Here is a 144,179-nt window from a genome sequence, read left to right as displayed (position 1 = left end):
ACGTATGTGTGTGCACCATGTGTATGTATATCTGGTGCCTGGGGACACCAGAAGAGGAAGCTAGATCCCCTTTGGAGTCACAGACTGTTATCGGTGTTGTGAACCATCATGTTTAGGCTAGGAACCAAACCTGGGTCCTCTAGAAGAGCAGCCCATGCTCCTTACCACTGATCTGCCTCTCCAGCCCTCCCTGTGTTTCTCTGAGACAGAGTCTCTCACTGGGGCCTGCGGGGGGTGGGGGGGCTCACTAGTTGTGCTGTGCTGACTGGTTCATCAGGCCTAGGGAGCCACTTGTGTCTGCCTTCCCAGGAGTCAGTTTGCATGTGCATGCTGCCCTGCCTCCCTCTTTTACATGGGTATCGGGATCAAACTTTGGGCATCGTGCCTGCATGGCAAACCTTTGCAAATTCCCAGCTTGAACTTGAACGGTTTAAGCTGTTTTCAGGGACGGCTGGAGAGAGTCATCTGTACCAAGCAGGATCTTGTCAGTTTTATGGGCTGAAAGATGATTTTCTAGGTTAGCGCACCAACGAGATCAACTTGGTTTTTCCGGCTCATGTTGTGTGGCTGGCTTTTTGCTAAATGAGCTGTGGGCTAAACTGGGAGCCATGATTAAGGGCTCAACACATAGGTTTCATCAGGCAAAGTTCTTGTCTTTCGTGGGGAGGGAAAGCATGTCAGAATTTGCAGAGACACCTCCAAGTCATTTGTTTTTTATTCTCTGTGCTCACCAAGAGTACCTACATGCCATCGCAGGGCTGTCCTAGGCAGCTGGGACTGTGCTCAAAGAGACCCTTTATCTGTGTCTTCATCCCTCAGGCCTGCCGTTCAAGCCCTCCTCTGAGAAGAGCTTGTCTTCTCCAGGAGTGTCACTGCGGGTGACACACTCACTTTTCTGTCTGTCTGTCCTCAGGGGAGGCAGCTACAACCTCCTGTCTTCCCAATAATCAAAGGATACTTTCAGTGGGATGCTATGGTGAAACTTGCTGTCAGAGCCAGACTGGCCAAATCAAAGGCCTCTCTTGCTCGTTGGTCTCTAAGCAGAGCCACAGTTCAGCAGAGTTCACTGGACAAACATTGCTGTTGTTCTGTGCTATCTGTTTCTCCCTTTCTAATCTCTGACCCCAGAAAAAAGTTCCTGTGTTCCTTACTAACCCGAGACAGATAAAGGATGCTGTAATCCTTCAGTGAGCCCCAAGTTCACTGTCATTGCAAAGGTTAAAGTTCAAGCAGTGATCTCAAATACTGTGTGGGGTTTGAAGAGTCAGATTCTGATCACCTCTCAGTATTTACCGCTGGTGAGGAAAGTCAAGTTTCTAGAACCGTCATAGAGTTTGATATTTAGAGGAAGAGAGGTTGTTCTCAAAGTAACTCTCTGTCCCCCTTAAAAAGAGGTTGAAAGCTGGCCACCACCTTGACTGGCACTGCCTAACCAGCTTGTGATTCTCGTGTGGGCATGAGAAAACAAAGTTCTGTAAAACTCCATGTTAGCCAGAGCCAAACCAAAGGATTTCATCACTCGCAAGTTATAATTTTGGCACTAAAATATGACTTCCCATGACATAAGCTTTTCACTTGTTGCAAGCAAAAGAGAATGGATTGACCTCATTTATTTAGAGTGGTAATTCTCAACCTGTGGGTCGTGAACCCCCTGGGGATTGAACGACCCTTTCACAGCAGTCACGTATCAGACATTGTGTATAGTCGATATTTACATTACAATTTATAACAGCAGCAAAATTACAGTTATGAAGTAGCCATGGAAATAATTTTATGGTAGGGTCACAGCATGAGGAACGTTGAGAACCACTGGTGAACAGGGTACTGTGGTTGGAAACACCAGTGTGTGTCGTTTCTCACCATCTTGGAAGTGATAATGGTGACCCGGACCTACTTCTTTGACAGCCCTGAGTCACCAGAGGGATAATGCACATGGTAATCAAATAGTTGATAAATAACAAAACCCGTTCCACAAGCCAAATGAGTTCAGTTAGATACGTGAGGGACCGATTAGAAGTCTGAGTCACGTTACTCTCTACTTCCCTGGGGTTAAACAAGTACACTCAAGGACCAGAGAGCAGCTGATGTCTCTCCATTGATTTGGGTACTCTAGCTAGTTTACACAGTGCTGGAAGGTTCTATGCAGGGTACTGGGGGAGAGAAGACACCAGTCGTCCAGCCCAGTGCAGGACACTGCGTGTTATACAATCCTGACTAATTAGACAAACTGTGCCAGTTGGTGTCATAGTGGCATTGTGGTCATGACGGTAACTGACAAGTTTCTGCACCCCGATAAACCTCTCGACTGACACAATAATCCAAATCAGACCAAATCAAATCGAATTAGAAAAAGTCCAGGTTTAATGGATACCAATGCTCCCAGGTGGCCTTCCAGCTCCCCAGAGAGGAGATGGGGAAGGAAGACTGGAAAACCATGAGTTTGTTCTCTGTGTTTGTGCACTTTAAATAACCTGCGGGAGTGGTCTTGAGCATCTCTGGGGAGGGGTCACTGTTTGGCAGGCTTTCTCATGGGTGGAGTCTGGACTGAGGCAACTCCCAGGGGAGGGGTTTTGGGGTGGAACTTCCACCCAGACATTCCAGACTCTTTGGATATATGGATGCCAGGGGCTGGGGTGATGCTTCCACCCAAACACTAACCACTTTCTGATTGGATCTGCGTCCTGCTCCATGGGAGGAATTTGATATTTGGTGTTGTAGACCTGGCCAAAAGCCCATAACCATGGAGGTGATAAATAAGTCTGAGGTGGGAGCCTTCTGTTTTGTTTCATGTTTAACTAAAATACTCATGCTCTCAAACTGCCTTCTAAATATTTGTGTTTAAAGCCATAGATCTATGCTGCATTTAAACAAAAGGTGGTATTTAGTTTATTTTTCTTTTCTTTTCTTTTTTTTTCTTTTTGGTTTTTCAAGACAGGGTTTCTCTGCTGCCCTGGAACTAGCTCTAGTAGACCAGGTTGACCTCAAACAGAGATCTGCCTGCCTCTGCCTCCCAGAACTGGGATTAAAGGCACACACCACCACCGCCTGGCTGGTATTTAGTTTTTGATAGACAGGAGTTTTCTATTCTTTTAAACACAAACTATAAGTACTGTAATAAGACATTACCCTCTTTCTGCATTATATATTAAACACTGATAACTTGTTATGGTTTATTAGATAGACAATGTTAAAATAAATGCATTAATTGGCTAGGAGTGACATCACAAAGTATTACGGAATATACTGAAGTGTATTTCCTCACGATTCTAGAGGTTAAAATCCAAGCTTGGGGTTTCTAAATGGTACCTTCCTTCTGAGCACTGGGAGGGAGAATCTGCTCCGGGCTTCTGTGCGGCTTCAGTGGCGGCTGGTGCCTCCCTCTTTCGGGCTCTGTCTTCATCTTTACGTGGTGTTTCACTGGAGGGGCATCTGCATCCATGTTTCTCTCTCTAAAACAGCTGTTATTATTTTATGTGTGGAGTGTTTGGCCTGCACATGTGCATGTGCTCTAGATGCTTGCTTAAGACAGCTTCAGATCTCTCTTGGAACTGGGATTACAGATGGTTGTGACTCACCATGTCGGTACTGGGAACTGAACCCAGGTCCTCTGGAAGAGCAACCATAGTCTTAATCATTAATGATTGGGTTTAAACTCAATCTCCAGCCCCCAAATTTCTCTTTTTAATAACACACTAGTCATACAGAATTAGCACACCTTCATCTTTGCTGAGTATATCTGCCACGAATGACCTTCTTTCCAAACCAGGCCACACAGAGATGTGGAGCCTGGGGGAGCAGGTAGGAGATCCACATCTGGATTTCAGGGAGGGACAAAGCCCAGCCAACAATAGCTAAGCTGATGTGGGCCAGGTGTTCACAGGGATGTGTTTCTGTTGTTTTGTTTTTGTTGAATTAGCTTTTGAAAGCAGAAAGGCAGGGCTGAGGTAGAGCGCTTGCCTAGCATGCACAAAGCCATGGGTTTGATCCATAGTACCATATAAATGGGATCTGGTAGTAGCACAGGCTTGTAATCCCAGAGCTGCAAAGGTAATAATAGGAGGATCAGAAATTCAAAGTGATCTTGAGGTCATCTTGGAAGATATGACATCCTGTCTCTGAGAGGGAGGGGGAGAAGAAAGAGAAGGAGGAAGGGGAGAAGGAGGAGAGCCGAAAGATACCAGAAACTTGTCCTGCTAGAGGAAGAAAGACATTGAGACTGTAACACATCCTGGGACCAGGCTTCTGCTTCCACTTTGGTAGGCCTTTGTGGCCATGGTACAGAGGGGCATTGCCCTGTGCTGCTGTCTAAATGCAGGACCTAGACCCAGCCTGGGAGGATACAGTGGAACTGGTTTCTGGGGCTGGGGCTTCCCAGCTCTGTCATGTCTCTATGGCTTGCACTGTGCTCACAGCAAGCACAGGAGTGGAAGACAGACAGGTCCAAAGGGCGCATGCCGCATGTTGTTGATTGGGAAGCCTAGACCTTAGCACAAAACCTCACACGCTCTACCGCGGACCCTCCTCACCACCGTTCACCGTTCAGCTGGAGATGGATCACTCAGTGTGCTTGTTCTTCTGGGTTGAGACACTTACACCTAACTTGGCAGTTCCTAAGTAGGTGACTCAGGTCTCTCTCTGGGAGCAGGGTGTTCCTCTAATGCCCTGTAGCCAAGGGGCAAAATCAAGTTGCCACTTGGTGACTCTCTGTGACAGGTATGTAAACAGGTAGGCGTGAGGCAGCCCTGACTCCTCAAGGTGGCTTGCTCAGCAGCCCTCAGGACTTCAGTCTTTGATAGGGAAGGGGTCACTCGCAATGGATGCAGTGCTTCAAGACTTACCTAAATCCCTGTACTGAGTTTGTGACGAAGATTTAAACATAGCATCCCTCCCATGCCGACACTCACTTCCTGTTCTCACCGCTGCTCAGGAAAGCCAGGACTGAGCCAATCCTAGAGGGAAGAAACCTCATCAGAAGTTCCTTCCCACTCTGCAGTGTTGGCCACAGAACCAGAGGCAGCAAACGTTTGTGCGTATAGTGTGTGTGTGCTTGCAGGCATATAGACACATGCATTATATAATAGAAGTCGGAGGGTGCTGTCAGGTGTCTTCCACAGTTACTCTCCACCTGATCTTGGCCTGATTTTATTTGAGACAGGCGCTTACTGATTTGGCTAGATGGGCTGACCAACAAGTCCCACGGACCTGTTTTCTCCCCAGTGCTGGGGATACAGGTGTCTGTGTCTGTCCTCTTTATTTGCAAAATTTACTTTTAGTGTTTTTAATGATGTGTATGTGTGTGGATTTGCACATGTGAGTTCAGGTGGCTTAAGAAGGCCAGAGGAGTCAGGTGCCTGTGGAACTGGAGTTGCCGGCAGTTGTGAGTCACCTGATGTAGGTGTGGGGAATGGGACCCAGGTCCTTTGCAAGGGCAACATTGAGCCATCTCTCCAGCCCTTCACCTGGCTTTTCTTAAAAGCCTGGATCCTGGGAATGTAGCTCAGGTTCCTGTGCATGACAAGCATATTACCAACTACTTTATGGTCCCGACTTTGAGACTGTGCACATTTAAGGTTGGGAAGGAGCCTTGGAAGCCCGAAGACCCCAGCTTGCCCCGTGGCTTTGCTGATCTCCTCACAACCCTGCTTCCTGAATTGGGATTTCAACTTCTCAACCATGGTGGTTCAGGCCTTTGGCTTTTTCTAGCAATTGGCTTCGTAAACTTTGTCTGCTTGTGACTCATGAGTTGAGAAAGTTTTATGTCGGCATATAGTTATAAAAGTAGTGCTATAAATCAAACATTGACTGATCATATTCAACAAAGAAATTTATTTTAAAACAATTCTTTGGTATACATATAATTCATCATTTATTAAAGGTGAAAAGAAACTTGCATGTTGGTGAGATGGATATCTGTTTATTTTTACATAAAGAATTAAATCTTGGCTGACCGTGGACACTGTAGGACATGGAGCACTATGAACATTTTCAGAGCTGACCAGTGGTTTGATTCTATGATGGTACATCTGCATAAGTGTGATGCCATGCTGTCTTCTGAGTGTATCAGCTAGCAATGTCTTAATCACTACACGTAAGAGACTCTCAGGATCTGCCCTCTTGATAGTCCCTCCTAGGAGACTCGATTCCCGCCTATACATCCTCCCAGCTGTATGTAATTCTGACCCACCTGTAGCCAATCTCAGGAAAGGCCAAAGTATGTAGCATGTAGAAGGTTAACTAAGGGAGTGGACCCCATCCATGCAGGTGCACAGAAGTTGTCCATGTCTGGGTGAGACTTTTCAGTGATGAGACTGTTTGGGGATCGTCCATCTGCCATAAGTAACTGTGGCATTACTTCTGGAGAGGCACTATTAGAAGATGTGATCTTATTGGAGTAGGTGTGGTCTTGTTGGGGGAAAAGTCTCACTGTGGAGGTGAGCTTTGAAGCTTCATACATGCTCAAAATACTGCCCAGTGTCTCTGTCTACTGCCTGCTGTCTGCAAGATGTAGGGTTCTTAGCTCCTTCTCTAGCACCATGCCTGCCTGCATGCTGCCATGCTCCCTGAGCCCTGATGATAATAAGCCACCGCCTCAACTGAATGTGTCCTTATGCGAGCTGTTGTGGTCATGGTGTCTCCTCAGCACAATAGAAACCCTAAGATGGTAATCCTTCAGGGATGCTCCTGTCAGTCTGTCCAGTAAACACATGGGTTCCCTAAGCTAGGCTGGAATTGAATCAGGACTTTGTTCTGTCCCTGTACTGTATCTGTGGTAAGTGGATGTGTGTTAATGCCTTCCCGGGAGGCATTCACCCGACAGTGTAACACAAAATGGCGTTTAGAGCCATTTCAGATATTGTTAGGAATCTCACCCCGCTTCCAAGCCAACATCAGTTCAACGAATTTTTTGAAGCTCAATTCAGCAACTCATCTGCTTTAAAAGTAAAACATTCTAACGCAACCCAGTTCAAAGGCATGGTTTGTTCTTTCGCTCTGACGAATGATGGTATGAATGAGTACATATCCACTCACCGTAGATAGGGTACCAGTGGCAGGCCAAAGTCACGATTGCTCCCAAGTCTAGCTCAGGGAACCCATGCATTTACTGGACTGACTGGCAGGAGCATTCATGAAGCATTACTGCCTTAGAGTTTCTATTGCTGTTTCTTATCAATGCGGTGGTTATTTATTGGATCCTGTTTCCTGCACTACCCTGCAGACCTTTGATAGAAGGGTTAATCCTGTATCAGTGAAAGGGTTCAATTTATTGGTCAGGTTCCTGTGTGCTGCCTCATTTCAGAATGGCCAAGTGACCTGCCGACATCTGACAGGCAACAGGTGTTGCCGCCTGGCTCCAGGGCTCCGGATCTTACATTGTCACTTGCTACTCTGCATCTTAGGTTGCTGTGTTTGTTTCATTTGAAAGACTATAAAACGAGCTAAGTATTTGTCCGTGGCAGGACTAATGAAACTGTGGGTAACCTCTGGCCGTATGAGCGTCCCCCAAAGCACAGTTGATCGAAGGGAATGCCCCAGAGCAGACACTCTGTAATCAGCTTCCACAAGTTTGGAAAACAGGTCATTGGTTTTCCTGTGACAAACAGAGCGATCTCATTGGTCAGTGCTCAGCCTACCTACTCCCTGGTGAGATGACTTCATGTTCCAGTCCCAACAGTGCTTCCCTTGATTAGAAATGCAGTCTGCCTTTCTCTCTTTCCTTCTCACTTTCCTTCCGACCTCTGCACCCCACCCACTAAAATGGCACCTGGGAGTCTGTCCTTCCTCCTTTAGTTATTGCTGAGTCACCTCTGCCACTCTCTGAGTTGGTAGATACTTTCTCTTGTGTTAAATGGTCCTCACAAGAGCGGAGTGCCAGTAGAAAGTCCCATAATACTGCCCAGGTTCTCCAAAAAGGACAGAACATCAAAAAAAAAAAAAAAAAAAAAAAAAAAAAAAGAACAAATATTGCACTTGGATGGCAGAGGCAGTTGGATCTCTGAGTTCAAGACCAGTCTTGTCTATAGAGCAAGTTTCAGAACAGCTAGGCTTATCCTTTCAGTACCAGAACTACAACAGAGTTGTCCTTAGGGAGGTGCCCAGGCTGTGGGGTATTCTGAAGTGTCACTGATTTTACTTTATCCACACAAAGACAAGGTTCCACAGGTGTCCCAGACAGGACATAACAATCTAGTGTCTTACTGCCCAGACTGAGGTGAGAGATGAGAACCAAGTCAGCTGGGCTGGGCTTCAACTTTGAAACCCTTGTCCTGATGGCCCCTGGGTCCCAGCAGCTCTGTGTATGGAGAGACATCCTTCACACGGTGACTCATCAACCCTTTCACTGCATCTGTATTGATTTCCTCCCGTTGGCTTGAACTCTGGTACTCTTTGTTCCAGGGCAGAAACAGAATCCTGTTTTATAACTGTGGTTTAGATAAAACTGACCTTCTGAAAGTTCATCTCTGATGGAAATGCTCCAATTAGTTCATTCCTGCCTGAAATTGTTGGGCATTGGCTGTTGGAAGGGCCCAAAGGCAAAGCCATAAACACAGTTCTGTTCTTCAGCACCCTCCTCAGGGATCCAGGAGTCCTCAGAGAAGAGGCTGGTTTCAGCATTAGTGGTACTGGTACAGCATACGTGTGCCACACTGCCAATGTTGTTATAAAAGTGGAGCACATTAGGGCACAGTGGGGAGAAACCAAGGGCTCCATGATCGAGTCTGGGACAAACTGAATATCTAAACAATAAAGTCCAGTAACGAATTGTGAACCATCAAGGAAAAGATGAATATTAAATTCACAAGGATGAGCTTCCCCTGAGGACAGCTCTACTGAAAATTGGAGCGGCAGGGCTACCCTTCAAAAATGCACTGTCATGAAAGATAAGCCAAGGGTGTGAGAGTCCTCCAGACTCCAGGGAGTCAAGAGCGGTGGCAGATCCTGGAAATACCCTGCTCTGGGGAAAGAGGGGCTGTCAAGAGGATCAGGGGGGCCAAGATTCCAAGAGAGAAGGGGCAGGGAGAGGAAGGAGGGAGAGAAGGGGAGGAGAGGAAAAAAAAAGAGAGAGGGGAGAGAGAGAAGATGGGGTAGCTGGAAAAATGAAACAGAAGAATGTAGATAGTAGATGGGGTAAATGTATTGATAATAAATTTAGTGAAGAGCAGACTGTCTAAGTTACCTAAGGGGCTCTCAGTCCTTAAGAAACACACTTAAGTTTTCCTTAAACATAAATGTACGTTTCAGAGGAGGCCCTGTGTGTGCAGTGTGCTCTCAAACAGCTTACCAAGGTTCCGTGCTTGGTGGCAGCCAAACAATTAAGCAAACAGGATACACGGGAGTGACTGACAAACCGAGTGATGGGTCGAGGGGCATGTTTTGAGTTTTCCATAAGTTTAAAATTATCTCTAAATATAAAGTAAAAGTATCCAACAGTTCAATTATTCTTGGCATTTGAACCATTGGCCTACAGTTTGATATGCCTTAATGGTACAGAAATGGATTAATGCCTGCTTCCATGTTTTCTGCCATCTCTGTTTACGGTCAGTGAAATGACCAAACATTTTCAATAAAAAACACAGAGCTTAAAAATCAGCTCTGGATCTTTAGGAACACAGAAAGCATCACGCAGCTATGAAGAGCAGTGGATTCTGAGCTCTGCAGGGGTAGAACTGGCCTGACTTCTGTACAAACAATCTTCCAGACCCAGCGAGCTGGCTGACAGCAAGGGTTCAAATATTTGTTGGACAAATACATGAGTTATTCGAAACTAAGATTTGGAACTTAAAGGTAATATCTCATCATGATTTGATGCAATTCATAAAATTAGGTAGAAATGATTCCACTATGTATGTTCAGGTGTGAAAAATGGTGTCCATCACAAAGAGACTTTTGCTGGATTTACTTCTCAGCTTATTCAAACCTTCCTGTTGACAATCAATAAAAGCATATGCTAAAAAGAAGAGAGAAATACTTGGAAGAAAGCCCTCAATCTGTGCATATTTCTTATTCAAAGTATTTCTATAAATCATTTAACTTCTCTGAGTCTTTATTATTCTTTTGCTATAAAGGTAACATGCAGAATCAAATAGTGTACATTTTCCGAAGGAAATGATTTAACGCTGTCTTGGTTCTCTAGACAATGGGAAGCCACATCTTCAAACTGCTTCTTAGAAGTGAGCTGGTGTGATAAGCCAGAGCTGGCAGTCCTGGAGAGGTGGCAGGGGTGGGTGTGAATGAGAACTCAGTTCCAGGAAGGGTGGATTGCTGAACCCAACCTGGCCACTGGAGATGAAAAGCTGCCAGCACCTGGGTGTGTGGGGTCAAGGAAGGGCGGTGCACGGCTGCAGCAAGGAAGAGCAATGAGCTTGGCAGAGGTGTGCTCCGAACCCAGGAGAGCCCATGATGAGAGGCCAAGCGAAGATGGAGAATTCAAGCTTGAAATGTAGCGTCTGAAAAACAGCACGCCTTAATTCCAAATGAGAGCTAGAGTTGGCCAGAGTTAGAGGTCTTCTCACGCACACATTGGTGTCATCAAAGTGCAGCCTGTTACAGATTGACCTGTGATCTGAAGCCAGCTTGCAACACAGGTTAGTTTGGTGAAACCCAAGAGATGCGTTGGAAGGCAGCGTGGTATTGCCTCATACTCAAGTGCTGGCAGCAGGTGGTGCTCTTGTTCTTGTCTCCTCTTGGCGATATTTGATTATTAAAACAGAAGGAGCACTGGCTTAGAGTTCGGAATCAGCCTTTAAACTTGGTTTTTCCCTTTAAATGACTGTGTGATCTTGGACAAGGAGTCATACACTTCTTTTGGGTCCAGGTTTCTCCATTTGTAAAATAATAAACCCCATGTGCTAAGTAACACTTCATTGAATCAAGAGGCAGTTTAAGAAAAACAAGGCGGCAAAAGGGATGTCTCCATGGTTAAGAGTATCTGCTGTTCTTGCAGAGAACCCAGGTTCAGTTCCCAGAACCCACATCTGGCAGTTCAGAGCCATCTGTAACTAATTCCAGGAGATCTTGTACCTTCTGGACTCTGTGGGCACCAGGCATGCATATGGTATGTGTTGTTCTTTCTGCGGAAGACGAAATAGACCACGAGGTACAAACAAACCCACGTGTAGCTTTATTATAGGAAAGGGGCGTGAGGGCGGTGCAGGCTGGAAGCGGGAAGGGGGAAAAAGAGGAGGGGGTACCGCGGTTCTGCCTTTTTAGAGACCAATCCAGCGTAAGCGTGCATCTGACGCTGCGTTCTGTGTCCCTGTTGGATTGTGGGTACCAGTAATTTTGGGAAATGAAGTCTTTTGAGTCAGGCGGACCAAGCTTCACTCTGCTCCTGCGCATAGGGGTCTCCTGGGGAATGCAGTTCTTCAGGAGAATAACAGTATGCATACTTTTGCCTTTTATGTGTATGCAAAAAGTATAATAATCTTTTTTAAAAGCAAGAAATGGTAACTCCCACCCCCTCCTTTTATTTTGAGACAACGTCTCATGTATTTCAGGATGACTTCAAACTTAACATGCAGCAAAGGATGAAAATCCTACCCTTCTGCCTCTGCTTCCCCAGTGCTGGGTGTGTATTTCCTCATTCTGGGTTTCGGCAATGCTGGGAGACGGAGCTGTGGCCGTGTGTAAGCTAGGCCAACACTCTTCTGTTGTAGGCACAGTCCCAGCTCCGAAAGGAGAACTTAAAAATTATTCATTTTTATTTTATGTGTATGAGTGTTTTGCCTACATGTATGTATATGTACCACGTGTATGCTTGGTGCCTCTGGAGGCCAGAAAGGGGCATCTGGTCCTCCTCACTGGATTTACAGACAGTTGTAAGCTGCCCATGTGGAATTGAACTCAGATCCTCTGTAAGAACAGATATTCACAGGTATTCTTAGGCACTGAGCCATTTCCCTAGCACCCCAAGAAATGATAATTTTTGAATTGAAAGTTGCAATATTGTGTCTGCTCTTGAACTAACTATTTGGTGTCTCTTTCTTGGGAGTTAATATGTTACATTAGGATAGCACATTCACAGACAATTGATCTTCAGAGCCCCTTCTTTATACATTTGCATACCTTGGGTGGTATGTGGTATCTAAGGTTTAATTTGACACCTTTTTAGGGCATTCAATGGCTTGAAAATTTCAGTCTAGTTTCAGGAAGGAAGGGTTTAAACCTGAGGTTTGGTTTATCTTCCTAATGTTCTCAGTATACCTGTTGGTATTCAGAGGCAGTGGAGTGAGGATGAGCGGGCCAGACTCCCACCTTCTGTTTCAACTTTAAACAAAATATCATGCTATCATCTGTTTTATGTCAAAGGCATCCACCCATCTAGAATACCACATCAGAAATGCTTAACTTATCAGACTTGAATTTGGCTTATTAAATTTCTTTGGCCTCTTTTTCTTTCCTCTTGCTTATTTATGTTCTAAGAGGCCATTTGAACTGTTAGAGGTTATTTAGTGTCACTAGGCTCCACCATCAGAGACAATGTTGCTTGTTTGTTTATAAACACAACAGGCTTTATGAACATGGCTCCCGGCCTTTCTAGCCTTGCCCGCCCCAGCTCTGTTCTTTCCTGCCCACTGGGGAGGCTCTGATCATCAGAGGGTGACTCCGGATCATGGTCCAGATTTTCAGGCAGTGTATTTTGGCCTTTGGGGAGGGAAGGCAAGATGAAGAGAGGGTTTTCCTCCCCTGTGTTTGCTTTGGTGTCTGAGGCAATGGCAGCAACTTTGCTGTGGTCTAAGTTAGTGAGGCCCCTTGTGGTCCCTACTTCCACCAGGGAGCGCTGGACTGTGACTCTAGGACCCGGTCCTTTGTGCCAACAGCCCAGGACAGTCCTTCTTCCTGCGCTGCTCTTCTCTAAGTGTGTCCTTCCTTTGGTCTCTCTGCTCCTTTGCCACGTTTATTACTAGTTCTCTCTGTGTGGTTCTCTGTTGATGTGCATGTGGGTATATGTGTAGGTGGTGTGTGTGTGTGTGTGTTCTGTGTGCACGTGTTCATGCATGTGCACTTGTGCACATAGCAGAACAGGGCACAACCTCTGGAACAGTCACAAAGTACTGTCAACGTTCTCTGAGACAGGGTCCCTCACTGGCCTGTTGATTGCCGGTAGACTTCATTGGCTGACCAGTGACCCCTGGGAATCTGCCTGTCTCGCATTCCACAGTGCTAGGATCACAAGTACCCTCCACTGTGTCCAGAATTTTTGTGGGGTCTTGGGGATTGAACTCAGTTCCTCATACTTGCAAAGCAAACCTGCTGCAGACCCCCACTCCCAGTTCTGTCTGTTTTAAGTGCTAGAATGCCCTCTCTGGGTTTTTTAAGCTGGGTCCTGAATAATAAAGTTGCTATTATTACTAGAAGTATTGCCAGAGATCAGGCCTTTAAGATACAGTTTTCGACCAGCTGCTCACCTGTTTGCGTGGGTGGTGATGCGTTTTTACAGATGGAAGGGGGGGCTTTTACATGGCTTGTCCTGATCTTGGTTGCATCATGGTTGCCCAAATCCTTGCTGTCTCCTGAGTTTAAATACTGGCTGAGGAGGTGGATTTGACTCCAGTCCTCTGGTGTTCTGACTTGACGCTGAGGTGAGCCTGTGAGAAACTAGAATGTCCACAGCCTTGGGCATGTCCCAAGCCCAGCTCTCTCGACCTCTCATTCCATAAAATGTATTTCAAAGCTTGTTTACGTAGCGTTTGACATGTGAGAAACTCTGGAGGTAGGGCAGTTCCATGTTTGGTCACCTGGGGAAGGTTGATATTGGGCAACTGTTAACCAAAGTCCACACGAAGGTATCTGAGTACAGGAGGAAGCAGTAAACAAGGCTGTGGGCCCAGGAGGACAGAGGTGGGTCTCTGTTGATTTTGAAGGAGGTGCCTTGCTAGCTAGGGATTGTTGTGTTCCCGAGGAATGTACTGTGCTCTTTGAATTTCCCATAGTATTAGGTTACATAGAGCTCCCAAAGTATGCCTGTCATAGCCTTCAGCGTCAGAGGGGAAAGAGAGAATTGCAGCCAGAAGGGAAAGTCACTAAGGGAAGTGGGGAGGAGGTTCTGGAATTCACTCTCCAGACTCTGGGCAGAGGAAGGATCAGGCCCTACTTTCTCCTCTGACCCCAAGGGTTGCAGCCTCAGAGAAATCATTAGAAAGGCCAAGAAGCTGGCGCTGTGGCTGAGACAGCTAGCTTATTCCCCATGAGGGGACGGCGACCTTGTATCATCCCAATCTGGGGGTGGTAGGTAGTCAGTGCTGGGAGGTGTCTCAGTCATCCCATGACCAGCGACTTGTGCAGGGGTCGTTGTTCTAATGCTGAAATATTGTCTTTTCTGCTGCCCGACTGTTTCACTTCGAAAGGTGTACAGCACAGTAAGAAGTCCAAGGCCTTGGGGACTTAGAGCAGGTCTCTGATCCAGGTGACAGAGTACAGACATGGATTCCGTTCTAAGGACACATGTGTCCAAAGACTTCAGTGGATTGGATTTCAGGGTCAGTACTCGAGGTCATATGACTTGGTTTGACCTTCCCCAGTTGTGACTTTGGGCAACACAGGAAAGTCACTGTCTTCGTTTTTTTTTTTTTTTTTTTTTTTTTTTTTTTTTTTCTGTTTCAGACTCAGGAGTGTAATGTTGCCCACTTTTTAGGATGTTGTGAGAAGAAAATGAGTTACTTCATGTCAGATGTTTGGACCATTTCCTTGTGATTAGCGCTATTGTTGAATTTGGCTAGCAGTGTGGTGTGTGTTTAGATATGTCTTCTGTGCCTGGAGTTTTGCATGTTCAGACTGGTCCCTAAGTCTAGGGAACACTCTGGAAGTATGCGTGCCTTATCTGGGATTGAATCTACTAGGTTTTTAAAAACAGCATCACTGAGGTAGTGATACATATACCCTATTATTGAAAAATATTGTATTTCTGATATACTGGTTAAGATCAAAATTGTAAGACAATTATTGAACATGCAGGTCTAAAGCTAGGATTTTTAAAAATACATCCTTTCCTACAGTAAGAGTAGCATTTTGTTATTTGATGTACAATTGTAGTCTGAAAAGTAATATTAATTATACAGAGGTACTAGCTCAAATTAAACATTCTGTAATCATTCCATTATTCCATTATTACAATATCCATAATATTCCATTAACATGTAAAACTCAAGCTTTTTTTTTTTTACTAAGGATACATTAAGAAATCCACTAGAAACATACTAACTTGAAAGCTATTTAAAAATATGGTATATTTAAAAATATGGTATATTAGTATTTATATGGTCCAGATTTATAATCTGAAATATGGATAAAATATACTCCAGAATAGACAGAAATTACGTGAGTAAACAAATAATATTAAAGAAATGAAATATGTAATTAAAATCCCATCGAGTATCATATTTTAGAGGGTTCTTACCTCCCCCCCGCCCCCCCCCCACTGCATTTTAACTCCCCTCTCTCTCCTCTCTCTCTCTCTCTAAAGAAAAGGGAGTTTGTTGGGGCTGGAGAAGTAGTTTGAATCACTTGCTGCTCAGCAGAGAACCTGTATTCCGTTGTCAACATCCACAAGCTGGTTGTGTGTGACTCCGTTCCAGGGGATCTGATGCCCTCTTCAGGCCTCCACAGGCACTGCATGAATGTGGTGCACATACATTCATGCAGGCAAAACATTCATATACATAAATATAAATAAATCTTTAAGACGTTTTAAGAGGGAGTTTGAGCAGCAGTGTCCGGCATGAGTGGGCAATGCTGCTCTCAGAAGATGTGAGCTATTTAATGAAAATCTCAATGTCAAGTGCTATAAATTCCCTATAAATTATTGGTCAGATAAGTCCAAACAGCACCCAAAGTAACAGAGGCTATGACCATTGCTTTTGGTCACCTACCATAGCTAGATGGCAAGACCCTGTTGGTGAAGCTACTACCCAGTTTAGATGGGTAAAATAGAGAAAGAGACCTTAGCCTGCCCAGGGAGTTCTCTTCTATAGGCTAGCTCACCTCATGTCAGAGAAGGCCCTGTAGGCCTGGGGTAGCAAAGGGGACCTTACTCAGTCCTGGACCCTGAAATTAACACTGACTTGTGCTCCCTGCTGTATTAGAAGCATGGCAGCTGTGGGGTGGTAACCAACTGCTTATGGTTGGATATGAGGCCTGCTTAATAGGAGTGATATCAGGACTAGGTATTATAAGCCCAGTTAAAAGCCCATAACGGGGGGGAGGAATCATAGACTCTAGCAATGTACTAATTATCCCTCTATCGTTATGATAAAGCACCACAACCAAGGACATTTATAAAAGACAGAGTTTAATTGGGCTTATGGCTTTAGAAGGTTAGAGATCATCGTGGCAGAGCAAAAACATGGAGGCAGGAGTAACTGAGAGTTTATAAATCTGGATCCACAAGCAGGAGGCAGAGACCACACTGTGATCGGCACCAGAGACACACATCCTGTAACAAGGCCACACCTCCCAATCCTCACCAAAGAGTTCCACCAACTGGAGACCATGTCTTTAAGCAGATGAGCCCATAGGGGCATTCTAATTCAAACCCCACAAGTGGGTAGCCTACTGTGGTTATTTTGCTAAATAGCCATGCAATGCTATTTATCCTACATATTTATGTCCATACCCATAGATTTGGGCTGCTCTCAACTTTGCCCATTGATGCTTCTTCTAACTGTGGACAGTGGTTAGTATAGAGACTCAATACTTGTCTAGCTGCTGAGTAAAAGGAACTCTGGGTGCAGGGCTGCGGGTCAGCTTGCCAAGCTCCCACCACCCAAGGCTCGAGGAGCTTCCTAGAAGAGTGGGTGGCCAGAACGTTAAGAGTCGGGGGTGGGGTGGGAAGAAAACTGTGGGATGCAGACTCCTGCGTATGGTGTAGCTGTCCCACACAGCTGTGTGACCTGCAGAAGACCTGGACAAGATCAAGCCAATCAAGATTCCAACATGGGATGTGGAGGGGTCCCAGAGGATCCATCCACATTAGAGAAGCTACCGGAAGTTGATAGATGTCAAGGGAAGGAGAGTCGCTCTCCTTTGGGGATGTGGCCATGGATAGGTTGCTCATATCCCAGTGGATAGTCATGTAGAGGGCAGCACTAAATGGACTTCGGGGGTTATATTAATAACAAATATAGATAAATAAATAAGGCATGAACATGGGGGCATTGAAGGAAGATTGCAGTAGACGAACATGAACAGAATACACCGTATGAATGTATAGCACTTTCAAAGAATAAAACGTAGTATTTAAAGCATGTCTTCTTCATCAAATGAGACTGTTTGTTTTTGCTTTTGCTTCTAGCTCAGAGTCTTAATTGGGCACACAGGAATTTCACTGTTCACTGTCCAAACACTACGGACTTGGTCTTTCCCAGTCCTTTTTATTTCTGCCTTTAGAAGACCCAGCTCTTTTTCTTTGATTATAGTTGTTTGTACCTCCTGGGTTTGGGTAAAACATTCTCTGATTACGCAGACGGCATTAACAGAATTCCATTTATCGAGCTTCCATATTAATTCTAAGTTGACCACAGTAAGGAAGAACTAAAATCAGTTATTCTTTTGGGAAAAACAGCAACAGCAGCAACAACACACTCTCACTCACACATACACACCTACACACACACGCACGCTAGTTGTAAATTATAGCGGCTCCTGGATATGCTGGGCAGTGGTAAGAGTGGATCACCGCTGTGCTTCATTATAACTGAGTTCCAATTACCTCAGTTACTCTTATGGGCAAACCTGAGTTCTAAAAATTTTGTTCGCCTGTCAAGAACCATTTAAGAGATTTCCTTTAGAATGGCAAGTCTTCCTTATCTCTAGGTTCTCATCATTCTTCTAGATATCTGAAATACCCAGGTGTGATTACTATGGTATGGATCTGAAATATTCTCCAAAGGCCCATGTTAAAAGCTTAGTCCCCAGTTTCTGAGGAGGTGGTAGAAATCTTAAAACATGGGGTCTCGCAGGGGAGCTTCCAGCCAATGGGCATCTCCTTTCTTGAAGGGGGTAGTGGAACTCTAGCCCCTTCCTGATCCTCTCTCACTTCCTGACCATAAAACACCATATTTCTAAAACACACATTTACACACCTCTCTGCCCCAACTTCCCTGCCATGGTGTAATTCTCTGCCACAAGCGAAGCAACAGAGCCACTTGGGCATGGGCTGGCAAATATCTGCTCTGTACCCTGGATAGAGCTCCCACTCGGCCTCCCTGTCCCCTAAAGAACAATTTGGGGGACTGGCTCCCACTCCCATCGCTATTGCTGATTCTAATTATCAGGCTTTAGCAGAAGTGTGGGCCTTGCCTGTGTCACCTTTATCAAGACAGCTGGCTGGTCTGAGTGTGGCATCTTCCTGAAATAGAACCAAGAAGGAACCAGGCTGCGACTTTGCCTGCTGTGGGTCCTGGGACTTTGTTTCTGGTGATGAACAGAAGCTGGCTGCAGTGAGAGAGAAGACACACACACACACACACACACACACACACACACACACACACACACACTTCCTGCTGGTTCTGAGGCTTCTTCCAGCTTCTCCTTCAGAACAGCTGCATCTGTGACCTTCTTACATTTTCCTTATCAATCCTTTCCTTGGTTCCAGGCTGTTAACATTTTTTTTAATGTACAGTTTGACTGAATTGGGTTTATGACACTTGAAGATACAAGATTAATTTTCTAGGTTTTGTGTTAACAGCTGGTTGCTGAATTAAGCCCACACACCTGTCTGCTACTGTTTGTCCTGAGGAGAAGTAGTGATTGTAAGGTGAGAATGGACCCGAGTGCTCCCAGAGGAGGCTGCTGTGCTCACTACCTGCGGGTACAGCTTCTAGCATCTGTCAGCCTGAGTGACGCAAACCCCTCCTTGGGTAGGAGCATATTCTGAGCTGACCAGTCTCTCCTTCCTCAGATGCAGAGCAGCTCAACTCAGCACCTTTGGACACATTTCTTGGTGGGCAGCATCCTTTTCCATTTGGGTACATGAAATGCTTCTGTACTTATCAACTCTTTGTCGTTAAAGCTAATTGCTTCCTAAGAGCACATGCTTCCTAAAAGTCGGGAAACATGAGGCTGCTTTACGCAGCTGATTAGAAGTATTACCAGAGTACAGAAATTCCCTCTCCTGGTATGTCTTTTCTTCACAGATTTTCCTGTTCTAATTAGAACATGCAAGAGCTCACATGCACTCAGCTTGGCATGAAAACAGCCGTCCTGTATCCTTTTTTCTTTTTGGTTTTTCAAGACAGGGTTTCTCTGTAGCTTTGGGGACTTTCTGGAACTGGCTCTTGTAAACCAGGCTGGTCTCAAGCTCGCAGAGATCCACTTGCCTCTGCCTCCCGAGTGCTGGGATTAAAGGCGTGCACCACCACTGCCTGGCCAGCTATCCTGTGTCCTGATGACCAGGATTGCCCCCAGAATAACAGCTCTAGTTGGATTTTCCTTCTTAGTTTTTGTCTTCAATTTTTTTTTTGCCTACTGATGTGATAAAATTCTTCTAAAAAAAACAACTTAAGGGAAAAAAAGGTTTATTTTGGCTCACAGCTCGTGGGTGCAGTTCATCAAGGTGGGGAATCCAGATGTCAGGAGCTCTGAGGCAGCTGTTGCCTCAGGTTCATCATTACGTCCACAGTATACACATCAGGAGTCAGAGAGAGATGAAAACAGGCACGCCCACCTCCTTTTGTTCAGTGCAGACGTTCACGCCTGGGGAGGAGGCTGTCAACTTCTTGGCCGGGTCCTCTCACATCAATGAACACAGCTAAGATCCCACCTCCATCCTGAAACTGCAGTCAGAGTCTCTGTGAGATTTGTGTGGCCTTGGGAGCTGTGTGTGACATCCATCAGCAATGGGGACAGGCTTCTGTTGCCTGCTTTCCAGATCAGAGTGTCCTAGGACTGTACCCTCTGAGAAGGGGCAAACACCCCCACATCTGTCAGAAGAGAGACCCCTCAGTTCCATTTGTAAGCCTCCGAATGTCAGTTGTTTCATGTGTTGTAAGTCAGATTGGCCAAGCTCAGGGTCCCCCGTCTTCGGTTCTCAGACAGCAGCAGGGATATCAAAACAATATTGAATTTATTTCTCCCAGTCTGGGCAAGAGGAAAGAAGTGACGATAAACTACTAAGAGCTTGCTCTTGTAATCTCACTTAAACCTTACAACCAGCCCACGAGCAGCCTACGTCTCTGCTTTCATTTTCCAATGCTGTAGTTACAAAGTACCCAGAATTCTTGGTTTAAACAAGAAATAATGGCTCTTTTACAGTTCTAGAGGTCAGAAGGTCAAGTCATGGCAAGGTGGTGCTGCCTCTAGGGGCCCTAGAGGAGCATCCATTGCTAGGTTTCCTTCATTCAGTGGTGGCTGGGAATCTGTTCATTTCTTGGGCCATAGACATATCAGTTTCCGCCTCCACCTTCAGACAGCCAGTTCCCCTCTCCCACTTATTCTTCTCTATGCTATGTCTTCTCAGAGGCTGTCAGGGCTGGCTAGATTCGGGGAACTCAGTGTGGCTTATCTGCACTTGCATGTGAAGTTCATCTACAAAGACGCTGCTGCTCTCAAAACGCAATATCGCAAATCACCAGTCACTTCTTCGTAGGTGATGAAGCTGTGACCCCTGCCAAGTGGTCCAGCACCCTGGACTGCTGGCATCCCCTCCACCCGCACAAGGACAGTTGGCCTCTGTGCATACGGCATATAATATGACTAGGGCTCCCTCCATCATTACCTTAGGTCTATATCCATGGGATTTTTATTCCCTGTAAATAGGCAACATGAATGGAAATACCAATTGGTTGAGAAAAAACTCTGCCTCTGTGCCCTGGGGCTGCAGGGAGGTGGATTCCAGACACTTCCAACCACGTCACAAATGAGGAGTGGTACAGAAAGCAGGTGCTTCCAGAGGCTCAGCAGTCCTGGCCTCACTGGTGTTGCCGCTCTGTTACCTGACTTTGTATCCAAGTGACCGCGAGGGAGTCTGAGTCCTCGGAGCCATAGAACTAACGCGTGTCTATATTTTCTTGAAGGAACACTAATCCCAACTTTAGTTATTCCCCAACGAGGACCTCACACAGAGCAGCTAAGTGCATGGCTGCCCTCCTACCTGGCATCCTGCCTCATGTCCTTGATTCCTTGGTCCCCATCAAAACTTTATTGAAAAGAAATTGTGAATAAAAATTATGATTGTTATGTGTATATACATGTATATTAATACATAAATAAATATATGCATGTATGTATAACATATTGAGTTCTTTTAGCTTTATGCATGTGTAATGTGTCCTGTGCTGACCACTTGGCTTTGAACTGATTCCTCCACTCTCAGCGGGCATTGGTCATGTGTGGCTCTTCATCTAGGGATGGGACCTCACGGAATCCCCCTGTCCTTGTTCGCATGTCCTCTGGTGCTGTCACCTTGCCAGACCTTCTCCCGGAAACAGTATTGTTGAGAGTTCATGGGTTCAACCTCCCTGCCGTGGATTGAAGACCTCTCTCATAGCAGACATCCTGGTCTCCTAGCTCTTGTCATCTTTCTGTACCCTCGTCCATCATTTCCCCTTAGCCTTAGGTAGACGACGTAATACTGAGGACGTATCTGTGGGGGCTGGGCATCCCACAGTCGCGTACTCTCGGCACTTTGGCCGATTGTGTGTCTCTGTAGCCGTATCGTCTCTGTAGCCGTATCGTCTCTGTAGCCGTATCATCGTCTCTGTAGCCGTAGCGTCTCATCTGTTGCAAGAGAAAGTTTCTTTGATGAGAGGTGCTAGCTGCATCTGTGAGCACAAGGGTTTGTCGTGCCACTAGAACTTACATCAGTTTAGGACAACAGCAACGGAAGGCCTCCTTCTGGGCCTTTGACCTCTCTGGTCGTGGACAGCTGGCTGGCTTTACGGTACCATAATAGATTTCTTCTTGTTGAGTGGAGTTTATGTTCCATCAGACAGATGTTCTTACTCCTAAAAGTACCACTACCGTACTGTTGAGGATATCTTGGTGTTCCAGCCATTGATGTGGTTCATGGCCTTAACAGCTGGGCAGGACTACCAATGGTTTCTGCCTTGGCAGCTTGCATAGTATGGAAGGAGGGATGCTTGCTTTATTGGTTGCTGTACTTCAGCCCCTTCTAGGGGACTGGAGAAACTGGATGAGATTCATCTTAAACTTCCAGGTTATTCTCAGTGCTCAGGAAATTTGGGTCTATTCTACAATTTGGGGGAGTTCCCTGAGTCACAGGTACAACGGAAGATCAGGGGAATTCCCCAGCTCTCCTATCTGCGCTGGGTTATAGTTCAGCTCAACTCCAAGGGCAGAGGTCAATCCGCCCAGGGCAGAAGTCAATAGTACGAAGGGTAGTGTTTAGGTCTTCGGACTGGTCAAAGGTGATATGATCACATTCTCTCCTGGATTTTGGGGACCTTCATCTTCTCCTAAGCACAGCAGAGGCAGTGTGCCTCCTTCACTGGAGTAGGAGACCAGGAGGAGACAGGCCCCTATCAGCAGGGCTGGCTAATCAGAGAGGTAGGTGAAGTCTCCAAAACAGCTCGACAAGGCTTTTGGAGAATACATTTAAAAACAAAACAATAATAGCAGCAACAAAGCTTCCTCAAATTCAGACAAATCATAGAAAAATTTTACAACTTAAATTTCTTATGAGAGAAAAACCTCACCAGTGTGTCCCCCTGGGTATATTTAGGTTTCCGATGCTGTAGTTCTTGCAACCCCTCTCCTCTAAATAAACACGCTGTGAAGCTACACATCGCCTCTCCTTCCATGTTAGATGCACAGTCTCTGAACGTCTCTCTTTCTGTATTGAATGCACAGTCTCTCAACATCACTCGAGGCTAAAGGATGTTCTTTCCTCCCCAGAGAGATCATGCCTTTCTTGCTGTGTCTCCTTCGCTTGCGGTGTGAGTGACACTGACACTCACAAGTGACTAGTCATTGTGCTTCTAATTTGTTTATTCTTGAAGACAGGATCAGGTCTTTCTTGAGTCTGTGATGTCACTGCCCAGGACAGGCTTATGACGTGTACGGAGTAAAGCAGGTAAACCTTTCTGAATTCTTGAAGGCTCTGTGAACGGTTTCCCCTGCTATTTCTTTAATGAACTCACTGAGCACCCCAGTCTCAGTTTTGTCTTCAGGGCACTCTGTGTGTCAGAACACCCTGACAGGGAGAAGTGCAGAGGGAGAGGGCTCATGTCAGCCCACAGTTCTGCCTAAGGGTCTGTCACTGCAGGGGGTCAGCTAGCTACCTCCTTAGCCAAGGAGAGGCCTGTAAGTTCTCAACTCACCTTTGACACATAGACAGTCCAGGATCCCCTGCACTGGGAATAGACAGTAGATTGTCCCATAGCAACGAATGCATTTAAGAATGCCCCACAGACATTTCCACAAGCCAACCTGATCTAGTTAATCCCTTTGGATTTAAATAATGTTATATTGTAAATAAACAGTGTATACAATATCTTTAACAAATATCGAGGGAACATCTAAAAAAGTAACAGGGCCTAAAGAATGTCATTACAGTGTAAATACTTGAAACCCTGTTTTATAAATGGTCTGTGTACACTCATATGCTGGCATCAGTCGCCCTCTAGTGGCTCTGAGAGTCATAGCATGAGTGATGTTCAGGAAACCCCGAGGACCTCTTCTGTGAGGAGACAGAAGAAATCAACAAATCATCTTTGAGAAGATGAACAAGATTGACAGACTATTAGCCCAACTACCACTCCCCAAAAAGAGAAAAACAGGACTCAAATGAACAGAATCAGAAGTGAATGAGGAAACATTACAAGAAACACCAAAGAAATTCGGTATATTAAAAACGAATACCCAATGTAATTGGAAAATCTAAAAGAAATGGATGAATTTCTAGATTCAACCAAACAACCAAAATTAAACCAAGAAGCCAACACCCCAAACAGACTTGTAACAAATGAGTAGATCAGCTGGGTGTAAAGGCAATACCCTTAATTCCAGCAGGCAGATCTCCAAAGATAAGGTCTACAGCCGGGCTACACAGAGGAACCCACTCTCAAAACAAACAGACAAGCTCCCAAACCAAAACAAATGAGGATATTGAAATAGTAATAAAAAGTTTACCAACTAATAAAGACCAGGACCAAACGGAGTCATGTAATACACAAAATAAATGAAAATTTCCCATCTGGGCTTATCATACTTCCTCCGAGAGTCATGGACCATCTAACAAAACTCCGTCACCAGACATGAGAAAAGCCCCCTTTGAGTTAGTTGTTGGTCAGGGCTGTCTAAGAGACTCCCCAAATTGCAGGTTATTGCTATTGCTTTGGTTGCCCCCAGAGGTGGAAGGTAAGTAGTCCTTGATGAAGATGCCATGTACTTTAGATACAGGACCCCGAGACTCCTGGGCTGGAACTGACCTTAAAGACGAGCTATCCTGGTGCCAGAGGGCGCTCGATGCAAACTTCCAAAGATGAGAAACAACCAACAGTCTCTAATGATTTAGAACTTCCTAGCAGGCAAACTGGACAAACAAGTCTAGGGGAACATTATGGACACATTTGCTCAAGAAATTAAAATATAAGTAATTCATATTTGAACTTCAATGTTCTCTGTTAAAGATGTGTTGTTAGAAAATTATAGATCAAGACTTCTACTGTTTAAAACTGAATGAGGGTGTGGCTCAGTATTAAAATATCTTTTTGGCATTTGCAAGGTCCTGGACTCAATTCCAGCACTGTAATAAAAACAAAACAAAACATATTACCAGTAGTGTAGGGGCTATAGCATCCCTCTATTACAGCAAAGATTTCAAATAATATCAGATTAAACAGATAAGTGTAAGGAAAAACAACGTCTTTACTATTAAGAAGGAGAAAATGAAGAGATTAAAATATCCCTTGTAAAATAAAAGTATAAATTAACACCTAAGTATTTTTTTAAGAGCATGAATTTTTTTCACTGTTTGAATTTATGCTGTACTGTGACAAAGTCGCTTAGATGGATTTATGATTAGAATTTTGCAGCAAGGACTCAGTGTACAACAGCAGTATTTCACTTTAGTTCATAGATCCTTGGTTTTAATAATTCCAAACAACTTGTCTCAAGGTTTATAAAAGTGGAAATTTCTAGAATTGCATATCATACACTCATAATATGTGAAAAAGAAGACCCGTAGCTTTGGGTCACTTAAAGATCTCCAAATGGGGGCTAGGAAGATGCCTCAGTAGGAAACTGATGCCTGAGACCTGAGTTAGACCCAACACACATGTGAAAACCTTATGCATGGTGATTTATGCCTGTAATGCTGGCACTGGAAAGGTGAGCCAGCCTAGCCTGATAGTAAGCCCAAGGTCAATGAGAGGTCTGTCTCAGGAGTAAGGGGGTCAGTTTCACGAGGAATGCTGCCTGAGGTTGTCCTTGGGCCTCAGCTCACACCTGCACATACAGGTGCACATGTGTGAGCATGAACACACGCATGCGCGTGCGCACACACACACACACTCCCCAATGGGACCCTGTGGTCCATGATGGACCACAAACCCCACTCTGAGGGCTTGAGACTTTACTGGTATAAATCTGGCTGTTTCCTCTGCTAATGATTCCTCCCACGTCCTTCCCTCTCGCCTACATCTTTGACCATCACTTTCTCTGTTCCACTGTGGTCCCTCTGCGGTAAGCTTTAGGGAATTTGCCACTCTGTAATTTGGGTGCTGACTGGTTTTTGTAGGGTGAGTGCATCGTTGCAATGGGGCTTTGATTCCACTCACAGATGCCCTAGCTCTACCGTTATTCCAGTCTCACAGAACCCTGCTGTGCTGTGTCTTGGTGATTCTTTAGAGAGAGGTCTCGCCCTCTTTCATCCTGGAGAGTCTGTGTGTGTCTCTGTGTGTGTCCGTGTGTGTGCGTCTCCATGTGTGTGTCTGTGTTCCTGTGTGTGTGTTGTGTATGTGTCCATGTGTGTGTGTCTCTGTGTGTGTCCGTGTGTGTGTCTGTGTTCCTGTGTGTGTGTTTTGTGTGTGTCCATGTGTATGTGTCTCCATGGGTGTGTGTGTCTGTGTGTGTGTGCGTCTCCATGTGTGTGTCTGTGTCTATGTTCCCGTGTGTGTGGTCTGTGTCCATGTGTGTGTGACTGTGTACGTGCCCGTGTGTGTGTGTGTGTGTGTGTGTGTGTGTCTGTGTGTGTGTCTGTGTGTGTGTCTGTGTGTGTGAGAGAGAGAGAGAGAGAGAGAGAGAGACTTCACTCCTCCTTTATCTGTTGTTATGGAAGAAATCACAACCTTCACCCAATTTTGTTCTACATGAAATAGTGTCCAGGCCACACAGAACCCAAGTCTCTCACTGCTGGGAAAAAGTCAGAGTTTACACAGATTTGCTTTCATTATCTGGTGGTTCTGATGGCAGAAGCAAAGAGCAAAGACAGACCCACCGGAGGACTCCATCTTTCCAATTCCGAGGGGCATTATTAATTTCTCCCCTTGCTTTTTCCTTTTCCTTAAAATATTTATGGGTTTTTTTGGGGGGAGAGGTTTCAACTATAACCAGAAAGCAGAGGAGCAGAGCCTTCGAATGCCCCTGGTTTTCTGCCATAAAACAGCAGCATAGATGTCAGCTCTGTCCCCTTTCTCCTGAGAATTCATATTTTCCATTAAGGGCGGATGTGGTAGGCAGTGCGAAAGGGACAGGATATGGAAGAAATATCTCTTAGTGGGCACGGGGAAGAGGAGAGGGTCTAGGAATAGCTCTATCAGCAGAGCTTTGTCTGAACGGCCCAAGGCGAGCAATGACCTTGGACAGGGGCCAGGGTCACCCCTGTGGCCCTACTCAAGGGACTGTTGTGCCACAGTGACTGGAATGATGTAATCCCGCAGAAGGCACTGAACAATTTCCCATAGAGAGAGAGAAAAAAGCGAGAGAAGAGATGTGTGAAGGAGGAAAGTACATACGTTTGCCTTCGCGGAGGCAAGGACCACACAGAGCTTCGCGGTGTATGCCTGGAGAAGGCGGTACCAAACGGTCTTTCTTCCATCATAAGCTGTGTACTTCGTGATTCTTACTAACTTTGTCCCCAGCCTGTCCTGAAGTTCTAATTTGAAAATTCTTGCTCTAGATTTTCCTGAACCGTTTCTACATCTCCCAGGGCTGCCAGAAAAACAAGTACCCTTGAAGCAGTCCTGCCTTTGAGCAGTTTTTAATTGCATATGAATTTGACATAAATATCCTGCATGGTGTGAACATGTGATGCACATTTAATGAACGGCTGTCACTCTGTCATTTGCTATCCATGTCAGTATATGTTTCTTTTGTTCCTTGTGAGGAACTAAAAAAAAAAAAAAAAGCTGAAGTTTTTTTTTTTATGGATCTGTTACAAGTCAAATTTCCAGTAGCATATAAGCTTTCAAAGTCTCTAATATGACACAAATTAAATTTTTATCTGCTCAGTACTGTAATCCCTGAATTCTGTTTCAAACCCTGGGCTCCCAGCCCCACAAGCACATTCTGGAACATTGAAACAAGACATCTGTATCAGAGTAAGGCATCTTTCTTCAAGACAATATATTTGTTAGGCTATTTTTTAAATAATAACAATTAAAACATAAAATTTCCTATGTAATACCTTCAAGTCAGAGACTTGACTCCATAAGGACATGATAAAGGTTTAGACAGTATGTTGCTGGTTTAGACATCCAGAATAAGTCAGTTAATATGGCTGTTAGCAGATACTGAAGGAACCCTGGATTAGCAATAAATATGATCATTATGTAATTCATTATATGACCAGTTTTAGCAAGATGTCACTTTTGTGTGATTTCGTACAAATATTCTTGATATCAAGGGCTCTCATCTGTCCCCTGAGTGAATAAAGTACGCTGCACTTGCCCTGTTGACAGAGGTTTCTGTCCCTCCCGGTCCCACAGTTGTTCATCCCAAATAAACACACAGAGGCCTGTATTAATTATAAACTGGTTGGCCTATTAGCTCAGGTTTTCTTATTAACTAATTCTTATATCTTATATTAACCCATAATTCTTGTCTGTGTTAGCCACGTGGCTTGGTACCTTTTATCAGCAAGGCGTTCTGATCTTGCCTCCTCTGTGTCTGGGTGACGACAGCAGACTGAGCCTGTCCTCTTCCCAGAATTCTCCTGTTCTGATTGCTCTGCCTATACTTCCTTCCTTCCTGGCTACTGGTGAATCAGCATTTTATTAAAGCAATATAAGTAACAAATCTTTACAACATAGACCATTGTCCCACAGCATTGCCCAAGGCTCCATACATCTTTAACTCCCAGATCCCTCTTGATCTGCTATGCTGAGCCCTACAGCTCAGGTCATAGCCCCTCCTTCTAAATGAAAATGTACACACCAATTTGGTAACTCAAATGGCAGCTTGCTTACTGAGTTTTTACTCCTGCCCCGCTTTCTGACACTTCACAGAATCTGCCAGTTACAGAGGACGAGGAAGAAGATGGTGTTGAGTGTGGACTCGAGGCTCATGGGAATCATGGTTGCTACCTCCTTCTGGTAGGAGCTGAAGGTCCCAAGGGAAAAGAAAGCTGCTCATTAAAAATAAGAATCTAAATAAGGTTGATTAGAACCCGAGTGTTGCAGATCAGGAATCAAATTTTCTTGGGTTATTTTACACCCTACCCCAATAGCTTGCTCATCTTTATCTAACTAACATCCTTGCAACTAAAAAGATGAAACCTTTTAGGAAGCATTAACTTAACAGACCACTAGATTCAACCAACCCAAAAGCAAAGAAAGTCATCAGGTAACTTCTGAAACTTACCTTAGAGAGTTCCCTGCATTGCTGAAACCCATCTAACTGATGGCCTGCCAATATATTTGAAAAGTATCTTGATGCGACTTTTTTCTGTAACTATAAAAATCTTCAGAAACTGTTACCACATTGGAATATGATTTTTGAGGCAACCTGAGTCTGTCCTCCTGGGCCATGGCCCCTCTTCATTGGCTCTAGATAAACCACCTCTTGCTCCCTTCAGGGTGAGAGCTGTCTCTGCATCAGCAGTGTGGAAAGCACATTCTGAAGTCTTCCCCTTGCTCTGACACCCATTTATCTTCAAGAACTTTTCTTTCTATCAGATTCATTTCTCAAGTTTTATCTTTTGATATTCAGGAAATAATTTATCTCAGAGAGAGAGGTACTATAAAAAGAGGCAAGAAACTTCTAAATTTTTACAGTGCTTGAATATGATCCTAATAAAAACTCCAAAACAGCAAATGGTTGCCATAGTTAATGCCTTGGCACGGAATATAATCCATCTAGATTATTCATGTGTGATTTTTATCTTGCAAGTTATTGTGATCACAAATATGTCATTGCCAGGCATTATCAGTCACAATGAATACTGCCAGACAGAAGTTTACACCCCATACTGTCAGTCTAGGGAGTAAACGCTCCCCAGGGGCTTCCTGCGGATGATTACATTTACCCAGCCCTGTGGTAGCATGCTGCTGTTTTCTAAGTCTTGAGACCTCACCTCTCAGTGGTCAGTTAGCTGAGAAGCTTTTATAATGTCTGAACTGTTTCCAATACTATTATACAGAGTTTAAGCCTGTTAAAACAAGTTCGAACCAGTATGGTAACACTTTAGTGAAGGTTAAGCCAACCATTCTTAATTTACTTATTTCTACAATGTCAGATTCATTAATAACAAAATTACAAATTCAGACAGTCTGACCAGTCCTCGGATTGGTCTTCTGTAAATTAAAGCAACATGACCTACCATCCCGCCAACTCAGTATCCTTCCATGTACTGTAAATTAAAGCAACATGGCCTACCATCCCCCCAACAGAATCCTCCCATGTACTACCTTCTCAGCATCATCAGAGCAATACTCTTTATTCCTATCATCCACAGGTGGCATCCTTCAAGATGATTTTAAATGACTTGTCCAGTTGGGTGGTGGTGGCACACACCTTTAATCCCAGCACTCAGGAGGCAGAAGTAGGGGGATCTCTGTGAGTTCGAGGCCAGTCTGGTCTACAGAGGGAGTTCCAGGACTGGTACCATAGCTACTGAGAAACACTTTCTCTAAAAACCACACACACACACACACACACACACACACACACACACACACACACACACACACGACTTATCTAAACTGCAGAAAGAGTATGTTACAGCCATTTAGTTATCCCATACAAGAAAAGAAAGCTTGCATCTTCCCCATTGCCCACCACACCTAGGTTCTCATGAACCTGAAGTCTTGGATCCACCTGGAGTTTTTTTCTTGGAAAGACAAGTCACCTCTTGCTTACCAACATGAACATGTCTGGTAAGGGAAAAGGCAGGGCCTAAGTGTTCTGCCTTTCTGTGTTTCTAGACCTCTTAATTAGTGTTACACCTGTGTGTCCTTGTGTCATTTAGTGTTCTATGAATTATAATTAAGCTTAGACAGGGTCTTGCTTTTTAGGAGACCCCAAGATGAGACCTTTGATGAAGAGGTGACATCCTTCCGAACTGTAAATTACTGTCGACACTTTTGTACTTCTTCAGAGAAGAACAGTAAGGGAAATGGTAAATAAGATAAAAACAAATTGTCCTTTCTAATCCTACCCACTGTCCACATTCAATGCTGAGATTTCCTCTAGCTCTTCTAAGAAGTAATGGGACAAGCCTCGCAGGCTCCCACCCCTAACCCAGAGCTGTCTCCAGTTGACAACTGCTTACAGAGGAAAAATTAGTTTTTTCCAACTGTATAAACAAACCACACTTTGGGGGCCAAGGAGACTCTGGGGCTACCTGAGGTGAGAAGAGCAGAGAGAGAGGTTCAGGATGAATGACTTGGGAAACTGGGGGGGGGGTTGCCTATCCTTCCTACCCCAACATCCTCTGACAGCCAGTGTCTTGCGCCTAACATCTATAGCCTAAAATTTAATTCTTTGATTGAAGATTTGGATACTTCAAACAAATACTATGGGCTTCTTACACAATGGCGGGTAATAAGGAACACAGAACTTATTAAAAGAATGAGAACTATAATTATATCTTTGAGGAAATACTTCAAAATGAAAAAGCTTTGGAGGAAATAACATAGAAACTTTAAAAATTAAATTATTTAAGCTACTTTAAATTGTTGTAATCGCAAGAGTAACTTACTTAAATCAATTTCATTACAATTAATTTTAATTAATGTAATGCTATGGCTTTAAGAAATATTTCCTCTAGTTTAATCAGAAAAAGCGGCCTCCTCCAGCCAGCGAGGGCGTTGATGTTGCAAAGTGTCATAGCGTTTCTTTGCTTCTCAGAGCCATTGGTCTTTGCTGGGAGCTATGATTAGGACAGTGGAGGACACACCCATGCTCTCTTCTTAGGGCCAAGAGCATGGGGTGTGGTCTGTGGATGAAGTTCCTGTCCCACCTGGTCCCACAGTCATTCAGTCCTGAAGAAACACACAAAACCATTATCTCATAGCAGGGATCTGCAGTTTCTTCCAGGGACCAAGTGAGAGGCTGCCAGGCTTGGCCTCCCTTCTTTCCATAATACTCCGTCTTTATTCATGGTCCCTGGATTGTCCCCTAAACAAATGAAGGCTTGCTTATACAGTCTTGTGACAGGGAAGCAAGGTCTGCCTCTGCTGGCAGACTTGGGTTTGGACAGTGCCTCAGCCCTCTGTTCTTGCTGTGTGGGCCTGGTGTTTCCATGATCTTGGTGTCTTGTTCAAAGAATTGAGGAAGTGCACACAAATAGGGTTTTATCTAACAGTGCAGACAAAGAACAGAGAATGGTGTGGAAAGATGGCAGGGTTTGCTGTGCAAACAAAAGGAACTGAGTGTGGATTTCTGGCCCTCAGGTACAATTCTGGGCAAGGTAGTGTGTACCTGTAATACCAGTGCTTAGGAAGTGGAGGCAGGAGGCTCACTGGAGCTTGCTGCCCTGCTAGTCAATGATGTAGGATTCCCCTCTGTATGCTGTCAATATGTTTTATTGCCATTGGATAACAAAGAAGCTGTTTTGACCTATGGCAGGGCAGAACATAGCAAGGCAGGAAATTCAAGAAGAGATAGAGTAGGAAAGAAGACAGAGTCAGGCAGACACCATGTAGCTGTCAAAGGAGAAAGACATCAAAACCTTACCAGTAAACCGAGAGCCTTGTGGTAAAATATAAACTAATAGAAATGGGTTAATTTAAGATGTAAAAGTCAGCTAGGAATATGTCTGAGCTGTTTGCCAAGCAGTGTTGTAATTAATATATTTTCAATGTGATTATCTGGGTGTGTGTGGCCCAGAAACCAACACGCAGTCTCCATTTATATTACATAACAGTGCCCAACGTGGGGCTTGAACCCATGACTCTGAGATTAAGAGTCTCATGCTCTACTGGCTGAGCTATTATGAAGCATGCTTAATAAAAACTCTGCGAGGGAAGTGGGAGTTCAGCCTGAAGACCAGAAAAGTAATTTCGAAAATGATGATCCTGCCTCTAGGAATCTCAGAATAAAGCTCTGCCTGAGAGCTGTCTCCTCCCATTTTAAAATACTCTATGGGTATGGGATTAAAGGTGTGCACCACTGGGATTAAAGGTATGCACCGCCTGGTTTCTACGGCAACTAGTGTGGCTACTGGGATTAAAGCCTGGTCTAGAAGGCTGGCCAGTGGGACTGATTTACTCTCTGAACTTCAGGCAAGCTTTACTCATTAAAATACCAATGAAACGCCACTATAAATCTCAACAAATTAGTGAGGTCCAAGTTTAGTAAGAAACTGTCTGATAAAATAAGGTGCCAAGTGAGAGAGGAAGGCATTGATTGACCTCTAATCTTCAGACACATGTGCACACACACATAAATATATATACACTCGTTATTACACACCCACACACATAAAATGAATATATTGCAAGGGAGAAACCAGCCTGAGCAAGATTTACTCAAGAGCCCCACATTCCTTTTCGAGGCTCTTTGTGGGTCCAGGAGGAGACAGTGTTGGTTGCTAAGGGCAAGGAATGAGTGGATTCCTGCTGCAGTTGGGAGGATTGGGTTCCGTAAACCCTTGTTTACTGCACATGTCATTTCCCTTGTTGTAACTGATCTTAACTGAGTGTATACCCAATCATGCATACTTATAAACTAAATAGAAACTTTCCCCTGAAACACTCAGAGGACATAGTTTGACTTACTGACCCCCCAAAGTTAAACCAGTCCAAATTAAAATGACACACTGCTCCCAGGTACGGGATGTGTTTGACCATAACAAGGGGACTGTTAGGGGCTTGCTAGGCTGCCATTAGGCTGCACTGACCAGCTAGTGTGCATAGCAAACAGTGGCCTTTGGCAGCTAAGTGGGCTGCCTCACCCTGCTTTGGAGCCTTGTAAGGCGAATGACTCTGTGAAGTCATACGCAGGTGTTTGAGCAAGGGTGGGACCTCTTGACATAAATTCTGGAAAAGCCACCTTTATTAGGTCAGCCTGGGTTGAAAAGAGGAGGAGGAAGGCCTCCCTTAGGTGGTCTGTGACCATTTCTAAATAGCGTAGGCTTGGAAGGCAGTAAATGGAAATGGTGTCTCCTGACAGAGGGGAAGTACAGGGTGTCACAGTCACGCTGCACCTCTGTCCTGTGGCCCCCTGCCGTGACCAGTGCTCCAGAAGGCTTTCTCTTGGGCAGTGGGTGGAGGAAGGGAGGAGGTCTAAACGAATTGTTCAACACTGATGGATAGAAGCTGATAGACTGAGATCACAGTGTGAGTTTGTTTCCTTTGTCTGAAAGAGGCAGTTTCTCTGCACAGGAATGATGCTATGGTGGGCATCACATCCAGCCTGTGCCCTCCAGTTCTTTGGTCTTTTTCATTACTCTTCACCATCTGTGCCCCAAGAGCCAAAGAACTTCCATGTGTAAGTGGGGAATCTTCCTCCAGTGAGGCAGAACGGACAGCAAGCTGTATGTGTTTTATGTTTTCCAGGATTGTTTTCTTTCATAAGATCAAGTATTCACGCCAACATTTCACAATAGATCACCCAAATGATGCTTTGTGTAGCGAACCGTTTACCTTGGAGAAAGATGACAGAATCTGAGTTCATTCGGAGCAGAGACTTCAAATAGCAGCTGCAACATTTAACTAAGCATAACAAACACATCTGCCCAGAGAAGAGAACAGTAGGTCGCCCCAACGGCCATACCAAACTCCTGGTAGAAAAAAATTGTAAAAGCAAAAAGCATAGGTAGCTCCTCTCCCCTCCCCTTGGTCCAGCAGCCCTTTGACCTCCAGGGCTACCCCCTGGAGGGTGAGTACTCACATCCTCACCTGTGGGTCACAGAAGTGCTTTGAGAAAGATTCTAATGATAAACAATGGCATGGGAACAGAGAAACAATCATTACAAAAACTGCTCCCTGCAGAGCACAGTGGAAAAGAGTCTGGAGCAAGAAGATAGCATTTCTCCTCTGCAGTGACAAATTCAGAACATAACTTTTAAAACACTGTTAAACTCAATGGCGCAGTTTTAAAAAGGCATGCAAGGCAGATTTAATACCCTGCAAGTAGTTCTGCTCAATAGGATCCGAACAAAGCATTTGGATGGTATATTAAAATATTCCAGAGCCAAGAATCTATTTCCTTTTTGCTATCTAAATTATTTCAACCAAAAGACAGAATCTAATTAAGCTAAATCCTTTAAGCACATTAAACAATTCAGTCTCCCTTCTTGTTCTGAAAGTCTGCCCAAATCCGAAGACTGGTCTCCTGTGAATTGTAATGAACGGTTAGTTTCTATGAGCGCTTTGTCGTAACGCTGCAATTTCCATAAAAAGGGCATTTCCAAAATCCATTTCAGGTAGGCAGAAAAATCACATCTGGGACTTCTCTCTGGCTCTGGTGTCAAAAACACTTCATAGCGACACCTGTCAAGGCATTAAGGAAAGAGAGACCCAAATTATATTTTTAATAGGAAACTTGGTGCGCTTTAACTTTAGCAGCTGGGCAGCTGGGCTGTTCTGTGCTGATTTGATGGTTTCTGACCTAAACTGTGTCTGGTCAGCCGCACCATCCTACTGTGCACAATATTCCAGGAGAATATTCCTGATTTTAGGACAGGGAAAAAGCTGAGCTATGAATGTCAATATTTGGGGGGATGGCCTCCAAAGTTTTCTACTCAGTTACACATTTTAAAAAGTGCTTTCCCTTTTGTGAAGATTTTTTTGGGTGGTTCATTCTCCATCAGAACCCGTTCTGTCATGGTTTATATGTAATGTGCCCCCCACGGGATCATACGTTTGCGTGAACATTTGTTCCAGCTGTTGCTGGAGAGGTTGTGGAACTTTTAGGGGGTGGGGTCTGATGAGAAGGAGAGGGCCACTTTGGGGCACATCTTCAAGTTTTCCTCTGTCTTCTCCCTTGTCTTGCCCTTCCCTTCCTCTCCTTCTCTGTCCCTACTTCCTCCCCTTTCTCTTTCTCTCTCCTAGGCATGGACATATGTACCTTCTCTTCTCCTCTTCCCTTCCTGTCCTTTCAGATTGTGAAGAGGTGAAACACGCTGCTCACAGGCTCCTGCTGCCTTGGAGCCATCTGCTTCCGTGAGTTCCCTGCTATGACACACATATGTCCCCTTAAACCACCAGCCAGAATAGATTCTTTGTCTCTTAAGTTACTTTGACAGGTATTCCCTTACAGTTTCTAGAAAAGCAGATAAAATACATTCTGTCTATATTTCAACACTAAGAACACAACCAGTGTTTTGGCCTGGAGCTCAGAACTGCTCAGCTGGAGGGAGGTGAGTTGAGTCCTTGGCTTCATCTTTCTCTCCATTTTCCTTTGGGCATCCAAGGAGCCTGGTAAAAGAGGTATTAATGACATCTTTCTTAGCTCTCACCAAGGAGACTCAAATAATTGGTCTCTTTAGCAGGTTCAATGTGTCAGTTTTTATTAAATTACTGCAGGTGTGTGGGGGAGCCACAGGTGGCTGTGGATCCCTGAGTTATGGAGCTGAGAAGGGAGCGGCAGACACTTGCAGTGTTGTAGAAAGCTCTTTGGTGGAGCCTTCAGCTGCAGAGTCAGACAAAGCTCTCACCGAGTATCTGCAAGTCCCCAGTCAGAGCACAGGCCATTGTCAGGGTGGAAACATGGGTGTTGAACCGTCTGTGAAAGCACTCTTTAGCTTAGTGGCCCCCATCTTTCACCTTACTTGAAAATTCCATTAGAATACTCTCCCATGTTGTCAGGGGTGGAGCAGTTGCCCTTCCCAAACACACGGCTGTGCTCTCATACTGTGTGAAGCATTTCTGCAGTGTAACTAGAGGTTTAAGATTGGGGGTCATCATGTTTCGTATGTGTGGCCCCTGAATTTAATGACAGGTGTTATATCAAGGGAAGAGATGGGGAGACCAAGGGCAGAAGGACCTAGATATGAAGGCTGAGGGGCCAGTAAGGCAGCTATAGCCAAGGGTCACTTGGAGCCACTAAGAGGTAGTGGAGGCCAGAAGGGTTCTTCCCAGGTGCCTTCTAAGGGATTATAGCCCTGTAGACAGACACCTTGGCCTTGTCCCTGATCCAGAGTGTGGGAGAATACCTCCCTGTTGTTATCATGTTAATCCCAAAGACAAGAATAAGATCACTATCATACTTGAGCTGAATTTCATGCAAGTTTGATTTTTACTGGGGTGCACTCAAGAGCTGGCCACAACTGCCTCCTAAGCCGGGTTAAATACAGCAGCTCTTGGGCTCCTTTTGAGAAGTAAAATCACTAGCAGTTTTACAGAAGAGAGACAATGGAGCAATAAGAAAATACAACCTTTAAAATGATGTGATCACCCACCATGTGATTAGGAGGGGTCAGGCTGGGTCAGGGAGGGTCAGGGAGTGTTGATGGGTAAGGACGCAGGTCAAAGAATCCCAGGCTAACTACAAAATAGTCCAATTTTTTTTTTAATTATAAGGGGCAAACTCACAAAACAGGAATGAGAAGTCCAGCCTCAGCTGTGTAGTGTGGGAACAACAGAGAGAGCGAGCCCTGGGCGGGCCAGCGTTTTCTCTGGGTACCCAAGATGTCAAACCCTAACCTGGCTCAACATCTTAAAGGTTATTGGCTAACAGAGGTTCCCCATCACCTCCCCTTTTGTCTAAATAAGAGAGTTTCAAACCCAATGCAAAACTATATGTACTAGGAACAGATATCAAGTATAAAATTAGGATTACAACCAGCATAAACAATATTAAGCAAGGAACACATGCTAAATGTTTTAATAAACATTTTATCCTAAAGAGACTAAGTCTTGCATTGGAAATGGCTTGGCTAAATCATAAGAGGTAGGTAATTATGACTATTTAATCTTTAACCCCATTGAAGGCATAAAGTACCCTCCAAAATGTGCAGTATGTATCAGAGACAACTGGCTACCTGAGCAATCACCCAAAGTCTCATTTGTAATGTTGAAGCAACCAACTTTGGCTAAGGCCTAGAGTGACAGACCATTTTTAGAGGCAGGAAAATTCTCTCTTACCCTGTCTTGGTAAGGTTTGGCAGTCTTTTTTCTTATGTCCTGCTTATACACCATGTACTTTGTCAGTGGCCGAGGCATTGGCAGTGTCAAGAAGAAAACAAACTCCAAGTGATGTGTCTTTGGTGTTCAGTATTCTCTTGGGACTAGATCCGTGCTGTCAGGAACAATTTTGTTCATGTCAACAGAACCCTAAGTTATTTAAATGCTGTATTCCCGAGATCCTTGAAGTGACTGAAGATTACCTATCTATGCAGAATACAATCTCTATGAATTTAAAGAACCTAATTAATATGACTATATGTATAACAAACATGAGTGACTATTGACTTATACCTGTGTAACTTAAAGACTAAGAATCAGAATATTAAACAATCTTGAAGCAACTGTGCAGTAAAGGAGGACAATGACCTCAAAATGTAAACAATGTGTAAGTATCTTGATCAGAGTTAGAAATGTATAATGCAATATAATAAATAGATCTTAAAAATTGTATCAACATACAAAATGTCTTAAACAGAGGTAGGAACATGTATGCATACAATAAACTTTGTATAGGTGTACAAATACTGTAAACAGAAATAACAAATATAATTTGAACTTGTATTAATATATAAGAAATTGTACCAATATAAATTATCTATAAATAATAGCTCACAAGTATTTGCTCTATTACTTACTATTATTATTAGTGTGAATAAGTTCATACTGTATTATCTACTATCCCATTCAATTTTCTCTCTTTTTTGTTGTTTTAAAATTTTTGCTTCTTTTTTTAAGTAACATTTTTAGGGAAGCTGCAGTCCATCTTCTAGGACTGCTGGGATTAATTGAAGCCAGTGTGTGGGGTGGCCTTATTGTTTGGAGTCCACATTTTGACCATTTTCCTAAGAAAAGGTGAATGTACTCCATTAAAAAACTATTGCGTGTTTAATGTTTTTTAGATTACTCATACATATACATATATTTTATGTACATTCTTTGACTACTGGTGCGGGAGAATTATCTGTATTCTGTCAATCATAGTTTAATAAAACGCTGATTGGCCAGGCAGGCAGTATAGGCAGGAAAGCCAGATAGGAAGTAGAGGTGGAGAAAAGAGACTGGGAGTATTCTAGGAAGCAGGAAGCTCCCTTGGACACTCCTGCGCAGACCACCGAAGAGGCAAGATGTAACCTGCCCAGCTGAAAAAGGTACTGAGCTGTGTGGCTAACATAGATCAGAATAATGGATTAAGATAAGTCATAAGAACTAATAAGTAGCCTGACCTAATGGGCCAGTCAGCTTTATAACTTATAGAGATCTCTGTGTGATTGATTTCTCTTTGGGGCATGCCGGTTGTGGGGTATGGGGTGGGACAGATACCCCAACAAGCCGGCCATCATGCTACAGACTACCTTAGGGTACTTAGTGCCAGATGGTATTTTTGATGCTATTCCTGGATAGGCAGGTAAACAATCCTGGATTTGGTACGTACTGATGACACTAAATATTGTCTTTGTACTTTTTGTCCTTGTTCACTAATTTTGATGATTTTTTAAAATCTTTTTACCACTGTCTTTTGTAAAGTTTAGGTCTCTTGGCTGGTGTTTTGTTTTAATGTCCTCATTGAGGATTTTAAGTTATGAAGTCTCATTCTTGGATATAATTTTTATGACGTATATGTTACATTTTTGGAGAGACATTCTATCTGCCAATCTATCATAAGTGTTTAACAGATTTTGATTATTACATTTAATAGCACGAATTTTCTTAGACAATATCTCAGCACCCTCTGTCATTGACTGGGTTTTGTCCGCCAAATTGACCATATTTTTTTTTTAAGAGTGTTGATTTTTCCTTTTAGCTGCTCCTTTTAGTCTGTAAAGACTGTATCATTTTTAAAAGTGCCTCATTCTTGGCTCTATTATCAAACCATTTTTTAAGGAGAAAATATGAAAGGCAAAGCTAATTCCTAGAATTAAATATAGAGATGTAGGAGGAAAATTACATAGGCTTTGCATAATACCATTTATAGTATAAGTAAAAAAGCTGCTGAATTTTTTGATTGTTAAATTATTTGTCATTTTGACCTTATAAATGATATATTTGACCTTTTAAATCTCACCAGTAATGAGTTGAGTAGGTGTAATAACCATTACCGGCCAGCAGGTGTCACAGTTGTCGCCACATGGCCGGGAAATGGAAGTCTTGAACAGTTTAAATTGGTCTTAGTGTGTTAGATACCGAAAAATATGCTTATATTAAGAGCAATTATTAAGGCAATTAAAACAACCAGGATAAAGAGAAAACCTAGAGCCTTTTGCAAACAACAGACTGTGTGCTCCACGGGGATCCCTGGAGAGATCCTGGAGAAGCCAGCGGGAGCCCCAAGGAGAGTCAGGGACCAAATGCCCAAATGCACCACGCGGGGCCTGGCGGCAGCTGGCTACACCCATACACAAGAAGGGTCAATGTCTAAATGCGCCATGCCTGGCAGTGCTCAGTGGTGGCTGGCTGGAACTGCGGGGGTCCCGAAAAGGGGGTGTACCTGTCCCCAAGCCCCACTATCCGGGTACCAAATGTTGATGGGTGAGGACACAGGTCAAAAAAATCCCAGGCTAACTCCAAAATATTACAATTATACATTTTTTATTATTAGGAGCAAACTCACAAAACAGAAACAATAAGTCCAAGCTCAGCTGTATAGCACGAAAACCACAGAGAGAGGGCAAGCCCTGAGCCCTGAGCTGGCTGGCGGTTTTCTCTGGGTACCCAAAAGGTCACACCTTAACCTGGTTCAATCTCTTAAAGGTTATTGACTGACAGAGGTTCCCCATCAAAGGAGGGTCTGGGTGGGTCAGAGTATTCTCAAAAACAAATCAAAGTCATGGGTTGGGAAAGTCAGGTTCCAGGAAACAGAGCAACAAAACTCTCACGGTAATCAGAAACTCATTTTTTTTGTGTGTATTATTATTTTTTTTTTTCTCAAAGTTTATTAAAATATAAAAGTTTCCATTTTCGCCCCTCCTCCCAACACCCTCCCACTCCCCCCACTCCCTCTCCTCTTCCCTCTCCATCCCTAAGAGCAGTCAGGGTTTCCTGCCCTGTGTGTAGTTCAAGTTCCTCCCCGCTCCCTCCAGGTCCCTGAAGGTGAGTATCCAAACAGACTGGATCCCAAAAATCCAGCATATGCGGAGGAAACAAGTCCCAGAGTCATTGTCAATGGCTTTTTAGAAAGACTTCGGGCCAGCCACATTCAGAGAATCCAGCCTCCTCCAGAGAATCTGGTTGGATCAAGCGCTCCTTCAGTCCCAGTCAACTGGCCTTGGTGAACTCTCATTAGATTAGTCGCCTTGTGTTGTGGGAGTAACTTCCGCTGCCTCGACCAATAGTCGCTGAAATACGAGCCCACAGTGCAGTGGGGAGCGACTTCCGCTCCGTCAGCCAATAGCTGCTGAAATACCAGCCCACTGGGGCATGGTATATTTCTCTTTTAAAAAGAGAAGCATATCCGGATCAGGCCCTCTTAGTTCCGGCTCTTGGTTCCGGTGCTTGCTCCTGGCTCCTGCTCCCGGCTCCTGCGACTAGGCTCCCTTCCTGACGGTTTATGGTGTATGTAAGTTTTACCCCCCAAAATAAATAACCCCTTAAAACATAACTGGTGTGGGATTGATTCGCCGATAATTGACACCCAACGTTTGGTTTAAGAACCGCCCCACCCCCCCACCCTCAGCTCGGCCTCCCAGGATACACAGGTCCGGACAGTCTCTGCCGGCTTACTTTGCCCTGTTCGGCACGGATTTTTAAATTTCTCCTTGCAACGTGAGTCAAAGAGCTCACAGCGCAAGCTCCCTTTGAAGTTCCAGCAAGCTGTTTGAAACCCCTGCCATCCGCCATAACTGATTAGGAGTGCTGCAAGCAGCTTGACCCTTAATCCCAGCACAGGGACATGGGGCCCAAAGCACTAGGCCTCTTTAGCAACAGCGCAGTGGCTGTGTCACGACCCTCTGCATCCGGTTGAACAGAGCAGCAGGGCCTTGTTTATTGCCTTGTTTATTGGCCACTAGAAGCTCTCTGACCTTTTGCGATCTGTGGATTTAACCTCTGGATTTGAGTGTATATATTCTAGAGTTTACTTCCTCAATCAACACCACTGCCACGTGGATTCAGGTGCGCCCCACCTCCTACTGGCAGGCAACTGTCATTACAGGTAAGATTTTTCTTTTCGGTTGAAAATACATACATACATACATACATACATACATACATACATACATACAAGTACAATTTCCTTTGATTGAAAATGTCGGAAAATATTACTATCCAAAAGTTCAATGGTTTTTTCAGTTGCGCTATGGAGGATATTCTGAAGGATGTCTCAGATATTCCTCTTACTTTGTTATTCCTGGGATCTGTTGCTTTTCTGGTGTTTGGCTATTTTATAAGAAAGATACAGTCCTTACAGACTGAATCTACAATGCTGAGGGCAGAGATTAAAACCTTAAGAACAATTCAGACTGATACCAACCTCCTCAAAAAAGAGTTTGGAGATTTCAAGGAAGAAACTAGATCAGAGTTTGGAGATTTCAAGGAGAAAACTAGATCAGAGTTTGGAGATTTCAAGGAGGAAACTAGATCAGAGTTTGAAGTTTTCAAGGAGGAAACTAGATCAGAGTTTGGAGTTTTCAAGCAGGAGACTAGATCAGAGTTTGGAGTTCTCAAGGAGGAGACTAGATCTTTGTTTGATATGACTCGGTCGACTGACCAAAATATCAAGAAGGTACAGTCTGATATTGCTTCTTTAGAAGGGAGCATCACTGCTCTGGAGGAGGGGACAACCAAAATGACTCATAACCTCCAGTCCATGACTGTAAGTGCTGAAACATTAGCTGAGAGGATTATAACCATTGAATGTGAAAATTGGACTTTATCAAAAGGGTATGATAGATTAATTGACAGGATTTCCATACAAGAAGGCACAGTACATGCCATGAGGATTATGTCCAAGGAGGAAATAGTGTCTCTGACGGACAAGCTCCATGCCTTAGAATCGTTAATGAAGGCTTTGGAGCATAATACTGGACAGGATATTCAGGACTTACAGAAGGCAATGGTGAGCAGATTTAATAAGATTGAGGAAATCATAGACTCTGATGAACAGGAGCAAAAGGTAGAAAGGCAACCTTCACCTCAAAAAACTCTCAGTCTACATAGAGTTATACCTGCCTTTCCAGTAATAACATCAGAAAAGATAACTGGCTCCAAAACCTCTAAGGTCATTAAAGAACATACATGGGAGCCTATACGTATGAATGATCTGAAAGAATTTAAACAAGCAATTGTGAATTATGGACTACATTCATCCTTTGTTAGGGAGATGTTAAAATCCTGGGCTCTGAGCAACAGGGCCACCCCTAAAGATTGGAACCAGCTCACATCAGCTGTCCTCGAGAACGGACCTTTATGGCATTTCAAATGCCTATTCAAACAAGAGGCCAGACTTTTACAACAACAAGAATCAGCGAAAGGAATTGAGGTTTCTCTAGATCAAATTCTAGGGGAAGGACCTTACTCTGATCCTCAGGAACAAGCTCTTTATGATGAAAACATTTTATCCATATGTGCTACAGCAGCTCTAAGGGCCTGGGACAGGGTTCAAGACTCAGGTCAGAGAGTAGAATCGTATGTCAGGGTCAAACAGGGTCAGAGAGAACCCTTTAGTGACTTTTTGCAACGACTAACTAAGGCTGTACAAATAGGGATACCTGATCCAGAAGCAAGAAATATAGTAATTGAGTCTTTGGCTTATGAGAATGCCAATGTAGAATGCAAAAGGATCCTGGGGCCTTTAAAGCTCAGATCAGCGCCTTTGGACGAATGGGTTTTACATACAATGAATGTTGATACATTTGATTATGGCAATGAAACATGGGTACAAGAAGCAATTTCCAAAGGTAAAAGGAGACATCAGATTACAAAATGCTTTCATTGTGGCAAAATGGGACACATGAAAAGGGACTGCAGACAATGGAATTCCAGGAATAATGCCTCTTCTAGGAATAACAGGAATAGGAGGACTCAGCCTTCAGGTTTATGTAGGAGATGTGGAAAGGGCAGGCATTGGACGAATGAGTGTAGGTCAACAAGAGATAAACAGGGCAACCCGTTGCCATCGGGAAACTCAATAGGGGGCCTCTCGAAGGCCCCCATGGCAAATGTGGTCCAGTCATTTCCGATCACTGCAGAGAACATGCCTCTTCAGGGAAATTAGAATGCCCCATGCCTGCTGTTAAAAGCAATAACAGCCTGAAGGATGAGTTAAATGTGGTGAATGAATCAAGAAATCTAAGAGGACAGAGTAAACGAATATTCTGGCAGACTTCTATAAATGAACAAAGACCACAGCTAAGAGTGTGTGTAAATGGCAAACTTATTACTGGCTTACTGGACACAGGTGCGGATGTAAGTATCATTACACCAGAGTCTTGGCATCCGCATTGGCCTCTTCAGGAGGTAGATATTCAGTTCTTAGGAATTGGAACCCTATCTCGAGTAAGACAAAGCATGAGATGGGTCAATTGTATAGGTCCAGACGGACAAATAGGAAAACTAAGGCCATATGTAGCAAATATTGCAGTGAATTTATGGGGCTGTGACCTATTGCAGCAATGGAACACCCAAATTAACATTCCTGCTGCTTCCAGAGCCTATATTTCTAAGGACAATATTACAATATATTACAGATGGCGGAAACCAGCCATTAGAGCTATACAAGAACACAACACAATTGATGGCTCTTCAGAGGTACCAACAGCCATGCCTCTACAATGGTTGACTGAAAAACCAATATGGACTAAACAGTGGCCTTTAGCTGAGGAAAAGTTACAGGCTTTAGAACAGCTGGTACAAGAGCAATTAGATGCTGGACTTATAGAAGAATCTACCAGCCCTTGGAACTCTCCTGTGTTTGTTGTTAAGAAAAAATCTGGTAAATGGAGAATGGTGACAGATCTTAGAGCTATCAACAAGGTTATTCAACCTATGGGCCCTCTGCAATCTGGAATTCCTCTTCCCTCCCTGTTACCAAAGGGATGGCCTCTTATAGTTATTGATCTGAAAGATTGTTTCTTCACTATACCATTACAAGAAAAAGATAGAGAAAAGTTTGCCTTCACAGTGCCTACCTATAATAACTCTCAGCCTGCAAGGAGGTACCAGTGGACCGTCCTCCCACAGGGAATGTTGAACTCTCCCACCCTGTGCCAATATTTTGTAAGCCAACCATTGAAAATTATACGCAAACAATTTCCTAAGTCCATAATATACCACTATATGGATGATATCCTGATATCTGATCAAAACAAAGATACCTTAGAAAGGCTGTTTGAAGAAGTAAAACTAGTATTACCTAAACGGGGATTGCAAATTGCTCCTGAAAAAATTCAGAGAGGAGATTCTGTTAATTATTTAGGTTATAAAATAGGCTTACAAAGAATTAAGACTCAAAAGGCACAAATCAGGAGAGACCGGTTACGAACTCTTAATGACTTTCAAAGATTATTGGGAGACATTTCCAGTCTACAACCAGCTGTTGGGATAACACCTGATCTAATAATTCATTTAAACAAAACCTTAGATGGTGACAAAGATTTGAATAGTCCCAGAGAGTTAACAGCTGAAGCAGAAAAGGAACTGATGATGGTTGAGGAAAAATTACAGGAGGCACATGTAGATAGCGTGGATCCAAATCTTAGTTGCATTCTAGTTATATTGCCTTCCAGAATTTCTCCTACAGGAATTTTAATGCAGAGGGAAGATACTATTTTAGAATGGATCTTCTTACCACACAAACCAAGTAAAAAATTAAAAACTTATGTGGAAAAAGTCTCTGAATTGATTATAAAAGGAAAATTGAGACTTCGTCAATTAGCAGGTATAGACCCAGCAGAAATTATAGTGCCTTTCACTGCTGATGAGATAAAAAAGTTGTGGGAAGACAATGAACCATGGCAAAGAGCTTGTGCTAATTTTTTGGGAGAAATCAATAACAATTACCCAAAAAGCAAGAGACTTAACTTTATAAAGAGAACTTCTTGGATCCTCCCTCGAATTGTCCGTGATGCTCCAATAACCAGAGCCCATACATTTTATACCGATGCTAATAAATCAGGGGAAGCAGGTTACAAATCAGAAGAATTGAGTAAAGTGGAACAAAGTCCTTATGATTCTGTCCAGAAGGCAGAATTATATGCCATCCTTATGGTGCTTAGGGATTTTAAAGAACCTCTTAATATAATTACTGACTCACAATATGCAGAAAGAGTTATTTTGCATATTGAAACTGCTGAATTTATACCTGATGATACAGAACTGACCTCATTGTTTATCCAGGTACAAGACATGATCAGAAACAGGCTCTGCCCTATGTATATAACGCATATCCGATCCCATACGGGTCTGCTAGGTCCTCTAGCACAAGGTAATGCAGATATTGATCAATTATTGATTGGTAGTGTGCTGGAGGCATCTTAATTTCATAAAAAACATCATGTCAATAGCAGAGGCTTGAAAAAAGAGTTTTCTATTACATGGCAACAAGCTAAGGAGATTGTAAAGAAATGCCCTACTTGCTCTTTTTATAACCAAACACCATTGCCTGCAGGGACTAATCCAAAGGGTATTAAAAGGAATGAAATTTGGCAGATGGATGTGTTTCACTTTCCAGAATTTGGCAAGTTAAAATATGTACATCACACCATTGACACTTATTCAGGCTTTCAGTGGGCAACCACTTTAAGCTCAGAAAAAGCTGACTCAGTAATCACACATTTATTAGAAGTTATGGCCATTATGGGTATACCTGCACAAATAAAAACAGATAATGGTCCAGCTTATGTATCTAGGAAAATGAAACGATTTTTTGCTTATTATAATATTAAGCATGTTACAGGTATACCATACAATCCTACAGGTCAAGCAGTTATAGAAAGATCAAATCGTACTATAAAGGATATGCTAAACAAATAGAAAGGGACGAAAGATACCCCCAGAAATAGATTGCATAATGCTTTATTAACCTTGAATTTTCTTAATGCTAATGAGAAAGGAACAACAGCAGCAGAGAGGCACTGGATAATGGAAAAAACTTCTGAACTAAACCAACCTGTTTATTTCAAAGACGTACTGACCTCTCAATGGAGGCCAGGAGATGTGCTACGTTGGGGAAGGGGTTTTGCTCTTGTTTCCACAGGAGAAGAAAAATTGTGGATACCATCAAAATTAATAAAGGTTCGATTTGAAGAGGAGAAACCTCTTGGAAAGGAGAAATGACAGCTCATCCACAATGATGATATTCATACAGTTGGTAAGAAAAACATATAGAATGGGGGCAGGGTTCTGTTCTTATCTCCACAGGAAAACACTGATTTTTGAAAAGTTCAAGGGACCCTGGATATCTGAATACTGACAGATGGAAAATAATGGCCCAATAAGGACTATCAAGAAAACTGAATAGGTTCTGTAAGTAAAATATACTAAATCATATTTCTAAATTTATAGAGCTGGTTTTAGAGTTGGACTCTGGCTCAGTCCCTCTCTAATTCCAAGCCTGTTGTTAAAAGAAAAACCCAGAGTTTCTGGAGTCTCTGTCTCATGTCAAGAGCCATGATATGGGACAGAAAGGAATATGAGTTTAGAAAACATCTTTACTTTTCTTCATATCTATCATACCTTTCATTAAATATATCTATCATGTCTTTTATTGAATATGTGTATGTCTGTATATGTCTATATGATTAATATATGATTATATATTATTATAATCATATAATATATGATATTAATATATGATTAATATATGATTAATATATGATTAATATATATGATTAATGTTTAAGTTTTCCACAATGAACAATAAGTTTTTCCTGCAGTGACATTTGAAGTTTCCAGGAAGAAGATGGGGCCCCATAACAACAACTCCACCTGGTTGATATGACATCATGATACTGATAGCGCTACTACAAGACCTGTTTTGAGTACCAGCTGCACAAGACGATTCCAACGTGGTTAGCTGAAATGATGCACATCTTGTACAACATTCTGGCCAGTCCTCCACAAAATACTCAAAGACTATTTGCAATTTTAAAAGACATTGATCTTGAAATTTAACCATCATTTTGCTTTCACAGGATCCCCCAGAAAGAACGTCGCCCCCATGACAGCTGGAAGTAATTCTAGAGAACGACGTCCCCTCTCCCAGTAAAGTTTGTCCTTGGGTTTAGGGACATCATTTAGGGGTTGGTTATAATTAGTATAGGGTTGAGAGTTGGGGGAGGAATTTTATAAGCGCAGGAATCCAAAAAAAAAAAGAGGGATAATTGGATTATGGGATAATAGCTTTGTACTTGTGAGTTATTGTTTTTAGACAAATATATTGGTATTGATTCTTATATATTGATACAAGCTTAGTCAACTTATGTTGACTATTTTAGGCATGCATGCTTCTACCTCTGTTTAAAACATTTTTATGTATTGACATATATATATTGTATTGATATATGTATATTTTACCATATTGCATTGTACACTTCTACCTCTGATTAAGATACTTATATATTGTTTATGTATTGATAGATATTTACCATATTGCAATGTATACTTGCACATTGTTTATACTTGGAGGTCATATTGTCCCCATTTATTGCACAGTTGTTTACTATTTCAGTCTTTAAGTTAGATAGATATTGAGAATAATATAGATCAATAGTCATCTAAGTTTGTCATTTATAATTAGACTAATCAGGTTCTTTAGATACATAGACATTATATTCAGTATAGATAGATAATCTTCAACCTCTTCAAAGAGCTGTAGAAAATGGCCTTTAATCTAACTCAGAGTTCTGTGGTAGGGAGACACAATCGCTCCTGGCAACACTGATCTATTCCCGAGAGAATGTTGAGCACCAAAGACACTCCACCTGGAGCCTTTCTTCTTGGCAGAACTGGCCTTTGGGTAAAGAAATGCCCATACCTCAACTACTGACAGAGTTACAGAGTATCCGTAAATGGATAAAACAGGACTGTCATATCCTGCCAAGACAGGATAAGATAGTTTTGAAAAGTTCCTTGCCTTTGAAAATGGTATGTCAGTTACGTTAGGCCTTAGCCAAAGTTGGTTGCTTCAACGCTGCAAACGTGATTTTGGGTGTTTGCCCAGGTAGCCAATTGTCTATGTGATTTGTTACATGTTCTGGAAGTTTGATTGCACTTCCTAATTTCTCAGGTAACATTATTTCCCTTCTCAGATCTTTGATGGGATTGAAGATTATATAAACGTAGTTACTTTCTTTTCATGACGTGGCCAAGTTATTTCTTATACAAGACTTAAGCTAGTTAGAATAGGATATTTGTATTTATTGTATATAATTGTGTAGGTTTGTACTTACTGTATATAATTTTGTAGTAGGCTTAGAACTCTCTTACTTAAACAAAAGGGGGAGGTGTTGTGGGAGTAACTTCCGCTGCCTCGACCAATAGTCGCTGAAATACGAGCCCACAGTGCAGTGGGGAGCGACTTCCGCTCCGTCAGCCAATAGCTGCTGAAATACCAGCCCACTGGGGCGTGGTATATTTCTCTTTTAAAAAGAGAAGCATATCCGGATCAGGCCCTCTTAGTTCCGGCTCTTGGTTCCGGTGCTTGCTCCTGGCTCCTGCTCCCGGCTCCTGCGACTAGGCTCCCTTCCTGACGGTTTATGGTGTATGTAAGTTTTACCCCCCAAAATAAATAACCCCTTAAAACATAACTGGTGTGGGATTGATTCGCCGATAGCCTTGTATCAGTGGGTGATCACTTCCCTTGCCGTTCTGATTTGCTTTTTCATGTTCTTCCTCCTTCTGCTCCTCCTTTGGACCTTGGGGGGCTCAGTCCGGTGCTCCAATGTGGGTCTCCGTCTGCATCGCCATCCATTGCCAGATGAAGGTTCCCTCTGATCTTGCCCTCCCTGCTCACGTTCTTCTTCCTGCTGCTTCTCGGTTGGACCTAGGGAGTTAAGTCCAGTGTTCCAACGTGGGACCCCATCTTTATCTCCCTCTATTGCCAGATGAAGGATCTATGGTGATAAGCAAAATATTCATCAGTGTGGTTATGGGCCAAGGCCAGTTCAGGCACCCTCTCCTCTGTCCAGAGAACAATCTGGGGATCTCTCCTTGGACCTGGGATCCCATTTACAATCAAGTCTCTAGTAAACCCTAAACTGACTTCCATAGTTGAGATATATTCTTCCCTGAACCCATATCTATCCTTCCTCCCTCCCCCTGTCCCAGTCCCCCGAGCATTTCCCATTCCTCCCCTGCTCCCTTCTCTCTAACCCTCTCCCCTTCCAACTACCCTCCCAACCCCCCATGCACCCTTGGTTACCTGGAACTCTTGTCTATTTCCAATCTTCAGGAGGAAAACTACCTGAATTTTCTTCAGGTTCTCCTTCTTATTTAGCTTCTCTAGGATCACGAATAATAGGCTCAAAGACCTTTAATTATGGCTAGAATCCACTTATGAGTGAATACATACCTTATTCCTCTTTTTGGGTCTGGCTTACCTGACTCAGTAAAGCGTTTTCTATGTCCATCCATTTGCATGCAAAATTCAAGATGTCATTGTTCTTTACCGCTGAGTAAAACTCTAATGTATATATGTTTCACACCTTCTTTAACCATTCTTCTATTGAGGGGCACCTAGGTTGTTTCCAGGTTCTGGCTATTACAAATAGTGCAGCTATGAACATAGTTGAACAAATACTTTTGTAGTTTGTTAGGGAATCTCTAGGGTATATTCCCAAGAGTGGAATTGCTGGGTCCTGAGGGAGGTTGACTCCCAGTTTCCTGAGAAACCGCCACACTGATTTCCACAGTGGCTGCACAAGTTTGCATTCCCACCAACAATGGATGAGTGTTCCCCTCATTCCACATCCTCTCCAGCATAGGCTATCATTGGTGTTTTTGACTTTAGCTATTCTGACAGGTGTAAGATGGTATCTCAAAGTGGTTTTGATTTGCATTTCCCTGATCGCTAAGGAGGTTGAGCATGACCTTAAGTGTCTTCTGGCCATTCGAAGTTCATCTGTTGTGAATTCTCTGTTCAGATCAGTACCCCATTTTTTTAATTGGGTTAATTAGAGTTTCAGTGCCTAGTTTCTTGAATTCTTTGTATATTCTGGAGATCAGACCTTTGTCTGATGAGGGGTTGGTGAAGATCTTCTCCCAGTCAGAAGGCAGCCTTTTTGTCTTACTGACAGTGTCCTTTGCTTTACAGAAGCTTCTCAGTTTCAGGAGGTCCCATTTATTCATTGTTTCTCTTATTGTCTGTGCTACTGGGGTCCTACTTAGGAAGTTGCCTCCTGTGCCTATATCTTGTATTCTACTTCCCAGTTTCTCTTCTATCAGGTTCAAAGTGGACAGATTGATGTTGATGTCTTTAATCCATTTGGACTTGAGTTTTGTGCATGGTGATAGATATGGATCTATTTTCATTCTTCTACAGGTTGACATCCAGTTATGCCAGCACCATTTGTTAAAGACGCTTTCCTTCTTCCATTGTATACCTTTAGCTCCCTTGCCGAAAATTAGGTGTTCATAGGTTTGAGGGTTAGTATCCGGGTCCTCTATTCGATTCCATAAGTCGACTTCTCTGTTCTTATGCCAATACCAAGCTGTTTTCAATACTGTAGCTCTGTAATAGAGTTTGAAGTCAGGGATAGTAATGCCTCCAGAAGTTCCTTTATTGTATAAGATTGTTTTGGCTATCCTGGGTTTTTTGCTTTTCCATATAAAATTGATTATTATTCTCTCAAGGTCTGTGAAGAAGTTTGATGGGATTTTGATGGGGATTGCATTGAATCTATAGATTGCTTTTGGTAGAATTGCCATTTTTACTATGTTGATTCTCCCAATCCAAGAGCAGGGGAGGTCTTTCCATTTTCTGGTATCCTCCTCAATTTCTCTTTTCAAAGGCTTAAAGTTCTTGTCAAATAGGTCTTTCACTTCCTTGGTTAGAGTAACCCCAAGATATTTTATGCTATTTGTGGCTATCGTGAAAGGTGATGTTTCTCTGATTTCCCTCTCCGCTTCTTTATCCTTTGTGTATAGGAGGGCCACTGATTTTTTGGAGTTGATCTTGTATCCTGCCACGTTACTAAAGGTGTTTATCAGCTGTAGGAGTTCTTTGGTAGAGTTTTTGGGGTCACTTATGTACACTATCATATTGTCAGCAAATAATGAAAGTTTAACTTCATCCTTTCCAATTCGAATCCCCTTGATCTCCTTATGTTGTCTTATTGCTATTGCTAGAACTTCAAGCACTATATTGAAGAGATATGGAGAGAGTGGACAGCCTTGTCGTGTTCCTGATTTTAGTGGAAAGGCTTTGAGTCAGAAACTCATTTTTAAAAATACAACATAATGGCTCCTACCTTTAAAATGGAGTCAGGCAGGCTCCTCAAGAGGCTAGCTGGTGGACATTTATTTTGGCAGCTGCTGAGGATAAATACGGATGTGGCCCCAGGCCTCCTGAAACCCAGGTTTAAGGAGGTTTTTAAATAATCCTGATGGGTAAGCAGGTTGATGTCTGAACAGAGGAGTCGGGTCAGATGACTCGGAAGTAGGCAACAGAAAAGGAGCAGGTATAGGGTTTCAAATGTAAGCTTCATTTTGGAAACTGAGATGCTATCACACAGTCTGTGTTCCAGAGGTTTGTGAAACCTGATGCACACTGAGGAACATGAAGGGTGGAGAAATATGGATGCCCAGGGTTCCCCTCCAGAGTCCTGCTGAGGTGACGTTGGCAAGCAGTCTTACCGACAGGAAGGCCCAAGACCCGATGATCGATCTGTCTCATGGATCTGCTTGTCACCCAGGCGGAGTGAAGCTCTCAGTCCTGTCTCTGGTCTCCAGGCTCCGGCCAGGTCACCTACCCCTTAACCCCGCTGTCCCTTCCCCTGACACTGTTTTCTGGCTGCAGCTGAAGCTATATTCGAAGAACAGAGAAGACTGAAGAACAAGCGCTGCCTTTTGTCTGTTTCCGTGCACGCGCCCCCGCCCCCAGCTCACCCCATGCCCTCTCGCTGCAAGTTTTCCCTTGCCCTCCAGTGCCCAGAGCAAACAACACTGTGTCCTCTGTCACTACGCATTGGCTTCGTTGTTCCCCTAGGGCAGCGTCCCTTTTCTCTGGCTATTTTATCATTTCTTCTCTTCCCATATTCATCAGCTCAATTGTGACATCATATTTGGGTTTCTTTATTGTTTGTCCCCCTCTGTTCCTTGGATTTGTGGCTCACTGCTTTCACCGCATTTGGATTGTTTATTGACACAGTAGATTTTCCTCCTGCACTGTTTGTCTGTTCTCCAGGTTTCTAAGGTTTTGTATGTGAAACAATAGTCCTGTAGTCGGACTTTCCTTTGGGCCGCCAGCTCACAAATAATGCCAAGTTTGGCCTTAGCTTAGGCTTTTCTCACTAGCTCTCTAACTTAAATTAACCCATATTTTTATTATATTCTATCATATGGCTTTTACGTCTCTCCCATTCTGTGTGTCTGACTTGTTCCACGTCTCCACGGCATCTCCTCACGCCTCGAATTATCTCCTCCTCTTTCTTTCTCTCCCTGGAAATCACAGTTATACCTCCTGCCTAGCTATTGGCCGTTCAGCTTTTTTTATTACAACAATCACAGCAAATACACCTTCACACAGTGTACAAATACCCCACGACACAGTCTTATGGTAGAGTCCCCAATCTGTGCTGACATTGCTGACCCTTCTAAGTATGGAATTTGTTGGCGAATGCTGGGAGTTTGGGTAATGGTAGCATCTCAGATTCCAAAAGGAAGCTTACAGTTTGATGCCCTATACCTGCTCCTTTTCTGTTGCCTACTTCCGAGTCATCTGATCCCATTCATCTGTTCAGTTGTTAAGTCGGACACATTAAAGAAGCACATCCCAAATTGTTTTGCTAGTGATTATTTTTTGAGGGAGGAGGATATGTATGTATCCTTCACTCTAGGTATTAGCTGTGGGGAAGGGAGGTGTATGATCAAATAAATTTGAGATAGTTTTTCTTCCAAGTCCCCCAGATTCTGACAGTTACATAAATTGCTATAAAAGGATACTTAGGAACTCTGCCATTGAGAAACCATGATAACTTGGGAGTTAAAATATTATTCAACATTTTAAAAGATTACTTAACCATAAAATTCTTTTTTTAAAATATCAGAATCTAATAAAATCCATAAAACAAAATTTGAGAAATATCACAACTTTGGCTAAATGTCAGTTACCAGGCCTTATCAACTTTATTTCTTCATAGTTCTCAGATCTGGATCTCCCAAATCTCCCCATTTCTTCATCTCATCCAAGGGCTACTGCAATGAAGGCTGTGAAGCTGTGCACTCTCCTGTGCTTCAGTTAGGACAGTGTACTGGTGGGCCGGCCAGTCATCTGCAGCCTGTTCTCTCTGTGTCCTTCTGTTAGTCCAGGGATGGAGCAGTCGCTCTCCTGGGAAGCTCCTCCCCTGTCATACTCTAGCGGCAATAACTCTTTCTTCTTTGGTTTTGCAGAGGTTGACCTGGAATTTTCTTCTGCTTTGCTCATTCCTTCCTTTATTTCTGTCCATCACAGGGCAATAGGACATATCCTTTTGTGATTGTGGGGCAGTTGGACCCATACTTTTGTTTTCCGCGTATTGAATGTTTGATATATGCAATACAGAAGATTATTTACATTGAAGAATTAATAGTCTTCCTCTGAGAGAGCGTCTCAACTCCCTTTGTAGAACAATGATAAAAATCACTCCTTATGAAAATCCTGCCTGTTTCCCAGTTTCCTCCTGTGTGTTTTATCTTCAAAATATTATACAAGCTAGTAGTTCTCAAATGGAATAAAGCTATAGCTGCTATTATTATCACAGCTTATAGATAAGGAACACAAAGGCAATTTATTTCTCTATAAATTGCCTCTCGCAGTGGGCAGCTCAGGTCATCTGAGGGTGAGCACAAAGGCTCAACCAAGAAGTTCTATCTTCTTTTAAGAAATGTTGAAGGTGACTTTGACCTATTCATTGCAAATAAGGAAAATAACTGGAAATAGTTTGAGAATGAAGTGAAGTCCTTGTTAACACTAGAAAAGTGAGCAGGATTCTCTGATACCCTCAACTGACCTCATGAAATTGCACCTTTCTGATTCTATGATTTCTTTCATGGATGAAATGTATCCTAAAAACTCAGTTCATCTGAAGAAGAAGGGGCACGAATGCATGGGACGTTTTCACAATGTTTTAGGGGAGAGCAGGAGAAGAGGCTGTGAAGTGGGAGCAGAAATGCCAGGGAGAGAGGTGCTCTAGAGAGTCAGCAATGGCGATGAAAGAGAGAAGGGGGCTCAGAGGGCAATGCACGGAGCTGCAGCCTGAGGGGTCCCAAAGACCTACTCAGAAATGGCGGTCTACGTTTCTGTGGGATGTGGGCTTCAGTGTGAGCTTATCTGTACTTGGAAATGTTTTGTATAGTTCTGAGCACTCCACACACACGCACCCAGGCACGCACACACACACACACGCACGCACGCATACTCTAATTCTCTAGCCTAGAACCTGAAAGTCTTCATATTCCCATTTTCATATGAGGGAAGCAAGATGTTTCATGTCTCCTAGAAGAAATGCCCTCAGGGAGTCAAATCAAGGACCCTTCAAGAGTTGGGTGCAATCAGGTCAAGAGGTCTCTTTGCTCCCTCACGTTCTACCACAAGAAGAGGTCTGGAGAGCTATAGATGCCTATGCCATCACCAATAAGAAACTTATACAAAAGTCCTAACCAATACTGTGGTTGTGGTGTTCCAGGACTGAAAAAGTTAGAAATGAAAAAAATCTCAATAATAACAAATGACACCATCATATTTGACAAGTATTGGAAAGAACATTTTCATCACTGCTCTGACAAAGAATAGGCATTTAAAGGTCTGCTTATGTGATTTGAAACTACCTGAAAGGATATTGCATGATGCTGATGGATTATCACGTTTCAGTTATCTATAGGCTAAATACAAAGTGCCATCAATAACTGCGGTCTTTGATTTGATAAGTTTGTTTCCCATCTGAATTTTTACTAAATTAAATCCATAGAATTTCTTGGTAGTCCATCACACACAGTAGTGATGTGGGATGTCCTTCTGTATATGTGTTGCTTTAATTGGATAATGAATAAAGCTGTTTCATCCAATGGCTTAACAGAGTAAAGCCAGGCAGGAAATCTGACCGAGATATAGAGAGAGTAGGCAGAGTCAGGGAGATGCCATGCTGTAGGGCCCTGTCTTCCCTGTTCCTCGAGGCCGAAGCACAGGATGCAAGAATTGTTTACACTAACCAGTCTAGCTTCCCCTGCTCATTCTGCCAGCCGGAGGGAATTAGTTCAAAGTCTTGTTTCTGTCATTGCTATGATAATTTCACCTGCTAAGGAAGGTCCTCACAGGCGCCCTAAATCTCCTCCCATCTGTCTGTCAGGGTTCCCAGCTCGATACCCCTTACATGGAGGCTCCAGCTGCTAGCGCCATGCGGCCAACACCCCTCTTCTCACTCTCAGGTAGGAGGGGGCTCTCGTCCTGTTACCTCCAAGTATATAAGCCTACGTGTGCTGAATAAAGTTGACATTTACCCTTTGGGCAAATGATCCGGTCTCTCTGTGTGTTCTGTGTCTGTTTTCAACTCCTAGGATATTGATCCAGACTCGCGGTTCTGTACGGGAAGCGCGCCCTGTACCGGAGAGTGAGGTTCCACAGATAAGCGCAGGACACCATGCAGCTGCTGAAGGAGAAAGACACCTGCCAGAACCTTTCTGGTAAGCCACAGCCTCATGGCAACACACAGGTTAATAGAAATGGGTTAATTTAAGATATAAGAGCTAGCTAGAAATATACCTGAGTCATCAGCCAAACAGTATTGTAATTAATGTAGTTTCTGTGTGATTATTCGGGTCTAGGCAGCCGAAAAATGATTGCACAGTCTCCATTTACACAGTAGCCCAAGGTTTCTGGGAAAACAGCTGATGTCCACCTTTCTGGGCTAAAGACAAGTGGTTCTGTAAGGTTCATGTGGAAATCAATACATGTTCCTTCCATGTTTATGCTAGAGGAGAAAGCCATGTGCCTCCCTCAGCATTTATATGTAAAAATGATGCTGATGAGTAAACTTAAGGAAGTGAATAGCCTGCCACAGCAAGGGAGTGGAAATAAGGTGCTACAGGTCTGAGTCCCCTTCGGACTGGAGTATTGCGATCGGTCTGACCCCTGTGGTTCATTGTGTCATCCCTCTGTGCATGATAGATGCAGCTGTTGGTAGTAGCTGCAGGAACTAAAGACAGAGTCTTGTAGTTGATGCATCTGGTGTTTACAAATAGGCTTAGTGTTAATATGCTTTCTATTGCTTAACCAGATAAATCTCTCAGATCCCAAGGTAATATCTGGCATCGGTGCATGTTAAGTATCTTATGATGTATCTGGTTTTCTGTTCACTGTCTGAAACAGTTAATTGCAAATATCACACAGAAGGGAGAGTACAGAGAATGAGGAGAAGAGGTGGAAAGAAGAGAGAAGGGGCATTTTATCCTCTTGAGGTTGTTAGAACTAGGACTGTAAACTAGAGAAGCACTGACTATTCCCACTGCAGGCTGGGTGAGCGCTTTGGAAATGGGGGTGTCAGTGGAAGAGGGGGCAGAGTACTCAGCAAATCTTCCATCTTAAGGGCAAGTTGAAGTATACTTTTTATCCCTGCACTCATATGCATCATTATCTTGTTAGGGCTTCTATTGCTGAGAAGAAACATCATGACCATGGCAACTCTTATAAAGGAAAACATTTCATTACTGTTGGCTTGCAGTTCAGAGGTTCATCCCATTATCATCATGGTAGGGAGCATGGCAGCATGCCGGCAGACATGGTGCTGGACAAGTAGCTGAGAGTTCTAAATCTGGATCTCGAGGCAGCAGGAAGCGAAAGTGAGACACTGGACTTGGCTTGAGCTTCTGAAACCTCAAAGCTGATCCCCAGGGACACACTTTCTCCATCAGAGACATTTACTCCAACAAAGCCATACTTCCTAACAGTACTTCTCGCTGAGCCTATTGGGGCCACTTTCACGCCAACCACCACAATCACATAGCACATGATGAAAAGCAAAGTGGGGCCATGAGGACACTCAAGACAGTCCACAGGGAGATGAACGGCAGATGTGCTCACTTGATATATACAGCCCTATAGGGTTTTTGAGACATCATCTTTCTGTGAAGCCCCATCTATCCTGGAACTCACTATTTAGACCACCTGGCTCGGAACTTAGAGAGACTTAGCATAGATAAAAAGTATACTTCAACTTTCCTGTAAGATGGAAGGTTTGCTGAGGTACTCTGCCCCCTTTTCCCAAGGTTTGGTTTATATGAACGCTGCCTCTGTCTACCAAGTTTTGACTTTTATATCTATACTCTGATTGTAGCTTAGCTGCACACCTACACTATTCCCAGTGCGGTAAAATACATTTCTTTCCAAATCATAAAACCATTATATTTAAAAGTAAATTTAAAAGAAAAGACATTTCTTTTAAATGGGAACAAAATATAGGAGCTCTAGTCGGTAAATGGAACCAGAGTCTACTGGGGAGTTCAAATAACTGTTTGGTCTGATGTCTTTTTTCCCTGGAATCTCGTTTGCTGTAGTGAAGACTAAGTGACCTCACAGGGCGGTTATTCCTCATTCCACTGTGGCTGCCTAGGCTGACTCTCTGGAGATGGGTGTTTCCTTGCCCCATTTCTTCTCCTGGCATTGGTTCAACTTTCTAGAAACATTCGAGTTACACTGTTTGGGTTATTAATTTCTTTTACTCAGGCAGACTTAATTTTGGGAAGGGCAAGACTGCATACACTTTTGCAGTCTTCTATTTTTTAATGCCTAGAATATTTATATCTCAGCTGCATCTTCAGCCACCCTTTGACTGATATGGTATTTGGATACTAGGATATTAAGCATCTCTACAGTTTGGATGTAACTAGACAGCTTTCAGAATCTGTTACCCATCCAAATACTACATAACTATAGGTAAAACCATTCAAAAAGACATCTTCTCTACATATGACACAAGGGATGAGGGTTGTGCACGCCTGGGTGCTGGCTCTTGCTGGAGCAGCTCTGTGTGGTCTCCTCCGGCCTAAAAATGTTCTGTGAGGTAGATTCTGCGTTGAGAATAAGATGAGGGAGTGAAATGTGGAGAAGATAAGAAACATTAGAGGATTTGAAAACTGTCCAGGCCTGGGTTCAAATCCCTTTTCTAAAGTCTTACTGGGGATGACCCACTACTGCAGTGTGGCTCACTGAGAAGTATGTCCACACTGCAATACCTGGGTCTTGAGAATATTACCCTAAAATGCAAAACAAAAACAAAAACAAAAACAAAAACGGGGAAAGGAACTTCAGAGAGCATATTGGTTCTGTGCCATATGGTATGCCTTTAATTCTATTGTATGAATTCTTTAGACACACAGAACAAAAGCCATCAACAGAGGTGTTTAGAGAGATAAGATGGAGGTTGGGGTTGGTGTGATACAGCCACAGGACCAAGAACCCAGGGTCACTAGTGTGGAAGAGGCAGGAAGGAATTTCCAGAGAAGGCATGCCCATCCGACCCCTGATGCTGGACTTCTGGCTAATGGAGTTGTGAAACAAAAGTTTGTCTCTTTAAACCACCTCCTTTTCAGGACCTTGCTGTGGCAGCCCCAGGACGTGTACTTTACCACACACCTCTGCTCCCTTCTAGCCCAGACGCCCAGTGCTCTTCAGGCTTCACTCCTCGGAAATCTGCTTGGTCTGAAGAGTCACAGAACCTCAGTTGTATTCACAGAGAGTAGCTAGGGTTCAGGGCCTTCAGGAACGCCTTGCTCCTGAAGGTTGTGAGAGGTGAAGGGGCCTGGCTGGCTTCCAGCAAAGGTTTCAGGAGTCCTTTGATACAGCAACCTTAAAGGACATGTTTTCAGGATCAAAAGGCTAAGCAGTTCTGCACGTGTTTCCCCAGGAGCATGTGGGACACAGCAAAAGGATGCAGTATGGGATTGTGGTAGCTGGACGATATTTAAACCCCCCAAGGGATAGATGGAGACGTCTCATCTAAAGACTCAACTTTGAAGGGGCCATTATTGAGAACCCAAACCTCTGGCTCCAGCCAGGTGTGGACAATGAGGACCTTGAGCCAGAATACTTTGGGATCTCGATGAGAGTACTGTTGTACGATCGTTTAAACACGTTTCCAGCTAGGAGGGAGTGGATAAATTTTACTTCCATTAGATATATGATGGATCAGTTTTAAAAAATTTTATGATTCTTTGGGATGTTTATAAACACACACACACACACACACACACACACACACACACACACACACACACACACACACACACTTTCCTGTGGCTCTATATAAGAACCATAAGCAGATATTCTGCTTTTGAAAAAAATATTTTTTTTTGTGTGTGTGTATAAAAGCAACTTGATCAGCTCAGAAATTAAAGGACATGGGCATAAAGTGGGAAGTATACAGAAAAAGGGACGGTTTTAAACCAGATTCCAGGGTGCCATACCTATGTGGCTGACGTCAGCTTTCTTTATCCAGGAAGGCTGAATAGTCTCCAGAAAGAGCAGGGCTACTTTTCTGCTTTTTTGTTTTTGTTTTGTTTTGTTTAAGATGAAGCACAGAACTTTCTCAGCTTGTTACTTATTTCAGTAAAGGTTTGTAACAACACTGACACTGAGTGTTCTACCGAGAAGCCCAGGAAAAGCTGGTTAACTGGTGAAGTCTAAATGAAGAGCCTACTTCTCCACTTACCGTGAGAAACCAGGTAAGACAAGAGCTCTGTTGTGATATTTTCAGTAAATGTGAAAGTTTTCTGATAGAAATCACTTAAAACTTGGAGTGGTGGTTTGTACTTGTAATTCCAGAATTCTCAGAGAGACCAAAGACAGGCAGATCAAGAGTTTAAGGCTAGCCAGTTCTATTTAGTGAGACATCACCTTTTATTATTATCATTAATTTTTTCATTTATTTTACACACCGACCAGCTTCCGTCCCGCCTCTCTTCTTGTTCCTCCACTCCATCCCTACTTTCAGCCTCTCATCCCATCTACCCACGTCCCAATTCACTTTTTTATTTCTCTTCTGAAAGGGGCAGGCCTCCCATGAGCATCAACACAGCAGGCACAGCAACTTGAGGCAGGACCAGGCTCCTCCCCTGCATCAAGGCTCGGTAAGGCAACCATCATGGTGGACAGGTTCCCAAAAGCCAGTTAAGCTCCAGGGACAGATCCTGATCCCACTGCTGGGGGCTCCACAGACAGGTCAAGTTACACAACTGTCACACACATGCAGAGGGCTTACGTGGGTCCCATGCAGGCTCTCTAGCTGGCAAGACACCATTTTAAGGAAAAAAAGTTTGAAAATAGTTGAGACAAAGTCGTTTAAGTAAAAAAAAAAAATCAGGTAACTAAAGCAAGGAGATAAACTAAGTTGGACAGATGGGTACTCCCTCTGCTAAATAAGTTAATCATCTCAAGAACACATCTAAAATCTCTCACCAGCCATTCCAAAGGTGGAAGAAACACATGCCAGGAAGCCCTCCTGAGGATAAGAAGGCTCCTACATCTGTCCAGTGCACAGAACACTTGTTTATATAATCAAGACTTCCAAGAGGAGACCTTTTTAAAAAACATACCCAGAAAATACTTCAAATAGAACAGGCCACTTATTTTTTTTGTGTGTTTTGATATATTTGGACAAGTCAAATTAAGAGACTTTTCTTGTAAAATATACATACTTGTAAGATGCTTGAATGACCCTCCTGCATGTTCACTCAGTTCCCTTAAGAGTTCCACTCTTGTTTTGGAAATATCAGCCTTATGTTCTGAGAGGCAGGGCTGGGATATCCACAGCGCATCAGTTCTGCAACTCCTGCTCAGTCTCCCTGCGCACAGAGGGAGGTCTGACAGGTAGACCTGGGCTGGCTCCTGTGTCTATCAGCAAAGGTGGAGTGAGCCATTACCCTGATCATGGGCTGTGCACTCTCCTCTGTGCACAGTGCCCTCAGCTCACGAGGTGGACACAGATTGAGCCCCAAGATCACGAGTGTATGCCAGCTTCCCACAGTGTATTTGTCATCTGGTTTTACTACTGTTCTTAAATAGTTTCACATGCATGTAAGTCCCGGTCTCTGGCCTCCATCTTTGGAGGCCCTGTTCCTGTGCCTGCCAAAGCTTGACCCCCACCCCCAGTCTATTTAAACTGCTCCCCTCTCGGGTGGTCGGTGGTTGTCTTTGCGGATTTCTGGTTTCCCTCAGGGCCACCCAAGAGCGCAGAAATCCTGTTAAACCTGGACCTCCTTTAATTTGGCTTGTTGTCATTTGGCTTGATTGGGATTTTTGTGTTGGTAGAGAGCTCACGTTAGGAAAAATTTATAACAATGCTTATCTCAATCAGATTCTAAAGTATATGAAAATGCTTTTGACATCTTTCTGTTAGTTTCATCTTTACTTTTTAGGCTATAGAAAAAACCAAACAATACCAAAAAACTTAAAATACTGGCACTTTTATTGATGTGGTATATAAATTTCAGTAACAAAATTTTCTTATGAACATAGCTGAAATACTGTCATGATTGGCAATTTGATATGATATTGTAAAATTTGCTACATTTCACGATTTTCACAAGAAAAATCTGAGTCTGGTTTGTCCAAACTCATGAACTCTCACTTTCTGCGTGACATACTTTTTATTCTTATTTTTCTGAACAGATTCTGAGAGAGTTGTGAAGAGCACAGTGTGATGAATCCCCTTATCCCTGCAGAAGGCAGTGGGTTGGCTTGATTCTTCTAACTCTCTTGGGAACGATTATCTTCAATGATGATAGATCTCATAGGAGTCACTGTCACATATACGTATCGAAATTCAAATTGGCCACTCTGTGGGTTCTGAAAAACACGCAGAAGTTATTACCTTTCCCAGAGCTTTGGCAGCACTACGCTCAGAGCCACGTACCCACGTACCCACATACAGTGGCCCCGTGACCCGAAAAGGGCGGGCGTACCTCTTCCACTTCTGCATGCACGGTTCCTTGCCTCCCTGGTTCAGAGCCCTCAATGTAGAATTTCACACGGATGCGCTTTAGCCCATTTTTTACATATTCAACAAAACTGTCAAGAAAACATAAAGATGCCATCCAAGTTCCTTTTATTTAAAGTTTATCCTAGAGTTCTCCCAGGGACACTGTATTACCTGACATGCTGTCTCCGCCCACGTCTTGACATTTCCCCATAGCCTTTCAGAGGCTCGCCAAACACGCTAATCACCTGCAGAACAGAGACCATGCTTCCTTAGCGTGACTCTTTTCATGGCTCCTATATAATAACTAGTTTCTGAAAATCAAGTGATGCATTGTTTGCACATTCCCAGTGATTTTACGGAGAAAAAAAATCAGCATGGTGAAGCCCCTTTACAAAAATGGTGATTCAAACAAGAAAGCTAGAAGTAAAAGGACATTATGTAAAAATTATAGTGTAAATAAGGAAATAACTCAAGCACAGGGACAGAAATGGGTCACTCTGCTGTAGCTTGAGAATGATACAGGCTGAGGTGAACCTGTCCCCTCTCCTTACAAGAAACAAAATAAACCAAAGTATTGAGATATTTCTCTATAACACTCACTTTGGAAGACAAAATGGACAGGCATTTGAAATGAAATTATTTGGTGTCAAGTATTAAAGGCTGTGAGGTAAAAATAAATTTTAAAGCCTTAAGCACAGTGAGGAAAAAATATCAATAATGTCGCTGCTAGAGTAAACATGCAAATCTTTTCTTCCTAATGAGAAAATTCACTTGATGTAGAAAGTTTTCATTTAATTTTCAAAGCAAATACAACACAAATAGAATATCAGATGATATTGCTGAGTGTCCCTTTTACTGCAAGCATACATGAAAAGGAAGGTATAAGTACCAGATACCTAAAACCTCTGTAGCACGAATAATAAAAACCAGACATAGATATTGGGGTTCAAGCAGAAGACCAGAAATAAGAAACTACTAGAGAGGCCTTTTAACTCTCCCAAATATTCAGAATGAATGGGCAAGATCCTGTCTCCACGAATCCTCAGACTCCACTTAGAACTCCAGTGAGTTCCTGCCTCTTCCCGTTTATCTTCTTCTCTCCACCCAGCCATATTGCTGTCTCCACCTCCATAGTGCTGGGATTAAAGGTGTGTGCCACCACTACCTGGCCTCTAGTAGCTTAGCTTTGCATTATGATCTTCAGGCAAGCTTTATTTATTACAATACAAATAAAATTACCAGCAAATTTCCCCTTTTTTGTTTAAAATAAAAAGGCTATAACTAATATAAAAACTATACATAATAAATAAAATAACCATATACACATATACAGGTAATAAGTACAGCAACAATGTCTAGTCCATTAGCATTTGACAAATTCAGTGAAATTACTTCATATCTATCCTATCTTGGTGAGTCCAAAGTCTTGTACCTAATTTACTTTCTATCATAAAACTTGCTTTCTGCATCTGGTAAACATAGAAAACTATAAAGATCTCTTCTTCAACTCCCTCAGACATCCAAGAAAGAAATATTATCTGTGTAAGCAGGAAGTGCAAGCAAGCAACTTCCAAAAAATGTGAGAAATGACAAAAACAGCTGGCTGCCTGTACAGTCACTGATAATTCCTCTACAATGTTGTGGCATCCATTTTCACCCTGCAGGCCTAGTATATAGAAGACTTTTCTGAAGGGCTGTCCTTCCTTGTCTTGACGATATTTGGCAGTCAATTTTTTTTTGTCTTGCTTGTCCAATTACAATAGCATACTGTCAGCAGTCAAGGCAAGGGCATTTTCTTGCCCAGTGGCTTACTTTTGCCACAAAGAAAATAAACTCCTTGTGGAGTTTCTTCAATGCCCATCATCTTCTCTGAAGTAGATTGGTGCTGCCAGCAGATGTCTCATTGTCAAAAAAGATAGAGTCTGATACTAAAATATACTAAATGCCATATTCTATAGATCTCTGAAGTGTTTGAAGATGACCTATTTAGACATATTTATATATCTATTTGACCTGAAAACACACCTACTGTGAGTATAAGTTGGACTGTAATAGGTGATTAACTACTAACCTGCATTTCCTTATTACCCTAAACAGTTGGTAATAGTAACTTTCAAGAACTAGAAATATGCATTACATGGTTAAATAAGTTGTATAGGTATAATACCTTGAACAAGACTAAAACATGTATGTATGTTTCAACAAAATTAATCCCAAATTTGTATACCATATACAAAAGTCTAATCTAAGGTAAAAAATTTAAAACTAGTAGTTGCTTTTAAAAAGTATAGATTCAATAATCTACCTTTTAACTTATCATATCTATATTCTTGCTTTTTTCTTTTCAGAGTAGATTCAATAATCTACCATTTTATCCTATCATATCTGTATCCCCCTTTTTCTTTACAAATCAAGAATCTTGAATCTTATCTTCTTTGCTTTGATCTTTTCCTGACCATGACCAGTAACAACTTGTAATCAATTGCCTTAAATAATGACAAATATCCATAACCCAATGAAAAACCAAAAGCCATCCACCCCTTTTCTTGGGAATGTGGGCATCATGTTCTTAAATTTACTTCCTGCTTTCTGGGGGCAACGGTATCTTTAGGGGTTCCTGAAAAGAAAAATATAGACTAACTGTCAAGTTCTGGGAGAAGTAGCTGTATCATTTGTTGTCCATTCTGTGTAATGGGAAAATTCAAGGCTTGTCTTGGTCCTGCCTAGAGTAGTCTGTAAGACTGGATCATCTCAGCGAGCTACCTAGAAACTGTTCTGAGCATGTCACACTCCAAAGCTGATCTTTAGGTGGTGTTTTCAGTTAAGTGATGTTATCATAGTCCTGGAGGAGTTGTAGTTGTGGGGCCCCATCTTTCTTCTGGAGACTTCAAAGGCTGCTGTTAGGTGTGCTCATGGTTCACTGCAGCAAAATGATAGAAACTCAAACCCAAAACCATGTACAGGAAGGTAGAGGAAACCTTTCCCTAGAATTAGTACTCTATATGATCATTAATATCATGACAAAAAGTTATAATTTTATAAAATTTATACCTTAAGAAAAGCTGTTAAAGAGTCAATATAAAACCAAAGGATTGTGAGATTAGTGGCAATAAAGTAGTCCTTAAGTATTTGTTTTTCTTTGTCCCATATCAGGTGGCTCTTCTTACATGAAACAGATTTTTGGATTACTTTAATAAGCATGCTTGAGCTTAGAGGAGAGAGTCCCATTCCAACTCCAAAGTCAGCTTTCATCTTTAATTAAGATGAGACTACAGAAGACCATTTGCATTACTTGTCTGGAGAAAATAGCAGAAACAAACATTTGGAAGATTTATGAAATTTTATACTGGTGGAAATATGATATACTAATAGGCCAATTTACTAATTCTCTAGGATCCTTTTTTCTGGACGGTTTGTCCTTTTTCTTCACATATCTCACTTGTGCTCTTCAGACTCCTTAACTAGATAAATAACAAAACCCTTCCCCAACCCTAATTTTGGGGAGATTATCTTTTGGCAAGTTATATGTGATCAAATAAAAAGCATTTCTTGGTTTTATATGTTAGTTTAGATTAAACAGTTTGATGAACTATCATCTCTTCTAATTAAGAGATTAATTATTATTGACATTATATGATCAATATTATCATATTACAAATAATATGGTAATTAATTATTATTATCTCTTGTTCAAATCAAATTTTTATCAATTTTGATGCTACTCATAGCTTTTCTTCTCCCGTGGAAACAAAATCAAAACCCCTTTCCCAATATAACACATGTCCTGACTTCTATTCTGAGGTCAGTACATCTTTAATGTATCTCGGGTGATTTAATTTTGCAGTTTTTATGCTATCCAGTGTCTCTCTGCAGCTGCTGTTCCTTTCTCATTAGCATTTAGAAAATTCAAAGTTAATAAAGTGTTAGGAAATCAGTTTCTGGGGGCCTTTATTATCTCTTTCTGTTTACTTAACACATCCTTTAGAATTTGATTTGATCTTTCTATAACTGCCTGCCCTGTAGGATTATTTGGTATATCTGTAATATGTTTTATATTACAATAAGCAAGAAACCATTTCATTTTCTTAGAGACATATGCTGAAGCATGGTTTGTCTTTATTATGTATACCCATGATGGCCATAACTTCTAGCAAGTATGTGATTACTGAATCAGCCTTTTCCAAACTTGAAGCAGTTGCCCATTGAAAACCTGAATAGGTATCAATGGTAGTGCACATATTTTAATTTTCCAAATTCTACAAAATGGAACACATCCATCTGCCATATTTCATTCTCTTGGCTACACTTCTTCTCAGTCTTCCCCTCTGTGGTTGAGGACACAAAACGAAAAATGCCACAGACCACCAGCTTCTGAAGCATCCACCCTGAGGCAGAGGCATTCAATACCTATGAAGAACTGACACTGATCACTGGCACAGCTGTGAGGACAACATACGTAGTGAGCTCTGAGTGCCAAGCCAAAGTGAGTCACTGCACAAGGACCTAGCAACACACAGGCAACCCAAGCAGCCCATCGTATGCCATTACTGCAGACGTGATGCATTCCTGCTCCCCAACACCTTCTCATCAGGGAACTAACCTCAGGATTTGCTCTGCATTTTCCTAAGGCTTTCCCATAGATGATATTAGGACTGGATGAAGAAAACAGTTCTTTGAAAACCGTATATAACAAGCCACCTGAAAAAGCAGAGAGAAAGATGAAGCACAGCCATGGGGTGAGAGGCTGGGGAAAGGTATCCAGGCACTTGCTTGGCTTTGTGACCTGTAATGCTGACGCCGAAGAACACCACTATCAAGTAGCTGAAGTCTCTTCCAGCTTCTTTCACTGCAAAGAAAAATGTTGAAAGGTTACAGGTGTGTCTACAGTACCCTGGGGGCTCTGGGTGTTCCTAGCAGGTAGCATCTGGGGGTCAAGGCCCAATGGGACATTCTCAGCAGCTGATCTCAATGCTCCCGAGCTTTAGTGTTTCAAAAGAATCCCTTACCAAAGCACTAACCAGGCCTAGTCCCGCTTAACTTCCAAGAGCAGAAGAGATTGGGCTGTTCAGTGTGGCATGGCTGTACACAGGGCAGAGCAATCTGTGTACTTCTTTCACTGAGTAGCATAATGTTGATACTGTTTCCTTTCTTGTGGCATAAAACCCTTATCAGTCTCCAGAGTGAGAACAAACACAGATGCGGCAACATGGACAGAGGTCTACCCTGTCTGGATCAAGATTTAATCAACCTGACGATAAGGGAACAGAGGGATCCAAACGGAAGCAACTATTAACAGTTACTCCCTCACAGGTCCCCACTGATTGGTGCATAAAGTTAGTGAACGGAAATTGGAATTGGAAGGTAGTTGGCCAGTTGATCTATGAATCAAATAAACCTACAGAGACTGTCTCAGTTTTCTGCACTAAGTAAGAACATGTGGATTAAAAAGAAGACTGGGGAGCTGTTGGAGGGAGAAGGCTGCATGTTTGTCCCGGCTGCTCAGAACTGAAATAATCACACAGAAACTGTATTAATTAAAACACTGCTTGGCCCATTAGCTCTAACTTCTTATTGGCTAACTCTTACATCTTAGCAAGACAGAAGGACCTCCCACATCAGGGAGCTAAGATAATCAATCAAGATGTATTGTGTATATAGACACATTATTTACATAAGTGCATGTTATGTGTGAAAAGCTACATCATCACAGTGTACTTTTTCACGGATGCTGAGAACATTTACATCTTTGGTACATTTACAGGTTAGTATAGTCACATTAGGAACCCAGATTTCTCTAACTTCAGTCCTTAAAAAATGAGGAAATCAAAAATTTAGCAGGTGGTATTTTTCCTGCACTTTTTTTCCTCATATGTACAGTAAAATACTAGAATAAAACCACTCATTTAAAGGTAGTATTTACTGAAATGTACTTTTGGGTTTTAGTACTGGTTGTTAACCTGAACTGTGTTCAGGTGGCTGGAGAGACGGCTCAGAGGTTGAGGGTATTTGCTGCTCTTGCAAACAACTGCAGTTTAGTTCCCAGCACCCACATCTGGTGGCTCACAGTTGCCTGTAACTCCAGGTTCAGAGATCTGACAAGCTTTCCTGGCTTCCATGTCTGCCTACATTAATGTACACACAGACACACGTTAAAAAAAAATCTTTTGAAAAGAAAAGAAAATAGAAATATTGCATCTTGCCAGGCAGTGGTGGCACATGCTTTTAATCCCAGCACTCGGGAGGCAGAGGCAGGCGAATCTCTGTGAGGTGGAGGCCAGCATGGTCTATGTGAGTTCCAGGACAGGTACCAAAGATACACAGAGAAACCCTGTCTTGGGAGAAAAAAAAGAAAAAGATATATTACATTGTATCTACAAAAATTTATATAATTCATGGGATTGATCTAAACAGTAATTGCTTCGCACACCCAATCTCCTTACTAGGCTCTGAGGCTGCGGTCTGCAATGACAAGCTCTATTCCATTATCCATAATGTCATAAACTACATGTCAACAGACACCGCCATGTGAGGCCCCAAGTTGAAAGCGCAATAACAGTTAGACTAAGACATAGCCATAATTGTTCTTGCGTTCCAAATCAGGCAATTGGCCTGAACAACCCAAAATTCTATTCCTCCCAACACTCAGTCCTGACAGGAAATTTCTAATTCAAGCACCAATAGCTATGTAATATCTACTGTGCGTAAAGCTGTGAATATTACACAATCTGCTAAGTTTTAAAAATTCCTGTTAAATATTACATTGTAGCTTTCTTCATTCTTCTGACTTTTTTGACTCAATATTCTCACATGAGACCCCCATTCCTTGTTTCTGCAGTCCTCTGTCTCTGTTACTGAACGACAAAACACTTTATTGATTGACAATAATATCACTTCCTATTTATCCACTCACTTACTATTCCCAATGTAATAATTATACCAAATTCAAGATCAGTTTTCAAAACAGTTATGAAGTTGTGAAAACTGCGGATCGATTGACACTGCTTGCTTGTAAACTATATGTTTAATAATTCTTTTAATTATTTTAATCTGTATAATTCCCCTATCCCACCTTTAGATGTGAACCAGGCATGAAATGGTATTTGGAAGGTTTTGGCAGGTTAGCTGGGAGGCAGGCCTTCACTGAAGTAGTATCTACCTGTATGTATGTATGTATGTATGTATGTATATACTCTATCTGTTTACCTTTCTGAGACATTGAGAGGCCGGTTTCCCCTCTCTGATTTCTGTGAACAGACACATGCTATGTATGTATGTACGTATGTATGTATGTATGTTTACACTCTATCTGTTTACCTTTCTGAGACATTGAGAGACCGGTTTCCCCTCTCTGATTTCCGTGAACAGACACTTGCTTGCTGCTGTCCTCTTTCTCTTTCTGGGGGTCTGGTCCTTGGGTCCAGAAGGTTTTCCGGGTGAACCCAGGCACGGTTCTAGGATGCACCGTTTTCTTCTGCTCGAGAAGCCCCCACCTCAAGGGCTGAGTCTTCAAGCAAGCTTTGGTGTGCACAAAGTGTGGCAGCAACTGCCCGCCCAAACACCCGGGCAGCTTCTCCATATGCTGCACAACTCGTAGAAAAGCACAAAGCATGTTCACAAAAACCGCGGGGCTTCGGGATTGCCACTTCTAAAGCTTAGTAATCCACACACTCAAGTGAACGAGACATGAAATCTAATCATTCACATTCCGCAATGCGTTAGGTGGATATCAAGATGAAATATCTCCAAGAGGTTACGCACACCTTTCTGCCCTTTTTTTCCTCTCTTGAATCAAAACGCCCTATTTACCTTACTATTGACATTCACATCTTGCCCGCCATGCTTTCGCAAAGCAGCCTGGGAAGTCCCATGCGCCCTGGGAATCGCAGTTTAAGGATTTCACTTTTTCTCGTGTAACCACAGAGAAGGGAAGGCAGGATGGACTACATCTCCCACAAGGCACGGAGAAAGCCGCAGTCCAGGAGGCGCTCCCTGACGCCTCTGCGCGGATCCCTGCGCGTGCGCTCAGTGTTTTTACGGCCGGCAGAGACGGGGACGTTAATGACTGCTTGGTTTCATCGGGAGCTTGCAGATTCCGACTGGTTGTGAATTGAGTCTTCTCAAGGCCTCTCTACAGAGGACTGTCAACTGAGAAGTCCGTGTCATGGGTTTGCCATAATTATGAGAAAGGGACAATTTTAGTGTGTCCGTTTCCTTTCTAGAAATCAGCTGACAAACGTAGGAGAACCGAGCCACAGGCCAATGGCCCCGCGCTGTGACCGGCGAACCCTCATCGGCATGGCGGGGTGGCAAAGACGCCAACCCGGAAGCGCCCGGACGCCGTTCCGGACGCAAAGGCGGAGCTGTCCACCGGGAAACTCCACCCACGTCCGCGCGAGCCTGGCCTTCGTCTTGCGCACGCGCGAGGGGCGGTTCCTCACTTCGGCGCTGGGTCTCCATGGCGACCGGACGCGGCCAGATGCCGCTGTCGGGACGTTTCGGACAACAGGCGCTGCGCGAGTCCCTGCACGGTGATGGCTTTGCCCGGGACAGCGCGGGGGCGGCCGCGGGGCGCTCCCTGTACAGGTGATGCTCGGGGCACGCGGGTGGGCCTCCCTTCGGAATTCCATCCCGCTGCTCTTTCCAGAATATTTTCATTGGTCCCAGTCTGGCATGTGACTGTTGTTTCTTGTTTTAATTTTTTAACGCGGGAAATATCATTAAGAACGATAAAAAGAAACCTCCATCCTGAAAAACTAGAGTACCTCAAGTTAGGACACAAGTAGAGGTGCTTTCTAAGGAGGTAATAAGTATTACTAAGCCTTCCATCCGTTTATTGATTTGCCCCGTGGTTAGGCTCTATGGAGACTTCCAACAGCTGGAAGACTGCAGCAGCGCACATGTAAAGACAGGTGAAGACCTGCGTTTTAGAGATTCTAGAATGAGAATCAGCTTTTTCTATGGCCCTGTAACATGGAATAGAATGGATTCATCGAAACCCAGTGCTAAGGAGGTGTTTCTTGCCATCGGGACGGTCTCGAGACTTTCCTCGGCGTTTTTGTGCACCTCTCCCACCAAGCCAAGAAGTTTTCTAGACAGCCACATCTTGTTATGCAGCCCCGTTGTAGTTTGCTGCATTCCTAGTAACTGTTAGAGCCTGCACGGTGACTGTTCCGTCCTCAAGGTCGGTTTTCTGTTTCTCTCGAGGAGTACCTCTAAGCCAGAGGATATTCGTCTCTCTCATAGTGAGAGAGACTAAAGTTTACACATGGGGGAAAGGCCTCTCGGAAATCTTTATTCACCCAAATAAGTACCTTAGTTAACTTGCTTCCTTGTGCGCTGTTTCCAGCACTGTACCGTCGTCACTCGTGAGATCGCTGTGGAGGGATGATGCTAAGAATTTGCTTTTCTTCTGAGACAGGGTCTTTCTATGTAGCCCTAGCTGTCCTGAAACTCACTGAAAACAGCCTGCCTCCACCTCCCAAGTGCTGAGATTAGAAGTGTGTACCCCCACGCCTGGCAAGAATTTACACTCTTGAGGATTTTCATTTTATTCCTGAGGCTTCTTGATGTATAGATGCAGCAGTCAAGTACATGCTTTTAAAGCACACAGATATCTTTGTGTAGGCATAAATAACCTGTTAATGGGTTATGTCAACTACTTAGGTACCGTGACCCCAACTCCAGAGCCCTGTCCTTTGTCCTTCCTATGTCCCCATTCTACCATTTCAGAAAGATGGCATTGTTATAATAGTTCTTGATTGAGTTCTCAAGATGCTGGACAAATAACGTTTGTGACAGAATGGTGACATTGTTTGCAAAAAGATGAGAAAGACTGGCCTTTAAGCTGGAAGGTTGAAGTTTGAGTTATTTTTCTTCTATTCCTCAACTTACTCTTTACATAGTGGTCTGCATGGGTGGGCAGGAAGAGTATTGTCAGAGTCTTTGACTTCTTTTTAAGCTGGGTGAGCCTTCTGGTAGGTCTATTTAAATAAAGTGCCTCTCATGATGGTGTGGGAACCTGCTCCCTCTCAGCCTGAGAATCTGACTGTGCTTTGAGAGGCAGTTATTAGCCCTGTTGTGGCGCCACACCTTTAATTCCAGCACTCGTGAGGCAGAAGCAGCTGATCTCCAAGTTCAAGACCAGCCTAGTCTACAGAGTGAGTTCCAGGACAGCTACGGCTACAAAGAGAATTAGCATATATAAACATTATGTACTGTAAGAAATACAACAGAATGCATGTCAAGTTTAGTTAATTTATATCTAGTCTGATTTATTTCACACTAAAATACAATTTAAAATTATTTTTACAAATGTCTTGCACTTATTCTAAGCTCTCAGGAAAAATGTTCACTCGAGATGTATTTAATGCTAATCCATTGTCATTCTGTCTGACCGTTTCTTTGTGTACTTGAGAAATGCTTCCAAACTAAACAGTGGGTTTGACATAGAGCTGTTTGAAGATATGTGTTCAGTTCACCGATTGTTTAGTGGACTGGCCCATTTACAATGCCAAGTCAGTTTCAGGAAGAAATGGAGATGTGCTTTTCAGTTATGCCAAAATTAGACTGATAAATATTTGAAATGGTAAAAAGAACTCCAAAAGGGTTGTCAGGAGAATCTTGGGAATCTTGGGGGATGTTCCTCTTCTAGCTTGGGACTACAATATCTTTTTAATTATCTAGTTGGAGTCTTGGTTGTCTTTTCTATGAAATGAGGGGAAGGGATCTTTTTTGAGCTTTTCTTTTCTTTTCTTTTTTTTTTTTTTTGAGTCAGGCTATGTCTGTATAGCTCAGGCTGTCCTGGAACTAGCTCTTGTAGACCAGGCTGGCCTTGAACTCACAGAGATCCCCTGCTTCTGCCTCTCGAGTGTCAGGATTAAAAGATTGCACCATCAATGTTCAGTAAGAGAGTCTTTTTTAAAAGTAGATAGAAGAAAGTCATTAGAATGGAGCTGCACCATTTTAAGAAGTGTTAAAAAACATGTCTGTAATAAAATACCCTTGCTTTTCTTGTAAATATAGGATGCAGTAAGTTTTAAAGCATTTAATACATTCCTTTGTACAGAATATGTCATTAAGATGTATCTGAAGAATAAACTGGTAAATAAGCTGTAGTAAATGTTTTAGTCAAATACAGGCATCTTGGTATCAGATTAGGGAAAAACCCTTGGTACCTTTTTCCTTTCTCAATAACTGGTGCCAGAAAGTACCTACCTGCCTAATCATTACTTAATTGTTTAGGTAGCGAAACATCTTGATTTTGAGGATGTCATAATACACATTAACTACAGGTTTTGCACACATACTTAGAAAAGAGATAACTGTTCATTTCATGAGATTTGCTCAGCAAGTGAATTAGCCTTGGTGCTTTGAGCTGGACATTTTTTTGGGGGAATTATCAGAGCACATTTTCTTGAGTTAAAGCGTATTTCTAGAAATGGAATTCTGACTTTAAAAAATGTGTTTAGATATTAATCCAAATACGCCTTGGGAACCAGGTTGATCCTAAAGGTGGTTAGGCATTGGTGAGTGAGAAATGGGTAATATGTACTCTATATTGTACCTTAAATAGCATGCAGGGTGTGGGGTGTATCAGCAACTGATGTGTGTATGTTGTATATTGCTCAAAGAAGTAGCTTCTAGGGATTTCCAAGAAAAATGAAATATTCACTAAGAGTACTCATCGGGGCTACTTCCTAAAAATGGGATCTGTATGGTGCCAGAGAATTGTCTGTATTCTGTCAGTTATGTTTTAAATAAACGCTGTTTGGCCAGGCAGGAGGTTTAGGTGGGAAAACTAGACAGAAAGTGGAAATGATGCGAGGAGAGCAGGAGAATTCTGGGGAGGAGGAAGCTGATTCCACTCTCTCCTGCCCAGATCACCGAAGCAGCAGGATGTGAGCTGCCCCACTGAAAAAGGTACTGAGCCACATGGCTAACATAGATCAGAAAAATGGGTTAATCAAGATGTGAGAGTTAGCCAGTAAGGCCCCACTCATGTTACATCTGTGGACTGTGACTTCCTCTTGTTTCAGATCTCCTCCAGTCTGCTAGCGAGCATCTGTTAGTTGAGGACTTACCCAATTCAGACTTGTTTTAGGAACTTTGAAAGAGTATATTTATGTCATCACATCTAAAAAGCTGTTAATTATGAGATGCATTGTTTTATGTATCTCTAAAAACATAGCCAATTAAATATAATTTATTGACTATAAGGTGTTAAAATGTGGGAAACTTTCGGATAGACGTCCTTCTGTGCCTAACTAAAGATAGTTAAACCAAAGGTTAACTAAAGGATAGTCAATACTATCCTTTGAAACTGATTTGAAGATCAACAAAGTTGTAGGTTGCCTTGACAGATCTAGCTCACAGGAAGTTAGGAAAAATCTGTGGAGTCTATCCTCATTAGGTTTCTGTTAAATTATTGAAAGTGGCCTCTCAATATATCTGTTTTAGATAGATTTAATTGTCAGCTTGACACAACCCAAAACCACCTGAGAAGGGAATCTCAGTTGGGAACTGCCTAGATCAGATTGGCCCCAGGGCATGGCTGTGAGTGGCTGTGTTGACTGTTAATGGATAGAGGAGAACCAGCCCACTGTGGGCATCACCATTCACTGGGCACGCATGGTCCTGGGGTTAGAGCGAGTTAAGCCTGAGCTGTGGGTGGGTCACCAAGCATTCGTGCTCCAGGGGTTGTGCTTCTCCAGCTCCTTTACTAGAGCCTGTCACATGCTCTTTTCTCCTCTAAATTGTTTCCGGGTCAGAGCATTTGTAAAATGAAACCAGGACAGCATGTTTCTCCTTTTCCCTTCATTCCCCTTCCATCCATTTGGGGACGTCCCTTGGACGGGCTGGCCATCTATAATAGGCACCAGTACTGCACTGTAAAGTGCAGACTTTAGGTTTACTCACCCACCACACACTTGATTCGGGTCCCTCCCTTCCATTCCCCTCCATTCTTTTCTCCCTTTCCCCCCTCTTTACTTTCAGAGATGAAGTTTTTCATTGAATAATCTTTGGAGTCTATTGATCCTTCAGAATTTTGCAAAGGGGAACAGATAACTCACCTCACTTGGTAATTATTATATAACTTGAGTTTCTCACTTTTACTTTCAGAAAGGGTTTTGGAGTTAAGTTTGCTAGAGGCTCTGCTGTGGTGAGGCGGTGTACCAGGCATGGCCAGCTCAATGAGAAGCCCTCCTCCATCTGTTTTGTATCCCTGGACAGGTACGTAGCCTGCATCTCACGGGGTGGTTGGCTTTAAGCATGGCGTTTTTAGAGAAAATTATAGTGCAGCATATACCAAGGTGCTATTTTGAGCTTTCTAAGAATAGGATTGTGTAGGAAGAATGTACAACACAGAGTTTGACATGAGTCATGAGCCTGTCACCATTATCCTTATTAGACTAGTTTTATGAAACTAAATTTCTAAAGGTGACAAGTACACTGAATTTTCCTTCTCTTAAATTGTTCTTAATTATTCACTTCTTGGTAGATAAGAGCCAGTGGAAAGCCAAAAGAAGATCATGTTTTTTTCTGAAGTTGTACAGCCTATGGAATTTTCTTTGTAGATCGGTGGTTTGGAAATCTTTGTCACTGTGAGATTTATACTGTGACCGTTGGAACCAAACTTCATTCAATCTTTTAAAAAAAATTGTGAACTGGTATTAACATGCCTATAGATGTGTGTTGCAATACCATTGTGGGATACATCGATGTAATTAGCATCGCCTGAAGCCCTGTAATGTTGGTATTTTCATGGAGAGATATTTTGCCCCAGGATACAAAGCCTGAAGACCCTGTGTATTGCAAAAGTAATTCACAATTGGACATTTAATACTGTGTCATACTTGGTTCAGCCAACAGTACCATATTATAGATGCACATTTCAACTTACTTAATTTAGTATGTTTTTATACATAGAAGTCAAAAGAGATAATTAAGGGCATCAGTTACGTTTAAGACCCTTTATTCTGGGAATTGGATCTGGTAGTGTATCTGATGCTGGGGACACACAGTGAACCTTTACATGTATTTTCTAGATGCTGATAGACTAGTGTGAGAGAGGTTTTTTTTAAATGAAAAATTGTAAATTGGAGTGCATGCTGTCAAGGAAATGAGTAGATTCCATACTGTAGAATAATACAGTCAGATGGCAAGGAAAGATAAGTAAATTCCATACTGTAGAATAATACAGTCAGGTGGTAAGGAAAGATGAGTAAATTCCATACTGTAGAATAATACAGTCAGGTGGTAAGGAAAGGCTTTCTTGGGGAGGTGACATTGAAGATGGAAAGTAAAAGTTGAGATTAAGGACCTTGGAGAAGAGGGTACCAGTGTGGGAACCCAGATGTACAGAGACAGACTTACTCTAAGAGAGGCACCCGGGTAGCTAGTGTGATAGGAAAGGTATAGGCTCCCGTGATCCTGGGTAGAAGTTGGACTTCTAAAATATCTTGTTTACATGCCTTGTCTCTCTGTTCCAGGAGGAGGGATAGAGTAAGACAGGCAAGTTTGGAACATTTGGAGGTATAACTGACATTATTCATGAGTAAAATAGATGTCCTTGTGAGGAGTTAACCGACTGTCAGCTCCAGCAGATGTGTGGATAGAGGTACTGCTACTGAGATAGGAGAGTTCCAGGGAGAGTGGGGGATGCAGGAGAGAGTCCTTTGATGACAAGGAGTTTGCAGAGGCTCCACAGGCCCGGTGCTAGCTCTCCTGGATGTGATGGGGAATTTGGGGCAAGAACAGAGAAACTTGATTTATGAGGAAGCCCCGTGATACTGAGACATTGAGAAGTAACCAAGGATCCAGGAAAGACCTATGAGAGGGGAGGGCCAATCACTTATTTTTATGTTGTTTTGTGTTTTGTATTTATATTATGAAAAAAAAAGAAGAGGAGGCATGATGTAGAGACAGTACGTAGGGACAAGCTGGTGTGTTTTCTTTTGTTGTTTATCCTCTCTGGAAGTTCTGCAGCCAGTGGTGTCGCAGAGGTTGTGTAGCAACTAGAGAAGGCTTCGGGAGGGCTGGGGTTAGGTCAGTAGACATTTTGGTCATGGTTCAAAGGCTGAAGTAATGATGGAGAAGAGGGAGGCCCGAGTAGAAGACTGAAGGCTTTGAGGACGTGGCCTGGAATCCAGTGCCAAGGTGGTTTGATCGACGGAAGCGAGCGTTCTCTGAAGAAGTGGGTGGGGTAAGGATGGAGAAGATGAGTGCACGCATACTGGAGCAGAGTAATTGTGTACAGTATGGGCAATGATATGTTTGTAGTTCAGTTACTGTGTTAGTTACTTGTCAGTGCTTTTGATAGAACACCATGTCTACAGCATCTTACAGAAAGAAAGTTTACTTTGTTTATGGCTCCAGAGAGTTAGAGTCCATGGAGCAGCATGCTGAGAGCTCACATCTTGAACTACAGACACAAAGTAGAGAGGGGACAGGGTGTAGGGCAAGGCCTCTCCAAGTTTGCCTTTGGTGACATACTTCCTCCAGCAAGACCACAACTCATAAGCCCCTCCAAATAACAGTACCAACTGGATTGGATCAACTATTCAAATACCTAAGACTGTGGGGTACAATTTCCCATTCAGACCTATCCCCACAGTATTGAAAATGAACATATACAAATCAGCTGAGTTTCTTAGGGAAGACCACTCGCTTAAAGCAGAACATCCTGTTCCCATCTTTGTTTCTGTTCTGTCTCCTTTACTCGTGCCCTTTCTGTCTTTGTTATTCCTTATCTTTATTCCAGGGATTATGTGAAATATTTAGAATTCAATAAAAAGTAACCCAGTGTGGGTGTAAACATTGGTTGGTCCAGCTCAGTAACAAATTCATTGAGTAGTAAATATGATTGTATTATACAGGTCTTGTGTAGGTTACCAATGCTGCTGTGAGTTGGAGTAACAGCCGTGTCAGGTCCAGAGGACGGCATTCCACAGAACTCTTCTGCATTCTCTTGTTCTTCCATTCTTTCTCTCTATCTTCCAGGATGCCCCCTGAGCCTTGGGAGGGGTGGAGTTATGTTGATATGTTTCAGTTATGGTTGAGCACTTATTCAAAGGACTTTGAACAGTGAAGGATAGATGGAATCAAGATACATATCTATCTCCCCATGCTCAATTCTGGTGGCTACAAAGATGGAACTTACTCAATGCCTCACTTGCATGGGACTTTATTCAGTTAAATTCCTACAGTTACTCCATACCTTTTTGAAATGTCTTTATGATTAACTTAGTTTGAATTACAATAATTTAAAAATACAGGCACGGACTTTTATAAAGAATTTAAAATATGAAAGGACATGCAGTGGCTAGTCCTAACGGTGACTGCCTTAGTACTTTTCTATTGCTGTGATGAAACACCATGACCAAAAGCAACTTAGGAAGAAAAGGCTTGATTTGACTCACATGTCTGGAATCTTAGTCCATTGAAGAAAGCCACGGCAGGAACTCAAATTGGTCTGGAACCTGATGCAGAGGTCGTGGGGGATGCAATGATATGGGGTGTGGGAGGTTGGGAGTGGTAGTGTTGCTTCCTGGATTGCTCCCTTGTCTTGCTCAGTTTGCTTTCTTATAGAGCCCAGGACCATGTGTCTAGAGTTGGTACCACCCACAACTGAGGTCCAGTCCATTATGACCTCTCTATCAATCATTAATTAAGAAAATATTCTCCAGGCCTGCCTATATTACTGAAGCATTTTTCAATTCAGGGCCCTTCCTCAGGTGACCCCCTTGTGTCAAGTAGGCTTAAAACTAGCCAGCATGGTACCAAAACTCCCCACCCCCCAGTTTTGTTGTCTCTACCATTTCTCATTGAAGGTGTCTGTGATTATGAGTATTAAAGATTTCATGGGTGGGGGCAGGGAAGATTTAACTAAGGTGAGGCTGCCTGTTCTTGCAGAAGCCTTGAACAGTAAGTACACTCACATGGTGACATGTATCAAATATGTGAAGAATTAGCTGGCTCGCTCCAGGGATCCAAATTATTCTTTCTTAGTATTTTCAGGATCTTAGGACTAACATCTCTCTGTAAAATGTTTGATTACTGAATTCTGTTAATAAATAAAATTATTTTAATTATTGAAGTCACAAGTAGAGACTGACCAAACCATTTGAAGTTGGCCCCAAGGGTTTTCCTAGTCCTTTATCACTATGTGTTCCTTCCTCCATCTCTTGCACCAGTCTTCAAAGCCCTGTTCATTTGCCCTTCAGCTAAATGCTGATACACATGCTTGGAGGCCCAGTCCTGATTTCCTCATGCTTCTAGATTCTTGTGATGTGTGTAGAATTCTGCAACTATGAAAGAAGAAGGAATCTCGATAATAAAGTATAACATTCAATTAGACATAAAGCCCTTCAGAAGACTCTATGAAGCTTGAAGTTTTCTTGAACTAGAGAGGAAGCAGTTAGTGTCCCTCTGTGAGGACATTTAGCAGGCTGGTGAAGGAGAATCTGAAATGCAGGTTAGGTGTGAACACATTTAATGTTCCCAATTCTAGCAACATTATGCATGGTGAGAATTTGTTCCTATCTTCTAGTTCCTGCATTTCAGCAGAGAATAATACACCTTCATGATAGAGTCATTGAACTGATGTGGTTGACATACTGAAAAACTCAGTTCTCTCTGTCTTGTGCTCTCTTCATTGGTCTATGCAATGATAACTGTAATAACCAGAAAATTACAATCAAGAAATTAATTGAGAATGAGAAAAGAGTTTGCCTATTAAACAGATGAGTATGCTAGTAGACCTCTCTTTAGAGATGCATAGCCAGTTGTATTCTGGGTAATTTGTAGATTCAGTATCTGCTATCTTGTCTAATTTTCTCCCTCCTCTCTCAGAATGCCCTCTGAAGTCTTGCTGAATATATTTTCCTACTTGGATGCTGTGAGCTTGCTGGGCACTGGATGTGTGAACAGTCGCTTTTATCGTTTGGCCAGTGACAAGTAAGGAGACTACTATGTCTGTCTGTTCTGTGTGATAATAGAAGTCATGAAAATTAGTAGACACTTAGCCATTTGCTAAAATTTAAGAGAATTAATTTTAATCTTATTTTAGACAATAATGTGTCTAATGCTGCATGTAGTCATGTATTTCCAAACATTTGCATTTCTGAGTATCAGGTTTGGATTATTCTTTGTGTATACTGAAGATAAAGCCTGTTCCTCTCATTCATTCACAGAGCTTTTCACCTAGTCCTGGGTTCTTGGGCAGATACTGTGCTCTCTACTGGCGATCATACTGATCATAGAAAAAGAAATGTGTGTGGGGGGGACTGTTAAATTGACATAGCTTTTCCTCTAATATCTACCAATTAAATGTACTTGATATGTAGGAAGAGAGAGACACAGCATGTGGAGGCTTGGGAACCAGGGAGACTCCTCAGTTAGGCTCTTGGGCATCTATAATAAAGAGGAATCACTGCTTCTCTTTTTCTTTGTGAGCTTGGCCTGCACCTAGAATTTCCTTGTATAGAGAGATGGAGTGCCCCTAATATCTACTGAGCGTTTTGTGCCCACTTTTTGGCTTTTTAGGGTTCTCTCTTACTCAGTATCAAAGACCATGCCAATATTGACTCCATATAGACCCTGCAGGAATGTAGTTGGTTCGATGTGGAAGGTAAAGGTGTGGGGGGTGACAGATAGGGTGCAAGGTTTTCTATTCTGGAGCATAGCAGGCAGGGAATATTCTCTGTGGTGGTTCTCAGACTCTAGTCCATGAAAGAAGATGCACAGTCAGCTGGGAAAACATAAGACTTTGAGTTCCTAACTCTGTATCTGTGAAGATTATAGCTCAATGCTTCGAATTGTGATATAGTGGTTTGGAATCCATATTTTTATAGTTTCTTCAGGTCATAGTAATGAATAATCTAGTTCTGAAATGACTGGCCTAATATATCTTTGATGCTTTGGTCTAATATATCCTTTAAGTGAGGAACCATAGTAAACCCTCTGTTCTCACTAAGGTTGTCCTCCACACTTCTCACTCTGCAATGGGAACATGCACCTGCTCTAATTGAAGAGGGAGGTTTTTGTCTTTTCATTTAAAAGATACAGGAAATTCTTATGCGAGAGGATACATGTTTTATCTACATCAACTACTGGATGGCATTTGACAATAATATTGGAATGAATATAGATAATTTTTGGATCATTAAAATGTGTGTGTATTCATGCATTTTGAATATACCAGTCTTAACTACAATTATATCATCTGTTGTAGAGTGGGGGTGAAAGCAGTAGCTACCTCATGTATTTATTGGGAGGAGTAGATGAGTTAATGTATGTGAATTACTTAAGTAACAATTGACATGTATGCTCAGGAAAACTTAATAAACACTTAATAAAGTTATATTTTAATGACTTTTACTATTTTATCTTTTTGAAATTGGAGCAGGCATGTTCACTGTTAAAATTTAAAGATAGGAAACAAAATGAGTGTAGAATATGTTTACTCATTATTTTGCATGTGTGTACAGTGCTTACACACGAACATACCCACAGTAAGACCAGATTCACCCTTTATGTGCACCTGTGATTTTCCTGTGATTGAACTCCTATTCTTTCATATAGTAGAAAGACAACATTTGATGATCCCAAGTAATGTGGAATTCTTAATTTAAACTTGACTCTGGAAATAGGCTTTTCCCTTTTTTATGTGTTTTTGGGGATAGTGGATCTAAAACATTTTATTTCAGACTGTGGTCCACTGTACACATGAAGACAGGCAAATTCATTGAATTGATCTATTTGAAAATTAAAAATTATTGTGCATCTCTAATGTAATATGTTGTTACAGGTACATTACAGTGCCTCCACATTGCTATACTTTATCCCTTTCTTCCAGTCTTATTTGGAGAAGAATCTACTCAGCTGCATTTCCATCAAAAAGATCACACTGGAAAGTTCATTCAGTGGAGGAGACAGCCACGTCTGTGAGCTTGCTGTCAGTTGAGGATAAAGAAGTTGGATACTGGAAGAAAGAATATATTACAAAGCAAATCTCATCTGTGAAAGAAGCACTAACCCAAATTGCCAAACCTGTTAACTCCTACACAGGTCTTCCTACAAAATTCAAAGAGGTCTTCAGGTGTGTAGGCTGCTCTTGGATGCTTCACTGGCTCCTGGACAGAACCACGGGATTGTCCAGGTTGTAACCCAATGTTGTCATATCCAGGTGTTTTAGACATACAGTGGATGTGCAAGGTTTTTACTTAGTTTACAGGCTGAAGGACTGAAACTAGGGCCTTACGTGTGCTAGGGAAGTGGACACCACGAACTACACTTCTAGACTAGGGCCTTCCATGTGCTGGGGAAGTGGACATCATGAACTATACTCCTAGACTAGGATCTTTCATGTGCTGGGGAAGTGGACACCATGAACTATATTCCTAGACTAGGACCTTCCATGTGCTGGGGAAGTGGACACCATGAGCTACACTCCTAGACTAGGTGAGCAGTTTATGTTAGAGGGTGCTGTCTCTGATTTTGTGTGTGTGTGTAAAATTTACGAGACATTTTGATATTGGCTTACGTTTTTATAAACAGAAGAAACAGCCTCATGGTATTGATTTGAGTAGGTGTTGAAGATGCCCTTCCATTGTCTGAACAGGGATTATTTGCTGGAGGAAAGAAAGGTTCAGAAGGTGCTGTGTGTGTGTGTGTGTGTGTGTGTGTGTGTGTACAGAGTTCTTTCTTTGAAAGCACTTTGAGCTTTCTTTTCTTTCTTTAGAGTATTTGGCCTACGTTTTGCAATTATATTAAGAGAGAAAAGTGGAAAGGAGCACATCATGCAGCATGCTGGTGTTTCCTTCAATGACGCATCCGTCACTGTTGTGTGGTATGGCAAAAGTTGGCCAAAGCTGGCCTTGTTGTCCACCCTGGATTTGTGTGGTATGATGCCAGTTTTTGCAGATCGGCATAAAACCTTTGACCCATATGGGTAAGTACTAATTCATCAGTACATTGACAAGGACTCCTGAAACCTAAATATTGGCATTTCTTTGTAATAAAAAGTACCACTCATGTATTTTCATTTGCTTGTATGTCATTCTACATTGCTATGAACAGAAGATACTGGGCTTGTCACATTAGGTCTAAATTAAAATTTCTTGAGTCTTATAATAGTAAAAATGATAGTCTGGTTTTAAAATAATTTTATTATTTTATAGTTTGTTAGAAAATGTGTGACTTTTCTGCATTTTCACTTGTAACTGTTTTAAAAAAACAATATAAGATTAACTTATTCTTCAGTAATTATATACTAATTTTGTTTAAGTACTTTATAAGTACAATTATCACTTATTTTGTGTGATTTTTCTCTTGAATTTACTAGATATGTGGCCATGTGTACCTGACTCCGCCTCTGTCTTCACACCCGTACATTGATATGATGCTGATAGCTGCTAGGGTGAAGATCAGGAGACTTAGTTGTGAAGTCCGTAGGTCAAGTGATCACTCGTCCTACTGTGGGATGGCTTTGTGCTGAACACTCATGCACTAAGAGGCTCACTCCTGCTTCTCACAGCGCATCCCCCTTCAATCAGGCCATTGTCTTGTAGAACTGAACTGTGGAGGTGTAGACCCTTATGTCCCATGTAGGCTAACAATTCCCATATCAGATCTGTTGCAACATGTAGTAGTGGTGCCTTCTCCATGGTGTGCTGCTGCCTGTCCCGCCTCTTTAGTAATCATACTCAGACCTCTCAGTGCTGCCCATGCTTGCTGTGTTCTGAAAACATTATCAATGTAAAAACCTGGATTATTTTCCTAATTAGATTACTAGATATATTTTGACAACACAGTTACTTTTTTAAGTGATATTTTTATCTGGATAAATCTGAAATTTGTATGATGAACTTCAAGTTTTCTGATATAGTAGGTAAGTCGTATACAGTCTGAAATCGTGTTTGGAGTCGGAATCCACACAATGCACTGTTGTGATAGGATGGTGTTACTTGGTGTATCGTGGATTTTTGTTTGTAGGCACTGATACAAATTAGTTAACATTAGTTAAAGTGATCTTGAAAGACTGGATTGCAGATCATGTTATGTTGAATTATAGAACTCACTTGAAAGTATAGTGTTCCCAGAAATTGCCACCAAGGTCAGGAATACTAGTTACTGCATAGCAATGAATGCTAAAATTCATTTGGGAGAGTTAATCAAATTTAATTTATTTCCATTTAAACTCTGTGGGCCAGCCTTTGATCGGCAGTGGTAAGCAGAGCTGAAAGTGTGTCCCATGGATCTGCTTTGATAGGCCCCTCTACAGTTTGTAGCCAGTGCATTCATCATGAAGGAGAGCAGATCTCTTTGTCTGCATCTTTGTGGTAGCCAGGTGAGACTTTGAACCTTTACTTAAGCTTGCGTTTGTTTCTGCTGTGCAGTGTTTCTGGGATATCGAAAGTGCTTGTGGAGTCATGTTCAGATCATTGCTCTGTAGCCTAGACCTTTCTAGATGAACTCTCAACTGTAAGTTCTCGTAGTGTTCTGTTCGCAGTCTGTGTGCCGTGCCCTCCAAGTTTGTGAGAATGGTTGTCTAATGAATGTTCTCAGAGGCCTCAGTGGCTATGGCTTGTAAAGCTAAGGTGAATGAGGACTTAGTTTGTCCCTGGAGACTGTTTAATATTTTCACAGCCATCCTTAAAAGTGTTTCCCAGCTGTGGTATGTTGAAGGTGAGGGAAGAGGCTTCCTGCCATCTCTACCTGGCTGCCACTTTCTGTCTTGACCATAGCAGCAGCAATGGCCGCCAGCTATTGAGTATCTTTTAAGTGTGCTGTGCCATCATGGCATTTTTCTTTGGATTGTCTGGACTGTCTGGCCTTCCCTCTGAGCAACTGTTGTCACAGGGACCCCGTCTGTGGTGTTGTAAAGTCATTGTCAGCTGGAGCTAAGGTTCCCCTGGTTTTCTTGAATTTGTGCTTATGTCACTGGTCTTGTGTTCCTCATCCTCCAGGCATATTCTTCATGTGCTGAGTCTGTTTTTAGTTCATATGTCACCAACCAGTTATGCCACCTAGTTATTGTTCTGAGTGTAAAAATTCCTTATGAACACAGTGCTAGAATCCTGTCCCATGAGAGCTGCAGTTGGCTTTGTTGCCTTGCAGTCCTCCTCTGTTTGAAACAGTGCCACAGGTGACCCAGCTTGTTTCGCTCAGCATCTGTGTGTTTATACCTGCTGTCTGGAGCACCTGTTGCTGGAGTCAATTCCAGATGCTCTGTTCCAGGACCTTGGGGACTTTGGCCTAATGCTCTGGCTCTGTTGCTTGACCATTGAGGTCTCAGCTTCTTTTCAGCTTCCTGAGCCATATGTTGTTGTCTGCCTTGCACTGTATTTGTAGATGGCGTTGAGTCTTAATGGGGAACATACTGAAGGCATCTCCCACATATTTGGGTATTTACTCTTGGACATTAAGACTGAGAATTCTGTGTGACTCCCTCATGAAAACACTCATGATTTCAGCTTATATTTCTGTTCTAATATTCCAGTTTTCACTGTTTCTCAGCTCTACTTTATAAAAACTTTGGGTAAAAGGCACATCTGCTCTCAGGAAGAGTGAGAGGGAGGGAAAGAAAGACACAGTAGGGTTAAAACTTGTGTATTTGCCTCTCAGTTGTCCAAGGCTCCATAATTCTGTCACTTGGTTTGAGCATGTCAGTGTGTATAAATTCTCTTCAAAAGCTTTTTTAGTTACATGAATAAGATTTTACAAAAAGACGTACTGAAATGTTCACAGTCTCTCTTCTTTCTTGGCATTGTGTTCCAAGGCCACGGTGGCTGTCTTTAATTGCAAAGTATGATCTGGATCATTTAAGGGAGCCTGCCATCTTTGGCTGTGACAGACTTGTCCGGATATTCTGTCTAAATCCTGGCCTTCTGGTGGGGCTATGGCAGGTAAGATGGAGTTCATGCACAACCTGTGTTGTCTCCCTTGACAGTCCCACGTTTGCACACTGTTATATGTGAGACTGAATGTAGACTTGGAAGCATTCAGTGCTGATTGGATGATGGGCACCTTCTCTGTCTTCCTGTTTCTACTGATAGTTATTTTCTTTAACGTTAGGGCACTTCCCTTCTTCCTCTCCCAGTAAGTCTGTGTTCCACTCTCAAGTCTTTCTTTGCCAAAGTTTCTTGATAGTACATGCCCAATATGGAGGTCTCTGAGATCTTTCTGACTTGTGGATGTGACATGGGACACACTCTGCCTTCAGGGTCAAATATCTAAGAAGTTGTTCTTTCAGGTTGTGTGTTCTGTTTCACCAGGCCAGGCTAAGTTCTGATCCTTTTGAGTTTTCAGTTTTTTAAATTTTATATTTATTTTTTTATTTATTTTTGAGACAGGGTTTCTTTCTGTAACAGCCCTAGCTGTTTTGGAACTAGCGCTGTAGACCAGGCTGGCCTTGAACTCACAGAGATCCGCCTGCCACCCAAGTGCTGGGATTAAAGGCACATGCCACCAGAGCTGTCGTTGAGGGGGATCAGGGCAGGAAGTCAAGTCAGGTACCAGGCAGCAGGAACTGTGGAGGAAGGCTGCGTGCTTGCTCTCTAGCCTCTGCTCAGCTCGCTACCATAGACAGTCCAGAACCTCATGCCTGGGGGTGCTGGCCTCCTGCATCAGTTAGTAATCGAGAAGACATCCACAGACAGGTTCACAGGCTGATCAGATCCAGGCAGAATCTCAGTTGGGACTCTTGGATAATTCTGGGATGTATCGAGTTGACAGCTGAAGCTAACTAGGAGAAGCATTGTCCAGTAATGCTCAGTTTATGAAATTTATCAGATATCTGCCGGGTCTTATCAGATTGTCTTTATTTTTGAAAATAGTTTGAAATAGCTTGAAATCATCTCTCTCTTTTGTTCACACACACAAGTATATGTATATATGTATACATGCATATGAGTATATGAATATTATATATTATTCATGTATACATATAAATAACATGGAAATCATTGTTTATAATAGGGCACTTTGCTATTGCACATGTATAGGACGTTAATTCTTTTGGGACTACATGTTCTGCAAATTGAGTGAATCATGGTCCAGCTCTCGGTATCGTGTGCAAGTCTTATAGTAACACTTTATTGGCAATAATAATGCATACATCTTCAAGATGATAAGCTGTGATTTTTCACAATGAACTTGTGAAAAATTAAAATACTTCTATTGAAAACTATGTTCTTTTAAATTAACTTTTCAGAAGGACGCAGGACTGGCTTTTGTCATGGCAAATCTTCATTTTCATCACCTTGTGGAGAGAAGCACATTAGGCTCAGCCACTCTGTATGTATCTGTCTATGGGTGAATTGTATTGTCATAAATTTCGAAGTCAGTTCCATCTTAATATTCTTAGGATAGCTGTAAAAGTATTCTGTATCCAGTAGACACAAGACATCAGACATGACTGGTCACTTAGCTGTTGCTAAGATAATTGTATTATTTATGGACTTGTATCTACTCAGTTTGTTCCAGTTTAAGACTTTATACTTAGAGAGGCAGGAGTGCTTTGTTCTGACAGCGTGCTACCATCCTCCCTCAAGTTTTCATATTTAATAATCTAAAGTTTTGAACTTGGAAAATGTCCAGACCTTTGGCCCTCTGGTTGACTCTGGTCTGTTCTGTTGGTGTCTTCTAATATATCAGCCTGCTGATAGGTGGGGAACAATCTTTTTTGTCTCCCTGCAGCTTTCCCCTTGCTCCCCCCTGACTCAGTTTTTAAGTCTATGTAAAGCTCCTGGATGCTTTTCAGTGTGCTGCCTTCCATGGTGAGGTTTTTCTTACTGAAACAATTGGTTGGTTTGAACTTTCACCTTAGCCTGATTCCTTGGCCTGTAGGTCTGTGTTGCGCCCCTGTCTTTGGTCACTGAGAAGACCAAGAGCGTGGCCTTTGTAGAACTGCTATTCTAGGGTGGATCTCAGTCACAGTCACTGTGCTGGTCTGATGGCTGCCCATGGAACTCTAGATCTATGCCAGTTTTTGTTAGAAGTTGATGAGAACAACAGGGAACAGTTCTTCTTTTGAGAATGAAAGTTATTAGGTTCCTATAGCGTGTCATTGGTGGGAGTAGTGTTTTGAATAGATAATAATTTTTAGGAGTGTTTTCCAACCAAGTATTTTGTCTGTGATATTGACAGATTTGTGTGTGTGTTGATTTGTTTTTCAGCCCTTATGTGTCACCTCAGCATCATGGTCCCTTTTTGGATGACAGCCCAGAATATGGACTGCAAGGCTATCAGCTCCACATTGACATGCACGGCGGTGGAACTTTCTACCTGTGTAGCACACTTTACGCTCTCTTCTCCAGCAAAGGTGAAATTAAGTTAACTTTCGTTTTTGAGATTGATAGGTTGTAGGGAAGAGAAAGGACTCACCCTCCTAGCTGGTCCTGTATAGTCTGCCAGCCCGGCTGTGTTGCATGGGCCTCTCTGGCTGTCTCTGTGTCCCGCTCTCTCACCTCTGCAGGATGCTCGCCACATCTTTTCTGTCAATGTTCCTGACTGTTTTTTTAACTCCAAATCTTCCCTTGCCCCTGGAATTTGGTAAATGTGGTCACCGAACGAATGCCTTAGCCTTGCAGAGTGAGACTAAAGAGAAACCAATTTTTCTATATTTGCACTACCTCGGTATTTGCCATTTGCCACACTTTCCAAAATTAAGAAGAGGGCTGGGGGAAACTCAAGCTCAGGATGCGTGCCCTGTTCCTATCCACCTGCTTGTTTCCTTTTGGGATGCTTTATGAATTCTTAAACTTGAAGTCTGGTATAGATCTGCTTGGGTTCAAGTTTAACATTTTTGGTGAGTGTATTTTATAGAGGAAAATGTAACTTCACTCTGCATCAAATTACAAGGCATGCTGTCAGGCTGCCCTTCAGTAATGCTGAATGTAATCATTGATTAAGAGGACGATTGTCTTTCCTCACTATGAAGGTGTTCTTTTTCAAACATAATTACCCATACTTCTCTTCCACTTGGTGTCCAAATCAGATTTTTTTTTTGCTTTGCTTGTTTGAGTTTAGAAAAATGTTGATTTTTAAAAATTATGGCATTAGTTTTAGATTTGTTGATTGAGCTTTTCTGTAAAACATGTTCTCTTATTACCTGGTTAGCTACGGAAACAGCTAAGCACTTAGTTCTCTCCCTTTCAGCCACAGAATGTAAATTAAGAAGGTGACACCCTTTATGGTAGACTAAAACTTCATTCATGGTTAGTGTCACCTTAGGCTTTAGCACTTCTGTTTACTTAATGACTTATAATTAGCTATAGACAGCCCTCCTTTTGAAGCTAAGATTGTCACCAGGACTGTATCAGCTGGTGATCTATGCCTTTCAAATGTGTTAATCTGCAAGCCCCCCCTTGCCTTTTGGGTTCAGGAAGATTCTTGTGCTTGTTGGCATTTCCTTTTATTCACTAAAATTGTTCCTCCACAGTTTCCACATGGGGTAATGTATATGATTGCTCCCTGCTGTCTCCCCCATCCCTGTCATCCACCCTTCCGCAAATCCCTTCCTGCTTTTATGACCTTTTCTTTTGCTTTGTGATCTGCTGATTAGTAAGGGCTGTCTGTGTAATCATGGGTTTGGAACTATCCTTTGGGATTTAGTGGACCCCCATTCGATACACAAATGAAAATGATTATGGGCCCTCACCAAAAATCCACTGGTACTCAGTAGCTGAGCATGAAAGGGTAGTGGCCAGGGCCAGTTCTTTGAAGACCCAGTGAGTGCTTGTCTTCTCTGTGTGTTGCAACCAAGGTGTGTCATATTTTCAGCAGTAGGTCCTTAGTTCTGGGGGTAACCGGGAGGAACGATAGAGCTTGTATTGTGTTTGAAGCCAGTGGAACCTCCGTGACCAACACCTCTTACAGAAGTGTCCCACACCCGGCAGTGGCATGTTTTCTTGTTGACCCGCTGATTCTAGGAACAGCACTGTCTGTCCTTATCAGCAGTTTCCCCTTTAACTTTTTAAAAAATATTCTTAATTGAATTACAAGATAGTAGGTGTCTGGATGGATTTTCAAACACTTTTCGGTTTGGTTAGCCCTTCCCTTCCCTGCCAGCATGTCTCTAGTCCCTCTGTGCTTTGTGCGTCAGCCCGGCCTGTGTTGTCAGCAGTCTGCCCGCCCTCTGCTTTCGCTTCAGCTGGATCACGGTCTTCACTTCCCAGTGCGCCCACCCGCCTCCCTGCATGTCTTTCTGGTCTGAGTACCTTACTCCGTATTCTTTCCAGTTCTGTCATTTACCTACAGTTTCATTTTCCTTTACAGCTGAGTAGAATTCTATTGAGTATATGTACTGCATTTTATTCTGTTTCCTGCCTATCGTGAATAGAGCAGCAATGAACACAGATGTCCAAGTATCTCTGAAGTAGGGTATTGAGATCCTTGGATATATACCCAGTGGTATATCTGGGTCATATGGTAGATCATAATTTTGGTTTTCTGAGAAACCTGCAGACTGATTTTCAAAGTGTCTGTGCTAGTTTCCATTCCCACCAGCTCTGTAAAGTGTTCTCCTTCCCCATGTCGCTGTTTGTCATAATCTGTATTTGTGATGGTGGTCATTTATGATAGGATATTAAAGTAGTTTTAATCCTTATTCTCTGTTGTCTAAAGATGTTGACCACTTTTAAAACCGTTTACTAGCCCTTCATATTTATTCTTTGGAGAACTCTTTCTTTAGTTCCATAATATATTTTTAAATTGTAATATTTGTTTTTTTTTTCTCTTTCTCTCTCTTATTTGGATTTTCTAGACAGGGTTTCTCTGTAGTTTTGGCTGTGCTGGAACTCACTCTGTAGAGCAGGCTGGCCTCGAACTAACAGAGCCTCCTGAGTGCTGGGATTAAAGGCATGCACCGCCATGCTAGGCTGGTGTTTGTTATCTTAGTGCTTAGTTTTTTTTTTAATTTCTTTTATTTTCTAGATACTAATCCCTTTGTCACATGTGCAGCTGGCAAAGATTTTATCCTGTTCTTGGGCTGCCTCTTTAGTTGATTGACAGTTTCCATCTCAGTACAGAAGCTCTGTCATTTTATGAGATCCCATTTATCAATTGCTGGTCTTATTTCCTGTGCTGTTGGAGTCCTATCTGAAAATCCTTACCCATATCTGTATGCTGAAGCTTACTTACTACTTTTTCCTTAGCAGTTTAAAAATATTTGGTCTTCAGTTGAGTCTTGGTTTCATATGGAGTAAATTTTATTCAGGATGAGAGCTAAGAATCTAGTTTCATTCTGTTTTTTTTCTCAGCCAACTCTTTTATTGGAAGACTGAATATTATATTTACAAAGAAGGAATCAGTCATTTTATTATTTATCTTGAAGGGTAATCTGAAAAGAAATATAAAAGGATCACAAACCTAAACTTTTATACATAAAAACAATTAGCTGTACTTTAAATCTTTAGGATACATATCCATTTACCAATAGTTTCTTTTTTTAATTTATAAAAGTTTATTAATTTATAAAAGTTTCCATTTCCGCCCCTCCTCCCACCACCCTCCCACTCCCCCCACTCCCTCTCCTCCTCCCTCTCCATCCCTAAGAGGAGTCAGGGTTTCCTGCCCTGTGGGAAGTTCAAGTTCCTCCCCACTCCCTCCAGGTCCAGGAAGGTGAGCATCCAAACAGACTGGATCCCTAAAATCCAGTATATGCAGAGGAAACAAGTCCCAGTGTCATTGTCAATGGCTTTTCAGAAAGACCCCGTGCCAGCCACATTCAGAGAATCCGGCCACATTGAGAGAATCTGGTTGTATCACGTGCTCGTTCAGTCCCAGTCCAACTGGCCTTGGTGAACTCTCATTAGATCAGTCCCCTTGTATCAGTGGGTGAACGCACTCCTCACAGTCCTGCCTTTCTTGTTCATGTTCTCCCTCCTACTGCTCCTCATTTAGACCCTGGGGGCTCAGTCCAGTGCTCCAATGTGGGTCTCTGTCTCAATCTCCATCCATCAACAGGTGAAGGTTCCCTCTGATCTTGCCTTCTTTGCTCACGTTCTCTTTCCTTCTGCTTCTCGTTTGGACCTAGGGAGTTAAGTCCAGTGTTCCAATGTGGGTCTCTGTCTCTATCTCCATCCATCACCAGATGAAGGTTCTATGGTGATAAGCAAAATATTCATCAGTATGGTTATGGGCCAAGGCTGGTTCAGGCACCCTCTCCTCTGTCCAGAGAACAATCTGGGGATCTCTCCTTTTACCTGGGATCCCCTTTATAATCAAGTCTCTTGTAAACCCTAAAATGACTCCCTTAGTTGAGATATATACTTCCCTGCTCCCATATCCATCCTTCCTCCCTCCCCCCATCCCAATCCCCCGAGCTTTCCCCATTCCTCCCCTACTCCCTTCTCTCTAACCCTCTCCCCTTCCAACAACCCCCCCCCCCATGCACCCGAGGTTGCCTGGCACTCTTGTCTACTTCCAATCTCCAGGAGGATAACTACATGATTTTCTTCAGGTTCACCTTCTTATTTAGCTTCTCTAGGATCACGAATAATAGGCTCAAAGACCTTTAATTATGTCTAGAATCCACTTATGAGTGAATACATACCATATTCCTCTTTTTGGGTCTGGCTTACCTCACTCAGTAAAGTGTTTTCTATGTCCATCCATTTGCATGCAAAATTTAAGATGTCATTATTTTTTACTGCTGAGTAAAACTCTAATGTATATATGTTTCACACCTTTTTTAACCATTCTTCTATTGAGGGGCACCTAGGTTGTTTCCAGGTTCTGGCTATTACAAATAGTGCTGCTATGAACATAGTTGAACAAATGCTTTTGTGGTATGATAGGGCATCTCTTGGGTATATTCCCAAGAGTGGAATTGCTGGGTCTTGAGGGAGGTTGACTCCCAGTTTCCTGAGAAACCGCCACACTGATTTCCACAGTGGCTGCACAAGTTTGCATTCCCACCAACAATGGATGAGAGTTCCCCTCTCTCCACATCCTCTCCAGCATAGGCTATCATTGGTGTTTTTGACTTTAGCTAATCTGACCGTTGTAAAATGGTATCTCATAGTTGTTTTGTATTTCCCTGATCGCTAAGGATGTTGAGCATGACCTTAAGTGTCTTTTGGCCATTTGAAGTTCTTCTGTTGAGAATTCTCTGTTCAGATCAGCACCCCATTTTTTAATTGGGTTAATTAGAGTTTTAGTGTCTAGTTTCTTGAGTTTGTCTGATGAGGGGTTGGTGAAGATCTTCTCCCAGTCAGAAGGTAGCCTTTTTGTCTTACTGATGGTGTCCTTTGCTTTACAGAAGCGTCTCAGTTTCAGGAGGTCCCATTTATTCATTGATTCTCTTATTGTCTGTGCTACTGGGGTCCTACCTAGGAAGTGGTCTCCTGTGCCTATGTCTTGTAGACTACTTCCCACTTTCTCTTCTATCTGGTTCAATGGGGTCAGATTAATGTTGAGGTCTTTAATCCATTTGGACTTGAATTTTGTGCATGGTGATAGATATGGATCTACTTTCATTCTTCTACAGGTTGACATCCAGTTATGCCAGCACCATTTGTTAAAGATGCTTTCCTTCTTCCATTGCATACCTTTAGCTCCCTTATTGAAAATCAAGTGTTAATAGGTTTGTGGGTTAATATGTGGGTCTTCTATTCGATTCCATAGGTCGACTTCTCTGTTCTTATGCCAGTACCATGCTGTTTTTAATACTGTAGCTGTGTAATAGAGTTTGAAGTCAGGGATGGTTATACCTCCAGAAGTTCCTTTATTATATAAGATTGTTTTGGCTATCCTGGGTTTTTTGTTTTTCCATATAAAATTGATTATTATTCTCTCAAGGTCTGTGAAGAAGTTTGATGGGATTTTGATGGGGATTGCATTGAATCTATAGATTGCTTTTGGTAGAATTGCCATTTTTACTATGTTGATCCTCCCAATCCAAGAGCAGGGGAGGTCTTTCCATTTTCTGGTATCCTTCTCAATTTCTTTCTTCAAAGACTTAAAGTTCTTGTCAAATAGGTCTTTCACTGCCTTGGTCAGAGTTATCCCAAGATATTTTATGCTATTTGTGGCTATCGTGAAAGGTGAAGTTTCTCTGATTTCCCTCCCTGCTTCTTTATCCTTTGTGTATAGGAGGGCAACTGATTCTTTGGAGTTGATCTTGTATCCTGCCACATTACTAAAGGCGTTTATCAGCTGTAGGAGTTCTTTGGTAGAGTTTTTGGGGTCGCTCATGTATACTACCATATTGTCTGCAAATAACGAGAGTTTAACTTCTTCCTTTCCAATTCGAATCCCCTTGGTCCCCTTATGTTGTCGTATTGCTAGAACTTCAAGCACTATATTGAAGAGGTATGGGGAGAGTTGTCGTGTTCCTGATTTTAGTGGAATGGCTTTGAGTTTCTCTCCATTCAGTTTGATGTTAGCTGTTGGCTTGCTGTAAATAGCTTTTATTATATTTAGGTATGATCCTTGTATCCCTAATCTCTTCAACACCTTTATCATAAAGGGATGTTGAATTTTGTCAAATGCTTTTTCAGCATCTAATGAAATGATCATATAGTTTTTTTCTTTCAGTTTATTTATATGATGGATTACATTGATAGATTTGCGTATGTTGAACCAGCCCTGCATCTCTGGAATGAAGCCTACCTGATCATAATGGATAATTTTTCTAATGTGTTCTTGCATTCGGTTTGCCAGGATTTTGTTGAGAATTTTGTGTTGATGTTCATGAGTGAGATTGGCCTGTAATTCTCTTTCTTGGTTGTGTCTTTATGTGGTTTTGGTATCAGGGTAACTGTAGCTTCATAAAAAGAGTTTGGCAATGACTCTTCTGTTTCTATATTGTGAAATTCCTTAAGGAGTATAGGTATCAACTCTTCTTGGAAGTTCTGGTAGAATTCTGCATTGAAACCCTCTGGCCCTGGACTTTTTTTGATCGGGAGGTTTTTGATAACAGCTTCTAATTCTTAGCGACTAACAGGTCTATTTAGATTGTTCACCTGGTCTTGATTTAACTTTGGTAAATGATATTTATCTAAAAACCAATCCATTTCTTGAACATTTTCCAACTTTGCGGCATATAAACTTTCGTAGTAAAATCTAATGATTCTCTGAATTTCCTCTGTGTCTGTTGTTATGTCCCCCTTTTCATTTCTGATCTTATTAATTTGAGTGTTCTCTCTCTGCTGTTTGATTAGTTTGGCTAGGGGTGTGTCGATCTTGTTGATTTTCTCCAAGAACCAACTTTTTGTTTCGTTGATTCTTTGGATTGTTTTCTGTGTTTCTATTTTGTTGATTTCAGCCCTCAGTTTGATTATTTCCAGTCTTCTTCTCCTCCTGGGTGAGTCTGCTTCTTTTTTTCCAGAGCTTTCAGGTGTGCTATTAAGTCTCCAATGTGTGCTTTGTCTGTTTTCTTTAATTGTGCACTTAGTGCTATGAACTTTCCTCTTAGCACTCCTTTCATTGTGTCCCATTGGTTTGAGTATGTTGTGTCTTTATTTTCATTAAATTCAAGGAAGACTTTACTTTCTTTATTTCTTCCTTGACCCAGGGATGATTCAGTAGTTGACTGTTCAACTTCCACGTGTTTGTAGGCTTTCTGGTGTTCGAATTCTTATTGAATTCTAACTTTATTCCATGGTGATCCGACAAGACACAGGTGGTTACTAATATTTTTTTGTATCCGTGGAAGTTTGCTTTGTTACCGAGTATGTGGTCAATTTTCGAGAAGGGTACATGAGCTGCAGAGAAGAAGGTATATTCTTTCCTATTTGGGTGGTATGTTCTATAGATGTCTGTTAAGTCCATTTGATTCATTACCTCTAGTAATTCTCTTATTTCTCTGTTGAGTTTCTGTCTGATTGACCTGTTCATTGGTGAGAGAGGTGTGTTGAAGTCTCCTACTATTAGTGTGTGTGGTTTGATGACTGCCTTGAGTTCTAAAAGTTTTTCTTTTACATAAGTGGGTGCTTTTATATTAGGGACATAGATATTCAGGATTGAGACTTCCTCCTGATGAATTGTTCCTGTTATGAGTATGAAATGTCCATCTCCATCTCTTCTGATTGATTTTAGTTTGAAGTCAATTTTGTTAGATATTAGAATGGCCACACCTGCTTGTTTCTTAGGTTCGTTTGCTTGGAAAACCTTTTCCCAACCCTTTACTCTGAGTAGATGTCTATCTTTGTGGTTGAGGTGTGTTTCTTGTAAACAGCAGAATGTTGGATCCTGTTTTCGTATCCAATCTCTTAGTCTCTGCCTTTTTATAGGTGAGTTGAGTCCATTAATATTAATGATATTAATGACCAGTGGATGTTGATTCCGGTTATTATTTTTGTGTGTGTGTGTGTAGTAGAGTTTGTGTGTTTCTCTTTTTTGTGTTGTGGTTGTGAAGGATCGCTAGATGTCTGGGTTATTGTAGGCAGTGTTGGCACTGTTGGATTCCTTTGGTTGCGATTTTCCTTCTATTACTTTCTGTAAGGCTGGGTTTGTGGCTACGAATTGTTTAAATTTATTTTTATCCTGGAATATTTTGTTTTCTCCGTTGATAGTGAACCATAGCTTGGCTGGGTATAGTAGTCTGGGTTTGCATCCATGGTCTCTTATTTTCTGCAGTACCTCTATCCAGGACCTTCTGGCTTTCATGATTTTCATAGAGAAGTCTGGTGTAAGCCTGATAGGTTTACCTTTATAAGTTACTTGACCTTTTTCCTTTGCAGCTCTTAATATTCTTTCTTTAATCTGTATGTTTTGTGTTTTGATTATTATATGGCGAGGGGATGTTTTTTTTTTTTTTTGATCCAGTCTATTCGGTGTTCTGTATGCTTCTTGAACCTTCATAGGAATATCGTTCTTTGGGTTGGGAAAGTTTTCTTCTATAATTTTGTTGAATATATTTTCTGGACCTTTGATCTGCAATTCTTCTCCTTCTTCAATCCCTATTATTCTTAGATTTGGTTTTTTTATTGTGTTCCAGATTTCTTGAATGCTTTGTGAAGGGAATTTGTTGGATTTGCCGTTTTCTTTGATCACAGCGTTTATTTTCTCTGTGGTATCTTCAGAATCTGAGATTCGTTCTTCTATCTCTTGTATTCTATTGGTTATGCTTGATTCTGTAGTCTCCGTTCATTTACCTAGGTTTTCCATATCCAGCCGGTTCTCGGTTTGTGTTTTCTTCATTGCCTCCACTTCAGCTTTCAATTCTTGAACTGTTTCCTTTACCTGTTTGATTGTTTTTTCTTGGTTTCCCAGGGTATCTTTCACGGATTTACTCATTTCTTCAAACTTTTTGTTATACTTCTCATCCATTTCTTTACTCATTTCTTCAAACTTTTTGTTATACTTCTCATCCAATTCTTTAAGGGAGTTATTCATATCCTGTTTAAGGGACTCTATTGCTTTCATAATGGCACTTTTTCCCACTTCTTCTGGATTAAGGTGTTCAAGTCCTTCTATTGTAGGGTCTTTGGGATCTGGTGTTTTCATGTTGTTTTTGAGATTGTTGGAGGAGGTCTTGCTTTGGCATCTGCCCATCTCTTCCTTCAAATCCTCTCTATTGGATCTTCTGGTACCGGGTCAGGTTCCCTTGTTGGGCAGGGACTTCACTGACAGAAGGCCTGCCTTTCCTCAGGCAGGCTATTGAAACACAGGCACTCCCTCCTTCCGGGTTTCACCTACAGCCCAGTCCCAGTGCGCAAGGCAGCTGAGCTGGAGAAATTTTATGGCCCCAGGGGGAAGGGAGAAATATAGGAAGGTGTACCTGGATGGAAGCTGGGATGGCAGGCGGGAGAGCTTAGCAGAGTGGAGCCACCATTGCAGGGTGACCTGGCAATCTAGGGGGTCGGGGAAAGTCTGAACTCTTCCTCACTGGGCTTCTGCCGCGGGCCAGAAGCAAACTCACCCCTCCGATGGATGTCTGCTAGAAGTGCCCCTTGCTGGTCAGAAATGTCGCTGAGCTGACACCTAGTTTCATTCTTTTGCATGTTGATATCCACTTTGACTAGCAGCATTTGTTGAAGATGCCATTTTTCTGAGTATTTTGAACATCATTGTTAAACGTCATGTGTCTGTAGTTGCAGTGATTTGCATCTCTCCCTTCTTCTTTCTATTGCTCTGCTCCATGGGCCTGTCTTTGTGCCAGTGTGGTACTGTTTTTATTACTATGGCTCTACAGTACAGCTTGAAATCAGGGACAGTGGTAATATCCAAAGTATTCTTGTTGTTTAGGCTGCTCATGGTCTTTTCTGCTCTCACAGTCTTAAAAGTCCAAGTTCTCTTTAAAATCCCAATGTCTCTTTAAAAGTCCAAAGTCTTTCAGCTGTAGGCTTCTAAATAATAATAATAATAATAATAATAATAATAATTTTATTTACTGTATTTCTCCAAGAGGCAAGAACCAGGGAACTATCACAGTCAAATCAAAGCAAAATTAACATCAACAATGTAAAAATTTCAGTGCTTGATGTCAGGGACCCACATATGATCTGGGTTACAAGGGGCTTGAGCAACCCCACTAAAATCCGTAGCTCACATTACTTGTCTCATAAGTTGGTGAAGCTCTGCTCCACAGCAGCTGCTCTCCTTGGGAATCACCCTATGGGACTGGTATTTCCAATATGCGGGGTCTTTGCCGCCACAGAAGCTGAGTCTTCACCAGCTGCCGCTCCCATCCTCTCTCCAGGGACCCAGCCCAGCTGTATATTGTTAAGCCTCAGTTTCTCTCCATGATCCCTTCATACCTTCAGACCAGCACCACCTGAGTGACTCTTACACATTGCCAAGTTTTGCTATTGCACAAAATGCTGGTTTGGTCACCCTGGACACAGTGTTTCCGTGCAGACCTTGAGGAAGTACTCTCAGAAGGTTTTGTTTCAGTGATACTGGTCTCTTCTTAATCACATCTGATTTCTTAGTCTTAGCTAGTCAATATTGGTTATCCCACTAAAACAGATGTTTTATTTCCAAGATGCTGATCTTTTTATCATAGCTAACTCTTCAGTCACCCTGACCAGAGCCACTAATTCTTAAGTCAAAATATTTTACCCATGGTCCTGATGGAGATTTTGCTTCCCAGTCTTCTATCTCTTTAAGCATTCCTGTCTTCCAGGCTCTGTCTACATCATTTATCAGTCATCAATCAAAAACATGACCCTACAGGCTTGCCTATAAGGCCAATCTGATGGGGGTGTTTTCTCAGTTCATGTTCTGTCTTCTCATGTTTAGTTGACTAAATAAATAAATAAATAAATAAATAAGCACTTCCCTTGTAGGGAGCAGGGCTCCTTGTTCCAGCTGCCTGGTTAGCTTATATCCAAAATAATCACATAGAAATTGTATTAATTAAATTACTGCCTGGCCCATTATCTCTAGTCTCTTATTGGCTAACTCTCACATCTTGATTTAACCCATTTCTGTTCATCTGTATGTCACCACGAGGTCGTGGCTTACTTGGAAAGATTCAGCATGTCTGAGCTGGCATCTCCATGGTGGCTCTCTCTCAGACTCTCTTTTCTTCCTCCCAGAATTCAAAATTCTGTCTTTCCTGCCTACCTAAGTTCTACCCTATCAGGCCAAGCAGTTTCTTTATTGATTAACCAATGAAAGCAACACATAAAACAGAAGGACCTCCTACACCACTCCCTGTAGGTTTTTTTTTTTTTTGTCTTTGTTCTTTGGGGCCCACCACCTAGCTCCCAAATAAATGCACTGAGACTTGCTCTTTCTTATGAATGCCTGGCCTTAGCTTGGCTTATTTCTAGTCAGTTTTTCTTAACTTAAATTATGCCATCTACCCTTTGCCTCTGGACTCTACCTTTTTCTATTTCTATGTTTCTTTTCTTTTCTTTTCTTTTCTTTTCTTTTTATTCCGTGTCTGTTTGGCTGGGTAGCTGGCCTCTGGCATCCTCCTTTGTTTTCTTGCTACCCTTCTTCTTCTGTTTATCCTCTCTGCCTGGCAACCCTGCCTATCCCTTTCCTGCCCAGTTATTGGCTCTTTATTAGACCAATCTAGTGTTTTAGGCAGGCACAGTAACACAGCTTCACAGAGTTAAACAAATGCAACATAAAAGAATGCAACACATTTTTGCATTATTAAACAAATGTTCCATGGCATAAATGAATGCAACACATATTCAACTAATATTCCACAACACCTCCCCAAAACAAAACAGTATAGGTGGCTGTTTTGAGTGGTATTTCTTCTCTGGTTTGTCCTCATGTTTGTCGTTGGTATATAGGAAGGCCATTAATTTTCATGTGCTGATTTTGTTATCTGCTGCTTTGCTGAAAGTATATCAATTCTAAGAGTTCCGTAGTCTCGTATAGAATCACCTGCAAAGGGAGATCGATACCTTAATCCTTTCCCTTTTTTTGTACTTGTATTCCTTTTATTTCTTTCTCTTGTCTTATTTCTGTGGCTAAAACTCTGAGCTCTGTATTGAATTGGAGCAGAGTGGATGCTTGTCTTCTCACTTACCATGATATTAGTTCTAGGTTTGTTGTACATAGCCTTTATTATGTTGACATGTGCTGTGTCTGTTCATCGTTTCCTTTCATGACATACCATGAAAGGCTGTTTGATGTTACCCAAGGGCCTTTTACATCTATAGGGATGATCATGATCATGTGGTTTATGTTTTTGAGTCCATTTTCATAATCTCCTGGGCACAAACCTGCTGTGAGCCTCCACCTTGGGCAGCTCTTTTCAGGCCCTGGCTGCCCCTGGTAATGAGGCTGCTCCAGAACAGCTGCTCTTTGGAAAATTCTGCCTTTAACTGAGCCTCAGGTGGTGTCTGTACCTCAGTATTTACCTTTGTTCCATCACATGAGGCTCTGCAGATAAAAATCTCTTCAGTGGAGTCCAGGTATATACCACCATACCCTGATCCACACTTGGGTACAAATGTCTCTGCCCTTGATGGTGTTGGAGAACTTAGTCTGTTGTGTCAAAGTGTCACATGGTGCTTCCTGCCCCTTCCCAACCAGTCCTTGTCTCTGCACTGCCAACATTCAGCCTACCCAGGTCTTCCCGTGGTAAGAACTGGCTGTGTTGAGTAGTGATTGAGAGTGGTGCCTTGTGAAGGGATAATAATGCAAGTTGGGTGTCCTCAGTGCAGGTGCTTCCCCCTTGTGACCATCGCTGTGGTCTGCGGGGTTCACACTCTGCCTTTCTGGTCCCCTCTGTGGCATCATCCCCATCTGTCTTCTCTGCTCTGCTTTCCCAATGCTGCGGTGGCAGTGCCAGCTTCCTTGACTGTATCAGGTCAGTGTTTTCTGTGGTCCTCGGCCTGTCCTCATGCCTGCAGTGTGAGCACCACAGGTCTTTGCACAGTCACTCTCAGGCTTGGTCACTGTCAGCTGTGAGACTTCCTTGCCATGCCACGTCTGGAATCTCAGGCTCTCCCCTAAGCTCTCTGTGTTGTGTCATTCAGTTTTACCAGTTAGTCTTATTTGAAAAGATATCCTTGATGTTGTGTTTCTTTATTTTATTCCTGGGTGTCACCTAAAATATCAGTCTGAGCACTGAGTGTTCCATAGGTATGTACATATGTATTCTCCAGGGTGATGTATAATCCCTTTCCTTCTCTGTGTTGTCCTTATGTCCTTCTGTATGTGTGTCTATACATATCATGTATGTAGAGTTTGTCTGGCTGTCCTTATCTCCTTCTGTATGTGTGTCTATACATTTCATGTATGTAGAGTTCATCTGACTGCTCCTGAAGGCCACACTACTGAAGGGCCATTTGAGAAATCCTGGGCCGGTATGGAAATCTCTTCATATCTTCATCTCAGACACTCAGGTGCATTGGGCAGCATCTCTGCTGGAAATGCTTGTTCTTCTCTTAGGAGGAAGATGAATGGCTGCTGCAGAGGGTGATCCTGCAGCTTAGTGGCATTGCTGGACCACAGCAAGAGGGTGACAAGGGTTTGAGAAGCATTCCATGAGGAAAATCTTGCCTTCCCATCTCTCAGAGTCTAGGCAGGCCTCCCAGATGCCAATCAAGCCTCCTTCTCAGGGTACGTCACAGGTCCAGAGTAGCCACTGTGGTTTTGCCCTGGCTTTATCACTCTTACAATACTATGAGTATAGGGTAAAGCCCTGTCTTGCTCTTTGAAAGGAGGAAGCCCTAAGGGTTCATCAGTGGCCCAAGTGCGTTGTGTCTAGGCACCCGTAGTATAGGTGCTTCACTACATATAAAATTTCTTTGCCATCTCCTCACTGCAAGGAAAGCTTCAGGCATGTTTTCTACTTCTGATTAGACATGGTTCGTACAGATTATCAACCATTCTGTAAAATTTGTTTCTAAAGCTTTTACAGCTTTGAAAATGTGAAATAGATTCACACTGTAAAAATACAGAGAGCTCCAGTGCTGCCAGTTTCCAGAATTTACCAACTTATCCGTTCTCCTTGTTTGTGTTATCCTAGTCTCTTCCAGTGTATGTGTCTTATACATACATGTTTATGTGTGTAGACTGAGCCTAGCTAGTTTGTGCTTTAGTTGTTAGTGGTCAGGTGCACAGTGAGCACTCACTGCAGCTGCTTCTGCAGTTTGATGTCTTCAGGAATTCCTGTGAGACTGAAATAGAGCCTCTTCTGTGTTACTGATGTGGCATCCGCAGCTAAATAGTTAATGACCTATCTGATTCTATAGGCTGCCATGAGGTGAGGCTCCCCTGTGCATCTGGATCCACCTCACTCCAGAGCAAACACCTGGCTACATAACCATCAGGATGTGTTTGTATTTTAATTGTATGCATGTAGCATGGTTAGTAAAAACCCAGAGGCAGAAATTGGGGTTCAACCTGAAAAGCAAAAGCAGTCAGCTACTGGCTCTTACCTCTACCTCAGTCTGAAGTGACGATCCTGCCTCTAGGAATCTCAGGATGAGACTGAGAGCTGTCTGCTCCGGTTTTATAATCCTCTCTAGTGCTGGGATTAAGGGTGTACAGCACTACCACCTGGTTTCTATGACAAGCTAGTGTGGCTATTGGGATTAAAGGTGTGTGTGATTACTGCCGGGTCTGTAAGGGTGATCAGCGTGGCTGTTTTACTCTCCGAACTTCAGGCAAGTTTTATTTATTAAAATACAGATGAAATGTCATTATATATGCATTTTAAGGTTTTCTCTGTCTATGTCTCTGTCTCTGTGTGTGTGTTTCTGTGTGTGTCTGTGTGTGTGTGTGTGTGTGTCTGTGTGTGTGTGTGTGTGTGTGTCTGTGTGTCTGTGTGTGTGTCTGTGTGTGTGTCTGTGTGTGTGTGTGTGTGTCTGTGTGTGTGTGTCTGTGTGTCTGTGTGTGTCTGTGTGTGTGTCTGTGTGTCTGTGTGTGTCTGTGTCTGTGTGTGTGTCTGTGTGTGTGTCTGTGTGTGTGTGTGTCTGTGTGTGTCTCTGTGTGTGTGTGTGTCTGTGTGTGTCTGTGTCTGTGTGTCTGTGTGTGTGTGTCTGTGTGTCTGTGTCTGTGTGTGTGTCTGTGTGTGTGTGTGTCTGTGTGTCTGTGTGTGTGTGTGTCTGTGTGTGTCTGTGTGTTGTTGGTTCCCTACCTGTGGTTGAAGCAGGGTCTGCTGTGCTGATGTGCTGCAGTAATGTTCAGTCAGCTCTGCACAGGGTGAAAATCCTGTCGGTAATAACATGGTTCCTAAACATGGAAAACTTGAAGTTACTGAAGGAAAATGTTAAATTAAGTAATTTGTCTTATCTAGATCATGTGTGCTGTGTGTGCATCCACATCCTTCCCATGCTCTATATAGTAAAAGGATTTTCCTGTGTGAATTCAGGACATTTCTCTCTCTTCATGTGATTTCACTAAGAGTCAGGAGAGGGAGCTGTTGTCATCAGAGTTTGGATTGTCCTTTACAGTTTTTGAGGAACTCTCTTGGTACCCTGTAGTATATTTAGTAAATCTCAGCTATGTCATTGCAGTTCAGGATGACAGAACATTATCCCTATTTTTTTAAAAAAAAAAAAAACTCTTTGTCCCTATCAAGGATAAAATGTTTATCATCATGTCCCTAGAATTTGGGTTGCTCTCTGCTTTCTTTGTCCCCAGTGAGACAGGAGGAACCTGGCCAGGCACTAATGAGACAGCCTCAGGGGAGCACATGGGGTCAAAGAGTCAAGGCCAACTTGTTTGGTCCTTCATTAACAAATAGTGAAAGAATTCAAGGATGAAGCCTGTACGGAATAGACAGAATTCCTGCATTTTAGCAGTGAGGCCTAGAGCTTGCTGAGCCAGGTGCTGATACACACTGCGTACTGAGAGGGAGATACCAGGAGTTCTGGGGGGCCAAGGGAGGAACATGAGACAATTAGTCGTGGGTGTCTAGACTAGCACACGGTCAATATCCAGGTTACTGTAGCAGAGGAAGGCTAAAGTTAAGTAGGACGTAATGCAAACAGAGCCTGAGCCTGATCATTTCGTAGGGCCGTTTCTAGCATTCTGTCTGTGAGTAACGATCATATCTATGTACCAGTTTCATCCATAAATTGATTGCAGTTGTTTATTTAAAAATCTTAGTGGGAATTGTAAAACTTGCAGAATTGATTCTGAAATAGTTTTGGAGGGGTTAGGATATAGCTCAGTGGTAGAACACTTGCCTAGTGTAAGACCACAGGCTCTCTTCCCAGCCCAGCCGTGCTGACAGACAGTTAGGTGGGTGGTGGATACATAGGTAGACAGATGAGGGCCTCTTTTTGGAAAAATGAATAAAGGAATGGATAGCTGCAAAACTTGGACTTAGAATTCTAATGGTGAGCTATTAGAATCTTTTCTGTGCATGCGGTAGGACTTCAGACAACAGTAAGATGATAATCAGGGAGTCAGGACAAAATTTAAGAAATACACTGTTGCCATGACATTTGAGGCCCTTGTGTGGTCTTCGTTGCTGCCATCTGCTTTTCCTTCTGCCAGAGGGAGCCACCATTCTGTATTGAACTAATTGTTCCCTATCTTTTTCTTTTTAAAATTTAAATTAAATTTAAACCTTTCTGTATTGTGAATTGATAACACCAAACACATCCTTACTTGTTTTTGAAAATGAATAGTGAGATGGAGTCTGCCTGGCGAGCATTAACCACGGCACTCCTGCCCTAAAGAAGCTCAACATCCCTGAAGAGAGACCCGGACGAGTGGGACAGAGAACCACTGCTCACCTTTTACAGTTCAGACTGTCAGGTTATCTTACACCATTTAATTATATCTGATAAACATTTACTTACAGAAAATAATTATCACATAGTTTAACTAAGTATAGCATAGTATATCTTTATATCTGGGTGTGTCTTCATCCTGTGGAGTATATTAATTCTTGAAAACTTTGGTATAGAATAGATTGTATAGAATAATTTGCAAATAATAACTGGCAAAGAGGGTCTATAGAGTTGAATATATAGGGAATGTAAATCCTCAAAGAGTTTATTATATATTCATTTCAGAGGGAAAAGGTCTGATGAAGTATTCAGAATAAGTTCTAAAGATCTCATGCAGGCTACATCTTGGTCACAATATTTTCTGTTTGTAACTCATTTCATGTACTTCGCTAAAGGTTCTTTGAAGTTTTTTGTTTTTCAATACAAGCTGCTAAAAGCAAATCAGGAGTCTCTAGTGGCTCTTGATGCCTGAGGTTAGATTCTTGCATCACAGCGGTGAGGAGAGCTGTGGGGCTGATAACATTGGTGACTGCTCTGGGGGTAGCCATGGTCTCACGTCTCATTAAGCAGCCTACAGACTGTCCATGCCCAGTGCTGCCGTTGTCACCCACTTTAGATTGTAGCAATCCTGCCGAGCTTTTAATTCCTGTTTCTTGTGGATCCAGCTCCCAGCCATGTGCACCAAGTCCTGCTTTGCTGTCTTCTCTTTGCTGACCGTTAGGCACATGTGTGTTTAATTTGCAAGGTCAGAAATTATTTTAAGTCCTCTGATTTCATGTGCCCAGGCTTCTGGACATTACTGTTTGGGTAGACTTTGCTACCTTTCAGCTCGACTTGATATGCACTTACCATGATTTCGGCCACTTCTCTTCCTCCTGTGGTTTGTGTGACTACTTTTCTATGGAGCTGACTCATACTCACTAAGGAACTGCAAAGCTGTCTGTCTTTGAGGTTATATAAGTGTTTGTGTACTTCTTTCTGTGTGTGTGTGTGTGGAGGGCACTGTTCAGTGTTGAGTGTTTTCTCTATTGCTCTCTACCCTATTTTTTGAAACAGGTTATCACTGAACCTGGGACTCAGTGGTTGACTGGACTGACTGTCCAGAAAGCCCCAAGAGTCTTTTCCGTTTCCGAGTACTGACATTGCGGAAGCATGACGCTCCTGTCTGCAATGCTATTTAAAGATGGCTGCTGCGGATCTGGACTAAGGTCCTCATGGTTTTACAGCAAACACTACGCACTGAGCCATTTCCCCAGCACTCTTTCCTTGGGATTTTTATGTGTTTTGCCACTTTGACAAGTCATAGCTATATTGAAGTTTTTTAAAAGTGATTTATATAATCTCTTTTCAGAGAAAAAAATTATAATCCTTAGAATGTCACATAATTAATGACTTTTTTGTGTATTCCCCTTAAAATTAAGTATAAGGGAAGATTAATTGAGGATATATTTTGCTGTCTGAATTCAATTTATGGGAGGGTAAGAGAGAAAGAGGGATAACAGCACAGGAAATACTTGCAGCATGACTGGTGAGTTAGTATTGAAGGCTGTTGAAAGGGTTTTCCTCTGTGCAGTTCCTCCCTCCCTCCCTCCCTTCCTCCCTCCTTTCTTTTCTTCCTCCCTCCCTCCCTCCTTTCTTTTCTTCCTCCCTCCCTCCCTCCCTTCCTCCCTCCTTTCTTTTCTTCCTCCCTCCCTCCCTCCCTCCCTCCCTCCCTCCCTCCCTCCCTTCCTCCCTCCTTTCTTTTCTTCCTCCCTCCCTCCCTCCCTCCCTCCCTCCCTCCCTCCCTCCCTCCCTCCCTTCTTCTGTTTTTGAAAATGCAGATAGACTGACATCATTTATGATTAGTTCCAAAGCTCATTGACTCACTAGGACACTTCACAGTCCTTAGGATGCTGATGTGTTAGTGGATAAAACCTACAAAGGAAAGGTGTGTGGGGTGAGGCTGACTGGAAGCCACCCAGTGCCTAGAGTGCTCCCAGGACTGTGCAGAGCGATAAAATCTTACTGTGGATTCAAGTTCTTATGGGGGCCTGCTGTTGGTTCCTGCGCTGTAGAACTGCTATCTTTCCAGATGCCTACAAGGAAAGAGGTGCTTAGTGTAAACCAGGAGCACAGGCACCAGGCACTGTGAGCAGCCTTATCAAGTACGTGGAGGGGTTCTCTGAATGCTGCCCCTGTGAGCAGAGCTTGTGAAGAGTAGATGGACTCCAGCATGCTGTGTGAGCTCTTTTCTGCACAGCTCTCCATTAGCATTTTGATTAGGTTACAGTACAGCCTGGTGAACAGAGGAAATAGTCCAGTTGTGTCTTTGAAGTGTAAATCGAGCTTGCCAAAGGGCCTGATCAGCAGCGCAGAGGATAAAGGAATGTATACTTATTTGATCTTAGTATCAAGCTAATTATTACCAATTTCCAGAAGCAGAAGGAGAAAGGTTTTGCCCAGCATGGTATATTGTAGTCTTTTATCAGTATTCAGAGGTATAGTTAGAATAAAGCAGAGAGAAGCCACTTTAATAGCAAAGCTCGCTGCTCCTAGCCTTTGACTTCTAAGAAAGTAATGCTTTACTTCTTAGAGCATCGTTAGGTTCATAGTGAATCTGAGAGGAGGGCCATGCAGAACCATCCCATATGATCCCTTCTGCCGCTTCCTTCACTGTGCCTCACCAGAGAGGAGCACTGGTTACAGCCGATGCACACATGTTAACCGTAGTGCACAGCACACTGGTTACAGCCGATGCGCACATGTTAACCGTAGTGCACAGCAGTCACTTTTCTTACGTGTTGTGTGGGTTTGGGCAGATTCTGATGGTGTGTACCTGCTGGTAAGTATTATATGCAGCCATTTTATTACCTTAGAAGTCTTCTGTCCTTGCCTTTCCTCAGTGTCTGGCAATCACTAACCTTACTATCTCCATACTTTGTGTTTTCTTCACACACTTCACACAGAATGTCACACAGATGGAATTATGACGTGTACACGCTTCAGATTGACTTCTTTTAGTTATTATCATGTAAGGTTTTTTTTTCTGTTTTTCATAGTGTGATAGCTCATCCTTTGTTAGTACTGCTTAGATGTACTAGCTTTTTCATTAGTATACTGAAAGAAATCATGTCTAGTTCTAAGTGTGGTGAATTTTGATTAAAATACATACATATATACATATACACAATTATACACACACACACACACACATATATATGTTCATACAGGGTTTTGTATAGACATTTTATTTCCTTCCTTCCTTCCTTCCTCCCTCCCTCCCTCCCTCCCTCCCTCCCTCCCTCCCTCCCTTCCTTCTTTCCTTCCTTTCTTTTTATTTGAGTCAGGGTTTCTCGGTGTAGCTTTGGAGCCTATCCTGAAACTTACTGTATAGACCAGGTTGGCCTTGAACTCGAGATCCACCTGCCTCTGCCTCCTGAGTGCTGGGATTAAAGACGTGTGCCACTACTGTCTGACTTTGTGTAGACATTTTCAACTCAACATGTTTGAGTATAAATAATAAGGAGCACAATTATTCTATCCTGTGGCAAGAGTATGTTTACTTTTTAAGGAAGTTGCCAAACTTTAGGTAGGCTCCAGAGCATCTCCCCCCCCCCAAAAAAAAAACCAAACCAGACAAGTTATTCCTCTTAATTGCCCACCAGAACTGAATAAGATATCTTGGTTGCAGAGAAGTAGAGAAATGAAGCTGGAACTGAGCTGGAGCTTCCTGCGATGCTGGAAGGTTCTGCTCAGGCTCTGGGGCTTCTTAGGCGTCAGTGATCCTACAAGCTCTAATGCCACTCCTGCAGTAGTGGCATGACTTACGTGGGTAGCCAGCAACGCGTTTATTGGGTTTAAGGTCTGTTCATAGGAGGGAATACCTACTTGGTACTATAAACCCTGCAGTCAGAAACACATGTCTGAGGGGATCATAGGCTCTTGTTTAGGTAAATTGACATGGTACTAAACTACATTCTAAGTATCTGTGTTTATACTCAGATAATTACTACTCTTATCTTTTATCAGAAAAGCTTTTCTCTGTAGTGAACAGTGGTGAGTACAGAGGCTCATGCCTGCTCAGGATGCTTAGAATTAATGATAGTTGAGTACCCTAAATAAGACTTTTATTCCATTGTCTCTGAATCTGATATTGTGAACAGAGTGTGAAAAGAATGTAAGAGCCAGAAGATATGGAGAAGCCTATGCTGTCTTCAGGGTATGACAGCCATTGTAAATGTCTCCTAGCAGCTGTGGTGGCTTGTACTGGACTCTACAACACTGTTGGTCAGCAGTCGTCATGAACTTTGGTGAGAGGCCTGTGTGGTCCTGCCCCTCCCTGCTGGACTATTTCAGTTGTCTACCCATTACTGAGCCAATGCTCTAATGGATATTTCCAAACCCAGTGACATGTTTGGTCCTGTTTAAACTCAGTGGACCACAAAGCAGAAAGACATGGATATGGGAAAGAAACTTGTGAGGAGGAGGGGAAGACAGGATTGATTAGAGAGGGAGACACAGGGAGGATGGTGGTGAGAATAAACAATACACCATATGCATGTATGGAGTTGTCAAACGACAAAAGGAATCAACAAACAAATGAAAGAAATTGCCCAACTGTCTTCCAAAATAGCTGTGGCACTTTGTATTCTCAGAGGCAACAAGCGATGATGGTTCTTGTTGGTTGTTCTTTGACCGCATTTGCTGTTGTCTGCTCTGAGTATTTTGCATCTTCTATGTTGATAATCATATTATCTGTGAGGAAAATTTTTTACTTTTTTCTTTGCAATTAAGGTACCCTTTACTATAGTTTGGATCTGATATTTCTGATATTCCCCATGCGTTAAAAGTTTGGTTTAACTGTTGCTATAGAGAAATGCTATAAACTTTCAGAAGGGGACCCAGTGGGGTAGTAGGGTGGTAGCCTGTCCCCTTGCCACTTCCGGTTATGAGGTGAATTGTCTTGCTGTACTATGTGCTGCTATTAGGTTGAGCTTTCTGCCCCTGACACCAAAGCAGAGGGGCCCACTGATTGTGAACTGAAATCTTCAAAATTAGTAGTCAAAATAGACCCCTTTTCTATATAAGATCATTGTTTCAGATCTTTATTGATAGAAAGCCAATCATTTTGTATTTCCTGCCCATGTCTTACTGCGTTCACTGAGACTTTCAGCACAGTCCTCAAGGTAGCAATGAGAAGAGACATCCTTTCTTTCTCAAGTCTTAGTGAGGAAGCTTTGGGTTTCTCCCCATAACTGTGATGTTAAGTATAATTTTTAAAATAGCTGTTCTTTATCAGTTTCCTTTCTCTTCATAATTTATTCAAGGTTTTTCTTTTAGTGATGAATGGATGATATTACGTGTTTTTATTTGTTGATAGAACACATTAGAAGTATTCACTCTGCTTGTACCTTTTGGAATAGAATTTTGAATATTGGTATCATTTCTTACATATTTTCCAGTGAAATAATTTGATCTTATGTTTATTTTTGGAAGATTGTTAATTATTGGCTCAGTTCCTTGATAGTGATAGGCCTGGATTATTTTCTCATCTAAATTTTGACAGATGTTTTTCAAGGAATTGAACCATTCCACCTAGGTTATCTAATTTGTTCATAGTATTTCTTTATTGCCCTTTCAATGTTTCTTCAAGTTTGTACTGATGTCCCATTTTTCATTTCTGGTAATTATGAAATTTATGTTCACTCTTGTTTTCTTACTTTGCTTAGATATATTGATTTTATTTTTTAAGAACCTCCTTTTGGTTTCTTTGATTATCCTCTTGTGGTTTCACTGATTTTTGTTCTAATTTTTATTATTTCCTTTCTGCTGCTTATTTCAGAATGAATTCACTCTCTTGTGGCCGTCCAGTCTGTAGAAACGGATAGAGTTTCTAGGTAGCTCTTTCTTTTCTGGTGTGTAATTTGGTGCTGTCAATTTCACTCGAAGCCCTACTATGATCTCATTTCACACACTTTGGTACGTTGTTGTGACGTTTGATCTTCATTGTTGGCCTGACTGTGTTTAGAATCACTGGACAGTGCTGCACATCTCTAGGTGTGGCTTTCAGGGCTTTTCTGAGTGACTGTGCGGTGACATGATCTATGTGCTGGAGGCCTGGGTAGAATACAGGGGCTAGAAGGCCATCACAGTGCAGGCCGTACCTGTCACTGTTCCTTGCTGCTCTGTGAACCGCTCTCTCTACTCTGTGCCTCCCTTTTCAGGACCCACGGAAATTCTTAAATTCACTAAAATCATTGAATCAGGAGTCAAAATGAGTCATTTCTCTTTTATAGTTTGTTTTTGTTAGGCATTTTGTTACAACATTGAGAAAAGTTAACATATTTATATTATTTAATTTAAAATATTTTCAAATTTCTCTTGATAATTGATATCTGACCTTTGTGTTTTGTAGAAGTTTGTTTGATCACCACGATATGCTGAAAATTTCCACCTGCCTTCATTGCACTGTTTTCTCCTTTGATTCCACTGTCAGATTTAGAGCCTCTACATTTGTTAACCTGTGTTTTATAGTTCTGTGGCCAATGATGCTGTATTTTTTTGCTGAGTATTCTATGTGAGCTTGAGAAAAATATGTATTCTGCTGTGAGTTACCTCACAACAACGTACCAAAGTGTGTGAAATGAGATCAAAGTAGGGCTTTGAGTGAAACTGACAGCACCAAGTTACACACCAGAAACACAAAAGCCACCTGCAGTTTCTACATGCTAGAAGGCCACAGAAGAGTGAATTAATTCCAGAATAATTAATTCCAAAATTATCTAAACAGACTGTAGATCCCATTATACCTAAACAATTAATACTGTTTTTGAGTTGAACTCTGCTCTGGGTGCGTCTGATAGAGGTGTTGCTGTCCCCAGTTCTGTCAGCAGAGCCACTTGCCTCTCCTTGCAGTTCTGTTTGCTCAAGTAACTGGTACTGTTCTGTTCAGTGACAACATGTGAGGGTTGGTGCATCCTTTTGATCACTTTATTACTGCCTGATAACTCCTTGTTAATGCATTGGGTCTAAGGATGCATAGGAAATAGGCCTTTAGGAACGTGGTTGATATGTTTGTGTGTGTTCCTCCAGTTCTTTGGTAGCCTCTCACCCTTCAGTGAGCTGTGCCTCTGTACTGTGTTGCACCCGTGCCTCTTGGTTCTCTGCTAACTGCTTAGTCTGCTGTAGGAGGCTAGAGTTGATATTTCCCATTCCCTGGGCAGACTTGGCTATGCTAAAACTATGATTGTTTTCCTACTGGGAGAATAGTTCTTGTTGTTTTGATTTTTTTTCCAGTACTGACTCTTAAAAAGAGCAAACTGTTCTTGCCCTTGATGGAGTTCCTCTAGAGCTGACTCAGATTTGTCTGCCTGACTCCAGCAATGTGTGAGTTATTGCTCAGGTTTCCGAGTGGTATTAAGAGCTCTCTGTGTTATCTGACCTCCCTGTGTTCTCCTGTATGTGATCACGTTGTCGGAACAGTCTGTGTTCTCCTGTATGCTGTCACGTTCCCTTGTTCACCTAGCAGGAGTTGACCTATCAGTTTTCTCAGACTTAGTTGTTCTTGGGGCCCATGGTCTCTTCCAGTGCTAATGCTGAACTAGAAACCAGAATGTCTTTTTATTACAAGATTTTGAAGTCTGTAGACAATTATTAGAAAAGAGTAAATAAAACCCCTTAAGACAACTATTGCTTGTAACTTGGTCCATTTTCAAATTCATAACACTTTCTCTGCAGAAATTATTTGGAAAATGTTGTTCTCTATTTTTTCTTGTCTGTGCATTGTGATCATTTTCCAGTTTTAGAAAAATTTGACTTTGAAATTTGTATGAAATTCCACTGTTAGGTTTCTCCTGATTTATTGGTCCATTCTTCTAAGTGGGCATTTAATCTTTCATTTCTTGTGATTGAAGCACTGTTGTCGTCAATATTATTTTGAAAAGTGTCTATGACTGTGGAGATCAGTGGTGTCAGGTCACCCAGAGGCCTGTGGTCCTCACAGCGAGCACACTTACGAAGCGGTTTCACGTGAATATCAACTCTGATGTTCACGAGAGCAGTTTATCCTTGTGTCCTTGCACACGTAGATATGGGAGCCTGCTGATGAGGCATTCACTGAAAACTCCAGAAGGAGCCAGTGTTATGGGCCCCTATTTTCATGTTTCCTTTCCAGTCCTAGTCACATCGATGTTTGGCTTCATTATTTTAAATGTTGTGACTGTGTGCATATACTTCTTACAGATAGTTCTTCCATTTTGTCTTCTGCCTTTTAATTTTGTACATATAGATATTTCACAAGTTTTCAGTTAGTTTTAAAATTGTTTTATATAGAGTATCTTACTTTCTAAAGTCAGACATACACTCACCTTATTTCCTGTAGGTTAATTACTTCTCTTTAGTTCTTACCCTTTTCTCTCAGGGTGATTGCCTCTGGTAAGGAAGCAGATTGTTCAGATTTAATTATTGTGTTAGGAAAATGTATGTCTTTTACCCTAGTTAAAAAGTTAGTGATATATTATTATCTATTTATGCTTTTTATATTTATGTAAATATTTATTTTATGTGCATGAACTTGGCTAGAGTACCAAATATCTATGGGATCTTAACAGAGTCCTGTTGAATTTGTACATTAATCTAGGAGGAATTAAGATTTTATTAAGATTGGATTTAGGGCCTTGATCTTACTGATAAGCACCGCACTACTAAGTGGAGTGGTGTGTACACATCCAGTCAAACATACTTATTAGAGTTTTGGCTCATTTGTTTGTTTATTTAGGTTTTCCTTCACACTCTGTATTAAGGTTCTCTACAGAACAGTGGATAGAACGGGTTTGTAAACACAGCAAACCTGTTGTGGATTCATTAGGTTGGCGTACAGATGTAGTCTGGGCAGTCCAGCAATAGTTGTTTCACACTGAGGAGGCCAAGAATCCAGTAGTGCAGAGCATAAAGCTGAGTGTTTCAGCAGTTGCTGGAGCAGAAGGCCTGGAGGGTTCTTGGAGAGCTGCTGATCTTAGTCTGCGTTGGAATCCAGGAGGAACTGGCTCTAACGTGGGCAAAGGAATGCCATAGCAACAGAACAGAGCAGAGGTCCTCAACCTTCCTAATGCTGTGGCCCTTTACCACAGTTTCTCATGTTATGGTGACTCCAGGCAGAAACCTGTTTCTATCCCTGATTCCCAACTGTAATTTTGCTACTGTTATGAATTGTGCTGGAAATACCCGTGGTTTTCAGTGGCTCTCAGGTGACTCCTGTGAAAGGTCCTTCCACTCCAGGGTCGCAGCCCAGGATAGATGAGCTTGTCTGCGAGTGAGGACAGGCAGACCAAAGCCGCTTTCTTTCCCTTGTCCTCTTCTCCGGCTTTAGGGCGGTGGTTCGTCTTCACAGGACTGCAGCTGCTGCTGGCGTTTACCCCGCTCCAGATGCTCCAGATGCAGTCGACTGAAACAAGATTCCTTGCACTGCCTTAGCAGAATCCTAGACTTTCCCCTCCATATGAACACTTTGGTTTTGTGTCGTTGTCATGAATACACTTTTTGGGGTAATGTCTCCCTTTTCTCCTTGTTAGGTGTGTTCTGCACCTATATGTCACTGTTAAGATACTGACTGGACTGAGCATTCGCGCTTAGTCTGTAAAACACTGCAGACAGCTTTAGAAAGGTCATCAAGTAACAGATTCTTCTTCTTCCTTGTGCCAAGAGGGAGCTCTACAACAGCTGAAAGTGAATTCTTTTGAAGTGTTTTTCCTTTCTAGATCTTGTGCATACATCATATTATCTTATTTTTGTGTCTGTGATACTAAAAATAGGTGGCTTTTTCATTCCCTCTGTCCCTGATATTAATTGCTTGCTGTGTTTCTAGGTCAGGGTGTACTCTGTGAGCATTTATCATTACACGTGAATCACTGGAAGCAGTGCTGTCCTGTCTGGGTGGTGATTATTTAGAAATCTTAGAGCAGGCACCGCACTCTGGCATCTTCATTAGGAGTACGTACCTCCCTTCTTCTGTTCTGTACTTCTAGTGGCTCCCGAGAAGTGCGCATTGCAGGAGACCCCTGCCCATGCCAGAGCTTACCTGTAGGAGGAGAGCCTTACTGTGGAGCACGCCTGTTTAGTTTTGGGGCCTGTTGAAAGATTACAGATGCTCAGACTAGGGCATTAGAAGTCCAGGCTTTTGCACTACACAGGCTGCGCCCATGAGTCCTCATGTCGCCCAGGCGAGGCTGAGAACACCCACCCTTTCTGAGGTCATTTCCACTGCTCCGACTCCGCTCTGGACTGAACGTCAGCTTTTATTTGCCTTTGCTGGTGATCTGAATTCTTTGAAGTACGTTGTTGTCAAGGAAATTTATTTAAGTTAGATGTTTTAGATAGTAAGCTATTTTGTAAGGAAATTATGGAAATGGAATCTCATACAAAACACGTAATTTGGAAAACACAAGTGCAAAAAATGTAAATGATAGGCTTTCTAATTTTCCCTTGGTGTGAGTGTGCGTGTGCGCACCATGATCTTTGATCTCTAGGATATCGATCCTTGAATTGCAAACTTCCTAACTGTCGGTGGGCCTACTTTCTATACTCCTAATAAATTATCTGGGTCTCTTCTCTTTCTTGGTCTTTCCAGTGACTTCTTCCCGTCTTATACTCTATGTTACATGGCAGAGACCCCTGCCTCATTGTCCTTGCTGTCCCTATATGGCATTGGCCAACATCTGTTGTTCTAAGCAGCCTTCCACCCAGGGCTGTCACACTTCAGCTGTCTCTTCTTGCTACTTAGAAATCTTGCAGTCAGTTGCTTAATGGCCCCTTATGTTTTGAGTAGCACTTTTCACTTTTCAGCCAGCGTCTCCCCTCCACCCTTGCTCCTGTGCCCTCCTGCCATGCTTCCTCCCTCCTTGACCGTCACATCTTCACTTGTCACAGACTTTTTTCAGTCTTGCTTTTCCCTGTTTCAGAGGAAAAGCTGTCCCACTTCTTTCCAAAATGAACTTTCCAATTTCTAAATATATCCACTCCTGCCTGCTCTGAGACCTTTATTTAGTCATTTGTCTCTGTCTCTTTCATCATTTCAGAGCTGCTTTCCTATCAATTCCTCTTCTGCTTACAAATTTGTCTGTGTTTTCCATGTCAAAAACTCAAATTCTGTCAGGTAATTTTTTTATTAAAATTTTTATTAAAAACTATAAGACCCACAGCCTATCACAACCTAACAAACCATTTCATTCTGATGAGGAATTCAGAGGTACATCTTAGTTCAAGTGTGCTTTGCTGCAGGTCCACTGACGCCCATCATGGGACAGGTTGTGTCTAGGCAGCATATGCCAAGATCACCCATCTCCTGTCCTGCTTTGATTCTTCGTGGTCAGCTTCATTCTTCGTTAGCTCTCCTCCCTGGCTTCTGGGTCCTGTGTCCGAGGCATCTTTTCCACTTCTGAGGGTCTCACTGCATCTGTTTGGGGTTGGTGTGCCATGAACTCACCCCTGAGTTAGTGAAGTCACATGAAGAGGATACTCGATAGCCAGGCTTCACTTCTCTCACCACTGCTCCACCATCCTGACTTGTTGCTGTCAGGAATGTAAGAGTGTGCTAAGCGAGGACAGAGTAGGACTTAGAGACCCCTCCCAAAAGTATCCATGTATTTTTTTCCTAAACTGAGGGAGGGCTTGTCTAGAAAATAAATTATATTCAGGTGGACTGAACTGATAGTAGATTGGTGCAAAACCATGGAAAGTAGAAATGAGACCTAGGAAAATGCCAGCTGGAACCATAAGCATAGCAATTACAAAAGCGAGCTTCAGACTCCACTGAGTTGACCAGTGGCTGAGAGTCTAGTGCGTATATCTCTTTAACCTGCAGTGATTGCCATCACTCTTAGGAAAGTCCTGCTGCATGTGTATGTGTCTCTCTCTGTAGATCCAGTTACAGGACAGGTGTTGAGACTGCCCGGTGACTCAGAAGTTGTGTCTCCATGGCACCTAGATGTAGAGGGGGCGGTCGCTCTCCTCCTCCTCTCAGCCTAGAGTGCTTGGAGCCCGTCTTTCCGTATTCCACCTTCTCCATCTGAGTCTAGGGACTTGAGTTTCTTCTCTTTTGGAGACTTGAGAAATAATAAAGGTGTCTAAAATTAATGAGCTAGAAAGTACAAAAAAGTAGAAAAACCATGCATATGTCTGTGGGTTGTTTATGTCAGAACATTACAGGGAATGAGGAACACTAAAGGTTTTCTCTCCTTAAGAGGCAGTACTAATCGGTCCTGTTTGATCCTTAGGACCTAATAATTATACTGTTGTGTTTTTGACTGCCCCTTTGTAGTATCTGTAGCCTGGTCCATACTGGTTACTCCTACATGGCAAATAGCCTTGAGTCCATTGTGTGAGAGGTGGGGGCTGCTGCTCTTTCTGTTGGCTCTGTTACCCCATTTGCCTGTCGGGTGGAGTCTTGAGTCCGGTTTCTTCATTGGGTTTCTCTCCTTAGGCAATTCCCGTGATTCCTGCTTCTGTCCATTCTAATGTCCATTCTTTACCCCTTCATGCTCTTCTCTGTGCTTTAGAAAAATCAATTATCAATCAACCTATTCTCTCCGCAGCCTTTATACCCCATCTTTTCTATGTTACATTTATTTCTTAACTGAAAATGTGTTATTAGCATGTTCTTAATATGCCTCAGATGGTTATGGCTTTTATTTACAAAGAGCATTGTTTTTGACAAAGCAGATCTTAGCATGCAGAAACTGTTGCATGTAGTGAAACGCCAGGGTGCAGTGGAAGTCTCGAAAGAGGAAGGGGGAGGTTGGAGTGCAGGGTGCTGACACATATACAGGTGATGTTGACGTTTTGAAGGATTACATTGTTGGGGCCCACCAGGGTCACAGCTGTATGTGAGGTGTGTTACACAGTAGCAGGGACCTTGGGGCGTGGCTGACACAGCTGCTATAGGGACCTTCTGCTTCCTGCTCTCTTCTTGCGGAAGACTCTCATGGACTGTTTGCTGGTCAGAGTCTAGACAAGGTGTTTGTGCCTTATGTCCAAATAATTGAAAGTCAGAGCTTACACAGGTTTGCAGAAGAAACAAGCTAACTGTGTTTGGAGGAAAGGGAACCAAGTCATGGTGCTGGTTAGAAGGATACATTGTCCAGATGGACGGTGGCCATGGATGAGAGCGTGCAATGGGTTTCTCCTTTCCTTCCTCTTGTTCCCCTGCTCCTTAGCCTTCCTTTGGTAGCACTCATCTCTCCATTCCATTTGATTTCCTTTTTTGGACATAAGTGAATCTTTCCTTAAGCTTATCAGTGTTTATCCTTTTCCATTTTCATGGCTGACGACACGACCAAGTAATCTGGAATGACCTCTCTTCTCAGTGCTCATGTGTTTTAAAAGTCATGGTTTTCAACATAGCATTTGAGAGGTAGTGGACCTTATCAGAAGTGGGGCCCGTGGGGCGGCCTTCAGGTCCTTGGGGTGTGCTCTTAGAGGGGCTGGTGGGATCCTAGCTATCTCTCCATGTATTCTACAGTGTGTATTTATCATGGGCCCCAAAGCAGAGGGGAAGCCCACATAGATGGAAACATTCAAAGCCTTCCTTCCTTGCTAGTTTCTTCTCTGATGGAGTGCTAGCCAACACCCCCAGTGAAGCTTGAGCCTATGTCTTTCCCTCAGTGACTGGATATATTTCCTCAGCCATCTTCCGCTCACCTTTGGCAGTTTCTTAGACCCCCCACATCTGTTTTCCAGTCTCTGAGATACGGGTTTATTACTCAGGCCCATGATAGAGTGTGCTGTGTCCTCAGTGAGTGGAACTTCACAGTACGAGGCATACCTAAGGAGTAGCCTTCCTAAAGACATGCTCCCTCTTCAATTGAAGCACAGTGACCAAACTAACCTTAAATCATTTCAGAGTGCATTGAAAATGGATATGCGAAGTTCATGGTGATAAATCTGAACAATAACAGACAGCACCTGCCTCTTATTGGGAAAGTTGGCCTTGCATGGAGAACTACTATTTTTAATGGCTTTATTGAGGTAAAAGCAAAAGTTTTTTTTCTTCAAGTAACTTTATGTGTAATAAAAAAAAGTCTGTTAATGTGTATGTATGACCCTCCCTTAAAGTATTCTGGTTTCCGTAGATTTGTGAATTCTTTTGTCAGAATGGTATCTTCATCAAGCATTTATTTAATGTTTTACATTGGTTACTGTTCTATTGCCATGAAGAGACACCATGACCAAGGCAGCTCTTATACAGGAAAGCATTTGGCTAGGGTCTTGTTTATGGTTTCATGATCATCATGGTGAGCAGCAAACAGGCATGGCACTGGCACAGTAGCAGGGAGCGTGCATCCTGATCCACGGGCAGAGAGAACCAGGCACTAGGTCTGCTGTAGCCTTTGAAACCTCTAAGCCCATCGCCAGTTCACATCTCCTCCAGCAAAGTCAGACCTCCTAATGCTTCCCAGCCAGTTCTACTAACTGGGGACCAAGCGTTCAAACATATAAGTCTGTAGGAGCCATTCTCACTGAAACCACCACAAATGCCTGTGTTGTCCACGGAGTGTATTGGAGAAGGATGGGCAGGTAGACTGTAGCTATGTTTGGATAGTTCCGACTGTACCTCTATTTCCTCACACACTCAATCTGTCCGGTGGAAGAAGAGGGGAGCTGAAAGTTGGCCAGGCAAGTAGCATTTGCTGAAAACGTACATTTTCACTTATTTGAAGGCTGCACAGTTATGAGTTCCTATTCCAGTTTTAAGGATCTTGATCAGCTAAATGAACATAGCTAAATGATGGGGAGTGGGGAGAGTTGGTTTACTGATAGGGACTGTCAGGAAAGGAGGGGAGAGAAATTAGGAGATTTCCCACGGTTCCATTCTCTTATGTGACTGTTGCCGTGGTTACCGCTTGTTCTCTTTCCTGGATGGCATGAGTGGAGTCTGGGAGCCACAGGTCGGCTGTGGCTGCAGGTGCCTCTGCACTGTGCTCGGTTTGCCCTTTGGTGTGGATGACAGTGACCAAGTCCAGGGCCGGGCTCAGGGGAGCCTGATCTTCTGAACCATTTGGGATTTGCTGTTCATCTGTGAGCAGATCTTAAACCTTGGTAAAAGGTTTGAATGTCATTTATAAAAGATTATTGTTTTATATCTTTGAGTACAAACGTGAACTTTTGTCTTTCTGTGATAGACCGAAATGGCCATGATGTAAAAACACATGAAAATAAAATATTAAAGTTAAAAATAGACCTTGAGGACCAAGAAAGGCAGAATATAAATATGGCAAGCGTAAAGGGTCTGGGTAATTTTAAAGTTATTTAATTCTATTTTTCTTCACAGCAAGATCAAAGCAGGTGTTTAGTTCTCTGAGGTTAAAAAGGGAAGTCTGGTAATTCTACCATGAGACAAAGCCTTACTGTAGCTCTAGCACTGAAAGCAAGTCTCCCTGGAACTGCACGTAAGGAAAACTCAACCCTAACCCTGAGTCCTTCAGCAACAAGTGTTCCAGGGACTTCTGCAGCATTTCCAGAAGAGGCTGCACTGGGAGCTGCAGAACCTGACCCCCCAGCTCAGGGCATGGTTTCTGTAGGTTGCTCCATGTAAAGGCATGATCCCATGTCTCCGAAGTAGGGGCAGTGGCTCTGGAAAGTTTCTCCAGCAATACATTTTCTCTCAGGGAAGAGTTTCTTGTCTCTCTTGAGTTGGAGGTCAGATGGATCTGCACATGCCATTTCTATATAGAGCCAGTATTAAGTATTTTGGCTAATTTATCTTTGTAGCTCCTAAAGAATGTACCCAAGTGAGGGACACTGTATTCCATGTGTTTGCCATCGCTCAGGGTTTCTCTCCAGGAATCTGACCACCCTAAGCATAGTGAACAGTAAGAGTGCAACTTAAGTAATTAGCTCTCTGGGATTTAGCCTCTTTGTTTTGTTTAAGGAAGGACATAAGGTAGAAAAAGGCTTTAGCTGGATATGCTTGTCCATGTCTTTACCTCACACACCGGAGAAGCTAAAACAGGAGGGTAACAGCCAATATAAGGCTAGCCTGGACTACAGAGTAAGGCTCTGTGAGAAAAATAATTCTTAGTCACACATGCCTATGAAGAATAGAAATGAAAGATAATCTCTCCTGCCTGGGATTGTAGATATAGCCTTCTAATGTGTAAAATGACAAGGCATGAAGGAAAAACCAAAAGAAGACATAAGAAATGGATCACCAAAAGAAATCCATAAATGAGATTTTGATAGGAACAGAGACAGACAGATTAGGATATATGTCATTGTGAATTATACTGAACACCCCAGTAAGACTAGCTGACACAGACCTGACTGTCCACACCACTGCATAAGAAGCATGGTGACTGACCCTAGAGCACTGTCATGTGCGGGTCACATGACATTCAGACACTGAAATCATCTGAGGCATGTTCCTACCACCATCTCCTTGTCAAAAGGAAAACTGATCTTTGACATGCGAATTGAACTTCCACCACCAAGATGTGTGAGTTCCTGGCCGGGCTCAGGATGCTCCCCCTACATCATGACCAAACCAGCAAGTGTTAGCTCTAAGAGACCAGTGCTTCCTCATGGGAACTGTGAAGCCCAGGCCATCAGAGACCTCTGTCAAGCTCACAGGTCACTTCAGAAAGCAACATAACAAAGCGTTGCTTTGTTCTTTGAACAGGACCGGATGTGGGTGACACACTATCGGTACTTACCCTTATCAACGTTTCACACATTAGAAGACCCTGTCCACAGTTCCTAAGCAAAAATGTTATGGGAGCCTTAAAATTTTAGCCTTTAAGGCTTTCATTTAGGGTTCAATTAAAGAAGCCACAATAAGCTAAATGGGCGCTAAAAGCCTGAGGATAACATCTGAGGGGTAAGAAATCTGCTCAACAGGTTCTGTCTGTCCCTGTGTCCTCGTGCTCTTCTCTTCCTCTTCAATCCACCATTTCTTGTCCCTTCTTGTTCTCCCTTGTTCTACCCATTACAAATGTTCCCAGTCATATATACCCTTAAAACCAGTAATTCCCCAGCCCTAGCAAGTTCCAGGGCCAGACTTCTTTTTCCCCATAGAAAACCCTTATCGGTTTATTTTCAGTAAAATTATGAATAGGGCATGGATTGTATTATAAACCAGCATGCCGCTTCTTATCTCCCAGCATGCATAGATGCTACCAGTTAATGAGGTAAACCTACGAAAACAGCCAGGGGAAAGCTGCTGGCTCTTGAATCTGATAGCACATATACCAGACATTGTAATACGGGCTTAGATTTACTGTTCTAAGTGAAGAAGAGACCCAGGCCTCTAAATTATCAGTTCCAGGCTATGCTGTTATCAGCCATTCTGATCATGGGTCTTTCTCTGGGCTGCAGTTGATTATCTCTTCTGCTGTCCTTGAGAGTAAAACCCAAGCAGTACATTTCCTGAACTAAAATCATCAGTAAGCTGGGGTGATGAGCATAAGGAGTTTGGGGTCTTTTATGTGGGTATAACCTCAGCAGCAGTTTGGGCAGGTGGTCATTCTGTGTCCTTGGAGATCTGTGACTATCTTAGATGGAACACTCTATCCCTAAGCACCGACCAAAGGCCTGCTGATAAAGATAATTGAAGGAAGGCAGATCTCTGCATTTACCTAGGGGAGAGGAACCGAGGCCTGGCAGTGGGAAACTCTTTTCACCAAATAGTTCTGAACTGTGGGAATCAGTTCCCAAATATGTACCAAAAAGAGAGTTAGATACAGAGAAAATCTACAGCAAAGGACAGCCACTTATTCATAAAAAGCCTTGCTTTTTGGTTTAGCCTTTATCAGATCCCTTGGTTCTGAAAAGATGGCTGAGCAATTACTGTATAATGTTGAAGCTTGTAGCAAAAGAGATTCTTTTATTTCTAATAGTCATATGTGACTACAAGCCTTACACTGTAGTCCTGGCTTAGACATCCACATAGAGCTTAGCATCAGTTTGAATTTACCCAGACCAGACAGGACTAGTGGTGGGCTGCAGGTGTCTGGTACGGGGCAAGAGGAACTAGGGTGGCACCAGACTTCAGACAACTGGTGGTCAGTGGTGCTGCTCCGGTGCCCAAGGTGCAGCTCTCTGGCAGATTTTTTGGGATGAGCATGGGTTTGAATAAATTATGCTAAACATGATTGACCTTTGTCATTTTGTTGAGCAAGAACTTGGATATTTAGTTTTTGAACCTGAAAGAGGTTTAGCCTGGAGGTACATATTGGAAGTCATGGATACCTTGATTATTATGAGTTGTGGATGTAGACAAATTCTGTCTAGGGAGAGAATGATTATATATAATAAAACCTGTGCTTTAGGTCAAGCTGTGAGGACCGCTATTAGAATTGCCTGGTGGAAGCTTTGCACCAGGTTCTAGAAGTTCTGGGAAGGTTATATTTGAAGCAAGGAATGCTAAGCAGTGCTGAATCTGTCCAGTGGAGACTTGACAGATGCTCACTGTGTTTAGAGATCTTAGGAAGAGGTGGGATCAGAGTGGGTTGAAGTGTGAGCAGAAGGTAAGGCTTTGGACACAGGCAAGATAGGTCTGCTTGCGGAGGAAAGAGACAGCAAGTGTTGCTTAGGCTCTGGGAGGTTTATTTCTCTCTGTGTGTCTGTCTGTTTGTCCCCTCTCTCTCCTCCCTCCCTCCCCAGAGTCACTTGAACAAGTCTGAAAGTTAAAAACTGATGGAAAAGGGACAGTACTTACTGTGTCAGAGGCTACCTCCTTGTTGGTGGGCTACACTAAAACCCACCCGATAAAACCACACTTAGCACAGATGTACAAGTAAGGAGAGGGTGGGGGACATAGTTGTGTATTTGCTGTTGGGAAGAGGGAGGTGCTCTTCTCACATCTATGTGTCAGGAGTGCATGCTGTGCAGGGGCACCTGTGAGTAGGGCACAGAGGGTCATGGGAGAGGATGAGGATGCCAGTTCAGGGAGGAGAGAGGCTGTCCCACAATGCGCAGTAGATTCAAAAGACTTCTGAGCATGTCATGGCTCCCTGGGGATAGCTCTGTCTGTGACTCTGCCGGCTCTGCTGCTGTTCAGGGCAATCAGATCCAGAAACGCATGAGATACCTCAGCTCAGGCACAGCTCGGTTTCAGTAGATCTGGAGCCAAAGGGAGATAAACTGATGAAGAAGTCGATTCAGTGAAGAACAGTGAAACAGAAGTGATTGAGATGAGGCCTGAGGAGAGTTAGAAGGCTGGTAGGTTAGAGGTCATGGGCCATGATGTTCCCCAAACCTTTTCAGACACACAAACATGTATGCAATCACACATACTCCTGTTATCTAAGCAAAATTTACTAAGCTAGTGTTGTTTGTAATTTCTCCTTATAACACATAGTTGTGCCTCACAACATGTGATTCAGGATGCAGTGGCTTACAGTGACGAAATTCTGGCAAATATGTGGTCTCGTGGCCTGGGAACCAGGAGTAGCTGAGTAGAGACAGTGAAGAGACGAGCTAGAGGCAGGGCCCACAGTGTTGATTCAGGAGGTCAGACCGTGGGAGTGAATAACCAAGGTGAGGTTGATGGCTAGATACAGGAGTTAGATAGCCCAGGACTGAGAGTCTGTTCCTGGATCCACTAGCAGTTGGTATCACTCAGGAGATGGTGAGACCTGAGAGAGCCAATGAGGGGGAGCCCACAGGTGGATCGAGATCCTAGTGTCGGGAGCAGTATAAGCCAGAGGATGGTGGACAACAGAGAAAGGAACACGAGGCCAGCGTTGGAGAGCTGAAAGTTTGGAGCCGCAAAAGAGTGAAAGGTGACAGTCCGGCCGAGTATTGAGAAGCTGCTGTCCAGGGCAGGGTGCCACCCTCTTAAGCAATGGCACAGGCCTCTCTTGTGGAAGACCTGTGGCCTCTAGCCAGGCTCCAGCACTGACAGCTCCTTATGCGCACACGAGGAGGAGCACGTGCAGAGGAGGTCTAAGTGCTGACTGGGTTTGGATAAAGTAGGCCCTATGATGTGCATAAAGCACTTTGGAGTTGGATGCCACAAGCAGCCTTTCCAGTCAGGTTCACAGAGTCACGGTGCCTGTGGAAATGAGCCTGCTCTCCTGACGCTTGTGAATCTTCATTACAGAATTGCTCTTTCATGGACCTGACTGTTCTGGAAGAGTACAGGAAGCCCTTTTGGTGTGTGACTTCTCCAGTGCACTTGAGGTCTGCCCCCCACCCCTCTGACGGTCCTCATTTCCAGGGGCACACTTACTATGTGGACTACATGGACCCAGAAGGAGGAGTGCATGCAGAGCTGTTGTGGATCGAAGAGACAGAAGAATACTTCATTGTCAGCCTTGTCCTTTACCTCAGTGTAGCAAAAATAAACCATTGGTTTGGGACAACATACTGAGTTTTAGAAATAGGTGGCAAAGTCTTGTTATTATGAGGTGTTTATTTTTTATTTTTACATTTTTGTTCTTATTGAAAGTTAAAATAAAGCATACCCACAGCAGTCTGTCTGGTGTCTTCTTATTTTCCATTAACGACTCTGGTCTTTGAGTAAAGTGTTTAGAAGATTTCTTTAGCTGTAGTAGACTTAGATTGCTCTTGGATAGGTGTGAGCTGCAGAAGCCACAGGCAGACAGGCACACTCAGCACTACCATGCTGGAGACAGGTAGGGTTTGGCCTGAAGGGCAAGCAGTAGGGTGCCTAGGAAGGTGCGCTGCCTAGAAGAATGCACCACAAGACTCCTGAGTAGTGGACCTCATGTGCTAACCATGGCTGAAGCACAGAGCCAAGGCTCGGCTGTCGAGAGGTAAAACAGACGGAAGGAACAGCTGCTGATGAGCAGGGCCTCAGTCAGTCGGAGCTGGTGAGTGCCAGCCTTGGTCAGGCCAGACTTCAGCTGGGGAGCCAGTGTGTTCCTTCTGGAAGTCGTGTAGAGGAGAGCTCATGAAAGGGCATGTTTATATCCTGAAGAAATGCCTGTAGGGTCAGGTCCTTGCCTCATCCATCCAGGGCTTTGCTCGTTGCTTGCTTTACCCTCTGGTTTCTGAGTGATCATAAAAAGGACTCTGCATTTTACCAAATGTTGGCAGAGGCTGCTTGTTTGTTCCTGGCCACCCATACCCAAAATAATCACAGAAACTGTATTATACACTGCTTGGCCAATCACTTAAGTGTATTTCTAGCTAGCTTTTATATCTTAAATTAACCCATTTCTATTATTTTATATTTTATCATGAGGCTCATGATTTACCGGTACTGGCACACGGGTGCCTTTCTCCTCCAGTGGCTACTTGGCATTTCTCTGACTCTGCCTACTCTCTCTATGTATCTTTTCCAGCCTGGCTATATTCTGTTAAGCCATTGGCCAAAAGCAGCTTCTTTTGTTTGTTTGTTTGTTTGTTTGTTTTTGTTTTTTGGATTTTATTTTTTTATTTATTAAAAATTTCCACCTCCTTCCCTCCTCCCATTTCCCTCCGACTCCCCCAACTTCCCCTCCCCTCCCTTTCCAGTCTTAAGAGCAGTCAGGGTTCAAGTCCAAGGTCCAACCCCTTCCATCCAGGACTAGGAAGGTGAACATCCAAACAGACTAGGCTCCCACAAAGCCAGTCCATGCAGTAGAATCAAAACCCAGTGCCATTGTCCTTGGCTTCTCAGTCAGTCCTCATGTCAGCCACATTCAGAGAGTCCGGTTTGATCACATGCTCATTCAGTCCCAGTCGAGCTGGCCTTGGTGAGCTCCCATTAGATCAGTTCCACCATCTCCATGGGTGGACGCACCCCTCACGGTCCTGACTTCCTTGCTCATGTTCTTCCTCCTTCTCTTCATTTGGACCTTGGGAGCTCAGTCCAGTGCTCCAATGTGGGTCTCCAAAAGCAGCTTCTTTATTAATCAATGGCAATAAAATAACAACATACAGAGGGGAATCCCCCATCACCTCCCCATTTTCTGTCTAAATAAAAGGTTTTAACTTTAACCTACCAAGATTACATACAACAAAATAGTTATCAGGCAAGAATTATAGTTAAAATATTTCTATCTCCTTTATCTTTTATGACATCATGATGCTGCTAGAACTACTTTAAGATTGTTTTTGGGTACCAGCTGCTAAAATGATTCCAAATTGGTTAGCTGAAATGGTGTACCTTCTTACAATGTTATGGCCAAAGCTTCAAATAAGAACTTCAAAAAAGCCCTACCGAATACTCAGAGACTATCTGCAATTATACTGGACAATAGTCTTGATACTTAACCATCGTTTTAGTTTTATAGGATCCCATAGAAAGAACATTGCCCCCAAGACAGCTGGAAGCAATTCTAAAAGACGATGTCCCCTCTCCCAACACTTTGTTCTTAGAGTTAGGGATATCAATTAAGGGTTGATTATAATTAGTATAGGGTTGAGGGTTGGGGTGGAAATTATGTAGGCTCAGGAGTCTTCTTGAAAAAAAAAGGGAAATTTGATGGGCTAATAGGTAGATTAGTGTGAGCTTACTCACACTAATAATAGTAGTGAGCTATTATTTATAGATAATTTACATTTGTATAGATTCTTGTATATTGATACAGATTCAAATTATATTTGTTATATTGAATATACTCCTATTTCTGTTTACAACATTTGTACACCTAAGCAAAGTTATTTTGTCATATTGCATACATGCATGCTTCTACCTCTGCTTAAGACATTTTGTATATTGATACAATTTTAAGATATATTGATCATATTACACTGTATATTTTTACCTCTGATCAAGAAGATACTTATATGTTGTTTCCATTTTGAGGTCATTGTCAGCATTTGCTGCGCATTTTTCTAAGATTGTTTAATATTCTAATATGAAGCCTTACTCTTTAAGCTGTATAAGTATTAAGAATTATAGGCCAATAGTCATCCATGTCTGTCATACTTACAGCTAGACTAATCAAGTTCTTTAGATACATAGAGATTGTATTCCACATAGATAAGTAATCTTCATGCACTTCAAAGAGCTGTAGAATATGGCACTTAAATAACTTAGGGTTCTGTGATGTTAGACACAATTGCTCCTGGCAGCACTGATCTATTCCCGAGAGAATGTTGGGCACTGAAGACACTCCATTTGGAGCTTGTTTTCTTCTTAGCAAAACTGACCTTTGGGCAAAGAACTGCCCCTGCCTCCACCACTGACAAAATGCATGGTATACCAACTGGACAAGCAAGATACAAGAGAAAAGACTGCCAAACCTTGTCAAGACAAGGTAAGACCTGAAATTTTTCCTGCCTCTGAAAATGACCTCTTAGTTACTCCAGGCCTTAGCCAAAATTGGCTGTTCCAACATTGCAAATGAGACTTTGGGTGATTGCCCAGGTAGCCAGTTAGTTGTCTCTGTCATTTATTGTACATTTTGGAAGTTTCTTGGTTGTACTTCCTGCTTACTCAAGTAATACTATTTCCACTTCTTGGGTCTTCCATTGGGTTGAAGACTAGATAGTTGTAGTTACTTTCCTCTTATGACTTGGCCAAGTTATTTATAATACAAGACTTAAACTCATTATGATAGGATAATTATTGAAACATTTATCACTTGTTTCTTGCTTGATATTGTTTGTGCTGATTGTAATTCTAATTTTTATGCTTGTTATTTGTTCTTATTGTATATAGTTTTGTATTAGGCTTAGAATTCCCTTATTTAGACAAAAGTGGGAAGTGCTGTGGGAACTCCTTCAGCCAGTAGCCTTTAAGATACCAGCCCACTTGGGTGTTGTTTCTTATACTATAAATGCAGCCATAAAGCGCTCTCTCTCTCTCTCTCTCTCTCTCTCTCTCTCTCTCTCTCTCTCTCTCTCTCTCCCTCTCTCTCTCGGCTGTGACTTCTGGATTTGGTTCTTGTTCCCCATTCCTACAGAGGACTGTGGTTTGTGAGTCTACCCCTAAATAAAGAACCCTTTATTATGCTCAGTTCTGAGGTAGTGTGGGATTACTTTATAGCGTCCATCTTCAACCAAAGGCCATGTGTGTCTACTAGTTAACATATGTGCTTGCCATAATGAAATGGGATGCACTCATCTCCCTGGGACTAATCACTAAAGTGCTCTCAGAAGTGAGATAAAACACAGGTGATTTCTCATTGACAAGGTTGCGGGATGGGGGAAGAAAATAAAAATTTCACTGTGAAGAAATTGTAGCTTTCTGTGTTAATGATGAGAGCTTATGGTGCACCAGGCAATAGCATTGTTCCCCACAGCGCTGCAGATCTCCCTAGACCTATGGGGAGATGATACAATAGCGACACTTGACAAGGAGCTCATCTGGGAAGTTAAATACCTCGAGGAGAAGAGCACATCTGGTGCTGAGAGTTGGGATCTCCCTGGTCCTGAGGCATGGGCCCAATCAGATCACTAAACCATACTTCTGTCTGCTCTGGTGCTGGGGGGCCAAAGGTCTGTCCTGAACATTACCGTGCACGACATTGAAGTGCACAAGTCTTTAGCAGAGTTCTGAAGTGTTGTGCAGCTGACTGAGTAGTAAGCTTGCTGAAAGAATCGTGTTGTATAGAGCTGATTCCATTAACACAGACCTGAGAGTTCCAGGTAAAGAATCGTGTTATATAGAGCTGGGTCCATTAACACAGAACTGAGAGTTCCAGGTCAGAGCTTGGAGTGGCGACTTTCTGAATTCTGCGTTTCCCTGTAGGTAAGAGAAGGACAGAGCAGAACTCAGAATGGACGCATGATTGTGGCAAAAGTGAGTCACTTTTAAATAGATTGCATGGGGTTAGCTGTGGCAACATCTGAAGGAGGAACACCTACTTCATGCCGTGCCCAAAGGCATGTTCCAGGTCGGTTATAGGCCCAAACATGTAAAGCAAAGCCAGACAGCACCAAGAAGACAATGTGGGCAGCCCCAGCTCTGCAGTGAATGGCAAACTGTCTGCATAAAAGGTGATCAAAGCAGCTGGGAAGACGACTCAGTGGGTGAAGTATTTTCTTTTCAAGCATGAGAACCTCTGATGATAGCTCTTGCCGAATATTTCTCTTCACACTGGGCCAACTTAGAGCCAACATCTGCCTCTCAGAAACTTGGGGAAACTATGAATCAGCAGTCGAATCCCCACTGCAGATACATAAAGGTTTCTAATTGCACCTGGTACCACTTCAGCTCACAAAGGAGAAACCGGAGGCAGGTTCCAAGTCATCAGGAAGCAGTTGTTCAACTCCTTACGTTCCCTTCTGGGCCCACAGTGAAGGAAAGCCTCTCCCACCCCCCACAATCCTCGCTAGTAAAATTTAACCACATTTAAGTCAATAAAGCTTCACATAGGATCATGAGGTCTAGAGAAAGAATGGTTACTTAAAAACATGCTCAGTGGAAAATATTGATGAAATTGATAGAGATCAAATAAATTAACCAAATCTATTGTAAAATTTATATTATATATAATAGCTTATAATATATATTACATATATGTATATTTTATATAACACACATACATATATATTTTCTATTGCATGCTATTTACTTACGTGTTCTAGGAACCAGGTCAAAGAATTTTGTTGCTTTAATGGTATTTAATGTTGCTATGATTCTGAGAAAGATGTTTTATTAAAAAATAGTCTAAACATCCTCAGGATGAAGATGGTGAGGTTAAGAATTACTGAACCCTTTGTATTTATTTGAAATGCCAAGTACTTCTTAAGTGTAGTGTGCTTTAACCTAAGTAAAAATTACATATTTTTCAATAGACAGAATAATAACCAAATAAATACAATTGGATTTGTTCAGGTCATAAGATTATGAATTTTTTTACTTTTAATTCTATTAATGTTACTATAATGTGATAAAATATTTTAAAATCAGTTATTTAGTTCATGGCTATATTAACTTTATTACTAAATTCTGATATGAATGGCTGTGGGGCCTGCAGTAAGAATTGTTGAATTTGTTCACATACAACACAAGTTCCAGGAGTCCTTAGTTCCCCTGGCTCTTGTGCTTTTCTGGGACGAGCAGATCTTTCTGCATTTAGGCAGGAGCTGTGGTTGTCGTGGAGTGAGCTCTTCACTGAAGTCCGCACCTCCTGCCTTCCTGTTACAGGACACCGCTTCTCTGTGATGAGATTCTGTTGGCCACCATTCGGCCACTCAATCGCTATCTGCCTATTACAGGTTCTCCGTAAGTGGTGGATGGCCATTCGGGCTCCAGAGTGGCTGCCCTCACATTTCTGCTCACCATTTTCTCCATCTTCTGCAGTAATGGCCCATGCGATGCTGGCCCTAGAGTTGCCGTGTCCACTCTTCCCCAGGAGCTCATGGGAGCACACAGGCAATGCATCCAGGAGGTTCTCAAAGCTCTTCTGTAGGAGTCAGTCCCTGGGTATGGAAGCATATTTTATGCAGGACAAGATAAAAAAGCTTCCACACTGGCATTAGACGTCCATGAACAGTCCCACCATTGGAGCAGGTGACCTATGCAGTCCCCGGGTTTATGGGTTCTATAAATTAGGGGCATTAGTCAGCGGAACTATTAGTCAGTTCTCTAGAGGAATGTAACTTCTAGAACACACACACACACACACACACACACACACACACACACACAGTATTCATTACAGGGGTTTACAGGACGTGGTCCAGTTAGTGGCTGTCTATCGGCAGAAGCTCTGAGACTCCAGCAGTGGTCCAGTCCATGAGGCTGACCGTCTCAGTTGGGCTTCAGTGCTGAAGGAGGAGGCTCATGAGCCAGCGAAAGGATTGACAGAGAGGGTGGGGAACAGCAGGTAGAGCGCTTCCTTCCTTCACGTCCTTGTGCAGGCTGCCAGCAGGAGGTGTGGCTCCTCCAACCTCAAGAAATCTGGATTAAAAGTGGTTCTTCCCACTTCAAATGATTTAATTAAGAGAAAAAAAGAATTTTTCATACGTGCACCACTTTGTTTTTAGTTAATTCTACTAATTAATTTAATTAATTTTAGTTAATTAATATAGCTAGATTGATAACCAGGAATCATGCTATCACAGGCCATAATTATGCTTTTTTAACCACTGCAATTTGTGTTAAAAACAGAGAGAGAGAGAGAGAGAGAGAAATATTTAGCAGCTAAGTCATAAAAAAGCAAGATGAAAGAAGATTCCTCTTAAGGAAGGCCATTCCATGCCCCCAAACATTCAGAACCAGACCACTGAAGTCCTGTAATACCTAATACCTGTTCCATCCCGCCAGGAGCCCCAGCCACTGGCTCAGCCAAAGTCCTGACAGTGTGGTATTATCCTCTGTTGTGTGAAGATACTGACTAGCAGACAGGACCTGGGAAGAGGAGGCAGGGGGTGGCTGTGCTCTTGACTTATTCCGAGCAGAATAATTTAAGACATTTACCTGCAGACATGAGAGCATTGGCAGCACATGGTGGGATCCTGGCTGAGCAGCGAGACCCAAAGGGTATATGATGAGTCAGGCAACCAATTCCATCAGAAGATTTCTCTCAAATCATAGCATGTTTTTTTTTCTGCTCACGAGCTTACTCAGAAAGCGTTCATCGATTGCATACTTGATGTTTCCCAAAAAGTCAGCTCTAGATGTCAGGCTAGAAGGCCGTGGTGGCTACTCCGTTGAGGCAGAGAGCCTTCCTTCCTGTATCTGCCTTGGTTCTACCAGATGATGCTCACCCAACCCCACCGAGAAATTTAGCTAGCAGAAAGCTGTATCGCTAAGTTTGCCAAGGAAGCTCCCCTTCACTCACTCACTCATCCACTTGCAGAGCTCCGGCCTAGGTGCTGGCACATGGTATCGTGTGTGCACTGACAGTGTCCTGAGCCCCCTGTGTTCACCTGAGATCTCCACACGGGCAGAGCTGAGCAGCCCATGGATCCTTTAGTGAGAGACATTCCTGGCTGCTTAGCAGGAACCATACTGCCTCACATTTGGGAAAATGGTACCTACCTAGCTGGAGTGTCTGGAAGTGACAGTTCATAATACCAGGAGTGTTGTCTGTCCCGTCTGTTGGTGCTGAGCGATGAATAATGCTCTCTGAAAAGGTGACCAGGTGCTCCTGAGTACAGTGGGAGCCCTCGCACCATACGTAGCCCCTCAGGGAGACGGATGAGTGACGACATCCAGATGTCTGCTGATACCAGCACCACTGCTCGGGACAGGGTTGCTGCTGCAGACATTGGCATGGAGGCTGTGGGAGAGTGGCTTTGGCACCTTAGGGTGACAAGCACATCACGACACTCTGAATGCACAAAGATGGACTGTACTGTGGTACACCCGCCCCCTTTCCTTCCCTCAGAAATATCAGCAGGGTCAGTGTCCTGGGAAAGCAGTTCCTAAGAGTTCTGTGTCATTCTGAGTCATAAAGATCACCAGGAAGCCTCCCGAGGTAGATCGCTGAGTTCTCACTGGCTCGTGGGCGCAATGTAAGGAGAGTAGAAACCTCTGTTGGAGCTGGCGGACGTCCTTAAAATGGGTGCTGGAGGACAGAGGTCAGATGTTCAGCAGAAGCTAACTCCATCCGAGATTGAAGACAGGTGCTTGCGATCAGATTCCCCCATGCTCCCAGATAAGTTAGCAAACACTGAGTAGAAATTAGGATCTGCCTCTGGATAGCATCTGCCCTAGCACACACACTCCATGAGAGTGTCTGTCCAGATTGAGTAGCAGGTTTCCCATTTCCACCACCCACATGGAAAACTCATGGAAGCTTTTTTTTTAAAGTTTAGACCTCAAAGTTACCAAACAACTTTTAAGGAGGAAATAGATACCTCTCACGAATAAAAGACAGGCTTCTAACTTTTTCTTCACTTGCTGTAATGCATGTGAAAGAATATTATGTCTATTTGGGGACTGGAAACCTGATATACATACATAAATTCACACACACGTGTGTGTATACATATATGTGTATGTGTACACACATATAACACATATAATCAGCAAGCAACTGCACTGCAGATGGCTAAGGTGTCTCTCTCTTCCTCAGCAGCTAGAGTGTATTGAAGGAAAACTTTAGATGTGTAGATAAGGAAGACAGAATATGGCTGAAGACATGTAATTTTATAAAGTTGGGGTTATCATGGTCTCATAGAGGGTAGTGTTTGCTACAGCTGTATGAACTTGAAGTAAGTTCTGTGTATGTGCCTGTGAGACAGCAAGGGGGAGTAGGAGAGACAGAGAGAGAGAGAGAGAGAGAGAGAGAGAGAGAGAGAGAGAGAGAGACAGAGAGAGAGAGAGAGAGAGAAAGGAGAGATTGTATCTTGTATCTTGCATCTGTCTTTGCAGTTCACTCCAGAATGACCCTTCAGGATGTCATTTAGAAGACAGTCTTGCTGACCACACTGGCATGCTAAATCAACCCTGCCAAGAGGGCACATTGAATTGGTAAAGCTTCATCCTTCATTAAAGTTTGCCCACGGAGAGAAGTTACAGTAATAACTGATGTCATCCTTTACATACCAGACCACCAACAATTGTCTGTTGTCAATGATGGAGTTTGTTGAACTGAGTGCAATTACACATCTTTTCCTAACGACTCAAATAATTAAACAGTGAGTATCCGCTAGAAAAGTCTGTGTGTGTGAATAGGCGTGTTCTTTTTAGAAGCAAATGAAAACGAAAATCGTGCCTGTGTCTCTGCCATAGAACTTTGACAGCTGTGTATGTCCTGGGACGTTAACAGATTCATTTTGTGGCTGCAGCTTGCATCTGTACGACAGGAAGGGAATCGGCTGGCGAGCACTAGCCCTCCTCTATCCATCTGTGAACCTCGTAAATGATAAATCACTATGTCTATCATTTGTGGAATTACAATTGCATTCTCTTCCTAACAGCCAGGGGAAATGGGGAAGGAGAGACAGATACTTGGGTAATCTATATGTCATGTGAGAAGAGAAGAGACAAGGTGATAGACACACACTGACTTGTGAGGATGACGGTGTTCATTTGTAAGTGATGTACAGTTTAAAATGCAGGATGGTGATGAATTGAGACCATGTCGCTATTTAAAATAAAACTGGGGTGCAACTAAGTGGCATGGCAAAGGTGCAGTCACATATTGATAAATGGTTCCTGCTTAAGAGCAAATGAATCATTTCCCTTATAAATTTCATTTCTACGATCTATTACAGAATATTAGAGTGTGGTGAAAACAGATTAATCCACATGTCTCCATTAGAGAAAATCATCTTTCTAAATAGGTTGCCAAAATTTTCATTGCAGATACTAGATGTTTCCAGGATCCAACATTGATCGGAAGAGTGCAACATTAGGTCTTCAGAATACTAAGGCAGTGAGCACATGGGATAAAGACACCCTTTTCATTCCAATCTAGAGAGCCTGAAAACAAAAGCATGCGTAACAAAAGCAATTATGGCAGAAAGACATTATCGAATGGGTGAGGAATGAGGGCTCATCCCATGAATGGTTCTGGGTCTCCATAAGTGAACGGTTAAGACTGTAGTCCCTGTTTTGCACAAGATGACAAAATATCTACTTCCAGTGGACTGACACATAAGCACGGTATTGGAGAAGGCCTCACTCAAACACGGGAATTCTTCAAGGTAGGAAAGCAGAGCAAACAAGAAAACAAAACTGCAAGCCATGGGGAAACCTGTAGATCAAGTTGAATATTTCCATGCAAAAAGGAACCCACCGGCAGAAACGTTGGGAGGTACCTAAAAAGTGTGCAGTTGCTATGATTGTTTCTCAGTATATTTTCAAAACACAAAACTCCTCTAGCCTGTAAGCCAAAGACCAGAAGCTTGGGAAGACAAGAGACTAAATGAACAGCAAGTCACAGGGACAGAAGCATGAGTGGACATAAAACACAAAGACAGCTGCCACTCACCAGTCTTCAAGGAAGTTCAGATGAAATCAGGGTGAGTTCTCCATTCTCCAACTGGAAAGAAATCCTGATGATTCCAAGTGTTGACCAGGACATGGAGCTTATCAGCTGCTGTAACCATCTGAGTACAAATTGGTGTGTCCACCTTATAAAAATATTTTTACATTTCTAACCAAGTTGAAAACGTACAAAATGTAGTTAGGCAATTCTATGTGAAAGTGTTCTCGTTTGCTTTCATAAAGCGTTTTGACCACATGCCGCTTGGAAAGGAAGGGGTGTGTGTGGCTTACCTGTCCCCATCACTGTCCACTGGTGGATGCCAAGGCAGGAACCTGGAGGCCAGAACTGAGGCAGCAACCACAGAGGGGTGCTGCTGCTGTCTTGCTCCTTCTGGCTTGTTCAGCTTGCATTTTTATGCACCCCAGGACCTCAGTGGGCTAGGATCTCCACATCAGTCATCAATCTCTTGCCTACAGGGCCACTATGCAGGCATTTTCTCCTTTAAAGTTAACCTCTTCAAAGATGACCCTAGCTTGTATCACATTGACATAAAACTAAGAATCACAGTAAGTATGGATAGTGAAAGTCTTATGTAGATCTATACAAAGAAAGACAATAATGTTATAAAATGTTTATTTGTTCTGTGGTGTGTTGACTGGAGTTTCTATCCTGCCTGGTTCCCACAATTGTTAAGTCCCAAAGAAATAACACAGAGTTCTACATTAGTTATAAACGGATTGACCCATTAGCTCAGGCTTCTTATTAACCCTTACAACTTCTATTAACCCATATTCTTGTCTGTGTTAGCCACGTGGCTTTGTACCTTATTCAGTGAGGCAGTCACATCTTGCTGCTTCTGTGGCAGGGTCACAATTGCCACCAAGCTTTCCTTTTCCCAGAATTCTCCTGTTCTCATTGACCTGCCTCTACTTCCTGTCTGGTTGTCCCACCTATACTTCCTGCTTGACCACTGACCAATCAGCATTTATTTAAAATATGTGACAGAATACAGACAACAGAGTAGTTGTAGGCATGGTATACCCATCTATCGTGAGTGTCTCTGGGGGATGGAACAGATATAACTGGAGAACCACTACTTTCCTAAGTGGGTAACAGCAGCAAGAAACTCAGATCTCAGTAGCAAACACACAGGCTCTTGTGCATGCACATATATGAGAGTTTGGAGAAAGGACAGGGGAGATGGTTGTAGTGTGTTCATGTGGACAGCGGAAACAGTGTGGCAGAGGACAACAGGCAACAAGTCTCCAAAAGCACAGACTGTAGCTTCAGTAGTGAAAAGAGAGGTATTTATAAAAGAACACAACATGAGGAATTCGCAGGGTGGAGAGTATAGGGATAGAGCATGATTCAGTATACAGGGCGGGGGCGGGGTGTGTGCAGAGGGAGTGTGGCAGAGAGTGGAGGCTAAGAAGGAAGAAGGGGAGGGAGGGGAAGGAAAGAGGGGAGGGGAGAAAGAGAGGGAGGGAAGGAGAGAGGGAGGAAGGAAGGTCGGACCCAGAAAATTAACAATGACTTTAAGGCTGAGGACTGTGCACACTGCCTGCTGGGCAGAGTTCCCCCTAGGTCCCAACACTGGCTGTGGTAGAGAAGTAGGAAGCCATCTTGACTTCTGAGTCTGTGCATGAGCAGTCAAAATCCTTGCGTTATTCCGTGTCTGGAAATCACAGCCAGGTCTCTGGGGTGTGGGCTTGGAGAGTTGGCTAGTCTGAAGACCAAACATCGTGGAAGGTTTTTTCAACTGGTCAAAGATGTGTTATATTTGTTCATGGTGCATTTGTTGACTGGGTAAAGGCGTGTTGCATTTGCGCTGATTAAATAAAATTAACCTGGGCCCAGAGAGGCAGGATTAACAACTGGTTGACAAGAAGTAGCAGGGAGAAACATCATGTAGGATTTTTTAGTTGGGGCTGTGTGGAAGGGAGTGGCTTCTGGGGCCGCCAGCTAAGAGAGAAAGCTAGCCAGCTGCTACTTTAACTCTGAACTTGGCAGGTTTTTGCCCTAGCCTTTGAATCTTCAGTTTTATTAGAACGATAGAGATTTAGTTAGAGCTACCATTATTCGGCAGCACCAGAGCTGTTGTCTAGCGGAAGAGAACTCCCCCCCAGGCTAAGACCTGAGCAGTCCCGTAGCTAGTGATTTAAAGCACAGCCTCTGTAACGAACCAGGTAAACCAACCACCAGCTCCTGGGGAGAACTGTCTGCAGAGAATGATGGACTGATAGACCTTCAGTGGAGAGGGTGGGGTGTTGCGGGTCCAGAGCTATTTACCTTTCCTCAGGCTAGCTTTAGCGCTTGAACAGCGATTCCTTGCCCAGGAGTACCAGGTCTAACATCCTGTAAGAAGATGGAAACCCTTAGCGGACCACAAACATTTACCACGCCAAAGCTAGGAATGTAATCACATCGCAGCTGAGGCTAGCTGAAAGGCTTCCTCATGTTCCCAGACAGTCTCTGATAGACTCACCAAAGTATTTTAAGTTTGACTTAATTATGACTTTCTTTTCTATGTAAAACCATAAAATTTTATGAAATGGCTTTTAAAAATCCTAGATCATTGTATTTAGGGAGATGCACATTTATGTTCCCAGGCCACGGCCACTCACGTATGCTCCACATCCTCTGTTCTTTGGAGGTCAGAGCTGTTTCTTTAAGGACGTTAACTGCTGGTGGAAGAACCAGCAATCGGAAGTGATGGTAGACGTTAGGGAAGTGTAGACCAGTTCTTTCCGACACATCTGTCAGGGATGCTGACTCACTGGAGTTCCAGATACAGTAAGGAGTGGCTGCAAGCTATCAGATGTGGGAGCCAAGTTTTAGGAAGCCAGAGCAAGTGAAATGAGCAGACACGTCACAGAAGATGAGATACTTTAATGCCGATCGATTCATAAGAAAAGGCTCGCTATCCTCAGTCATCAGGAAAATGAAAATTGAAACTCCTCACTCTCAGCAGAAAAGATATCGTCAGGAAAACATTTCAAATGCTGGTGAGGATGCTGGGAAAAAAGCCCGGACATACTGCCGGTGGAAACCTAAGCAGTGCAGCCCTGTGAAAATCAACTTGGAAGTTCTCAGGCTAAAAGTAGAGCAACCATATGCTCGAGGCCTACTGATCCTGGAAATTCACCCAAAGGATTTAAGTCAGCACACTGCCTGTCCCTGCCTGTCCCTGCCTGTCCCCTGCCTGCCCCCGGCTGTCCCTGCCCCCTCACCCATCCCCTGCCTGTCCCCTGCCCATCCCTGCTTGTCCCCTGCCTGTTCCCTGCCTGTCCCCGACTGTCCCCTGCCTGTCCCAGACTGTCCCCTGCCTGTCCCCTGCCCCCGACTGTCCCTGACCCCCCACTGGTCCCCTGCCTGCCCATCCCCTGCCCATTCCCTGCCTGTCCCCTGCCTGCCCCTGACTGTCCCTGCCCCCTGTCCCCTGCCACTCCCCTGCCCCTCACTGTCCCTGTCCTCCCTGTCCCCTGCCTGTCCCCTGCCAGTTCCCTGCCTGTTCCCGACTGTCCCTGCCCTCCCTGTCCCCTGCCTGCTCATCCCCTGCCCATCCCCAGCCTGTCTCCTGACTGCCCCTGACTGCCCCTACCCGCTGTCCCCTGCCTGTCCCTGACTATCCCCTGCCTGTTCCCTGCCTGTTACCGACTGTCCCGACTGTCCATGTCCACAGCTGCACTATCCAGAGCCCCATTCCTAATACCCATGATGTGGAATCACCCTAAGAATCATGGGAAACGTAAAAGAAACCCACTCTTCTACCAAAGGGTTAAGTGTCACAGAACTTCAGCTTTTCCAGGTGGCGGCAAATGTCTTTATTCCCAGCAGTCAGTATACAGAGGCAGGTGGATCTCCGGATTTGAGGCCAGTCTCATCTACAGAGTGAGTACATACGGAGACTCTGTCTTGAGAAACAAAAACAAAAACAAACTAAAAACGGTAAGAAAGCTGCTGAGTAGAAATTTAAATTCCTCCAGGGCCAGCATCTCTTGAAGTCAAGATATGTATTCGGATTCGCATTCTGTGTATCATCTCTGGCTCTTTAGATAGTGGTCCTCTCTAGTGAATTCTCTGTAACAAGAGTGATAATCATATGATAATTGTCTTCCTGTATCTGGGTTATCTCATTCAAAGTGATGCTTTCTAGATCCATTCATTTTCCTGAAAAATTCAAGATGTCATTATTTTCTCCTGCTGTGTAGTACTCCATTGTGTAAATGTACCACATTTTCCTTATCCATTCTTTGGTCGAGGGGCATTTAGGTTGTTTCTATGGCTATGACAAACAAAGCTTCTATGAACATAGTTGAGCACATGTTCTTGTGGCATAATTGAGCATCCTTTGATATATACCCAAAAGTGATATTACTGGGTCTTGAGGAAGCTTGTTTCCTAATTTTCTGAGAAATCACCACACTGACATCCAAAGGGGTTGTACCAGCTTGCATTCCCACCAGCAATGCAGCAGTGTTCCCTTTCCCCTACAACCTCTCCAGTATAAGTTGTCATCAGTGTTTTTGATCTTGGCCATTCTTACAGGTGTAAGATGGAATCCCAGAGTTGTTTTGATTTGCATTTCTCTGATGACTTAGGATGTTGAACATTTTCTTAAGTGTCTTTCAGTCATTTTAGATTCCTTTGTTGAGAGTTCTCTGTTTAGGTCTGTACTCCATTTTTTTTTATTGGATTATGTGATCTTTTGGTGTCCAATTTCTTGAGTTCTTTGTATATTTTAGAGATCAGCCCTGTATCTGATGTGGGGTTAGTGAAGATCTTTTTCCATTCTGTAGGCTGTCATTTTGTCTTGTTGACCGTGTCCTTTGCTTTACAGAAGCTTTTCAGTTTCAGGAGGTCCCATTTATTAATTGTTTCTCTCAATGTCTGTGCTAACTGGGATTCTATTTAGGAAGCGGTCTTCTGGGTCAGTGTGTTCGATAGACTTATGTTTCTATAGTGAATCAGCGTCAGGTGAATGCAGTGAATATACACTCAATGGAGGGAGTGCTGGTCAGTCAGGAGGAAGACCAAAACTCCGCGGCTTGAAAAATAAATGGAACTAGGATTGTTGTGTTAAGTGATATAATCTAGAATCTAAAAGACAAGTGTCACAAGATTTATGTCAATTATGGAACATAAATGAAGGTGTAGAAATGGTACTAGCCACTAGCAAATGGAACAGAGACCGACGGGAAGGAGTGTGGATAATATGAGGTAAGTAACCATATTTATCTTGTGTACATGTATGACAATGCCATGGTGAAAGGGGAGATATGTAGTATGCTGACTACATGGATGACAATACCATGCTGAAAGGGGAGATATGTAGTATGCTGACTGTACTGACTGGTTTTGTCTGGCTAGAGTCATCAGAGAGTAAAGAGCCTCAGGTGAGGAGAGGACCCCATGAGATCCAGCTGTTGGACATTTTCTCAATTAGTGATCAGCTGAGAAGGGTGGGTGGAGCCATCCCTGGGCTGGTGGTCCTGGGTTCTATAAGAAGGCTGAGCAAGCCAGGGAAACAAGTCAGAAAGCATCTCCCCTCCATGGCCTCTGCCTCAGCTCCTGCCTCTGGGATCCTGCCCTGCTTGAGTTTCTGTCCCGACTTCCTTCAGTGATGAGCAGCAATGCTGAAGGGTAAGCAGAATAAATTTTTTCCTGCCTAACTTCGTTTTCGGTTGTGTTTTGTTACAGCAATGGAAACTCTGACTAAGACACTGACTTAGATCCCCTGGATATGTTCCAGGCAATGGAGAAAAGGAAATTTCGAATTCTTATGGCTGCAGAGTGAGAAACGCCCCCAGTATCTAGCACTTTCTATTCCAGCTGCTGCTGACTCGTAGGGACAGAGGAGACATGTGGGTTTTCCACTTTTTTCTGAAGCACTGACAAATTATGGTAAGGACCTATTTAAAATGTTATTTACTTAATGACAAAGAAAATAGGTTTGGTGTGCGCTACCATCAGCCAAATTGGTTTAGTGTGACTTATTAATGACTTTAAAATGTTTTATTTGAAATATATTTGAAGAATGGTGTGTGTGAGAGAGAGGAGGGGAGAGGGAGGGAGAGAAAAGGGGAGAAGGAAAGAGGGAGAGAGGAAGAGACTAGATTTGTCCACATGTGCAGTTTCCACAGAAGCCAGAAGAGGGCATCAGATCCTCTGTAGCTGAAGTTCCAGGCAGTTGCAAACTGCCTGATGTGGGTGCTGGAATTTGAACTTCGGTCCTCTATAAGAGCACTATGTGTTCTTAATTGCTTTGCTCATTAGCAGCCCTATGAATGACTTTATTTATGAATATACCACAACTTAGTTTATTGCCCTTGGCAAACTCTGCGGCATCTTTCTGCTTTATGTAGGTCAAGGAGGTAATTGGTATTTAATATCTGAGAAGCAAACAGACGTCTCAGATAGTGAAGGTTTGCAGCCTTGCTCTCCCGCTCAGCGCTTTACTCTTTGACTCATCCTTGTAGTTCTAAGCACTGTGAATCAGAAAGCCCAAGGAATCCGCAGGGGATAAATAAAACGCTGTCTCCCATGGCTAAGTGCCTCTGAGACAATAAAAACATTTTGTAAATGAAAGGTTTGGCCCTACAGCCCGAGTTGCTTAGGTGTTTGTACTGATAACGGAAGAAGGATTGCCAGCATTTGCTGCTGCTTTCTGGCCCTGCAAGGTAATGAGTGTGAGGAGAGGCAGTTCCTTGGGATCTGTCTGGGCGTAGGTATGAGGTGGACATGGCCAGGTAGCTTTCTGATGAGAGTGACAGGAACTGAAGGGCCTGACTCCCCAATGGAGATTGTCCTTCCCCTTGCCTCTGTGTGATCTGTCTATTGGGTGATTGAAGCAGTCCTGTGAGACAGAATACCCTTCATAAAGTGTCGGGGTGGCCAGGTAAAACCGGAAACAGACCTTCTGAGGCTAGGCCAGTCCAAGTTCTAATCATGGCCAGCTCGTCTGCTAGAATGTAACCTGGGACATACTTTTGATATCTTTAGCCCCCAGTTCTTCACTTAGATGATGAAGACAGAATTTGCCTGACTATTGTATAGCCAGCTGAGGGGCCTTGTGCTTGCACACGGGTGACACCTACCATCCATGTATTCCTGCCTTCAGGTGAAACTTAATAAGTCAGCATGAAAACGAGGCCAGGCCAATGATGTGAACGGGATCTAGAGCACTTGTGACCCGCGGGCTGTGAGTCTCTGTGTGTCTGCGTCTCTGTGTGGAGTGTGCCGTGAGCACACACCTGCATTTTTACTTCATTTCCTCAACTGTATTAGACAGGCAGTGATAGCGCTATGCTTTTACTTTGTGCACTGCATTTTCTGCACGTTGTCCTGGTGATGTAAACGGGATGTGGCCCGCTAGCCACTTATGCCTCAGATACAGAAAGAAAGCTGGATGGAAAATTCACCCGGGGCCCAGTGAGAACAGCCGACGAATCCTGCTCTCTCTTCTTGCCGCTGTCACAGTGTGGGGTCGTCAGCGTTCTACAAATACAGTGTGGGGTCGTCAGCGTTCTACAAATACGGGCCATGTTTTCAAGGGACAGTTCTTAAAATACACGTACTTTGTAACTGCTATTTATGTGCCCATGTTTAGCGTGTTCTTCCCATCATAATTTGATGCAAGCCTTCCTGTCTCTTTAAGACTTCCTGTTTCTTTTCAGGAGACAAGATAAGAAAATGAAAATAGAAAGTTGGAGAGATAGTTCTGTGGCCGTGCCAAGAGTGAGAGAA

General features: G+C 42.8%; 2 protein-coding genes across 7 annotated transcripts; one reads left to right on the top strand and one right to left on the bottom strand.

Annotated features, from left to right (window-relative positions):
* Positions 1-62,035: 62,035 nt before the first annotated feature.
* On the bottom strand, positions 62,036-70,513 carry Timm21 (translocase of inner mitochondrial membrane 21). 2 transcript variants are annotated; one of them, XM_048419091.2, is made up of 6 exons: positions 69,881-70,513; positions 67,350-67,412; positions 67,167-67,264; positions 62,738-62,811; positions 62,550-62,655; positions 62,036-62,433 (listed from the first exon to the last, which is right to left on the bottom strand). In XM_048419091.2, the coding sequence occupies exons 1-6, from the start codon at positions 70,173-70,175 to the stop codon at positions 62,335-62,337; spliced, it is 735 nt and encodes a 244-aa protein (XP_048275048.1). In that variant the 5' UTR covers positions 70,176-70,513; the 3' UTR covers positions 62,036-62,334. The 2 variants fall into 2 exon arrangements, with proteins under 2 accessions (XP_048275048.1, XP_048275049.1); XM_048419092.2 differs by lacking the exon at positions 67,350-67,412.
* Positions 70,514-70,882: 369 nt separating this feature from the next.
* On the top strand, positions 70,883-126,121 carry Fbxo15 (F-box protein 15). Of its 5 annotated transcripts, none has more exons than XM_048419088.3 (10): positions 70,883-71,149; positions 75,686-75,796; positions 80,417-80,521; positions 82,422-82,664; positions 83,307-83,516; positions 86,346-86,472; positions 87,780-87,862; positions 88,744-88,889; positions 119,552-119,676; positions 125,750-126,121. In XM_048419088.3, the coding sequence occupies exons 1-10, from the start codon at positions 71,022-71,024 to the stop codon at positions 126,017-126,019; spliced, it is 1,548 nt and encodes a 515-aa protein (XP_048275045.1). In that variant the 5' UTR covers positions 70,883-71,021; the 3' UTR covers positions 126,020-126,121. The 5 variants fall into 5 exon arrangements, with proteins under 5 accessions (XP_048275045.1, XP_048275044.1, XP_085532471.1 ...); XM_048419087.3 differs by having other exon boundaries at positions 82,422-82,724; XM_085676345.2 differs by lacking the exon at positions 80,417-80,521 and having other exon boundaries at positions 82,422-82,724.
* Positions 126,122-144,179: the final 18,058 nt, after the last annotated feature.

This window comes from Myodes glareolus, chromosome 13, assembly GCF_982192425.1.
Source record: "Myodes glareolus chromosome 13, mMyoGla1.1, whole genome shotgun sequence".
Taxonomy (NCBI): domain Eukaryota; kingdom Metazoa; phylum Chordata; class Mammalia; order Rodentia; family Cricetidae; genus Myodes; species Myodes glareolus.
The sequence above is the reverse complement of the archived record's forward strand: the minus strand, read 5'-3'. Positions and strand labels throughout refer to the sequence as shown.

Coding starts and splice junctions, on each gene's coding strand:
- Timm21 (XM_048419091.2), bottom strand. CDS start 70,175: ATGCTTTGTGCTTTTCTACGAGTTGTGCAGCATATGGAGAAGCTGCCC. Junction 67,265..67,349: donor CTTCGGCGTCAGCATTACAG/GTCACAAAGCCA, acceptor CTGCTTTTTCAG/GTGGCTTGTTATATACGGTT. Junction 62,812..67,166: donor AATGCAGAGCAAATCCTGAG/GTTAGTTCCCTG, acceptor TCTGTTCTGCAG/GTGATTAGCGTGTTTGGCGA.
- Fbxo15 (XM_048419087.3), top strand. CDS start 71,022: ATGGCGACCGGACGCGGCCAGATGCCGCTGTCGGGACGTTTCGGACAA. Junction 75,797..80,416: donor TGTTTTGTATCCCTGGACAG/GTACGTAGCCTG, acceptor CTCCTCTCTCAG/AATGCCCTCTGAAGTCTTGC. Junction 80,522..82,421: donor TATCGTTTGGCCAGTGACAA/GTAAGGAGACTA, acceptor CCTTTCTTCCAG/TCTTATTTGGAGAAGAATCT.